The sequence below is a fragment of the Harmonia axyridis genome, chromosome 6, assembly GCF_914767665.1.
Source record: "Harmonia axyridis chromosome 6, icHarAxyr1.1, whole genome shotgun sequence".
NCBI classification, from domain to species: domain Eukaryota; kingdom Metazoa; phylum Arthropoda; class Insecta; order Coleoptera; family Coccinellidae; genus Harmonia; species Harmonia axyridis.
Window position 1 is genome coordinate 10,843,301 of NC_059506.1, and position 144,179 is coordinate 10,987,479.

The following is a 144,179-nucleotide window of genomic DNA, read 5'->3' on the forward strand; positions in this document are numbered from 1 at the left end:
CAATGTCAAAATCCTTTCGTCCTCCTGGTTCTACCTCACGATCGTTCCTAGCACATTCCTTTACCCAGCGCCCCGGCTGATTATCGATATTTCGCACTCCTTGAGTTTTATGTATCGCTCTCGCATTATTCCTACATTCTCTTGCGAAATGACCTAATTGACCACACGAAAAACAAATATTCTCAACTTTTTGTCCTCTTTTTCCCCCACTTAATCCAGTATTCCTACAATTTTTAGCAATATGTCCTTTCTTCTCGCATAATTGGCAAGTTATTTCACATTCAATTAACGATATTTTTGAATTGAATGACCTGTATCCCTGAATAATTCTATTTTTCATTTCATGTAATTTTACCAATTCTTCTGCTTTCTCTAAATCCAAAGTTTTTTCTAGTAACAAAAACATACCAACCTCTTTCATAATATCTTTTCGAAGTCCCATTTTAAACTGATTTAAAATCAAATTCCTATTTATCTTTCTTATACCCAATTCTTCCTCTTCCGTCGCTCCTACCAAATCTTCAGTTAATAATTCCGCGCCTATTGTTCTTAATCTGGTACAAAATGAAGATACATCCTCATCTTGTCCTTGTATACATCTACTCAAATTCCACTGACATTCTCCCGGTAATTTTTGCGACGTAAATTTTTCAATTAGTCTCAATTTTAATTCTGCATAAGTCAATAAATTTAAAGTAACATCTGATTTAAAATAGCTGTATGCTTCGCCTACCAATTTTAGTTTCAATAGCGTGAGGGTTTCGTCCTCACTCCATCCTTCTATTTTTGCCCTTAGTTCTAATTTATCAAAATATATCAAAGCTTCTTTTCCTGAAAAATTTTCCAAGGTAGTCAACACTCAACATCATTCCTAGCGAATAACATTGCATATTTACTATTGCCGGATTCACAGGTGGATTTCCGCCTGGCGCATTAACCGAACTTGAAGTACCAGGTAGAGGAGGTGTAATCGACATTTTCAATTAAATTTGAATACCCAAAAATTAATAACAAAAATACAACCAATACAATAATTTACCTTTACCCTTATATATTTGGTATCCCACGTAGATCAACTGTCTGACCTTTCACCTGAAATCCCTAGATTTCAGTCGAAAACTAGTAAATTCCAAAACTAGCACAAATCTGACGTCAATGTCTACTTGAAACTCTTTTTCAAATTTTGAAAATTAGAAAATGGATCAAAACTTACTTAAAAATAATTTTGTGAGAAAAATCACTTTTATAAAAATGTCCCAAAACAAATACCTCTAATTAATTATGAAAATTATTTATTCACTTCTACTTCTAGATTTAGAAAATTAACGTTCAACGAAATAAATTAACTAAGTATAATTCAGGCCCAACAGCTGATTTTCTCCAACTTCCTAAATAACATACCTAAATATAAAAAAATCAGAATCCGACACACTCCTCCACCTCAACAAAATTAAATGTTTTCACCCCTGATAAAAACAACAATACACTCAAAATAATTCAAATTCCAAAATATCGATCATACACAAAGAATACAAGGTCTATTCATCCAAAAGTCTCCCAATTCAACAGTTTCTTTCTCAAACTATACTCTAATACTTCAATGTTATCAATCCTCAAAATTTCAACAACCAAAAATTAACTTTTTGAAAAATATCCGATCCCAGACAGAAAAAAAAATCAAGTATTATCTTTTAAGCTATCACCAATTTGTCATATCATCCCAGAGAAATAAAAATCAACTAATATCCCTTAAGCTGTCACCAATTTGTCATGAACGGGTTGGTCAGAGAAAGTTGACCAATCGTTCACTTATCTCCGGTTGAGATGTTCTTTTAACCCCTGGAAGAGCGGCTTTCCAGAGGTCTCGGAGAATTAATAATTAAATAAGTTTACCAAAGATTTTATACGTAAGTCCGGCCTGTCGCTTCAATGGACAGGTCTTATTAGTTGAATTTTCTTCTCTAGGGGCTGGATTAGTTTATTGGGTCAATGAAAATCGATTTAAATTTTAAATTAAATATAATAAAGAAAAATAAAAATATCCAAAGTTACAATATCCCTTGAAATGTTGACTCAACGGCCAAAATTTTATAAAACAAAAAATGTCTCAAATAATCTGTTATTCAAACAAACGAAACAATATATCAACTTTGAATCTGGGAGAATCAGGACTACTCAAATAAACTTATTTTCATTAAAAAAAACATTCAAACATCAACAAATAAACCAAAAAATAAATAGCCAAAAACTTGCCCTTATCCCACGATGCTAGGTGAGTATTTTAGGCCCTGCCTAAACCTAGTTTTTAATTCTTTTTCAAACTGTTCACTCGAAAACGTGTAATTCCTTATATAACACTTCACTCCCGATCCGCGAACTCCGATCTAACCTAATTTATTCCAAAGAGATTCAAAAAAACAAATTCTAACTTTATCCCAAAAAATTCCTATTTTACTGTTTCTGACCTATTTCAACCGTTCTTAGAGTTAAAACAATTCCTTCTTCCAAAAAACTTAAAATTCCTTTAACTCTCTATCATCTACTAAATTTCCTTTATTCTTGATTCAACCTTTAAAAAAATTACTCTGATCTTCAAAAGAAATTGTTTTAATCTAAGTCTGGTTTCGCGACCGATGTTCTAATTCTCAACCTTTCTCAATAAGAGACCCTAAGCGATACTGACTAACTCTTTTGACCTCCACAAAAAAATCCTAACATCATACTTCTCTAAGACCGCCCTAACTACTCCTCATGATACCATGTCAATTAGATCATTGGTTAGAACATTTTTCATCTTTTTTCAATAAGAGTCCTTACCTCTACTTCAAACTAAATTTTTCTGTCGATCTCAGCAAGAAACATACTTCAACTCCGCCTAAGACCTTTTTGCTGCGTCATCTGAGAAAGACCCTGACGGTTTTTTCGCATGTATCGAACTCAGATAAGTCAAGATTATTATTATTTTTCTTATCCGTAAAAAATATATCGATTTCACCAACGCCGTGAGACGGTTACTAAGAAAAGCATTGATTGGAAAATAAAACATCCTTGTGCTAAGATAAGATCAGTCTAAACAAGTCGCGATCACTCTTTTGAATTTAACGTATATTCTCTCTGCATTATAGAATTAAATATAAGAATTTCTCATAATTTCGATAATTTTCAAATATCCGCTTTACTACACTGCCAACAATGGAAACGCAATGAAATATTCAATAATAAGAAAAATCTCAAAGGGACAAAAATAATGCTAAGCGAGGTACTAACATCGAATCAATTACAATTATTCAGTAAATGCAAAACTAAATTCAAAAGAAATTGCTGGACAATAAATGGTAATATTTTTGTACTTCATGATAATATAAAAACCTTAGTCAATTCAAATCATGTATTCGAAAAAATATGTTCCAATTTAACTCAAGAAAAATAAACTGTTCAATCTATAATTATTCTAATTGTTATCTTGATATAATATGTAATTATTCTCCTACGTTCATTGCTAGTCAGGAATGTTTGTTTATCTCCGGGCTGGCCATATGTGGTGTTTACGTCTCCGAACAGATAACTTTTTTCTTATCTTCAATTGTTTGAAATATTTTATTTTCCTTTCATTCATTCATTTCTCGATTATAATTTGTTTATATGAATAATTCAAGTCAGAATTTGTCTATTGCACACTTAAATGTTAGATCTCTTTTAGGTGATTATGATGATTTTTTGGACTTCTTTCACAGTAGTTTGTATAATATTTTTTGTGTAACGGAAACATGGCTACAGGATTGCTTAGTTGTTCCCAATATCCCAGGATATAATTTCTTCAGAGTAGACAGACTGCGTAATAAAGGCAGAGGCGGGGGCGTCGGCATATTTGTTAATGATTCTATAAAATCGACGGTTTTGAATTCTATATCGTATGCGAATGATGATATCGAAAGTATCTGGATAAACGTGGCCATAGGCTCAAAAAATATCAGTGTGGGTGCAATTTACCGCCCTATTAACAGTAAAGTCAGTAAATTTGTTGAAGAGCTTAACGATATACTCGCATGCGTATTCCCTACTGCTGATTTGTCTTGGCGACTTTAATGTCAACTTCTTAAATGCGGGAAATCCAGTTTTAACTTGTACTGATTCATTCGGCTTAGTGCAACTCATTGAGACTCCTACAAGGGTGATGAAACATAGTTCCTCCTTATTGGATCCTATATTAATTTCAAATAAAGATCTGGTTATTGGTAGTGGTGTTGTTGGGACTAACTTGAGCGACCATAGTTTGACCTACTGCGAGGTGAACTTAAAGGTTGACCAAAAGCAGGAAAGAATAGTTGAGATTCGTGATTTCCAAAATTTTGATCAAGTTGATTTCCAAAGAGATTTAGAAAACTTAGATTGGAGAAAATTTCTTTATGAACCAGATATAGATACAAAGGTTGCCATTCTGTCTGAATATGTTTTATTCTGTTTCGACAAACATGCTCCTCTGAAAAAAATCAAAATAACTAAACCAAGAGCACCGTGGCTCACCCAAAATACTCGTCTCCTAATGAGGGAAAGAGATACCGCCTTACGAAAGTACAAGAAATCACAATCTTCTGAAGATTGGAATTATTATAAATGTTTGAGAAATACTACGGTTTCCACAGTCAGAGCGGAAAAAAAAGCATACATTCAGTCTATTTCGAATAATAATATGAATTCAAAAAAACTTTGGACATGCTTGGGAGATATAGGAGCTAAGCAAAATAATAAATATAAAATTCCACCAAATCTAAAAGATCCTAATAAAATATGTTCTTTTTTTTCCAATGTAAGTAAGGGTGGGAGAAATAACAACAAGATCATCAAGGCCTATGAAAATCGATTAAGAAACCCGAATCATTCTTTTAAGTTCACCATGATCGATTCAATCGAACTATCTAAAATTATTCGGGAAATAAAAAGCACGGCACGTGGTATTGATAATATATCAATTTCCATGTTGAAATTTTGTACACCAGTCATTGACAAATACCTCGTTCATGTGATCAACTCATGTATCGAAAAATCTAAATTTCCTAGCGCCTGGAAAACTTCTCTAACTATCCCAGTTCCAAAAATTAGCAATCCGACCTCTCTCAATGATTTGAGACCAATAAGTTTACTCTGTACATTATCAAAAATCTTCGAAAGAGTAATTTATCAACAACTTATTCGTTATATCAAAGATAATGACTTATTACCTGAAAAACAATCTGGTTTTAGAAGATCTCATAGTTCAGGTACAGCTTTGGCAGATGTAGTAGGGGATATAATATCTTTGAGGGACAAGGGTTTTGCGATGGCTCTTGTACTTCTAGACTTCAGCAAAGCTTTCGATACTATTGATCATCAGCTACTGTTGGCGAAACTGAAATATTATGGTCTGGAAGTGAGCGCGATTGAGGTGTTTCGTGATTACCTCACTGAGAGAAAACAGATAGTGAAGGTGGATGATAAGCTCTCTGACCAGTTTGATATAAAAGCTGGAGTTCCGCAGGGCTCAATACTGGGACCTCTTTTGTTTATATTGTATACAGCAGACATTTTCAATACTGTGGAATACTCCCAATTACATTGCTTTGCCGACGATACTCAAATTTATTTACCTTTCAAGCCAACTAACTACTCGAATGCAATGGCTAAGATGAACGCTGATTTACAGAAAGTCTTGAACTGGTCTAGGGAACATAATTTAGAACTTAATTCCTCCAAGTGTAAATACATGATATTTGGTCCATCAAATTCCCTGAATCTGCTCAATAATTCCTTGAGAATTTGCGTGGGCGACGAAGAACTTGAAAGAGTTGATAATAGTAGGAATTTGGGTGTGATAATAGATAATAAATTGAAATTCACTCTGCACGTCAATAAACTGCTTCAACGATCATTTTTTGCACTAAAGCTCCTGTACGTTAATAGAAAAGTTCTCGATGCGAATCTTCGCAAGCACCTATGTGAGAGCCTGGTGCTTTCTAACTTTAATTATGGAATTTATGTATATGGGACTTGTCTTGATAGTTCTGATCGCTCTCGAGTCCAAAAGTTGCAGAATAGATGTTGTCGTTTTGTTCTTAATCTCCCCAAGTACTCGCGCGGTATTTCTGAGGATATCAGTCGATTGGGATGGCTCAACATGGGCAGAAGAATTGAAGCTGGCGTACTGACACTTACGCAAAACATCTTACTCACCGGCCTACCCGGATATCTCAGGAAACATTTCATTATGAGAAGTCAACTATCGGGAAACCACCACCTAAGGGATCATGATAATCTACACCTGCCAAAATATAGCACAACGCTATTTAGAAAATCATTCGTATACAATGCTGTAAAGTTTTATAATAGATTGCCCCTTGATTACAAAAATCTTCCTGTAGCCAGGTTCCGAACTAAAGTCAAATACTATTTGATGTGTAATGATAGGATCAATGATGGTTAATATTGTTTAATCTCTCGTTTAATCTGTTATATGACTTGTGTTGATTCTGTTATTTTGTCCAAATTCTATGATAAGTATTGACGTATCTTAGTCACACCTGTATTGTACATTCTGAAAATGGATTTTGGTTATTTTTTAAGTTTTGGAAAATTTATTGTGTATTTTCTATCCCTTCAGGGATTAAGTTGAATAGCTTGCTAGACTTCGCCCTGCTGTGATAATGATCTGCAAATAAAGACCAGCTATCTATCTATCTATCTAATTCTATGGTCAACATAGTATATGACATTTCAATATAATGTCTGTGACTTAACCAAGTTGTAGCAGTTGTACAAGTTGTCGTAATACGTAATAAAAGAGTTTTATTTTCAAACCAAGTTCTTTACTGAAATTATAACAAAATATTCCGGATCCTAAATATAATTTAACAAACTGAACTGAAACAAATGATGATATATACCGCTTTTACCTAAAATTAAAATAAAATATACACAGTAACACAATTGTTCACTATAGAAGTCTAAAAAGTTTTTATATTTATTGTAAAATCGAATTTTAATAACGCAAATACACACAACTAATACAACAAAACACTCCAATGTCAACATTTATAGTTCTACGTTTGCTCACCTTGACGCTGCATTCTTAATCTCAGATGCCTATAGAACGCGCTAAATATTATAACTGTCCTACGAAAAAGATCGACATCTGATTGATCAGATATCTTTGCCGAACGCTCCAGATGTGTATTCCCCTCAATCTGGATTCTGGATGTAATAAACGAACGGTTCAGACAAGTCCGAGCGGTCCGAGGTAATAACCGAACGCGCTTTATGGTTCAAGGACTTACAACAAATCTCCTGTCGGTGAGTCAATTGATTAAAAATGGAAACAAATTATCTTTCTATGAAAATGGATGTGATATATTAAACTACCAAGGTATGTTAGTTGCCAGAGCTGAATTAATAAACAATGTTTACAAATTGAATTTTGAGAAACCTGAAAGTGCATTAATGGGAGTTGCTGCTACAGATAATGTTTGTCACAGAAGACTAGGTCATCCTGGTTATAATTCCCTAAAATTAATGAGTGAAGGAGCAGTAGAAGGTTCAAAAGTTAAAGGAGAAGTAGGTAACCCAATATGTCCAACATGTTGTGAAGGAAAGCAAAGTAAAAATGCATTCCTGAAACAAGGACATAAAGCAACTGAAATACTGGAAATAATACATGCTGATCTCTGTGAGCCTATGGAAAATACTCACTAGGAGGGTCAAGATATTTCCTTTTGTTTGAAGATGATTTTACACGAATGGTGTTTGTTTATTTTTTGAAATGCAAAAGTGAGACAATTGAACAATTCAAAAAATTTGAAGCTTTAGAGGAAAACCAAACAGGGTCTAAAATAAAAACCTTTAGCTCTGATGGAGGTGGTGAATTTTGCGGTTTAAATTTTGAAAAAATTTTATCTCAGAATGGAATAGTGCACCAGTGACGGCTCGTCAGGGTCGGCAGGGTCGGCCGCGCCGACCCAAAAATTATCGAGAAATAGAAAATAATTCTAGATATTCAATTCATTCAAAATCAATCGGAGTTATCGATTTCGATATCCAAATTCCCTCGGTAATGAATATTCCCACTCAGAACAGGAAAATATAACTTATACCGGCCATTATTTTCTTTCGGACCCACCTAATATCCGATTTCCAAAGCATCCAGCGTTGTTATTCCCTTTCATAAATAGTAACAAACCACAATCGTAAATGGTTACTTTTCGTAACATCACCCCAAACAAGTTATTCCAGAATTGTACGTAACACCGTAACATTAGGTCTGAAATGTAACACAAATGTTACAATTATACAATTGCAACTCCTGGAATGTCACTGAAAGCATCTCATCACGTTAGGTCGGCCAAGAGCCGATGGCGAAACCAGCGCTACCGAGAGCGCTACGTAAAGGAAAAGATAATACGACATACGCCCAGAATACGACCACTCAGTAGAACGGCACAACAACTCGATGTTAGGTCGCTTCCCAATCCACAGGGTCGGCCGGCCGGTTATCCTATTGCAGAGCGTCAAGCAGCAACTTTTCACAGTTTATTTCAAATATTTGATAATTAAATGAATGGTTAATTATGAGACATTATGTCTTAACCAGAAAAGAACTTATTTATATCGTTCGATAGTAGCTATTGATTTTCAGATCATGAAAATATAATTTATATATTCAAATGAATGGTTAATTATGGGATATTACGTCTTAATCAGAAAAGAACTTATTTATGCCGTTCGATATTAGTTAGGTATTGATTTCGAACGGCATAAATAAGTTCTTTTCTGATTAAGACGTAATATCCCATAATTAACCATTCATTTGAATATATAAATTATATTTTCATGATCTGAATATTCTGAATCTGATCTTAGTTAGGTATTGATTTCCTCAAGAAAATTGCTAGAAAAGCCTTCAATAAGGCTAAGCGAGAAGGCAGCTGGAATGCCTACAGACTAGCCCTGACCAACTACAACAAAGAGGTCAGGAAAGCCAAAAGGCAGTCCTGGAGAAGCTTCTGTGAGGGAATAGATAAAACGGCCCCAGCAGCTAGACTTCAAAAGGTACTATCTAAGGATCACTCAAACCCAATTGGCCAAATAAAGAAGCCATGTGGGGAATTTACGAATGATCCTCAAGAGAGCCTAAGAGCTCTACTAGAGACTCACTTTCCTGGCTCCAGGCAGATTACCAGTGAAGATGCGGCCCCCGTTGGGGAAATATACAACCCCACCAGGTGGGATTCTCAGAAAGCTGGTAGACTATTCACACCAGAAAGAATTGAATGGGCGATAAAGAGCTTTCAGCCCTTCAAATCAGCAGGCATGGATGGTATTTTTCCAGCCATGCTTCAGAAAGGTGTTGAAGTACTTATAGCCCCGATAACTGAGCTCTTCAAGGCCAGCTTTACAAGGGGCTATATCCCGAAATCATGGAGGGAGGCGAGGGTAGTATTCATACCCAAAGAGGGTCGAAAAGGCTCCCCAGAGCCTAAATCCTATCGACCCATATGCCTCACCTCCTTTCTCCTGAAGACCATGGAGAAAATAATTGACAACAACATACGAGGCAGTGTAAAACTCCACAGCAAACAGTTTGCTTATAGGGCGGGTAGATCTACTGTAGACGCCCTTCATCATCTTCTTAGAGAGGTGGAAGGCACCCTCAACGCAAAGGAGATTCTGCTTGCAATGTTCGGTGATATCGGAGGGGCCTTTGACAATACCCTACATACCTCCATATGCAATGCAGCCAAAAGGAAAGGGATAGAACCCTCCACTGTTAAGTGGATATCAGCTATGTTGAAAGGACGAACCGTTACAGCCTATCTGGGAGAAACCGAAGTGACTGTGCTGACGTGCAGGGGATGCCCTCAGGGAGGGGTTCTATCACCCCTGCTGTGGAGCTTGGTCATGGATGGCCTCTTGGAGAGGCTTACAACAGGCGGATTTAACGTCCAGGCTTACGCCGACGACATAGTGGTGACGGTTAGAGGCAAGCATGTGGGCCCAATAAGTAGCCGAATGCAACTTGCTCTCAAAACTATTGAAAATTGGTGCGGGGAAGAGGGGCTTACTATCAACCCCTCGAAAACATCAATAATCCCGTTCACTAGAAGAAGGAATCTCGACCTCAGAGCTCTGGTCTTAAATGGTCAGACTCTGCACTTCTCTAGTGAGTGTAAATATCTAGGTGTTACCCTGGACAGTAAACTGAACTGGGGGAAACATATAGATAAGACTCTTTCCAGAGCCACGGCGGCTATGTGGGCATGCAAAAGACTCTTTGGAAAGACATGGGGAGTGAAACCGAAAATGGTACTGTGGTTATACACAGCGGTGGTACGCCCTATTGTCACCTATGCATCTCTAGCATGGTGGACAAAAACCGAGGAGGTCACCACACGCATCAGGTTGCAGAAAAATGCAAAGGCTGGCGTGCATTGGTGTCACAGGAGCTATGCGCACAGCTCCTACGGCAGCGCTGGAGGTCATACTAGACTTGCCTCCCTTACACCTACATGTAAGGAAATGTAGCCTGCTCGAAGCAATAAGGATTTCCCATAATGGAAAGCTCCTTCCTGGGAACTGGGTTGGACATATGAGGATACTGAATCAACTAGATTCAAACCTCCTCGCAAAACCATCAGATATTATGCCAACCACCTACGATTTTGAAACGCCCTTTGAAACGGTTATAAATGACCGTCATAGTGCAATAAGTTTCATAAATCGTCTAGACAAAAAGTCATCCATATGGTTTACAGATGGATCAAAAACAGAGAAGGGCACCGGCATTGGGATATATGGACCTAGACTGAGGATCTCTAAAGCCCTGGGAAGTGAGCCCTCGATTCTACAAGCCGAGATAATGGCTGTTTATGTATGCGCCCAGGAGTGTCTCAAAATGAACCTCAAAGGGGCGCATATCTACATCACCACGGACAGCCAAGCCACGCTGAGATCCCTGGAATCGTGTTGTCAGGGGTCTCTGCTGACTTGGGAGTGCCGTAACACCATAAAGCAACTGGCCAGAGGAAACAAGGTGACTCTACTATGGGTACCAGGGCACTGTGGTGTTGAAGGAAATGAGAGAGCGGACGAGCTTGCAAAAAGTGCATCTAGGCTAAGACCTGCTGGACCTGAGCCTTTCTGTGGGATAGGAAAAGACCAATACAAAGCTGCGGTCCAGCTATGGGAGTTGAACAGTAGGACAATCCACTGGACTAACACTCCTAGACTTGCTCAGGCAAAGAAATTCGTGAAGATTTCACCTACTTACACCAGAAAACTCCTGAAGCTGTCACGAGCGGAGCTTCGGGTGATGGTGGGACTGCTGACGGGGCACTGTCGGTACAAACATCATTTGTACCGTATGGGTAAGTCAGCAGACGAGATTTGCAGGCTCTGTGGATCGGAAGTAGAAACTTCTGAACACTTGATATGCAAGTGTCCAGAGCTGGCTGGCCTAAGAACCATTCACATGGGCAAGCCGGTCCTGGATACCAGAGAGGTAATGGCCAAGGCCCCTAGGGAGGTTGTCAATTTTATTAACGTCGTTGACGACCTCCCTGGGTTTCTATGAATGAGTAGGGTAGTGAACAAAAGATCTGCATGGTCGCAGTTCCCGGAAGGCTCACCGAAGCAAAACGACCCCAGTTCAAATAATAATAGGTATTGATTTTCTGACCATGAAAATATAATTAATATATTCCTAACTTTGAAAACATCCTGATTTCAAAAGTTCTGTAATTCGCGCCTCGCGGTAAGACCGGCCTGCCGTACCTCAGTAGGGGGGATAATTGCATGCACATGGCTTCGCAGTTCTCCTTCGCAGATTTCGAGGGAGAAAATTCGCGAGGAAATGAATAATTCTGCGTGCTTTTCTTGGGAAATAGACGAGACAACGGATGTTAAATGTTTTTGTCAGATGTCAGTAATTTTCCGCTTCGTTCGAGACGGTAAAATATCCGAACGATTTTGGGGTTTTTTGGATGTTGGTAAAGGTCGAACCGCGAATGATATTTTCAATACCTTGTTGGACAATTTTGAAGATTTCAATTTAGCGACTCAATTTGTAGGTCAAACATATGACGGGGCAGCTGTGATGGCGGGGGAATAAAAACAATTGCTCCTCAAGCGCTATTCACGCACTGTTATGCACATAAATTGAATTTAGTGTTACAAGATTCGACCAAGAAAATCAATGAGTGTCGCGTGTTTTTTTCGAATCTTTCAGGATTTTCGTCGTTTTTCACTAAATCAAGTAAACGCACTAATATTCTAGACGAAATTTTCAAAAAAAGATTACCCTCTAGCTCGGAAACTCGTTGGAATTTCAAATCTCGCGCTGTAAAAACAATATTCGATAAGAGAGAAGAATTAATTGAAGTTTTTGATCATATCAGCGACAATTTGGATGAATGGAATGATAATACAATACGTGAAGCTACCGGTCTGAAGAAAATGTTGAATGATTTCGAATTTTTGTTCATTCTCCACTCTTTTAATTTGATTTTTACATACACAGATCCCGTTTTTTTTTATAATCCAGCATAAGTTAACAGATATAACTTATTGCAACGTGAGAATCACTTCTTTATTATCGACTTTTATGCGAAAAAATTTCGCACAGAAGATGAGTATTTCATTCGCTTATATTCAGAAGTAGAAAAACTCCCAGAAGTAATGCCACCGAGTGCTAGACATCGAAAATGTAAAATAGATTCCGAAATTCAGCTCACGGATAATTCCTCAATGAAACGGCTTTTTTGTGAAATTCTGGATTTAATTATAACTCAAATTGAAATAAGGTTTGAAGACATTTCATCACTTCATTTTTTGGAACTAGTGAATTTTAATAAATTTGATATATACGTTCGTAACTTTCCGGAAATACCTTTCAAATCTTTGATCGATAATTACAAAAACTTTTTTGATAAGGATGAACTCAAACGTGAATTACAAATTTTGTACTCGGACAATGCTATCTTCGGCAATTCAAATACGTTGAATGGTATTACGGAATTCATTTTCTCAAATAATATTGTTTCCGAAGTTCCTGAATTATATAAGTTATTTTGTATGATTTTGTCCCTGCCACCAACATCCGCGCCAGTAGAAAGAAGTTTTTCAGCGCTCAAAAGAATAAAATCTTTCAGTAGGAACACGATGTCTCAAGACCGTTTAAATAACCTGGCACTGATATCAATCGAAAGAGGTTTAGTTAAAGAACTAGCTAGAGGAAACATTTTTTTCGAGAAAATAATTGATGACTTCGCGACAAAGAAAGATCGTCGAATTGATTTGATCTATAAAAATGAATAAAGGGTACGCAAGCTCATACATTTTTGACCAGAATACATGCGGTCATTTCCACAATATTTTTTGTGGTCTTTATAAGATTTTTTTATATTTTATACATTTATTTATATGTATTCATGAGAGGTTTTCTCTATGTTTATTCAAATATATATTTCATGTTGATAATTGAATATTTTATTATTTCTGTTTTTTCAAGAGTTTCATTTTATTTCAGTTTTCATTGATTTGAGAACTACATTTTTATATTGGGTTATAATAGGGCTATTCTAGGCGAGGTTTCCCATTAAAAACAAAAAACCAACGCGTCGTCAAATAGTACCTCTTGGGTGACGTGGAAATCTATTATATATATATATATATATATATATATATATATATATATATATACGGGTGAGTCTTTGACTTGTACATATATTTCAACCGAAGATTCCTGAGGTCAATAGAAACCCTTTTTTCATTTACCATTTTTTCCGATTCGGCCCGGTTAAAAAGATACAGGCTGTTGAAAATCGATTAAAAGAATGTCATTTTCCGTTATATCTCGGAAATGGTTGTATAGAAAAAAATGAATTTCGGGATATAGTTTTTCATGTATGTGATGAATCTTCTCCGTACACAAAATTTTATCCACATCTCCCCGTTTCTTCATTATGAACACTTCATCCCATAAAAATACCAGAAAGTCAAAGAACCGAACTCTTAAAAGTAACTAGGACGTTCATTGAAGGATATTTAGCTGATTTGAAAAATAAAAGTATTCTTCATATTTTCTCGTATATTGAGCCGTTTTCGTGTAATATGTGTTTAAAAAAAAAAAAATCTGTGAAATTCAAAAAATTGGGTACTTTGGCTAATTGCAACTCTGATAGAAAAGACCCACAGAAATGAATATTTGCTACGTTGTCAGGTCAAAAATCATGGATTGAAACACTGAATTTGCATTGACTAGTGAGGGAACCAGCCGACTTAGTTTGAAAATAAAGTGATTTGAATAAGCTCACCCATTGAGAAAATTCAATTCTTTTTGGTAAATCCGTCGGCAATAAAGCTTGTACCTTTTAAATATGGTATGGGTACAATCCTTGATCTCTCAAGCTGCGATCCACCGTAGATTGCGATATGTTATATCGCAATGCGAGACGACTCGTACTTGTTTCGGGGTGCTGTTGCACGTCATCTAGAACATCATCCATTGCTCTTGATCGCATTCGGCCATTATCCACCATGTTGATAGCGAGGGTTCCATGATCACGCAATCTTTGAACAATCCTTACGAAAGTTCTCTCATTTGGCTGTATCCTATTTGGAAACATCCTTCCATAAGCTTCTTTAGCTCTTCTCGCTATTTTTCCATTTGTGAAATAGCATTCTAACATATCTACCATCTCCTGGTTAGATTACATTCTGCTAATTTCCACTTAACACACTTAAAGAACTTCACAAACAAACACTTTACACTAAACACACTTAACACTTAACAAGTTAAACGCACTTAGGTAACACTTAACAAACTAAATACACTTAATACTTATCATTTACATTAAACAAAGCAACAGAAATCATGATACCATAAATTCGAATTTCAATTGTTTTCGGATCATTCTATGCGCATGACCGATCAACATAGAAGAATCTCGAATAATTTTTTAAACAAACCATCAAATTTATGAATTAATAAATTTATTTTATTATGAATTTCATAAAATGTAATAATTAGTATCATCCGAAATTTTAAATCGAATTTTGTATAATAAAATAAGTCATAATATGCTAGATTACCGTATGTTATAAACGATTTGAACTATAGCGCATGGCCTCAGAGTTTATTACTCTATGCGCATGGCCAAACTGAAAATTTGAGAAATCTCGAAGAATTGTGGTTATGTTTGGCAAACAAATGGAATAATTCGATATTTGATTCGAAAATATTTTATGTTTCAATAAGAAACAACATAGTTCGGCGTAAGTAAGTTACTAAGTTATATAATATAAATAATATATTGAATAATTATTGTATTTTTTCAGATCTCCTAATAATTCATCGAATCATTCAGAAAAACACCATAATGAATTTAATTGGACGACGATTTTCCTTCGTGATTTATTTCGTGAAGATGATTGCCCACTAGATACAGAGAAGTTTCAGATGACCTGTATTTAAAGAGAATCTTGAACCCCTTCAAATTAAATCCAACCGGAAACAGTTTGCTGTGAGGTGTTCATGATTTCATAAGGATAATTTTTCCATATAATGAATGGAAAAGTAAATTGATTAATTGAAATAACCAAAAATCTACAATACAATGATTCTGTTGACAAATTCAACTACTTGAATAAGTGAAGCACCAGTTCTGTAATGAATATTTATTCAAACTTCATACTCATCGATGTACTCAAAAATAATTTCAAAGTCACTGATTTCACCATTAACGCAGATCCTATCCTATTATCTAGTACATGTACTGATCCAATCCATATCATCATCATCATTCATTTAAATACTCCAATACAAATTACCCTGTTAGGGTGTAGAGCTAGTCAATATAAAAAATGTAGAATATAAACAAAGGGTATAAACATGTACAATCACAAACAAGTGTCCCTAAACAATCAAACAACAATGTTAAAAACATTCAAAAATCAAGTGTTTAAAAATTCATTCAATGAATAGTATGGTCTGTCCTTCATGTAGTTGAAAAGTACTCTCTCCATCCTTTTCTGAGGCAGCTGTTTGATCTCATCAGGTATTTTATTATAAATCTTCACGAGGGTATGTAAAGAGTTTCTCTGAAGGTATGAGAATCTCAATGAGGGCACGTTCAGATGTTCTTTGGCTCTAGTGGCGTATTTGTGCTTTTTTTCCATTTCACGAAAGAATGGAGGATTGTTGGCAACAAAAAGGGCTCCTTCATATATACATAATGAGACCACTGTCAAAATACTGCAACGATTTTGCACGCTTCATTCCATGTTACGCTACTGGAATTTTTGAAGACGCGGTAATTTGTCAATTAATCGTATCATATCGTGTACCATCGGTTGGAACGCACATGCGCGGATTTAGAGAGAATCTTCTGAAAGATTTTCAATGATTATTGAAACTTCAGCAAGAATAAGTACCTCAGATTTAGATTTCAGTCATTATTAATTTAATTTGAGACTCGGAATCTTATTTATCGGCGAGAATTGTGTCGGGATTCTCGGTAAGTGTTAACATGAATATTAGTATTCAACAAGTAATAATCTCACCACAATGAATCAATTTAATTTGAAACAGTAGTTTTTTTTAGAGTCATCCATCTTGTCGAAACGTATTTCAGGTTTGGTAGAATTCTTTTTGTGTCAAATAATGTCAGCAAAACTCCTTCTCAGGTTTATTTGATAATAAATGTAATGATTTCTTTGTAATTTCTTGGTTAGAAATCCGAGAAGGAGTTGTAAATTCAGTTAACATATTCTGATATCATTTTTGTTCATTTTCTCAAATCACCTCCCGTGGGATTAGAACGAAGAAACCTCCCGTGGGATTAGAACAAAGAAAACCTTTCTTGGGATTGATAGATATCAAGAACTACTTCCTTGAGATACAGAATTTGGAATAGTACGTATGTTAGACCACTTTAGTTCCTGAATCTGAGAGAATACCTGCGAAATACCTGGCATTATCACATCAACTTCGTTGAATGGGGATTGGAGTACTATAGCTTCCTGATAAGAATTGGTGTTCAGAAGGCTGAAGATAATTTACAGAAGAGGTTCCATCCTAGTAGCAGAGTAACTCATTTAAAATCGTTTTAAGTTAAGTTTCTATTTTATTATTTGTTTGGAGTGAAAAGGATCGATCATTGTATCATATATTTTAATTTTATTAAATTTATAAAAACCTGGGTAGGAGTTTTGTTGCCAAATAAGCCAAACCACCCCTTGAAATTAGTCCTTAGAGTCTCATGGGCAATTGTAACGTTACAATACCATGATCCACAAAGTGTTTTCGGCAGCTCTCGAGCCTATCGAGACTCAGGGTACTTCTTAGACATCTCTTCTGCAGCAACAGAATTCTGTCGATTTCGCTTTAGTTGCCCCAGATCACGATCCCATATCTGATCCTGCTATGTACATATGCATGGTATGCTGTCATTGCTGTTTCTGGGCTCACCAGACGAGATAGATTTCCCATTGCGTATCCAAACCTAGCCAGATTCTTACACAGGCTGTCTATATGAGATGTCCAATCTAGACGGTAGTCTTCTTCAACACCCAGGAAACGTACGGAGTTTGTGGTGGTCAGTGATCCATCGGCACCATCATAGGATCGCTGGTGAAATTCTGTAGTAAATTCAAATTTTATTAATTGAGTCTTCTCAGGGTTTAGCATTAGGTTATTTCTGCTGAACCAGTTATTTAGATTATCTAATGCGTCGAATATTTTGACTGGTATGTCACTGGAATCCTCCGATAGCACCAAGGATGTATCATCCGCGAAGAGTGTAAGTTGGTGCACTACTTGAGCAAGATCATTAGTGTATACAATGTACAAAAGCGGCCCAAGAATTGTCCCCTGTGGCACTCCCTTCTTAATATGTAATTCCTCAGATTCGACCAGTTTTCCTGTGGTTTTGTCAAACTCTACAACAGTTTGTTTCCTATTTGACAGGTAGGACTCTATTAAGTTGAGCGGGAGTCCCCGGATTCCCAGTCCATTCAGCTTCTCCAAAAGAATAGCATGGTTCACATTATCAAAAGCCTCCGTAAGGTCAGCACACAAAAGCAGGGTATATTTTCCTTTATTTAGCGAATCTATTATCTTGGAGATTACTCGGTAGAGTGCTTGCACCGTTGTTTTTCCTTTTCGGAAGCCATATTGATGTTGATATATTAGGTTAAAGTACTCAAGGAAATTTATTATGCGATTGTAGAGTGCTCTCTCAAAGATTTTGCTGATGTTAGGTAGTATCGCAATTGGTCTGTAGTTGTTCATATCGTCCCTTTTTCCTTTTTTATGCATTTGAGATTTCTTGAGTTGATCTTGGAATACACCTGTTTCAAAGGTGAAGTTTATGATGGAGGATAGTGGTCCCGATATCTCATCAGCCACATGTTTCAGTATCCTCACCGGTATCCCATCATGTCCGGTTGAGTTGGTATTCTTCAACTTCAGGATAATGTTTTTTATTTCTGTCGGATCTGTGGATTGAAGGACTATGCTGTTAACGATATTTTTATCTGCTGGTGTGCTCACGAGAGTTTGTATGTTCCCGGTTGTTGTCTGATTCGATCCCTGGTTAACAAAGAACTCATTAACCTGATCTAGAGTTTCCTTTGGATGATTTTGACCGTCTAGATCGGTAATGATGGAGTCCTTTTTCTGTGACTGAGTTGTAAGCTCCCTTATCAACGTCCAGGTAGCCCTTGTCTTATCCTTAGACTTTTTAATATATGAGTTATTGGTTTGAGACCTTTTTTAATGATGAACTATTTTCTTGACAGGGTTGAAGGTCAGGTTGTTGGAACAAAAACCACCTCTCAGACCATTGCCGATATGTTTCGATTTTATTCAAAAATCTTCTTCAGGGCTCTATAATAAATTACAAGATTTTTTTTTTAAAAACACTAATAAATAAATCATGTTGGAATATACAATGGGACATTACAATTGAATAAATAATTATATGAATATCTGAACAATACAATGCAAAAAAGGAATTTTTTAAAAAACGAATAGTGAGAGAAACACTAAAAACAATCCAGCTCAGCATACAGGTACTTGATGATTTTACATTGAAAAGGGGAAACCAATTACTTACAGTCTATTTGCGGTTTTTTTTGTCAGAATCATGAAATATATGAAATAAATATCACTTTTTGACACCATCAAATTATAATCTAAAACGAACGAAATGATAAAACGGGAACAGACCACTCTGATAATACATATGTTATAAGTAAATAATGAATAATGTTTATATCTACATACATGACATTGACATTCAATTTGAATAATTAGTTCAAGTTATTTTTTTTTTATTTTGTTGATGAGATATTAATAGGCCGTATTCAAACCTTCAATGTCTGTTCTCCTGTTAATGGATTTTTCATCTTGTTTAATTGAGATCATTTCATGTAGTAAGCGTTTCTTTAAAATTTTTTGGTGTCCTAATATTTTTATTGAATCGATGTTAAAATCAAAAGAATGGAGTGTATTTGACACATGTTCAGCTAGAGCGGTGTTGTTCTCCTTTTTCTTTTTTAGAGGGTTGAGTATGTTGAGGGAATCTCTCTTATGTTCAGAGATTCTGTCTTTAAGATATCGACCTGTTTGTCCTATATATGTAGATTGACAATCCTTGCAACAAATCTTGTAGATAACATTACTCAACAATTCTTTGTGAGTTGTACTCTTTAACCTTGAGAAAAGCTTTCTGTTTGTGTTATCAGATCGAAAAGCTATGTCGACACCAAGCGATGAAATAATTCTTTTGATCTGCTCAGATAAACCCTCAACGTAAGTCAAGGCGTAAAATTTTTTGTTTTCGATTATTTCGTCTTGAATCCGTTCCCGATTTCTTCTGTAAATAATTTCTTCAATAATCTTGGTGGGATAGTCATTTTTCTGTAAAATAGATTTTATTTGGTTCAAGTTATCTTGGTGAAATTCTGGAGATGACAGTTTCAGAGCTCTATTTTTCAAATTGTTGACAATATTAATTTTTTGTGTGATAGTGTGTTTTGAATTAAAATTTAAAACTCTGCCTGAAAAAGTAGGTTTTCGATACCAATTATATTTTATTTCATTACTGCGTCTTATCAGCAAAACGTCCAGAAAAGGTAAGGTGCCCTCCTGTGATTCGATTTCAATGGTGAATTTTAATCGTGAATGTACGCTGTTAAACACAGTGATGGTCTCATCTGCCTTATCGGCTGGTATCGACGTGCCGATATCATCCACGTATCTCTTAAAAATAGGTGTGCAGAAGGAAAGTCGGCCTAGAGCGATCTTTTGAATTTCTACCATAACAATGTCAGCCACCACAGGAGCAAGACAGTTCCCCATTCCAAGTCCAAAAATCTGTTTATAGTATTTATTGTCAGGTCGTTCTTTAGATCTTCTATCTTAGACTGGTGGTGTTGTTGAGCTGCATTGCACCTGCACAAAGCCTTTTAATGTAATTATCTGGGCTTCATGATGGGAGAAATAGCTTTTCACTACCTCTCCTTTACACAATTGGTTACCGTCCACAAAGATATTGTCAATTAGACGGTGATGATCCCCAATGTAGTGCGTGAACTCATGTATTTGTGGTTCAAGGTTATAGATTAGTAAAAGATCTTGAAAAATTTTACTATTTTTGGAGGGTGTAGCTAAATCGATATTAAAATCGCCACTTAATACTGTTTTGAAATTTTTATATTTTCGTATGTGGTCCAGAGTCAATGCTAAGAGTTCAAGAAATTTATGTAAGTCTCCAGATGGGGGTCTATATACTGAAATGACTATTATCTTTAGTTTCTTACTGATGCTTGCACATAGCTCACAGTGGCCCTCTGCAGTGAATTTCTTTAGCTCGTCCATGTCAATGAAGTCTGTCTCCGCAGAGACATAGATGCAGGATCCCCCATGTGGCGTTTGTCTTGAAGAGTATGAGGCAACTCTGTAGTTAGGGAGGTTTGCTGAGAGGATGGTATCCCCTGGGAACCAATGCTCCGTGAGGCATATTACTTGTGGTAATTGCTTGAGGTTGTGTATAAAGACCTCCAGGTCTGATATTTTATTTCTTAAAGATTGAATATTCTGATGTAATATACTCAAAATTCCATATTTCAAGTCAGCATTCATTATGTTCTTTGCTGATGACTTGTTAGCAATTGTCAGGGTTTCTATGTTTTTTGTACTGCGTTCTGTTTCAGAATCAATAGCTATTGATATTTTAAGGCATATACATAGTTTGTAGTTACTGTCCTTGGCTTATAGATATTATAATAATATAACGAATACATCTGAGATCAGGAATCATTGAGAATTAATTCGAATAATGGCAGGCCTAATTTAATAATTATTGGCTAAATATTGAATGTTTTTTATTTCGCACAATTCATCTGAGGCTAAATGAATCTACATAAGAAGTATAAGAGTAAAAAATGTTAAACCTGGTTATTTATAAATTAAATGAAAATAAAGACAATTTATTATTATGGTAGTTTGTACTTCAATTCCTGTTTTTTGATATGCATTTTTTTGTATCAGTAATGAAAAATCTTTATTTCAAATTGTTTTGAATGTTGTATACCTACTGTGGGCACAAGAGAAATATTTTTCTATTTTGATTTGAATACTGGATTTATAGTAAAAAAGTGGATTTGGCAATAATACATGATTTCAAGTCACTGTTAATCTTTCGATAAGTTTATCAAAAGCTTCAGTTTATTGAGTACTTTTGAAAAAAAGGTATACCTTACAAGAATTCAGAATTTATTTTACATGTAGTTGATATGTGAAAACAAGAAAAAAAGATTACATAATTGTTGGGAAGTTACATAATATTTTCAGTTTATCTGTTCGATAACAAACAAGTAAATTTACTTGTACGTTGTACTTCCTTTTTTCTAGCCGAATACCATTTTACCATCTTCAGGAAAATAAAATTTTCGAAGATGTTGATTATAACATTGATAATATTAAGGAAAGACTAATTGCTTTTTTATTATCGAAAGTACTCGAGAGCATTTTTTGGAGTTACCTATTGGGTATCAAATTTTCAGACAGAATATTGGTATTAGTGAACATTAAGAAGAAAAGGATTTCAAATATTTTCATGATAACAAATTACTGAGCTTTGGCACATCCCTATAATATGAAGATATTTCATTAAAGTTAATATTCTATTTTGAATTATTCTGATCGAAAGTCATTTTCAAATGAATTTTCACAAACTAGGCTCCTTATAAAATAACACCAATCAAGATCTGAAATCCCATTAAAAACTACTGGTACCAAACATTACTATAATCTTCTTCCAGTCTTCTGAGCTTTCATCGATACATAAAAATACATCCTAAAATTTCATTTTTACGTGATTGAATACTTCTATCCATTTGCTATTCGATAATTTCATCCTAGAACATTTGATTGACATACTTTTAAGAGGGCCAAAATTGTTTTAACGTGAAAATAAATAAAAAACTTCAGTGAGTTGAAAGAAGCAGAATATTCAATAGTGGATATTCATATTGAGCACCACCATTTCATTTTTAATACAAAAATCAAGATCAATAATTAATCAATAATGGAATATTGAAGAATCATGAAACTTATAAGCTTCTAGGATGAAAAAGGAAAAAAATTCAATTCCTTCTGGAAATTATTTATTCCTCCTCATACTACTGTTATTTTTAACAAGATAAAATCGGATTTTTTCCATCACAAAATTACCTCTGGGCTCTGTGTGATACAGAGGTGATTCCATCTTCCACATAAATCCATTCATGAAACTGCCTTTTCATTTTCGAGCTAAGTTATTGTGTAGGTACTTAGATAAAGTATTCTGGGTTCATTCAATCCAAAATGCAAGCGTTCTTACACTTCTTGCTACCTTAAAAATTTAAAACTTTTCTCACTGATTCCATGATAATAATAATTCAAATTGAACACTGGTTTGAATACCACTTTTTTGCTGACCTCTAGATAACAAAATATACTCAATTAGCCCAAATTTCTAGTAATGTACAAAACTTCAACCGTTTGTTGGGTTTCTTGAATTTTATTGACAAAACATAACATAACCTTTAAACATAACATTACAGATGCGAGATGATTAGTATTCATAGGTGGGTACATAGATTTAGCTTATTATTCTGTAGGTTTTTTGTCATTATAGGGCGCTTTCAGCAGAAAGATCGGTAGCGTAAGTAGCTCCGCTACTGATGGGTATCAGTTTCATCATCATCAATCAGCACTGCATCCACTGCTGGATATAGGCCTCCCTCATTTCTGCCCACTGTCCTCTATTCTGAGCACTCCGCATCCAGTCTGTGGTCATCCTCTTGATGTCGTCAGTCCATCGCGTGGGAGGTCTTCCCCTGCTTCTTTTGTCGGCTCTTGGTCTCCACTCGAGCAGCCTCTTTGTCCATCGTCCATCTACCATCCGTGCTACATGCCCAGCCCAGTTCCACTTGAGCCTAGCTATCTGGTAAATAACATCTGTGACTCCTGTTCTCACCCGTAAGTCCTCATTTTTAACGTGGTCACGAAGTGACACACCGAGCATCGATCTTTCCATCTTACGTTGCGCAACTCTGAGCTTCTTAGCAGATGTGACGGTTAGAGTTAAGGTTTCGGCGCCGTAGGTCATAACCGGCAAAATGCACTGATCAAATACCCTTCGCTTCAGACAAACCGGGAGGTTACTCTTGAACACACCCCCAAGTCTGCCATACGCAGCCCAAGAAAGCGTTATTCTTCTCTTCAACTCGAATGTTTGGTTGTCTCTCGAGATTCGTATTTCATGACCCAGATATATGTATCTATCCACCAAATTCACATCATGGTCACCAATGGCAATATTTGCACTAGGGACCAGATTCGTCATGAATTTTGTCTTGGAGATATTAATTTTGAGCCCGACCTGAACACATACTTTCTGAAGATCTTCCAACATTTTCCTGATATCTTGTAGGTTGTCAGCGAACAGAGCTATATCATCCGCGAAGCGCAGATCTGTTAAGTTCAAGCCATCTATATTTAAACCCTTTCCGCTCCATTCAAGCATTTTGAAGGCGCTCTCCAAAACAGTGATAAATAATTTGGGTGACATAGTATCCCCCTGTCGTACACCTCTACCGATTCTTATGAGGTTGGTGTTTTCGTGCAATCTAACCATCATGGTAGCATTTTTATATACAGGGTGTTTCCTAAACATGCGGCAAAAATTCAGGGGGTTGTTCCTTGGACTATTCTAAGAATATTTTGTCCTTTGATGATTTTTGAAAAACCTATTTGTTTCGAAGATATAGGGGAAACAAAATTTCAGATAATAACATTTTATTATGAAAAATTACATGAAAATTCAACTCAACCTACAAAAACTGTGGAAAATGACCACCTCTAGCCAGCATACAAGCATCCAATCTTCTCCTCATTGACTGCCGAACCCTTTCAAAAACACCAGGATCATTTCTTATTAAGTTACACCCAGCAATGATCCGATTCCGCAAGTCTTCCACATTTTCTACTGGAGTGGTATAAACTTATCAATTTTTAGTCAAAAAACTGGCCGTTTTTAGTAATTGGAATGTTGTTAAACAAATTAAAAATTAATTGTACCTACTTAGTAAACACAGTGCGGTACGCATTTTTATTTAAACTATTATTAATTTTAAAAATATGAAAAATGTTGTTCGCCCTGTATCTTCGAAACAAAGAGGTTTTTCAAAAATCATCCAAGGACAAAACATGCTTAAAATAGTCCAAGGAACAACCCCCTGAATTTTTGCCGCATGTTTAGGAAACACCCTGTATATTATATATTAGTTTTGTATAACGATAGTCCACCCTGCACTTTTGTAAGGAGTCCAAGACTGCACTCAACTCAACAGTATCAAAGGCCTTGTGGAAGTCCACAAAGGCAATGACTAGCGGCCTATTATATTCTATGGACTTCTCGATCACAGTTTTGATGCTCTGAAGATGGTCATTGGTTCCAAAACCTCTGCGGAACCCAGCCTGTTCTATGGGTTGATAAAAATCTAATTTGTTCTCTAAGCGTGTAGTTATAATTCTCGAGAAGAGTTTATAAAGATGGCTAAGTAAGCTTATTGGTCGATAGTTCTCCAGTTCCGCTGAATCTCCTTTCTTGTGAATCAAGATCACGATGGCGTTGTACCACTTTTCTGGTATGGTGCTGTTAAAGAGACAGAGATTAAAAAGCCTTGCTATCTTCCTGAGTAGACAGTGACCACCTATCTTAACTGCATCGGCAACCACACAGTCCTCTCCAGGGGCTTTGTTGTTTTTTGTTTTCCTCAGAGCCAGCTTTATTTCGTCGAGAGTAATATCAGGCATTTCTTCTGACCCTTGATTAACGATGCCTTCTTTACTCGTCAGGAGCTCTAATTCTGTTCCCGAGTCTGAGTTAACTTCATTCTGGCTTTTATATAGTAGGCGGTAATAGTCCTCAACTATCCTCAAAATATCCTCTCTGTTTGTTGTAATATGCCCGTTTTGGTCCTTTGCCTTCGTCATTTGCTTTTTTCCAGCTTCCAATCCTCTACGTAAGACCTTCATGCTTTTGTTGCTTTTTATTGTTTTTTCGATCTTATCTTGGTTATACGCTCTAATGTCACGTCTGATAGCTTTTGATACCTCTGTGTTAATCTGTCCTAGTTCTTCAGCAGTAGTCATTTCTTCACTTCTCATGTCTCTTCTTTCTTTCATTTTCCGCATAGTGACTTCGCTTAATTTCGATTCTTTCTGGGTTCTTGGGCAGTATATATTTTGACTCTCTATCAGGGCAGTAGTGATGGTCTCGTTCAGGACATTGATATCCTCTTCTGGTTTGGTGTCATCCAGCCTATTTTAGATGTATTGCTGGAAGCAGACCGTGTCCGGTGGGCTCCTCCATGGTCTGTCGCTGTTAGTCTTCTTGATCAGCCTATGCCGTTCTTTACCGACGTCAATCATTAATTTAGCTCTTACAATCCTGTGGTCACTTCCGGTGGATACCTTGTTCAATACTGACACGTCTTTAACTATGTGACTTCTGTTGGTGATTATGAAATCTATTTCATTTTTTGTTCGTCCATCCGGACTCCTCCATGTCCATCTCCTATTTGGTCTCTTAGGAAAGAAGCTATTCATTTGGAATAAGTTGTTCTGCAGCAGGAAACCAAGCAATGTTTCACCTCTATCATTTCTTCCCCCCACTCCATAGTTTCCCAGTAAGAACTCAGCAACATCCGACCTCGTTCCCATCTTGGCATTGAAATCACCACATAGAATACTATAATGTGCCTGCTGATCGCTGAGAGCATTTTTGATGTCGTCGTAAAACAAATCTACTTCTTCGTCAGTATGATCCGAGGTAGGCGCGTAAACTTGTATGATTTTTATATTATATCTTGTGTTAAGTTTAAGGACAAGGCATATTACTCTTGTGGAGAATTTCTTCAGAGACAAAATGCTTGTTCTGTGACGTTTATGTATCAGAAAACCAGTTCCTCCTACTGAGCTATTGTCATCTCCTACGTAATAGAAACTGTGGCCAGATTTTAAAGTAATGAGTTGTTCTCCGCGCCTTCTAACCTCGCCGAGACCCACCATATCCCACTTGATATTCTCTAGTTCGCACTCAAGTTCAGTTAATCGTTCTTCCGACAGCAATGACAGTACATTGTATGTTGCTATGTAAAAAATTGAATAACTTTTATTTTTCTTAGGTTTCTTCGCCAAATAATTGTCCCCCCCAGAATCCATGGGACAGACTGATTTAACATCAGTGCGAGATTCTGAAGATATTCTTCTACTCGCCTGGGGTACTTGAGTGTTTTTACCTGGCATTTTCATAAGGGGTATTTAGCCATAGAACACCACGTTGGCTAGACGTCTTGGTGAGCGCATATTTCAGCCGCCCAATCTGGGTCAGACGCTGTTTGCTGCCGCCCATTAGGGGTCAGACGCCGCAATGCTAGTTTTGGTCCGCCCCGGATACTTGATTTCACCGGTACCACCCATATCTGGGAGGCTTTCCCCTATCCGCCACCTGGGGAGGCGCCCGATGGAGGACTAGCAACCCCACACGGGTCAGTTTGGTAACGTTGATTTACTCTGCTGGACGGGTTGCTCCTTTTTTTGACTGTCAGTTCTGTGGTTCCTTCTTGAAGGTTATGTTATGATTAAAAATAACTTTCTGTTATATTATAGATTTTAATTTCTAAGTTTGCTTTCGCCCTTCGATACTATTACTCTTTTATTGTAACACCCATAGATAAGGCAACACCTTCCAAACATTGATCATGGATTTGAGAGTTATTCCATTCATTTTTGATGACGACGAAGAAATAAATATAATCAATACAATAATTGGACCTGTTCTAGAGTTGGCTGAGCCTTTGCCCAATTTGGAAAGTTAAAATAGAGCATTTATTCCAAAAAAATGAAAATTTTTATGAAAATACAATTCCTCTTGACATGGGAGATCTATTCAAAGAACATTTCAGAATATCCCGAACAGCTTTTGATGTATGTACTTTATATGTATATATATATATATATATATATATATATATATATATATTTATATATATTTATTTATTCATTCATTCCTCTCTCCCAAACAGCAAAATCTGCTGGTATCAGAGACTGAGTTTACATAAAATTTTTTAAACAACAATAATTCAGTTTCAAGAAAAGATAAAGCAACAATTCTCTATATAAATGGAATCTTCTAATTTTTGCTATTTTAGGATCTTTCCCATATTATCGCTGCAAATTCGAGCGGTCCACATAAAATTCCTTTGGAAAAAAAAATATTATTCACACTTTAGATGATCGCAAAGCAGGAATGCTATTTAGCAAGTGGTGACCGCTTTGGGCTTTCTCATGAGTAGAATCCCTGTTCTAAGTTTTTAGGTACAAATATACTTATTGTATTGAACCGAAAGTAATCAAGGAAAAATATAATTTTTTTTCAAATCATTTATTTCATACTACAAAACTGGCACAGAGGCTTTTAGCTAATACACTCATAACTAGTGTAAAACAAACAATATTTATTTATTCATTCAAATTCAACAATAAATGAAATCTTATTTATGCAATTGTAGGATCTTTCACGTATTATCACAGCAAATTCAAGTGGTCCATATAAAATTAATGTTGATTTTATATTAGTTCTTTTCTTTTGAGTTTTTAGGTAACAATTTCCTTAATATATCATTCCTTTCTGCCGTCAACCTATTCTTTTCAGCCATCAACCTAGTCTGTTCCTTCAAATCCTTTGATATTTGGGAAAGGAGGTCCAATCGCCTCTCTTCAATTTCAACCATTTTTTTTCTATGATCATATAATGATTTATTTCGCGTCTTTTTTTTCTCTTTCTCTTCTGACGTATCATTACTTTCAGATCGAGGTCTTTTTCTAGAATTTGATTCTTTTGAAATGCAGGGTGAATCAGGACACTCTGAGGATGATAATGAATGGTCCGATTTTGAAGCGTTCCCCTCAAAGTATTTCTTGCAGAAAACAATATCTGGAAAAAGTAATTTCTTTCTTAGTACGAAAATAAAAAAAAATGCGTTCCGATTAGGATATCATTACGAACAGAAAATTTTTATTTCAATCAACAGAAACATTAACCCATAACATTTCACGCATTTACTTACCATTTTGTAGTCTCTGATGAATTTGTGGAGTTTCTGTCACACCATAAATAATATTATTAAAAGAATATCTAAAAGTTTCCATCTTTGCTATGTTTGAAATTCAAATTTCGTCCCAAAACAAATGTCACTTGTCACTAACTCAACACGTTACCAAAAAGGAGCTTAAAATAAATTCGCTACCGAAAATGGCGACCGCTCCGTAGCATACGCTCCCTAGCGGAAACTGATCGAACGCGTTCAGCAGAAACTGTATAGAATATTGACAACTGTTCCACAACTGTTGTGTCTGCTGAACGCGCCCATAGTGTTTTGTGAATGTAAACTTGGCAACATGGGAAGTCCACAGATGATTATCATTTATGTTTATTTACCTATATGAAAATGAAAGGTTATATGAATAGTCAACTCTTGTACGAAACGAAGTGAAAAAGCGAAAATAAATGATTGGATATGAATATCAGATTTAATATGGGTGGTTGCAAGCTGAATTTTTTATTATTATCGAATATAAAATAGAAATCAAGAGAAATATAATCAACATATTTATCTCTCACGAAACAACTATAACTCATTTATTATATTGAAAATAATACTTCGGTCACCAAAGGAAATGGAAAAAGTGAGTTTATGCTTGTTTTGCTAATATAGTAACCCATTTCCAAAGTTCAAATGGTATAAATTTATGCTTGGGAAAACTTCAGTGGGCTGATTTCCAGGATCGGCATAGCTCATTATGAAAACTTAAAATGGCCATATCTTTTCAACCGAGCCGAATCGGAAAAAATGGTAAATGAACCTCAAGAATCTACGGTTAAAATATATGTACAAGTCAAAGACTCACCAAACAGGGTCTAAAATAAAAACCTTTAGCTCTGATGGAGGTGGTGAATTTTGCAGTTTAAATTTTGAAAAAATTTTATCTTTATCTTTATCTTTATCATTTATCTTTAGAATGGAATAGTGCACCAGAAGACTAATCCATATTGTCGCCAACAAAATGGTATGTGTGAAAGGATCAATTGCACTGTCATAGAGAAAGGACAATGCCATTTATTCGATGCAAAACTTGACAAACAGTTTTGGGCAGAAGCTGTAAACACAGCAGTGTACCTTAGAAATCGAACCATTTCGAAAGTTCTAGATAATAAAACTCCATTTGAAATGTGGTATCATCGCAAACCAGACGTAAGCTATATACGCATTTTTGGTAGTGAAGTAATGGTTCACATACCTGAAGAAAAGAGACGTAAGTGGGACAAACAGGCAAAGAAAATGTTATTAGTTGGATTAAGTGAAAACATCAAGGGTTTAGACTATACGATCCAACTGACAATAAGATTATCACAAGCAGATATGTTGTCATCAATGAAAAATGTGAGTATGATGTGATATTTTTAGAAGAACAAAATACCGATGAAGACTTGGTTTCAGTGGGGGATGTTACTGAAGACACCATGGTAAATTCCGAACCAGATATCTCAGATCAAGTGGAAATAGATGATGAATATGTTCCTGATGAAGAGGTGAATTTAGAACCAGTGGGAGATTTGAGAAGATCCCAGCGTCCCAGAAAACCCAGATCTTTCAACGACTTTGTTACGTATTTTGGTTCAAACATCAAAAGTAATAATATAAACATTGAAGAAGATGTACCACACACTTTTTCTGAAGCTGTTTCCAGAGGAGATTCTCATTTGTGTAACTTGTATGAATCAGATAGCTACCCCATTAACCTATCTTATAAACAACTCGATGAAACAAGTCATATTTCCAGATATGTTAAAACAAGCTCTTATAAGACCAATATATAAGAAAGGAGATGAAAACAATCCTGAAAGCTATAGGCCCATCAGCCTCCTTCCCTCATTCTCGAAAATATTGGAAATGGTGATATGTGAGCAGTTAATGACATTTCTAATTCAGGAGAGCATTTTGAACTCCTCACAACATGGATATATAAAGGGAAAATCAACTTCTACAGCGACATTAGAGTTTGTTTGTGATGTAATAAACGCATTGGAGAACTCAAAAGTCGTGACTGCCTTACTGTTGGATCTTTCCAAGGCCTTCGATACCTTGATACACAAATATCTACTAATAAAATTGGAAATGTATGGAATAAGAGGAATAGAGAAAAAATGGTTTGAATCCTACCTAGCAAATCATGAACAGCGAGTAATCATTAATGGAAATGGTAAAAAAACTATATTTGAAGGGACACTCTTACAACTTGGAGTGCCACAGGGCAGCATTTTGGGACCTATAATGTTCATCATCTTTATCAATGACATACCAGACAACATAAAACTGAATCATCATACATTTATGATCAACTATGCAGATGATATAAATCTCACACTGAAAGCAGATACCTTCCCTGAAATCGCGAACCTAGTACGAACAACTTTGCAAGAGGCAACAAAATGGTTTGAAATTAATAAGTTGTGCATTAACGTAGAGAAAACATGCGCTATTCTACTAAAACCCTCACATTCAGGATTTGAAACTCCGTCTCACATCGATCTAAATGATGGCAAAATGTCCCTACAGACCTCGGGCTGCTTTTTGGGACTCACAATTGATGAAAACCTAAACTGGAGTGAACATATATCAAAGCTGTCCATCAAACTGGGATCGATATGCTATTCTTTAGTTATCCTGAAAAATTACCTAGACAGTGCATCAATGAAAATTATTTATCAAGCAACTTTTGAATCCAATGGCTGTATAATATGGTGCCTCATATTGAAGTAGTTTGTGTTGCACATCCTCTTGACACTTGATATGGATAAATAAGAATTGTTGTTCTATGTTCACAATTGTTTGTTCAGGTTATGTCAATCAATGTGGGGATACTGAAAATGGTGATAATAAAATCAACGTGTTCTAGAACTCCTAGTTTTCTTTTGGTAACCCTTAACTTCTAACAAGTTATACATAGTGTCAGGTCGCTAGTGAACCCATGTGCTGATGAAATTAACGAAATAGTGCAATTTCGAAAAAGCTTTTGTTCGGCTCATTGCTTGTTTTCTGTGCCGCTGGAGTGACAAAAGAAGAAACAAAATGGAGAACTATTTTAGACCTCCAGACCCGCTCGTGCTCGATGGAAATATCTCAGAGAATTGGAAGAGATTTTCCCAAAAATTTAAACTGTTCACAAAGGCCACTGGACTGGACGAGAAGGATGAAGAAAAGCAAGTAGCATGTTTTTTATCCCTGGTTGGTGGTGACGGGCTGGACTTGTTCAATAGCTTTACATTCCAACCTGGAAAAGATAAAGTATTGTCCGAAATAGTCAAGAAATTCGAAGATCACTGTGCCCCCCAGAAAAATGTAATTTTTGAGAGGGCTAAGTTCAACACGATAGTACAGAAAGAAGGGCAATCTTTTGATAGTTTCTTGACCGAGTTAAAAAAGGCAGTGAAGACCACTGAATATCCCATTCAAGATGAAATGATAAGGGACAGAATTGTTATAGGGCTAAGAGACACTGCTGACAAGGAGAAACTGATGAGAGTGTAATAAACTGGCCTGTAGTTGGGTGTTAATGTTTAAGAAAAAGGAACTTATTAGAAGAGCGGCTTTCTATAATTCCAGCCAGTACAGTTATTTTTGAAATTAACACAATTTCTCTTTTATGAAAGAACCTTTCGTGCGTCCGGCTTATGCACTAGGATAAGTCTTATATTTGATCTTTTTCTGGGAGGTGTTTCACTGAATGAGACCAAGTATTATTGAATAACAAAGTTCAATAATGGATTGAAATAATTAATGAAAAAAAATACAATCAATAAAATTTGCACATCACTAGCCTATGGCAAACACCTTAAGAGTAAATAAGAAAAAATTATAACCTTCGACAATCTTGGACTATTTTGGTAAATCTTTTATAAAGAGAAAAATCATCAAACAATATATAAGATTAAATATCCTTACCCTGGATATCACAATCACTGTTCAAATAAACCTTTCAACAAATTCCCTATTTGTAACTTTCCTGAAAACCGTTCCCGCAAACCGACTTGAACTTTATTCAACTTAGGATCGAACTTGAACTCCGAAACCAAATTCCCCTTTTGGTCCCACCTTCCAACCGAACCCCGAACTTTAACTCTTACTCTCCTAACTCTAACTTCTAACTCTCTACCCTCGAACTTCTAACTGACTTAACCCTCGAACTTCTGACTGACTACCGAATTGAAAACTGTTGCTTTTATCGTTGAATAATCGTCACCCTCCTTCTACCAAATTTTTCTAAGCTTCTATTTTTTTTTTCTTTCGTCCAATCAGAGTGATTGTCCTTATGTGTCTAGATTATTGGTTCCACCCCATGTTATGTACTATTGACATGGGGTTGTACCGTTAACACCGCCTAAAATCATGGCCATTTTTTTGTACCGTTGGTGGTCCCTCCGAATAGAACAGATTTTTTTTTGCTCGAAGTTTTGGGCCATTTAAACCTCCCTAGAGTTTTTGCGACTAAATTTTATTGCTTCGACATCCTGTCCAATTCTCTTGAAATTTGACCCTAGTTGTTTTATTGCGGGATATCGACAGTGCCGACCACCCTGGGGTGTTTATTTTAAGCCAGGATGAAGGATTTAATGCCTAATAAATGTGAGGGTGACAACGACTTCGTTTGCGTTCACTCTACTGGGATGGAACCGGGAATTTGTTGAATATCCTTTCAATGAGCCTGTACTAATTGTGATTATTATTCACATTCATTATATTACTTTCCCCTTTGAAAAAGTTTTGACATCGGTTGTCATAACTTTTTCCTTACTACCATCAATAATCCAAATTTATCATCTCTCGAACACATATATCCAATAAGTGTATACCTATAATAATACAATAGCAATCAAGCATTCTCCAACATATATAAAAAAAAGGTAAGGCAACTTATCTAAAATTTATCCCTCAAAAAAAAAAAAAAAATCTCTTATCACTAAGGTGGTATGTTCTTTTCCCTTACTACATATCGAATACAAAAATCTTCAACAACAAAAACAAAAATCTACAACCTTAAATTAACGGCCAGAATCATCTATCATTCTTGTAAAATTCTTTCCTTAACCATTCCACTGTCTCAAACATGGAGTGCTGTGAGTTCACTGTCGGAATTCGAGAACACTTTCGCTTTCAATACTGGTGTCGTCATGCCGACTCCTAGTGTTTTCGAATTACACATATTCTTTGTATTTCGCGATTCACTTCTTGAGCGTAAGACTTGTAGTCTGCTCCTCCATACATTAGGGTGTAGTTAAAGTACGATGAAATGTTGTTCTAGTTCAATGGTTTCGCTCGGTGACAATCTTGACGATTCTCTTGGCATTGTTGATGTCTTCTTCAGTATATTCGTAGTGTATATCTTGGTCGGATTTGTACGAAGTTACGGTTTGTGTAAACTTCTTCTGCATCCTCAGTTTCTCGCTGACTTTGTTCTCTTCATCTCACAAATGAACAACTGAACAACAACTTCATTGCCTTTAACTTAACCCTTTCGCCTGGTTCCTCAAAACAACTGTCTATACTTCTCAGGTGTTTAACTCAAACTGTAGTATATTGTCGCTTGGACACATCGGAACATCACGTTAATTAATTGTTATCTTCCGCACATATACTATTCGCGGTAGACACACACCTTTGGGAGGAAGGTTATTCCCTTAACTACGAGTTGGTCCTTCTTCAAGACGGTTGATTTCTTCTTCCTCGTACTCCCTATATGAATAACAACAGGACACAAGAAACCTCTCAAAAAGGTTCGTTGAAATATACAATATTTAAATTAAAATGAAATACACAAAACATTAAACATCCAATAGAACATTCCACCCATTTCTACTAAACAATAAAACATTGTGCTCACTTTTGAACTGCAGGCGAGGGATATCCTTCAGCGACCACAATGTTTTTTTCCTTTTTCCAAGAAAAATGTTAAATCATGAATATCAATTGAATTCTTCAAAATATCCAAAACCCAGAAGGGGTACCTTATTCAAGTTGTCGCTCTCCGAGTCAGCGAGTCCCTGGAATCTACGAAAAGGGCAGGAGCCGATTCACATCTCCTGAAGGTCATATCTGTCTCTAAGATTTTCCCCACGTTACCCATTGCGAAGTTATTCTATCTTACTCTATCAAACTAAATTAATCCTAACTTAAACTTAACCCAAAAAAACTACAATAAACGAGAAAAAAAAAATTCCTTCAAAATTTACCCTTCCCGCGGTATTCGAGGCTGCCTTTAGCGACTAGTAGTAGCCCCATCGATCCGGTGGGCGCCTCATTCTATTTGAACGTCGAACAGGAATTTCAACTTCTTCTACCGATTCTTCTTCGCTTTCCCCCTGATCTTCATTCTGGTTTGTCCAAGTGGGGATCAAAAACGGGGGGAATTTTTCTATTTCCTTCCGTTCTTCATCTGAATCCGTATCTAGGTCCGTATATCCCGATCTCACGCGTTTTTCTAGTTTTTCCTTCATTTCATTACCTCGTGCAGTGTACGTTTTCAATCTATTTACATTAACAACTTGTTCCTCTCTTCCTCCGCATTTTCTTACTCTACACGTCACGGGACCAATTATTTCGGTTAACCTATACGGCCCACCCCAGTTTTTCGATGATTTGTTAGATAACTCCTTTTTCGCGCTCATTTTACTCAAATAAACTAAATCTCCCACATTGAACTGAGGATCTACTACATTTTTATTAAACCTTGTAACCCGTGCTGATTTTGCAACCCCTGTATTTTCGTCCATTTCGTCGTAAATTTCACTTTTCAATTTTTCGCCGATTATGTTGTTGATTTCCGAATTGCCCTTCAATTTTTCCGAATGAACCGGAATGACAACCCCTGTTTCTGAAGTGATATCGTTTTTCCGCTTTTTCTTTGCCTTCACGACTGAATCAACTGGCCCGAGCTCAAAGTCTCTCAACTTTTCATATTTCATCATTTTTCGGAAAGGCGATTCCTGTTTCTCGAAATCCGTTATATTCTCCCGTGTAATACCGCAAACCCTTACTTCTCTCATTTTCGAATTTTCGATGTCTCTATACTGCGTCTCCACCTCAAGTTCCCTAACCTCATTTACTTTTGTCAAAATATCATCATTTATTTTTTCGGCCGCTTGCGCGCTCCTCTTCTCAATGCGAGATTCACTCTTCTGAATTTCCGTTATTTCATTTTTCGGTATTTCTTCCGACTTATTTTGATCAAGGTAAACTCTCCTGATATTTCCGATCTTTAACTCTTTATTCACTTGACAATGATGATTATTATGATATTGGGTTTCTCTCCAATTTTTCGTTGGACATTCTCCCGACCAGTGTCCTGTCCGTTTGCAGGAAATACATACTACCTGATTTATTCGTTCCGATCTCCCAAAAGTCCGACATTCCCTCGCGAAATGGCCCGGTTTGCCACCAGAATAACAGCCTTTTTCGACGTTTTGTTGAACGTTCCTCCAATTTGCCCAAGTACTTCTACATTCCTTTGCCGAATGACCTACTTCTCCGCAAAATTGACATATTATTTCGAAATTAACTGTCGATATATTTCTTGTAGATAATCTCCCTTGCAACATTTTATGAGACGTTTCCTGCAATCTTACTAGTTCCTCCGCTTTTTCCAAATCTAAATTTTCTTCGCGCAATAAAAACATACCGACTTCCCTCATAACGTCTTTACGTAGGCCAATTTTGAATTGATTCAAAATGAAATCCCTATTTTTCTTTCTTATACCCGATTCCTCATCCTTCGTTGCCCCGGCCAAATCTTCACTTAACAGTTCCGTCCCTATAGTTCGTAATCTAGTGCAAAAAGATGATACGTCTTCGTCCTGTCTCTGAAAACAATTATTCAAATTCCATTGATTTTCCCAAGGCAACCTAACTGAAGTGAATTTCTGAAGAAATTTAACTTTCAATTCCGCATATGATAAAAAATTCAACGTGATATCGGATTTAAAAAAATTATACGCGTCCCCTACGAGTTTCAATTTAAGCAGTGTCAACGTCTCATTTTCACTCCACCCGTCTAATTTTGACCTAAGCTCAAATATTTCAAAATATCTGGTTGAGTCCTTGCCTGAAAAATCATCTAAAGTTGTTGCGATCATTCCTAAAGGGTATCTAAATGGAATTTGCGATAAACTATTTGTATTCGCCGTAGAGTTAGTGCTAACCGTCGGGAACATTGTGAGTGTTTTCTGAGCTAACCTGTATAAACAAACAAAATGATTGTTTTTTTTTTTAGTACAAAATTTCTAGTAAAATAATAAGGAATAAAAGTTCTACTCAAATTTTCTCATAAAAAAATTATATCAATGCATACAACAAATTCATGTACACCGATCTCGTAATCCTCTTACTGCTCCTCTCCAAACAGTATTTCCTTAAATAAATCTGAACTATTAATCACTTGGGAATCAAATTTCCCCTGGAAATAAATCTGTATTATTAATTAACTCGAAAAAAAATACCAAACGTGAGTCCTCAGAGTTTTTTTCAGAAAAAGATCAAAATAGATCGCACCGCTGTCACCATTGTCATAAACTGGCCTGTAGTTGGGTGTTAATGTTTAAGAAAAAGGAACTTATTAGAAGAGCGGCTTTCTATAATTCCAGCCAGTACAGTTATTTTTGAAATTAACACAATTTCTCTTTTATGAAAGAACCTTTCGTGCGTCCGGCTTATGCACTAGGATAAGTCTTATATTTGATCTTTTTCTGGGAGGTGTTTCACTGAATGAGACCAAGTATTTTTGAATAACAAAGTTTAATAATGGATTGAAATAATTAATGAAAAAAATACAATCAATAAAATTTGCACATCACTAGCCTATGGCAAACACCTTAAGAGTAAATAAGAAAAAATTATAACCTTCGACAATCTTGGACTATTTTGGTAAATCTTTTATAAGGAGAAAAATCATCAAACAATATATAAGATTAAATTAAATATCCTTACCCTGGATATCACAATCACTGTTCAAATAAACCTTTCAACAAATTCCCTATTTGTAACTTTCCTGAAAACCGTTCCCGCAAACCGACTTGAACTTTATTCAACTTAGGATCGAACTTGAACTCCGAAACCAAATTCCCCTTTTGGTCCCACCTTCCAACCGAACCCCGAACTTTAACTCTTACTCTCCTAACTCTAACTTCTAACTCTCTACCCTCGAACTTCTAACTGACTTAACCCTCGAACTTCTGACTGACTACCGAATTGAAAACTGTTGTTTTTATCGTTGAATAATCGTTACCCTCCTTCTACCAAATTTTTCCAAGCTTCTATTTTTTTTTTCTTTCGTCCAATCAGAGTGATTGTCCTTATGTATCTAGATTATTGGTTCCACCCCATGTTATGTACTATTGACATGGGGTTGTACCGTTAACACCGCCTAAAATCATGGCCATTTTTTTGTACCGTTGGTGGTCCCTTCGAATAGAACAGATTTTTTTTTGCTCGAAGTTTTGGGCCATTTAAACCTCCCTAGAGTTTTTGCGACTAAATTTTATTGCTTCGACATCCTGTCCAATTCTCTTGAAATTTGACCCTAGTTGTTTTATTGCGAGATATCGACAGTGCCGACCACCCTGGGGTGTTTATCTTAAGCCAGGATGAAGGATTTAATGCCTAATAAATGTGAGGGTGACAACGACTTCGTTTGCGTTCACTCTACTGGGATGGAACCGGGAATTTGTTGAATATCCTTTCAATGAGCCTGTACTAATTGTGATTATTATTCACATTCATTACAAGAGAAGCATCTTTAACTCTGACAAAAGCAATAAATTATTGTAGAGCTAAAGAAACAAGTAAAGACCAAGTGAAAATGTTGGATAATGAATCTCGAGTAGATGCCATCAAAGCTAGTACATCAAGATCAGTCATGAAAAAAGACTCCAATAAATCTTGTAATAAGTGTGGTTATAAACACAAGTTCGAAAACAAGTGTCCTGCTACTGGAAAGACATGTGCAAAATGCCAGGGCCGTGACCACTTTGCTAAAGTTTGTCGTAACAAAAATCAAGTTAAGAAAAAAGTACACAGTTTATTGCAAGAAGAAGAATCAGGTGATGAAACTGGAAGTGATTACGAGTTCTTCGTGAGTTCAGTCGATAAAATTGATCAAGAAAAAAGAAGCAGTAAAGAAACGATGTGGACAACAGAGATACAAGTCAATGGTAAGACTGTTACATTCAAGCTAGATACCGGAGCTGAGGTAAGCACCTTACCATTAGATGTTTTAAAGAAAATCGCTCCAGATGTGTCTGTGCGTAAGACAAATATCACATTAATGTCATATGGTGATCCAAATTTTAAACTACGGTGTGTAGGTGAAGTTGTGTTGTCATGCAAAGTCAAAGAGCGCAAAGAGAAAGTTTCGTTTGTTGTAGTGAATGCTAAAAACCAAATGCCCTTGTTAGGTCTACAAGAATGCCTAAAATTAAATTTAATTAGAAAAGTAGATTCTTTAAGTAAAAAAGTACTGTTCAAAACTTTAGACGATGTTGTCAATAATTATTCTCAAGTATTTGAAGGGTTAGGAAAGTTTCCGACACAGCATCATATAACTTTGAAGCCAGAAGTGAAACCGAAGATAAATGCTATTAGGCGAGTGCCTCACACTTTGCAAGAACCACTAAAAAAGAAGTTGTCTGATCTTGTGTCCCAAAACATAATAGAAAAAGTTGATAAACCATCAGAGTGGGTACATCCTTTGGTTATCGTTGAGAAACCAGATGGTGACCTACGTTTGTGTCTTGACCCAAAAGACTTAAATCAAGCCATTCAAAGAGATGATGACCTTTGGCACTCCCTTTGGTCGTTATAAATTTAAGAGATTGGCTTTTGGTATTTGTTCGGCCCCAGAGGTTTTTCAAAAGAAAAATTGTGAAATTTTTGGAGACATCCCTGGAGTGGGACTCTACTTTGATGATTTGATCGTAACAGGTGCCACGGAGGCCGAACATGACCAAAACCTAAAGTGTGTATTAGATAGAGCATATCAAAATAATATGAAGTTCAATAAAAAGAAAATTCAATTTAAGAAGGAGAGTGTCAAGTTTATGGGCCAAATTTTCTCACATAAAGGTGTTGAAACAAACAAAAAATATATTAAAGCTATTTTAAAAATGCCTGTGCCTGAGTGTAAGGCAGATGTGTTAAGATTTTTGGGCATGGTCAAGTATGTGGGCAAGTTTATACCAAATCTGTCAAAAATAAGTGCTCCGTTAAGATCGTTAACAAGAAATGATTGTGAGTTTGAGTGGACAGAAGAAAAAAAAATTCTTTCAATACTCTATTACATCTGTTAACCAATTCTCCAGTTTTGACATATTTCAACTTAAAAAAACTGATTGAAATAGAAACAGACGCATCTAAAGACGGGCTGGGTGCCTGTTTGTTGCAGGAAGGCAAGCCTGTTGCATTTGCATCGCGTAGTCTGACTAAAACTGAGCAAGCCTATGCTCAGATTGAAAAGGAAACACTAGCAATTCTTTTTGCTGTACAAAAATTTCACTATTTTATTTATGGATTATCCACTAAAATTTACAGTGATCACAAACCTTTGGAATATATTTTCAAAAAAGAGTTACAGTCAGCATCTCTAAGAATTTTGAGAATGAGGCTAAAACTCTTGAAATATAGTTTGGAAATTTGCTACAAACCGGGAAAGTATATGTATATTTCTGACGCACTCTCTCGTGAAGGGAAACTCTCTCAAGAAGGGAAACGAAAAGTCTGAAAATGAAATAGATTTTGCAGTTCATTCTGTAATTAAATACTTGCCTATGTCCACAAATCGAATCAAACAATTCACTGTTGAAACAATTAAAGACCCACAGCTCAGTACTGTAATAACATTTATTAAGAATGGTTGGCCACTTCAAAAAAACCAAATTCCAGAAAATATCAAAAATTTTCACAAATTGAGAGATAAATTATTTGAATGTAAAAATGTATTGTTCCTAGAAAACAAATTAATTGTTCCTCGTAACCTAAGACAGGAAATGATAAAACTTTTGCATGAGGGCCACTTAGGAATTGAAAAGACAAAGTCGCAAGCCAGAAAGGTATTTTATTGGCCAGGTATTTCAGTGGATATTGATACTTATATAAAAAAATGTAAGACCTGTGAAAAATTCGCGAGAAGGAATCCAAAACAAAAACTTCTGTCATACCCAGTACCTGATAGGCCATGGGAACGTGTTGGTACCGACATATTCACATATGCTGATCAGAGCTATTGTGTTTTGTTTGACTCTTACTCAAACTGGCTTGAGATTTTGCCAATAAGAAATAAAAGCGCTGAAGCTGTTATTTCTCAAATTAAACCAGTGTTCGCAAGATTTGGGACCCCTGATATTGTTGTGAGTGATAATGTACCCTATAAGAGTCAGAAATTTTTAGAGTTTGCCAAGTGTTTTACTTTGCAACTTGTTGAATTAAAACTCCGATTACTTTGATAATTAAAAGTTTTATTTCTTAATCCTGGAACCGTTGTTCCTGCTAACATCTATTAGTTGCTACTTAACTAACCACAGAGAATACATGTCAAAAGTCACATAGTGGTATAACCTCTATGGTTTAGTGGCCTCAGCACTATCTTAATATTATATTAAACATCCTCCCTCTTAAAGATTAAGCCTATCTGGCTTCTTAATCTGCCTACCATATCTGGAAGTTACTTTGTCTGAATTTACATTAACTGTTATATCCTCAAGAGGTGTATCATCACCAGAAGTACATTGACCTGAATCATCTGCTCGAGATAAGTTATCTTGAGTTTTACTCAAATATTCTGGAGATAGACTCTCATCATTAACTATTAACTCTATGAATTCATTATTTGACGGCTTCAGATCAATTCTATTTCTTCTGAGGACGTTACCAGTACAATTTTTCACAATATATGATCTTGGGTTTACATGTTGACTTACAATTTTTCCAGATTCCCAAGTTTTCTTCAAATGATATGTCGAGACCATGTCTGGGTGTGTTCGTGGATTTAGCCAAAGCCTTCGACACGGTCGGTCATGACGGATTGCTTGACACTCTGGAGTGCATGGGTGTCGAGGGTAGTCCACTCAACTGGTTTAGAAGCTATCTGATAGGTAGAAAGCAATGCGTCCAAGTTGGAGAATCGATAAGCTCACTATCAGACATACATTATGGAGTGCCTCAGGGAACAATATTGGGCCCTGTTCTTTTTAATATTTACATTAACTCGATGTTTTCATTGCGCACCAGGGGGAAACTATTTACATTTGCGGACGATACTGCGGTATTTTATGAGGGAGATAGCTGGGAACAACTAAAGAGTATGGTAGAAATGGACTTCAAAGACATAATTCAGTTTCTTAATTATAAGGTTTTAACAATAAACAAGCAGAAAACAAAATTTATGCTGTTTTCCAATAGCTCAACTGTGTTGCCTGAGTATAGAACGTTAAATGTTGAGGATGACTTCACAATTCATTCAGCAGATCATATAAAATATCTAGGTGTAATATTGGACCCATATTTGAGATGGAATTTTCAAGTCGATAACGTTGTGAAGAAAATTCGGAAAATGATACCTAGATTCAGGTTTTTTAGGGAATTCTGTAACCCTCAGTTGTTGAGAACATTGTACTTGGTTTTGGTTCAACCCCTTTTGGTATATGGCCTACTTGGATGGGGAGGGGTAGTGAAACATTATTTACTTAAGCTCGAGGTAACACAGAAATGGTTGTTAAAGATAATATACAATAAACCATATCGCTATCCGAGTGAAAAACTGTTCCAAGAATCTGCTGTTATGAATCTTCGACAGCTGTATATGCTAGTGCTTGCTGTGCATCAATTTAAAAACATTTCGTCCGCGGAATTTAACGAGCATTTGCATGGAACGCGACACAGAGGACGAATGATTTTAATACCTAGAACAATGAAAACCATAGGACAACGATCGCACACATTTTTATCCCCTCGAGTGTACAATTACATACCAGCGTGTATTAAAGCAAGTAATAGCTTAAAAATTTTTAAATTAAAATTGAAAACGTGGATAGGAAACTTAAGTTCTCAGGAAGTTACGAATTTGTTAGATATTAAGAACTCGTATGTCCATACCTGAAATGTTGGGGGGAACCTTGGTCACAACAGCGGATTAATTGCATATTGGGCTCCTGATGCCTTGTAATGTGGTGTTAATAAAATGTTGTGTATATAGTCTATTAGATATTTGAGTGTATATATATTGTGTACATGAAGAGTGGAACAAATAATTTCAATGTAGATGCCTCAAACAAGGTGCCTACGCACCTTCGAGGTAAAGAATAGTTTATTGATTTGCCTTTGTATCCATATTTAGGTTGAATTGTACTCAAATATGTTTGGTATAAGAAACTGTACTCTGAAAAATGTTTTAATTTTGCTCAATAAACTTATAATAATAAATAATAATAATAATGATTATACACAGAAACATTCTGTTCACTTTGTAATGGATCCAATTTTTTTGCATTTTTATCATAATAATGTTTGGATTTATCACGTTTAGTTTCTATCCTTTCTAAAGTATTTTTACAAATTTGGGGTTGCAACAAATCTGTCACTATAGGGACCTTAGTCTTACATATCCTTGAATTTAACAATTGTGATGGGGAGTAACCCATGTGTTTCAAAGGAGAATTTCTATAATTTAACAGAGCTGTATGAACATCTGATCCTTCTTCTAAGGACTTTTTTAACATTGACTTTGCAATTCCCACGGCTTTTTCGGCCAATCCATTGGATCTTGGATAATTAGGGCTTCTGAAAGTAAGACTAAAATCCCATTCTTTAGCAAAATCTCTAAATTGTGCACTATTGAAAGGTACATTGTCTGCAATCAACAAATCAGGGGTACCAAATCGTGCAAACACATCCTTAATCCTACATATGACAGATTCCGCACTTTTATCTCTTAACTTAAGTAATTCCAGCCAGTTGGAATAAGCATCATACATTGTTAAGAACGATTTACCACCATATGAAAAAATGTCTATTCCTATCATTTCCCATGGCCGTTTGACTAAAGGAAATTGCTTTAGTGGTTCTTTGCATTGTTTTCTCGAATACTTCTCACAAATTTTGCAACATTTTACATATGATTCTATATCAGATGCTTGTCCTGGCCAGTAAAATATCAATCTAGCTCTAGCTTTGGTTTTTTCTATTCCTAGGTGACCCTGATGGAGTAATTTTAACATTTCAGATCTTAAAACTAAAGGCACAATAAGTTTATTTTCTAAAAACAATAATCCATCAACAAATACTATTTTTTCTCTAAGCTTATAATAATTATAAACACAATCAGGGATTTTGTGTTTTTTTCGTGGCCACCCTTCATTAACAAATTTACCTACTAGGCTTAGTTGTGGGTCTCTAAGTGTTTCAGTTTTAAACTCTGATTTTCTTTCTTCTGACATAGGTAAACACTTCCCAATAGAATGAACTACATAATCAATTTCACAGTCGGTATTTTTACTTTTTCCTTCAATATAGGCTCTTGATAGAGTATCCGAAATGTACATTTCCTTTCCGGGTTTATATTCTACATTTAATTTATAATTCAAGAGCTTTAACCGCATTCTTGAATCCTTGGCGACAGTGCTTGAAGTTCCTTAAGAAAAATCCTTTCCAATGGCTTATGGTCACTGAAAACTTGGACATCTAACCCATAAATAAACAGATGGAACTTTTTCACTCCAAACAATATCGCCAACATTTCTTTTTCAATTTGGGCATATTTTTGCTCCGTTTTCGTTAAACTCCTGGAAGCAAATGCTACCGGATGCCCTTCTTGCAATAAGCAAGCACCTAACCCGTCTTTTGAAGCATCGACTTCTAAAGAAATTCTTTTCTCAGTATCAAAAAATTTAAGTACAGGAGCATTAGTCAATAAAAATTTCAAATGTTTCATTGAAACATCATGACTACTATTCCAATGCCATTTCACATCATCTCTTGTTAAATCTCTTAAAGGCGCAGTGATCAATGACAAATTTGGAATAAATTTTCCTACAAATTTTACCATTCCCAAGAATCTCAACAACTCCTTTTTATCAACAGGATTTTTCATGTTCATTATTGCTTTAACATATTTCTCATTTAGACTGATTCCTTTTTCTGAGAATATTTGGCCTAAAAATTCGACTGATTTCTGTTTATACTGAATTTTGGATTTATTAAATTTCACATTATATTTAATGGCTCTATTCAAAACTAATCGTAAATTTCTGTCGTGTTCCTCTTCGGTTTCTCCCGTGACAATTAAATCATCAAAATATAGTCCTACACCGCTTATGTCACCAAACAACTCGTAATTTTTCTTTTGGAAAACTTCAGGAGCTGAGGAAATACCAAAAGGCATTCTCAGAAATTGATAAGTACCAAACGGTGTACCAAAACTACACAATTCAGAACTGGGTGTATCTAATTCTATCTGCCAATACCCATCACGCATATCTAAAACTGTAAAGAATTTTTTTCTTGATAATTTTGAACTTATTTCATCTACTGATGGTATCAAAAAATGTTCTTTTCTTATCGCTTCATTCAAATATTTCGGATCTAAACACAACCGAATGTCTCCGTTAACTTTTTCTACTATGACTAGAGCATTCAACCAATCAGTAGGTTTATCTACCTTCTTTACTATACCTTTTATCTCTAATTCGTCAAGTTTTTCTTTTAAGCGATTATTTAACGTTCTAGGAATTCTTCTTATAGGTATTATTTTAGGTATTGCATTTTCTTTGAGAGAAATGTGATGTTTGGTCGGAAATTTACCAAGGCCTTCAAAAACTCTCGGAAATTGTCTAACCATGTCATCAACACTTTCCATAGGTTTGTACTCTATTGATTCATCACATCTAATTTGATCTACTCGTTTCACTAAATTTAACTTAATACAATCCTGCAGACCTAGAAGAGGTACTTGATTTTCCGCATTCACAACTACAAACATGACTTTGCTACTCATATTCCCTACTTTACAGGTAAGTTCAATTTCACCTATTGTCTCTAATTTGAATTTAGAACTTCCGTATGATATTAATGAAATATTAGTTTTACCTATTTTCTCAACATCAATTAACTTTAGCATATTATGTGGTATAATTGATACTTCGGCACCTGTATCCAACTTAAATTCTATCATCTTATCATTAATAGTTACTGCCTTCATCCAACTTCTTTCTTTACCTAGCTTCCTCGATGAACCTTCTTTCTTCTTCACCGAACTAATAAAGAATTCATCTTCACTTCCATTTAAACTAGGGGTTTCTTGCACTACCTCATGCACCTTCTTTTTACTTTTCTTTGGCATTTCTTTCACTTCACTTTTGCAAACTCGCGCGAAATGATTTTTTCCTTTACACTTAGCACACGTTTTTTTAAACGCTGGACACTTATTCTTCTCATGCCTGTATCCACAGTAGCCGCATTCTTGTAGGGTAGTTTTCACAGCACTGACTGTAGAATTTTCATTTTGTAGAACTTTCAGTTGTTGTTTGCTTACTTCCCGTGCTCTGCATATATCAATTGCCTTGTTAAGAGTTAAATCTGGCTCTCTCAATAATTTTTCCTGGGTGCTTTGGTCATGAACACCAAAAACTAACCTGTCTCTGACCATCTCTTCTCCTTTACTGTATCCAGTAGATTTTACAGCTGTTCTTAATTCCGTTAGGAATGCATCGAAAGTCTGTCCTTCCTTTTGTACAATGCTGTTGAAGAGAAATCGTTCATAGATCTCATTTTTCTTTGGTTCACAGTGGTTTTTGAACTGTCCAAGCACATTTTGTAGTGTTCTTTGTTGATTCGTCAGAGGTTCAAACGTGTTGAAAAGATCGAGGGCATCATCGCCAACAAAATTCAACAGAACTGCTACTTTTCTTTCTTCAATTTCTTCGTTTAGACTACATGCTTTCATGAAGTTTTCAAACTTCTGCTGAAACTTACGCCAGTTTTCCGCTATATTCCCATCTAGATTTAGGGGTTCTGGCGGTTTGAAATATTTTTCCATCCTGAATTATCAAACTTGAAACGTGAACGTGGTAACTTAACCTCACCTTATCTTGCCGGTTATGGTTTATAATTAGTGTGAATCCTTTACTAGGCGGATATAATCACAGATTTTCACCTGACACCATGTTTTACTTTGCAACTTGTTGAATTAAAACTCCGATTACTTTGATAATTAAAAGTTTTATTTCTTAATCCTGGAACCGTTGTTCCTGCTAACATCTATTAGTTGCTACCATAGACCTAATATCAAATGGACAGGCCCTTAGAGAGAAATTCTGGCATGCCGCATATGAAAGAGAGAGATGGAGCTAGATGAGTCAACGTCAAAATCATATGATCAAAACATTGAACTCACATTCAGAAAATCGCTAATTTTTCTCTCAATCTGAATTGAACACATAGTTAATCTGATTGATTCGATTTGTAAAAGTGTTGAACATTCTAATAAAAGGAATTAGCGGTAAGTATTCCGTGAAATCTTTATCGGATTTCAATAAGTTCATGAAACTTATTGAAAGGCCGATTTCATCTTGAAAATTAATTGAAAGCTCATGTTTTTCTAGAATCCATCTGCTATTACGAAATTCAAAGCACCAAAAGAACTAATTTTCAAATAAAATGCCTCACACTCGTGCAGCCTTCAATTGTACAGCGAGATTAGAAAAAAGCCAAAAGTTGAAATTTCATTCGTAAGTATTTATTTCTTTTAATACCCTCTGAATTCATACATAAAGGAAATATCAGTTCACAGTTTTCCAAAGGATGCGAATTAAGGGAACAGTAGATGAAAGCTGAAGAAGAATTGATTTCAACCCTTTTTCCTTGTTGAAAATATGCAGCAACCGTTTTCATCAACATAATTTATTAATATTCATGGTACAAAATCTCTGAAAAAAGATGTTATTCCTTCAGTTTTCAGTTTCTCCAATTATATGCCTGAGAGATTAAATTATGGAGATAAATGTCTTGAAGATAATATTGAAGGTACATTAATATTTTATTTTTTATGGATGTGAAATATCTATTTATTTTCCGTCCCTTATTTTATTCATTCATATAAATAATTATTGCAAAAGAAATTGAACAGGACCAGCCAGAGACAAAACAGCAAGAGATGGGGCAACCAGAGACGGTACAACTGTTTATAATATCAAAATCCTCTGCTGCTGCCATGGAAGATTTTTCCCCAAGATTGAATACTAATATTAGAAATACTAGAAATTAGAAACCTGGGAATGAGGATTTCCAAGAATGGAACACTAGACGAAGTAATATCTGAGAGAAACATCCAAAGAAAACCAATAATCTCAATGTTAAATAGGATATTATCGATTAAAAACATAAATGTGAATAATAAGAAAAAATGTACTTAATAATTAGGAGCATAATAACATACAGCTCTGAAGTGAACAGCAGCTGGAAAATCTGAAAGGGACATGATACCAAATGATACAATAAGACATAGAATGGAAATAAGACATGATATTATTGATCTTAAGAACACAACAGTTGGTTTGGTACAGACAAGTCCATAAATACTTATGATACTAGGTGTGATTTAAACGATAATAATGTAAGTTCAATTCAAGAAAAACCAAATATGAAGATCAAATAGTTTGAAATTTTTAGTTTTTTAGATTGCCATACTAAATGAGGAACATATTCTGTGCCATGGCTTAAAAATTCATCTTTCGGGAAGCTCATTCACTGAAAGGCTGAAAATGGGTATCTTAAATTATTTAGTTGAAAATTACTTTTAACATATGTGAACAACAACTTATAACGTTATAATATGTATTTTTCAGGAAAAATGAATGTATCATAACTGATCCTTGGAGAGATAAGGAGAAGAATATTCATAAATTTCAAGATTTGGAGGAGTTTAGAACTAAGAAGAGGAAGAGCTCAATCCTGATATTTTTCAATATCCTGGATATTAAATGATTGGAAGAGTGAATATCCTCCTTAGTGGAGAGTGAGAAATCCGACTGCGAATATGTTCTTCCTCATGAGCAGATAGGCTAGAGTCGGACCATTTTTTAAATCATTTATTGTAATAATGTATTTTGAACAGCAATGAAAACTTAATGAATACAATTCTACATAAACTCTCTTTTTTTTAATTGCCTGTGTTATCTGGAAACAATTTTTTGAAAGATTTTACTATTATCAAATTGATAAGTGACTTGAACTAAACTAGTTGGAAGTAATAGAAAATTGAAGAATGAAATGTAATAGACATAACTGCTTGTATTTAAACGCTAAAATTGTTTGTAAAAATGATTTTTCATTCTACCATCAATAATATTTGTACTTAGAATTTTGGTTGTCGAAAGCCAAAGTAATAAAATAGAACAACACAAATAGGTGATTACTAAGCAGTATACTTTCATTTTGAATCTTTAAATGGTTATATTTAAGAATTAGTCTATATTGAATTGATTATTCCAACCAAACATTTGAAAGAATGATCATCTTCACTCAATAATAACATAATATAACGATTTTCACTTGATAAAAATATATGAAAATTATTTTGATTTTAAGTTGCGATATAATAAAAAAATATATTTTTTCTACTATCTTAATAGAAAACTTAATTCTCGCCCCTAAAGAAGGAAGGAAAAATGTTTTCCTCCCGGCAGGAGTAGAAGTACCATTTTCCTCCCTGACTGATAAAAATGACGACCTTAACAGTAGTAGAAAAGACTATATACATACCTAAGGAAAAAATGCTTTCCTTTCTTGGTATATAAATAATAAAAATATTATTTATTATAGCTTTTTCCATAAATTCTCAAACAAAAATTAAACGTTTGATAGTCGAAAATAGATTAATATAAGAAAGATTTCAAGCAATTCTAACCCTCGTTTACATTGCTAGAATTCCAATATATCAAAATAACAATGAGTTTCATTCAAAATAAAAGAAAAATTCAAGATTTTCAAAACGTAAGTCCAATGTTTTGGTCATATGATTTTGACATTGACTCATCTAGCTGCATCTCTCTCTTTCATATTCAGCCTGACGCGAACTCTTCGTGAAAGTCTCGTTAGGGCCTGTCCATGTGATATAAGGTCTATGGTTGCTACTTAACTAACCACAGAGAATACATGTCAAAAGTCACATAGTGGTATAACCTCTATGGTTTAGTGGCCTCAGCACTATCTTAATATTATATTAAACACCAAGAATTGGAACTTTGCTCTTGTCACACGTAGCCCAGAATATCCACAGTCAAATGGATTGGCTGAAAAAGCTGTGGCTATAGCAAAAAACCTTCTTAAAAAATCATTGGAGGAAGGAAAAGGTGATTTGTGTTGTGCGTTATTGAATTATAGGAATTCTACATTAAAAGGAATGGGTTATTCACCATCTCAATTATTGAACAGCAGAAATTGCAAGACTAAGGTTCCAATTACTTGCGAATTATTGTATCCTAAATTGTGTGTGAATGTAAAAGAAAAAATTGTAGCCAAACGTCAAATTAATGAGCAATATTATAACCGTAATACTAAAAATCTAATACCGCTCAAAAAAGGGTCAGATGTAACTGTTTTAAATCACAGAGATAATATTTGGGAACCTGCAAAAATTGAGGACATACATGATAGTCCCAGATCATATATATTGAAAGATTGTAAAGGCAACACTATCAGAAGAAATCGCAGTGATATTAAACCATCAGAGAACCCATTCAAGTTAACTGACAGTTCATTGGATGTTTGTGTATCTGATAGTGATGCCACCCCATCGTCAACTGTTCCAAGAAATAGTGTTTCACAGTTTGAAGAATCTAAAAGGTTAACACCAGAATTGCATAACCCCTTACAAGTTCCAGAATCAAATAAGTATCAAGTTCAATCCACTCGCTCAGGACGTGTCATTAAAAAACCAGACAAATTGAACTTGTGAGGGGAGATGTATAATATGGTGCCTCATATTGAAGTAGTTTGTGTTGCATATCCTCTTGACACTTGATATGGATAAATAAGAATTGTTGTTCTATGTTCACAATTGTTTGTTCAGGTTATGTCAATCAATGTGGGGATACCATAGACCTAATATCCATGGACCGAGTGTCACGTGATTTTTCAGAAGCTCGTAGAGGAGAAAGACCTAGAGAGAGAAGAATATATGATTTCTCTTGATTCGAACAGAGATGCTACTGATGGCAATCTGTGAAGAACCTAAAAGCAATAAAGAGGTGATTTATTACTCTGAGATGGTCAAATGTCAAAATCATCTGATTGAAAGATATAAAGACATGATATTTATTTATACGTTTTATGAACTGAATAGAATGAAATTTACATACTTTTTTATATTTATCATTTCGATTTGCCTAATTCAATGATGGAATAAAATATGGCATATATTTGGATGAACTTCTACCATGTGAATCAGGAAAATTGAGAAATTTTAGACCATACTTCTTTCTGACATTGTGGGGACAGAACAGGATTTAATGTAACAATGAGTTGGACTCGTTAATATCTCAAGGAAATATAATATACATATAAATAATTGCTTATAGGAATCAGCAATGCTCTTATTGGCTATAGGTGAAGATAAGTAATATTCGATTCAATCATCTTTTGAATCGGTAATATTTCTTTTACTTCAGGTAGAAAAATTCTCAATATTTTTCATGAGACTAAATAGAAGCAAATTCGGAATAATATTTTTATTTCGAAAAGGATTATGCTACAGAAAATTTTCATTAGATAAAAGAGAACATTCATTCATCTATGATTATCGAAATTCAAATTTGGAATAACGATTTAACGTTAAACTCTTCGAGTTGAAAGAGATGTATATTGTTCTCTTTCTCTAGGGCAATAAATCAAGAGAGTTGACAGACTGCCATCCGATGTTCCATCTTATTCGTTCTCTCGACTTCTCTCTCTAACGCGACGTCCATGGATATTAGGTCTATGGGGGATACTGAAAATGGTGATAATAAAATCAACGTGTTCTAGAACTCCTAGTTTTCTTTTGGTAACCCTTAACTTCTAACAAGTTATACAATGGCGTCATGTTTTAAGTATTTAAAATGCAAAAGCGAGCAATTCGCACGATTATGAGAATGACGAATAGAGAGACATGCAGAGGAGTATTCCTGAAAAATGGATTACTTACGGCAACTGCCATACACATCCAGGAGTGTTTGATATTCCTCTTCAAGAATAAGAACAACTTTGAAACCAAAACCCCCAACACATATAACACATGAACAGTAGAATTAAAATTTCCAAAACATCGACTCACACTAACAGAGAGAGGTCCGGAGTATAGATGTATAAAATATTATAATAAGATAGCAAACTTCATAAAAGATTCATCAAACCTTAAGTTATTCAAAAGGCAAATCTACAAACTATTGCTGCAAATTGAACCATACACAATAGAAGAATTTTTGAATTATGATATCAAAAATGGAAACAAATATAATTAATGGGCGTTGAACCCAGTGACACTATTTCAATTCAGGTGGATAATGTAACATTGTATCTTTTTTATTTGAAATAAAGTTTGTTTATTATTATTATTTGTGGATGGATGCAATGTTAAGTGAGATTAATTCCTTTGAAAAGAATGAAACATGGGAATTGGTAGATTTACCAAAGGAAATAGAAAATTTCCCTCATTTTTGTCGGTCTCAACTGTTAATTGTATAAAGTACAGTCCATTCAGGAATTATTGACATCGAAGTAGGCCATGAACGTCTAGTCGCGGCTTTATTTCTGGTTACAAAAATATCACTAAAAATTGCTATGGTTCATCATAGAAATGACCAGTTTAAATTATTTTCATCATTTTTGTATCCGAAAGATCCTGAATTTTCGAAATTACGATTATTACGAAGGGACGCATACAGTCATGATTTCATAAATTGAAATCCAGATTAGATAACGTAAAAATATAGTGAAATGCTATCTCATTTCAAGGAAATTCAATGAAGAGATATCTATTCATTTAAGAGTCGCTCATGAAAGATCCCATTGAAGATCATTAAAATAGGCATATTTCTTTTCGCCAAAGGCTCTACAAAAATTGTTGCATTACTGATGGACACTGGATACCAACCTGCTTGCAAAATTCTTATTAAATCACTCTTATGGATCATTTTAACTGTGGTGTCTAAACTGGTGAAGAAAACAGAAAAAACTGGTTGATAAATTTAAATAGTGTAGCTTAGTGAATGGAAGAGCCGTATCATAATAAGACAGAAATAAAATTCAAAGAATCCATTTAGTATATGAAAAATTTTGACATCACAGTTGTACTGTAACTTTCAAAATTGGAACCAATTTATCAGCCGATGTGTAAATTACTTTCTAAAGTCACTATTTATTGAAACTGTTCATGACATGAATGATTGATTAAACTTGTATGAAAAATATAGGTACTATTTGTACTCGAGTTTTCTGTTTTTTATTGAAATGCTTGTATACTAGTTTTTATTAAATTACATAAATTATTTTGCCCATAACAGCTTTACCTCACTCACTAAAAGCATTTTTGCATGAAATTATTTTTAATTTGTGAATTTTAAAATTTTATTGCATTCTATTATTATCTTCAAGGGGGTAAGAGATGAAGAAATTCTTGAAGTTACTCTTCTGAATATATTTTTCAATTAAATACTCAGTAAAAATTCTATAAAGCAATTGGAATTTATTAGATTTTTGGATTACTCATTGAAGAACGAAACACAGATATAACAATACTTAATTTCAATATAGAATATAAATAAGCTATAGATGCAATGCCAAGACTTTGTTTAGCAATCCAATCATAAAATAATTCTCTCTTCATAGATTTATATAATCCTCATGATCACCACTGTCAAAACAAAACATCCAGGTAAAAATCCAAATATCCAGCATTCAAAATAGTGCTCCTTCTACTTTTACCCTTGAATATACTTGAAAAACATTTTGTTTTCTTTCTAGAGTCCACTGTTGAATAATGCTGGCATTTTCAAATAACCAAGTTTCCTCCAGATAAATGAATTTCACATTTTGTTGCAAATATTCTCTGTATTCACCATAAAATCGTACTCAACTTATTATATATTTCTGTTTATCAACAAGAATTTTCCTTTTATTAACTGTTTTGAACTTGTAACCAATTACGTTTATGTATCGTTGTCTTTGATTGATTAAAATCCAGATGCTTCTTGGTCAAATTTCATCCAGGCTGATATATTGGTTGCTTTTGGCTCGGGTTTTGGTAATAATCAAATCATTCAATGATTCTTTGAAGGTGAAATCGTATTGCACAGGTTTTCTTCCACTAATAATCCAGGTTGTAATGACTTGCCTTCTTCTTTTTTCAAACAGTACTGTGAGAAATACTCAAATAAACTAATCAATGTGTGTTTGAAATTGATACAACTTTTAAGTTTCAAAATTTCTTCGATCAAAACCAATAACACAAACATACTTAAATCTAACCTCTTGTCAATGACATTTCCAATGCCAACCCGAAATCTGCAATTCAAAATGTTACTGAATGAGCCAGTACCAACTTAATTTCGATTTTCCATAGCCACCCGGGATGTCAATAATTCCTGAATGGACTTGTACAAAAAAAGAATGCATAGAAAATGGAAAATTTTTGGAGAAAAATATTATCTTGATAAATTTAGATTTTTTCGTAAAAAAAGTAAAGACCTCATAATGAAAGATTATAAGATGTATTTGAGTACTATTCAAAATAAAGTGAAAACTTGTTCTAAGAGCTTTTGGAAATATATTAAAAACTGTAAAAGGGAGGGAGCAATTCCTAGCAAAATGTTGTATGATGGGTCGGTTGCCGATAATGGAGAGGAAATATGGAGATTGCTTGCCTGTTTTTTTAAAAGTGTTTATGAACTATATCAGCAGCCTCTCAATCTTTACCATCATTTGAATAATCCAGGTGTTGTAAACTCTGTAATTTTCATACCAGAGATGGTATGTAATAAAATGAGAGCACTTGATGCGAAAAAAGGGAGCTGGTTTTGACCTTAGATTATTTACACCAAGATAGAGCATAGTGAGAGAGAAAACGTGGCCGAAATAAGATAGCAATATGTTTATTATTTTCGTCAAAATCAAAACACATTCCCGCAGCTCCCTATTGGTGGCTTTCTACCACGTGACCTGGACGTGCGAATGAATTTCATTATGGCCGCCTTCTTTGACAGCTGATGCTTAGGTGCAACAAGTTCAAACTCATCGTTTTGAGTTAACCAAGTGATTTTTGTAGTGAAAACGAGGTTGGACAATAATTATTTGCTGTATTAAGCTGAAAAATGGTTAATTCCTGTGTGATATGTAAAAAAAGCACCAGTAAAGACTGCGGGCGATCCATACATCGGTAAGTAAACACAACAAATAATAATTTACCATAGGCGTAGCTAGGAATACCTAGCTCTCAATATAAGCATATTGTAAACTTATTTTAAAATTTGATTTGGATAATATGAACATCTAAATATAATATTTCTAATTTCAGTTCCAGTAGCACATCTCCAGATGAAAGGCCTGTGACTCCAGAACCATTAGATACTAATAAGCTAGGTAGTGTCAGGGAATCCTCAAAACTGAGTAATTCTGAACTATCCAGAACTTTAACAGCTAGTGATTTGTCTGCTACACTGACTACTTCAGATTTATCTGCTACATTGACTGCTTCAGATTTATCTGATACATTAACCGCTTCAGATTTATCTGCTTTTTTGACCGATACAGAATCCTCTGGTGCTTTGACAGTTTCAGAATTGTCCGGTACTATGACAGCTTCAGAATCGTCAAGCAACTTGGTATCCTCGGAAGTATTAACAGTAGCACATCCAACTACGTAAGTTTTACTTAATTTTATATTTATAATATTGCAAAATATATTCTGGTTCATTATATAAAACCTTCTTATTTCAGTTCTGAAGCTAAAAGTTCTGTACCAAGACCAAGAAAAAGAAAATGTTTTGTTGGTGATGTAAGGGATGAAGATTTCAGGACACCAAAACAAGGAAAATTTGCCTTCTCCCTTGCTAAACGAAAAATTGCAGAACAGAAAAAGAAACTGAAAGCATTGAGGATGAAGAACAGAAGACTGCAACAGAAAATTTCAGATATTTCAGGACTACTGAATAATTTGAGGGAAATGAACCTTATATCCGATAATGCTCAAGATTATATAGAGGTAAGTAAGATTCAGCTTTGCATATATTTGTGGAATGTAATTATTTTCAATATTTCAGGCATCGTTACCAGGTCCTAGTAGAGATATGGTAAATAGACTCATAAGGGGATCAAAAAATCAGAAATTTACACCTTCTCTACGAGCATTTGCCCTATCATTACATTTTTACTCGCCTAGGGCCTATAATTATGTTAGGGAAAAATTCAATAATTCACTTCCACACCCAAAGACTATTTCTAAGTGGTATCAGACCATCGATGGAACTCCTGGCTTCACAACTGAAGCCCTCAGTGCATTGAAGAACAAAGTGCAGCAGTCTGCGGGAGAACAAATTTATTGCAATCTGGTGATTGACGAGATGGCCATTAGAAAAAAAATCGAATTTATTGCTGGTAAATTTTATGGATCAATAAGTTTTGGAGAAAAACCTGAAGTGGATACTTTACCAGAAGCTAAGGAAGCACTTGTGTTTTTAGTTACCTGCATCAATGGTCACTGGAAAATTCCAGTAGGCTATTTTTTGATAGATGGATTATCAAGCAGAGAAAGAGCCAATTTGGTAATTAACTGTCTGGAGTTTTTGAATGAAGTAAATTTGAGAATAACTTCTGTTACTTTTGATGGAGCAGCTTCGAATTTGAATATGGCGAGTCATTTGGGTGCTGATTTTTCGAATCCTCAATCATTGAAGACTCACTTTGAACATCCAGTCACCAAAGAGAAGGTATTAATTTTTCTTGACCCTTGTCACATGCTCAAACTCTTGAGGAATTGTTTAGGAGACAGTAAGATTTTGAAAACAAAAAATGATAAATTAATCAAATGGACCTATCTTGAAGAACTTGTGAATCTCCAAGACACAGAAGGATTGAATGCAGCAACGAAGATAAGAAAACGTCATTTACATTTTGTGAAAGAAAAAATGAGAGTGAAGATTGCTGCGCAGACATTCAGCAGGAGTGTGTCGGATGCTCTTAAATTCCTTGAGTTTGATTTGAAATTGACAAATTTTAAAGGTGCTGAAGAGACTGCAAATTTCTGTCTCTTAGTTAATGATTTATTTGACATCTTGAACTCAAGAAATAAATTCTCTCCATATACATATAAGAGGGCATTATCTTTTGAAAACATTGATTTATACGTGGAAAGGTTTTCTGAAGCAAAAGAATACTTCATGGAACTGACTTTGAATGGAACACCAGTATTATCTTCAAGAAGGAAAACAGGGTTTCTAGGGTTTTTAATATGTATGGAGAGTCTTGAGGAAATATTTAGAATGTATGTGGTGTCAAAAAAATTAGACTTTTTATTGACCTATAAGTTCTCTCAAGACCATCTGGAGGTATTTTTTGGTGCTATCAGGAGTCTGAATGGATACAACAACAATCCCACAGCCAGACAATTTCAGTCAGCATATAAAAAGTTGTTGATAGCAAGGGAAGTGAGAGGTGCTGATTCTGGAAATGTTGTTAATTTGGACAATACATCAATTCTTCATGTTTCGTCATATAAAAAAATAACAATAAATGATCATAAGGAGGACTTGGAGGAGACTGAAGAGTATAAAAATTTGTGTGCAGCGTTAAATGATCATGATTACTTTGGTTCTTCAGGATGGCAATTATCTTCATATATACAGGATGTTTTAATTTATATAGCAGGATTCGTTGTCAAGTCATTGAAAAAATGTATCACTTGCTCAAAATGTCTTGATATGTTGGAGACTTGTGAAACATATTCATTTCTACAGAAAAGAAAAACGTATGGCAATTTATTCAAGGCATCCAAATTTGTCATTAAGATATGCACACAAGCAGAAAAAACAATAAGATATATGATTTCTAACAACCCTAATATTTTGAGTACAAAGTCTGAAAATTTAATCAATAAGTTGATTCATAATTGTATTGTCTGTTTACCAGATGATGTTTTGAATGCATTTGGCAATCATGTATTTGATGAAGGGTTTCTAGAAAGTCATGAATTGCCTTTGATAAAACTGATATTGAAAAGATATTTCACTATAAGAATTCACCACGAGACAAGAAAAATGAGCGATCAAGTGGTGAATCGAGTAAGAAGCATGCTCACACATCTGATTTTGTATCAGAATCAATAAGTTTTTTTTTTATCTTTACAATTGTTAGTTTTAAGTTTTAGGGTGATCAGGGTGTATAAAACACTCTTTTTTGATTGTGTACTTTTCGATCCTGTTTGGATTCAATTACCAAGGACTATAGCAGTAGTAGATATGGATTCTTAGTTATTTTATTATAAACATTTCTGAAGAATCGATTATCAGTATATTTTAGTTACCTATCGTATTTCTTCAAATCATTATTGTAAAAATCATTTATTTTATGTTACATGTTATTTTTTATGGAAGTTATTAATACATCCTTGCTTGATAATCAATCCTGATTATGCAGGCTTTCAAGTTTCAATTGCTATTCCACTATAAATACTGATTCTCCGTCCATTCCATTGCAAAACTCACAAAATTCCAATCATCTATCTTATATAGTGGAACAAAACTATACATTCATAATATCATTTGCTCTCAAAGGTGCAGGTAATGGATGGACAAGGTTTCAGTAAGTAAGTAAGGCCTATTACAGCATTAATGAGAACTGATATGATTATACTTCACACTTGATGTAAAACTGACCTATCTAATACATTTTCATGTCGAACTGGATCAATAAATTTATTGTTATTTTTGTTATTCAATTTAACATAGTATTCAGGTGTAATACCCTTAAATTTCAAACCTTTGCAGTCAAATGAGCTCCATTTGTAATAACATGGTGGTCCCCAATAAAAATCTGGACTCACCTCAGAACAAGATATCAAGCTGTGTTAAAATCCAAATTTAGATACAGCATCATCTTGTATGGTAATAACCTACCATGCAGCCTTATTGAAAAGTGACCTGAATAGATGTATTCGATATAATAGGATTGTTAATAAAATCATTGATAATGATATAACATTCAATTGTATAGGTATTTGTAATTATTAAAACCAGAACAACAATATTTGAATATCATATTTGCTATTTCAAATCTCTTTTCATATTGAATATTTTTTCGAATCGAAAATATGCCTGCACTATAAAAATTCTGCGTATAACAATGATTTAGAATAAGATGAAAACATCGGGAAGGTTAACAAAATTCATAAAAATAATGACATTAATTATGCATCCAATGAAATAATAATTAAAGATTCGATAACCTTTGAAGGATTTATTTCTATTCTTAACAAATTTTTAGATCCACGCCACTGACTTCTATTTACGACAACACACTTTGTTTGTAAACAAACAGTGTTTATTATGGGAACAAAACATTCAGTTCATCTAGTAAGGGATTGCTCCATCTTGTTGTAAATAATCTAAGGTTTTGACGGGTACCCATCATATTTTGTCAAAAACTGTTGTGAGACCTTATGTTATCCTCTGTCAAAATTATTCAATAAGTCCATTAGATCTGGGGAATTTCCATGCATGGAAAACTGCGTTATTGATACCAATATATTTAAGAATTCTGGTGATAGGAACTAAGTTGAAAACTATCGGGGAGTCAGCAAGTTATCGGTTTTTTAGCAAGATATTTGAAAGTATTATTTTGGACAATTTGTTTATTAGTCTGAAGTCGTTGATCACGGATTTTTTCCGGAACGTAGCATTGAGACTAATTTAATTTTGTACACAGAGTTCTTGTCAGGAGCTTTGGACAGGAGCGTACATGTTGATTCATTGTACTCCGATTTTGACAAGGCTAACCACAACCTCCTTCTAGTCTGCACCATTTTTCGTGACGTCGGGAGTACCTCAGGGCTCGCATCTGGGTCCAATGTTATTCCTAATATACATTAACGACTTGATTGAATGTTTTAAATTTTCCAAGATCCTCTTGTATGCAGATGACTTGAAAATCTTCAAGGTGATATTAATAGTACGTGATTGCATTGAACTACAGAAGGATCTTGATCCGTTGGCGAAATACTATGAATATAAAAAGATGAAATTGAACATTAGTAAATGTGCGAGTTTTTCTTTCACTAGAAAAATATCCAGTATCGAGTTTCAATATTATTTGAATGATGAACCAATTAAACGGGTCAGTCAAGTGAAGGATATGGGAGTTATCTTCGATTCAAAATTGTCTTTCAACAGACATGCTGATTATATAATTAACTCTTGTAACAGATCTTTAGGTTTCTTTTGTAGGATGTGTAGAGATTTTAATGATGAAACTGCAATTAAGGTAGTTTATTATTTCTTTGTTTACAGTAAACTGAACTTCGCCAGCGTAGTATGGACTACCCAATATAATTGTAATGAATTAAGATTAGAAAGAGTGCAGAATAGGTTCTTGATGTTTCTACATTTTGAATTAACCGGAATATATGTCACCATGGGTAATAGTAGAATTCGTTCTCTGTATCATTTGCGGACATTAGAGCAGCGCAGAATTTTAATAGACCTAATTTTCGTATATGAAATTTTAATGAATTACTACCACTGTCCTGAGCTGAGCACTGATCGGCTTTCATACCCCTAAGAGGAGTACCAGAAGCAGACAATTGTTGGCTGTTTTGAGTTTCCGAATCAATGTCGGCGGAAACTCTCCCATCGCTAGGTTTTGTGAACTTTTTAATGAGTATTGTGTTAGTTTGGATCCATTTTGTGTATCATTGTCCTCATTCAGGAAATAAAGTAGGGTTTATTTTTCATAAGATGTAATTTTACAAATTATATTATGTTTCATGGTAATAATTAGTTTAGATTAAGTCCTTATCTGTACATGATGTATTATTATTTCGTTGTTCAATTCGAAGTAAGTTGTGGATATTGTTTTGAGATTTTATCCTGTTGATATCCCTTAGTCTGAATAAATAAATAAATAAATTCTAGGTTCATAAAATGTATTCAGTGTTTTTGGTGTATTATAGAATGATCTCTGAGAATTCTAAGATATTTCAAAATCATATTTCAATCAATGAAAATAAAATGAAAGCAATATTCTTTTATTTATTGAAGATATTTTCAAAAATGAATGTACATATTACAAATTGATACAATTTTGGTATTTGCATCTAATTAAGTTAATCAATTTCTCCTAGGTAGATTTGCTTATCACTAGCACCTGATACAATAATTGGTTCATCACGATGAAAATCTACATCATTTACACTGCCATTGTGTCCTGGCAATTTATATAGAACTCTTCTTGTAGTGGTATCCCAAACATAGACAAATCGGTCTGCTGATCCTGCAGATACTCTGTTTCCATCACTAGACCACGAACACTTCAACAAATTTTTCTCAAAATTATGTTGATGACCTTAAAATGATTAATTTTTAGTTCATTCAATATATTTCTCATCGTTAAACATGATCAGCTATTCAAAAATTACCTGAAAACATTTTCACACATCTTTCTACAGGAGCAAAGGGTCTTATATCCCATATCCTAAGACTGTTGTCCATGGAATTAGATAGCAAATATGAACCATCAGGACTCAAAGATAATCCTGTAACAGTATCTGTATGTCCTTTCAAAGTATAAAGTACTTCATCCTTACGCAAATCCCATACTTTAATATCATTGTCAATTCCTCCACTAAAAACTTGTTCTGATGTATCATTAAAAGAAACTGCTGTTACTTGATATGATGAATTCAAATTAGTGACACTCTGTTTTTTTCTAATATCCCAAATTTTTATTATATTATCATCACTACCAGAAACAATCATTTGGGGTCCCCTTCTCGCAACTGAAAAATACAAAAAAAAAATTTTAAAATTCTTATAACCTAATATGTCCAATTTAGTAAGACAAATTCCCTCAAATCTAGTGATGTGGTAATCCAGATGCTAAGTTTATTAATTTACAATTATACTTGTTTTATTAGTTCTGAGATTTCTTCTCAGATTGTATCAGAATACTTTTTTGCAGGCTTTTACAGGGGTACTATTTAGCCCAAATGCCTGTATTTTGTGCCGAAAATAGTCTGAAATTACTGGCTTCAACTTACTGATGATCAATTCGAGCTCAAAATTAATTATGTCCGGCCGCCGTGTATACGATAACTCTTAAACAGAATGTGCTAGAGAATTTTACAAGCTAAGTTCGGAGTCTGAAGATCTAGGACTAGTTTGTTAATGAGCAAAATAATTTCTATTGTCACATAGCTACACCTACATATAAAAAAATTTTGTTTTCCCTGTAATTGAAAAAATACCCAAGTGATCATGGATCATTGGAAGATTAATAAAATATTCTGTAGTATTCACGTCCATGTTCAAAAAATTAAGTAATCTGTTGCAGGAATCTGGACAATAGATGATTAATCACTTATGATTTTGCCGACGTTTCGGAACTATTTGTTCCTTTTTCAAGGCTAGAAAAATATTTATTAATATAAACAACATATAAATAACACTCAATAGTATACCACATCATACAACTAACAAAATATATAATTAAAATGGCCAGATAATTAAAACATGCAAATAGTTTTTTGATATTTTTTGGCACATGTCACTGAAATATAAAAATAAAATAATGAAATATAATCGGAGAGCATCTACTGAATTACGGTGAAAACGATGTTCCGTTGACATATAATTTCATCTTCGGTCTCGGCTTAATTGACTAATCTTAACTAGCAACCACATAACACGAAAAAATATAAGTCTGTACCTATATTTTTTTATGGTTGCTGGTTAAGATGAAATAAAAATGCTTATTTCTTGCTTGTGACCTAATTAAAGTTTCGTCTGTGCGAAACTTTGAGGTCACAAATAGGAAATAAACTAAGAATTATTATACGTTAAGCATTTTTATTTTGGAAATCATGTGGACGGACATAAACAACACTCAAGGTGTTTTTGTCTTCTCTGTAATTCACTGAGGTCAGTTTTGTTTTCAGGTTTTAACTGTCATGTATCTTTCTTGTTTTGTGGTACTCTGTCTTTCAAATATTGTCAAATATACTTTGTTACACTTCCGGCAGGAAATTATGTATACAATGCTGAACTGCATAGTACGAAGTGTTCTGTCTTTTATGTTGATGAAGAATTTTTTGTCTTTATCAAGGATGTTATAGAATGATGTCGTGCAACCAAATTCTTTGAAAATGTTGTGCAATTTGTGGGATAATCCAGGGAAAACACGAGTTTGAAGTATTTAAACCCGGTAATCACTTCAGGTTGTGAATTGATATTTACATTATTTGATGTATCCCTTGTTCCATTGACTAATCACTTTTCTAATATAGTAAGGAGGGTAGTTGATCATTTTGGTAGGCAGATCCTATAAGAGAAATCCAGTGGTAGTTATGTTTAGGGAAGATTACACTGAGGAAGTAAAAAATTTACTAAGTGACAGTACCACATACAAAATGTTGAACACAGGTCCAACAAAAAAGACCCAGGACAACATCAACAATTTTCTGAAAACACTCCGAGATGACCAAATGATAACAGATAAGCCATATAAATAACTAATTAGGCACAACAGTACTCCTCCAAAATTATACTGTTTAAGGAAAACTCACAAACAAGAAACCAGTTTTAGACCTTTAGTGAGTTGTATAGGTTCACATAGTTACAATATCGGTTTGTTTCTACACAACATTTTAAGCAACATACTCTACTCTTCAAAGTTTAAAGTAAAGAATTTGTTCTCCTTTATTGAGGAACAGAAAAACATTAATGTTCATCCAAATTATAAAATGGTGTCTCTCAATGTTGTGTCCTTATTTACAAATATCTCAAAGTCATTGGTTTTCAAGTCACCACAAGATGGAGTTATATAAGTTGCTTCAATGAATTAAAATGAATTATCTCAGTTTTTGGTTCTTCAAGTCACCACTGAAAGATGAAGCTATATAAGTTGCTCCAATGAATTAGATAAAAACAGTTTCATTAATAAATTGGTGGAAATTATATTTGACATTCAACAACACACTATAAACAGTGGATGGAACAACTAAGGAATCCCCTGGTAGTCCTGATTTTTCAGAATCAATTATGTTTGAGATATTTGAGTTGCAGGTAAGCTGAATTTTTATATTCCCTTCATGAGTGTATATGTTAACATCTCATTCCTACTTGTACCTGAAGACCACATTGAGTCAACAGTAATTTATTCAACTCAACGAGAAGAACCAATTTACCATAGAGATAGAAAATAATAATACTCCACCATTTCTTGACATTATGGTGATAAGAGAGAATAATAAAATGATCACAGATTAGTATGCAAAAATATCAAATTCTGGTCAATGTCCTCAACTTTCTTTCGAATCATAGTGTTCAACAAAAGAAAAATGTTGCTACCAATTAGATTCACATAGCTGTATCGCTCAGCCACAAAAAGTTTGAGAAGAAAAATATAATGAAAATAGCCAACATACTCCTGAACAACAAATACCCGCCTTACTATATTAGAAAAGTGACAAAAAAAACTATCCTTAAAAATGGCTAGAATCTATCTTTATCCCACTACTCAAAGTAAACAGGGCCAAAACTTGTGGAGAGTATCGACTTATCAGCCGTATGACCCATACCCTGAAAATCTTTCTGAGGATAATTCATCTACACATATTAAAAAAATGCGAAAGAGAGCTGATTTTCAATTTGGCTTCAGATAGGTTATGGGCGCGAGAGAAGCGACAACTGCAGTTAACGTGTTGGATCAGAACTGTTACGATGTGCGGAAAGACGTATGTCCATGTTTCCTGGGCTACGAAAAAGACTTTGACCGAGTAGATCTCCACAAACTCATGCATATTCTTAAGAATCTGGACATAGACCAGAAAGACATTAGGTGCGTCGAAAATCTATATTGGCATCAATCTGCTAAAGTAAAGTTGGACAACAATCTCTCCAACAGCATACCCATTAGAAGAGGGGTGCGCCAAGGATGCGAAAAAAATTTTTTTGACGACATTGTTTACTCATATCTATAATGTGAGAAAAAAAGGTTTGATAACGAAGTTTGAACCAAATCACTCGAAATATATTTTTTTTATTACCATTTCGATTGTTCTTATGGGTGTTCCTGAATTGGATTTACGAAGGAAAATGAGAGATTCTTTGGATAATTTTAAAAATAAAATGGCCCATAACCATGATCCCGCAAACGCTTTGTTTTCAAGATACAGAGTGTTTCTTGAAGTCCTACTTTTTTGTGATGCTTCACCAGTTTATCGAATCTTTATTAATCTTCGCTACAGATTTGGTAAATGAGTACCAAAACTTATAATTAATTTATTTATCACAGCTACCTAACTGGATCTTTATAATTATTTGATTTCCTAAGAATAACCATAGAGAGCTGTTCGAATTTTTTTCTCGAAATCGATTGCAGATATGATAAAACTATAACAAATTGAAAAGTGTAGTACTGAACCAGAGTTTCTTTTAAATTTTTCTAAACCACCAGTAGTTCACAAAAAAATAATTCTGAGGAAAGAAGCGGGCACCCTTCACCCTGTAGATTTGCATTCAAAATTAGGATATCACATGATGAAACCTTTAAATTGGAATATTTATGCCAATTCAAGTTGAATATTTTGTGAAAGGGATGTGCTATGAGAGACAAAATTGAACTTAAACACCTGTATTTCAAAATCAAAGCGTTTGCGGACTCATGTTATAGGACTTTTCTTCTTGAAATGATTCGAGAAATCTGTCATTTTCATTTGTACCTCCAATTTGGGAACACCCTGTAGATATAGTTAATTCAAAATTGATGTCTTCACAAATAAATTGCAATTTGAACGAAACACAATAAATTGTACAACACAGCCCAGACAATTTTTCGATGCGAATTACTCAGTTCAGTTCTTTGATAACTGCAGTATTGAAATTTTGTGACGAGAATGATACAAACAACCGAAAACAACGGGTAAGTGTATACCGATGACGAAAGCAAGAATCACAGAATGGCAAATGAAGGCAATGACGAGAAAGCGGATAGATAAAGGAAAATAATAAACCTCAGACAAGGACGAGCTCGTAGTGCAATAAAAGTACTCATCTTGAAATCAATAATAAACTCATAAACCGTAAAGGGGTCCGATTTCAAAGGAAAGTGAAATGATTATTATTGGTTCATTTTATGGAGGAATTTTCGTTCTTCGTCTTTGCGAGATTTCTAAAATTACCCCTGTACCACCTCCCCCCCCCATTTCTACGCCCTTGTCCTGGCTTCGAAATATTCGACAGTGGACTGGACTTAAAACAATACAAACCTTAATTCACACTGTGAGAAGTAGAGATGAGATGAAAAGGGTAATCGCATACATCCATTAGTGGATAAGCAGTGCAAGAAGATGAAAAAATATTAACTTAAACAAGATCAAATTTGCCTAGTTAACAATGGAACAACATGTACCGGGTTTTTCACCATAATTTGACCCCCCCTTCAACTTTGTTACTAGAAGAGGTACAAAAAATATCTTCTACAAAAGTTTCTCGAAATCGACTAGTGTTTTTCAAAATGATTTCACAAAACGAAATATATACATAGTGGGCAACATATTGATAGCAACTTAATTTTTTCAAATGGAACACCCTGTATATTTTTCTATATTTGACTAGCTTTTTCCCCTGACTTTGAATATATAACATATGTTTGGCCTATCTCTCTTATTCTCAGTACCACAGAGTTTCAAATGTTAAGAACCACCTGGCAAGCTAAGTAATCAGTTTTCAAAATTCAAGTGGAAGGCTGCGATAACTGAAAAGGCCAAACATATGTTATATATTTGAAATCAGGGGAAAAAGAGCTAGTCAAATATAGAAAAATATACAGGGTGATCCATTTAAAAAAATGAAGTTGCTATCAATATGTTGCCCATTCTGTATATATTTCGTTTTGTGAAATCATTTTAAAGAACACTAGTCGATTTTGTGAAACTTTTGTAGAAAACTTTTTTTTGTACCTCTTCTAGTAACAAAGTTAAAGGGGGGGTCAAATTATGGTGAAAAACCCGGTACATCGAATAATATAAACATCAACTCACAACCTGAAGTGACTACGGGGTACTACGGGGTTGAAATAATTCAAACTCGTGTTTTTCCCTGGATTATACAACAAATTTCACAACATCATTCTATAACGTCATGGATAATAACAAAAAAATCTTCACCAACATAAAATACAAAATACTTCCTACTATTCAGTCCAGCCTTGTATACAGAATTCCCTGCCGGGATTGTAACAAAGTGTATGTGGGTCAAAGGAAACAATACTTGAAAGACAGAGTACGACAACACAAGAATGATGCCAACAGTTAAAAGCTGAAAACAAAACTGGCCTCACCCAACATGCACATAGAGAGAAACATAGGTTTGATTTTGAAAATGTAACTGTCCTAGACAAGGAACAGAATTATTTTAGACGTTTATTAAGTGAGATGATACACATGAGAAAAAATAATACAGTGAATTACAGAGAAGTCACAACTTGAGTGTTGTTTATGACCACATGATTTCCAAAATAAAATGCCTAACGAATAATAATTTATATATTTTTTTAAATAATAACTTTATTTCCTGTTTGTGACCAAATTAAAGTTTCGCCTGTACCTATAATTGTTCGTGTTGTGTGGTTACTGGTTAAGATGAATCGAATAAGCCGAGACCAAAGATAAAATTATATGTCAAGGGAACATTGTTTTCACCCTAAATTTCGCATTTAATGCAGTAGATACTCTCCATTTATATTTCATTATTTTATTTTTATATTTCACTGACTGGCACACATCATTTGTTTATTTTGACTATCTGACCATTTTAATTATATATTTTGTTAGGTGTATGTTAATACACTATTGAGTGTTATTTATATGTTATAGCCTTGAAAAAGGAATAAATAGTTCCGAAACGTCTACAAAATCACAATAGATTAATCATTTATTGTCCAAATTCCTGTGACCGAGTGCTTTGTGAAAAACGTGTAGTGATTAGTAGAACGTAAATGGAGTGTCAATATTGAACCCGCAAGATCTTACAACGCAGATGAATTTGAGGCATTTTGTCTCCCAAGACTGTCTCAACAAAGCGAATCCTCAACGGATACTGGTCTGGAAGAATAAGGATCACGATCGTGACGCGAAAGAAACGAAAAAAGAAATCGAGATGATCCGGCAAAAAAAGTTGACGATAAGAAATCGCCCGAGATAAGATTAGAAGAACCACAGCTGCCAACAACTTCGCAAATAACACATGAGACATGAAACACCCTAATGGAAACAGATTCATCTAAAATCAATAACCCTACCACAACACAAACAAAACATTCCTTCAAAACATAGGCGAATTTATTTCACATAACAACTATTCCTAACACAACAAGACTTCAAGTCGTCTATCAGTGGATAAAATTGTTCCCAGATGGACGCTATATAATTACTCAAACCACACAGGGATTTATCATCAAATCAAATAATTCCAAGGATAATCTCACAAAAGCGCTAAAACATATGAAGGGAACGAAACTAATCAACACCTTTTGTGAAACTTCAATTAACACATCAGTTCACAACAAGCCCAGAACTCACTTGGAATCATATTTAGTTGTAATCTCACAGATGGAAATAGAAATAAAAGAAGAGATTAGAAATTTTTTTAAGAACAACCAAATTACACACTGATTTTGTAAAAGAATTATCTCAAAGAAGACGAACAAACCATCCTTATTTATACACATAATAACCAGAGAAGTAAAATCATATGAAAAACTAATTAATGAAGGGATCTTCTTCAAATGCAGACACTACATTGCCAAGCCAAGTTACCCAGCTGAACCAATACCAGTCCCTTGTGCAAGATGTTCTCAATTTACCTACACAACGAACAAATGTATTTCACTAATAATATGCATCAAATGTGGACAGCAACACAAGGAATCAGACTGTACAACAAGTTTACCATCAAGGTGTACTGCATCTCAATCCACAGAGCATGTAGCATGGTCCATAAAATGCCCAAAAAGACCAGTTCAGCTCATAGAAGGTTATCAAAATAAGATCAATAAACAAAAAATCAGCTGATATGGTTATTAAAAAAGTGGAAAAAAGCAGAATATTACAGCTATTACAATACACAATCACATCATAGAAACATACATAAAAAAAACCAACAAACACAGACTTTATGTACTCATGATTGACCTTGAGAATGAAAACAAAACAGTGGATACAGAGCCAGCGGAGGGGGAACTCATGCTTAAATTTTTATATGCAAACATTAACAACTATATCAACAAAAACGAGCTGATCCGATATATTCTTGAGCATAATATGGACTGCACAATGTTTGTGGAAACTAAAACTAAAACAACCACAAACATTCAATACATGGATTGGAGAACATTGTGCAAACATGGAAGTATATTGAACCAAAACACCAGACGAGGCACTAGTGCAGACTTTTAACAGAGTAAAACAATCCGCCCAACTTCAATAACCCATGGAACGATGTTCTGCATTTTACTGTTCCTTTCAATAACGAAAATAATACATACGTTTCTGGTCTACATACACCATTCCAGCCGACTTGTTGAGGAAAACTTATTCACCAATAAGGCATCACAATATAAATATTCCATCATTCTAGGAGACTTCAATGTGAACAGCCGAAAGAAAACTCAAATTAAAAACTTCCTCAGAAACTCAATTTTCGTCAAATTGGATACACCACCAACATTCCTAATGGAAAACAATCCAGACTCCACACCAGATTTGCTAAGGTGTACAAGAAATATAAAAGATAATATTCAAAACATAACTCTCACCCCAGACTTAGGATCCGATTACCTTGGAATTGAATTCCCAATTGACACAAAAAAAAAACAACCTGAAGAATACACTCAAGAGACCAAATTACTTTACGAAAAATGCAACATTAAAGAAGCGAATAAAATAATGCTTGAATGATTGAACCCCAAATTGAAATGACTCCCGATTACATAACTTTTTTCCACAACACTCTATCAAGAATAATAACGAAGGAAACACCGACTCTCAAAAAGCGATACTTCAGTCAAACCCTTCCTTCCTTATCATAAGGTTGATAAGAATAAAAAAAAACCCTTATTTCGTGAATATCAGACTAACCAAGATCCAAGTCTAAAACGAAAATTCAACAAACTGAACAGGGATATTCATAACATGATCTTGCAATACAGATCCAGTAAATATCTAGAGGTCTGCAAAGAAATCGAAGATCAAAAAGGGAGGACATACTGGAGAACAATTAAAAAACTTGCAAAGTAGACAACCCATCAATTTTCAAATCCAATACAAGTCAATGGTGAATCTCTCATTAAGGATAAAGAAATTGCTGATGCTTTCGCAAAACATTTTGAAAAGCTGTTTAAAAAATCCGCAAACAAGGAATTCGATGAGTAGCTTATGAAACAAATAGAGAATTGGTACAAAAATGAACTACCCCACATTCCATCAGAGATAACATTTGAGCCTATACTAGAAGAACAATATTATATGGCACTTAACCATAGAAAGAACACAACACCTGGCTATGATAACATTCCAAAAAAAATACTGAGGAACCCAATCTTCGAATACTTGAAATCTCTTTGAATGTCAACAATAAAGCAGCTGCCCAAAGGCAAAGTTACCACTATTCAAACACAAATCGATAGAATAATAGTTGTTTTTTATATTTTCTGATAATTTAATATGTAATATAAAACTGTATATAAATGGCTGGAAGACGAAAGTACAAAATACTTGTACCAACGACACTTAGACCAGTACCTATCTGGGTGTGAGGATATGGATATAAAAGAGAGCTACATCACCTTGTCTAGGAGTATCCACAAAGCTGCAAATGAAGCACTAGGAATTCGCAAACAACAACGAAGTCATAATTTATGGTGGTCGGAAGAGGTAGAAGATTTAGTTGGTCAGAAAAGATGTGCATATCAAAAATGGCTTAGCACAGGTAATCAACACAATAGACAAATATGCAACAACATAAAAAAGAGAACTTGCCAAAAAATCAACCAATTAAAAAACGAAATGTGGGACAGGAAATGCCAAGAAATAGAAACATACATAGGGGGTCGGAAATGTACGGAGGCCTGGATATTTATCTAAAAAGTCAGAAACCCTAGATCAGAAAGTGTATCCATACAAAATGTAACACAAGCACAATGGAAACAGCACTATCAAAGTCTACTACAAGAGCAAAGACCACAATATATTGGAGACCATATACCAATTGGAACTCAAGGCGAAAGAGTGGAGATAGATGAAAATACTCTCTGGCAAGAAATAGCAAAACTAAAAAATGGAAAATCCTGCGGGCCAGAAGGAATATATGGAGAGCTATTGAAAAATTCCACTTAAAAATTTGTGAAAACATTAACATGACTGTTCAATAGTTATCTGAATGGTGAAGAGGTTCCCGAAGAATGGAAAACTGCTCATAATACATCAATATACAAGAAAGGCGATAGAAACGACTGCAGTAATTACAGGGGTGTTTCGGTAACCAGTACAATGAGTAGACTATACGGAAGAATAGTCAGAGATTTGATCGAGTTGGAATATGAAGAAGAAGAGAAACAGAGTGGATTCAGAAGTGGGAGATCATGTACGGATAATGTGTTCACCTTGAAACAAATTATAGAAAAGAGGTCTGCAGTGAACCTGGAAACACACATAATATTCATTGATCTTACCGAAGCATACAATAATATACCCATATGCTTACTTTGGCAGTCATTTCCAATATCAATCAAACTTTGGTATTGGCTGTGAAGAATCTTTATAAAAACTATGTTTCTAGAATTAAAACCAACAATAGATTATCAACCCCATTTCATGTAACAAAAGGCCTTAGAATCTCTATAAAAACTCTGTATCTAGAATTGAAACCAACAATAGATTATCAACACCAGTTCATGTAACAAAAGGCCTTAGACAGGGCTGTTGTGTTTCCCCTCAGTTATTTAAGATATATATTAAAGAAGCACTCAAGAAGTGGAAGAAAAAATGCTCGGAATGGGGATACCTCTAGAACATACGACTATTTATAGTTTACAATTTGCTGATGATCAACAGTTATAACAGGGGACTGAGATGACCTGGACATGGCTCGCAAGTTGAAGGAAACCTATGATGAATGGGGTTTGACCATGACATCTAAAAAACAAAGTACTTGAGCATCGGAAATCAGAGCCAAAACCTACAACTGAATGGCTCAGAGATAATAGAAGCCTGTGATAGCTACAAGTATTTGGGGGTAACATTCGATAAGACCGGAACAGATGACAGGGAAATAAGAGAGAGAAATATACTGGCGAGGAAAGCAATTGGGTGCCTTAATGGAATACTGTGGAGTAAGCAGATAATGAGACGCAGAAAATACAATATTTACATATAACACGATAATAAAGAGCAGCTTTTATGGGTCCGAGACCTGGAGAATGAAGGAGAGGAACAAAAGAATGCTGGAGGATACAGAAATGGATGTATTGAGACGATCTACAGGGATTTCACGGTTGGATAGAGTGAAGAATGAGGACGTTAGACAGATTATGGGACGACCATATACAGTAATTGAGGAAATAGAACAGGCAGTTCTCTTGGTACGACCATGTGCAACATATGCCAGATCACAGAATACCAAAACAGGCAATGAATTGGATCCCACATCACAGACGCAATAGAGGAAGACCAAAAATTTCATGGAACCAGGGAATACAGAAAGCAATGACTGTCAGGAGCCTGCGTGAAGGCCAGTGGGAAAACCGAACACAGTGGCGTCTAGATATCAGACAACGTCAAAGAACGTTTTAAACCGATTTATATATATCGAGTGTCCCAAGGTGAGTGGCCTATTAGCTTGTTATGGAAACTATTGATGGTAAAGATTTCAAATTTTGTGAATAGATATTTGGCCATGTAAGGTACATTTTTAAAATAATTTCACATTTCCAGTGTTGCCAGATGTACGACAATTTGGCAACAACTTTGTTATTTTAAATCAGACATCCGGTATTTCTATTTTTTTATGATACTCCATAAAATATTAAATCTATTCACTCTTACTTTTCCATCCCTATCTTTAACGGTTTTTGAGTTATTAATTATTTTTCGAAGTTTTAGATCAAATTGGCGTATTACGAAAATGACTCTAGTTCGCTCAATATTTGAGATTTAAGTCAGAAACTCTGCAAGTCGTTAGATATTGATCTGATCTGTGTCACTGCTTTTGATTATGGTTGTCAATAATACAGGACGGACCAAAACAAATCATCATTTGCCAAGTTACGAAATTTTAAAAATGTCTATTTTTTCAAATTAGACACCTAGTATATTTTCCAATTTTTGGAATCAGTACAACACACTCTACAATTTTTCTATTCACGTCCCTATACCTATCTCAATAAAATCAAAGATATCATTTATGCAACTCCAGTCAACACCAAAGAGGAGCTACAGCATCGTGTGGTACATGCATTTCGTACACTAGATCGAAATGAAATCCGAAAGGCTACGACGAGGGGGGTGCGGAACCGAATCCTGAAATGTTTGGAAACCAATGGTCGGCAGTTGCAATAGTCGTTTTATTTATTTAGCTCAACAACTTTGTCATATTCGCCAAAAATTTCAAATGAATTCATTAAAGCTTCATGTGTATATCTTTCTTGAGCCATTATTTATAGAAAAACCTCGGAACAAAACACCTGTTAGGCAATAATTGTTTATTTTGAAATTTATGAATTGAACTGATTCATTGATATATCGATCTATGAACCACATAGAGAAAATAACATAATAACAATACAAAAGAAATTGACGCTTATTGAATCAATGTGAAATGTAATAAACGCATATAACTCGGAATCCAGTTGAGATAGGTATAGGGACGTGAATAGAAAAATTGTACAGTGTGTTGTACTGATTCCAAAAATTGAAAAATATACTAGGTGTCTAATTTGAAAAAATAGACAATTTTGTAACTTGGCAAATGATGATTTTTTTTTGTCCGTCCTGTATTATTGACAACCATAATTCAAAAGCAGTGACACAGATCAGATCAATATCTAACGACTTGCAAAATTTCTGACTTAAATCTCAAATATTGAGCGAACTAGAGTCATTTTCGTAATACGCCAATTTGATCTAAAATTTCGAAAAATAATTAATAACTTAAAAACCGTTAAAGATAGGGATGGAAAAGTAAGAGTGAATGGATTTAATATTTCATGGAGTATCATAAAAAATAGAAATACCGGATGTCCCATTTAAAATAACAAAGTTGTTGCCAAATTGTCGTACATCCGGCAACAATGGAAATGTGAAATTATTTTAAAAATGTACCTTACATGGCCAAATATCTATCCACAAAATTTGAAATCTTTACCATCAATAGTTTCCATAATAAGCTAATAGGCCACTCACCTTGGAACACCCGATATATATATATATATATTTTTTTTTTGCCACCGTTTAGTTTCGGGAGATCCATTCACTACCTGCCGGGCGAATCGCCAAGGCAGCCAGTAACTCGCTATGAACTCTGCAGGAACTTCCTCACTATCCGAACGGTTTGAAGGATGACCTGTTTCTGTGCATGTGAAACCAGTTTGTTGTCCAATCCAAGTCGCTCGGTATTCTCGACGAGGTGTTTCTCAACCAACCCATTCGTTGATATTATCAGAGGGAGTACGCTGACAGATTTTAGTTTGTGTAGCTCTTTCAATTGGAGCGCGAGATCTCCATATTTGTTTAGCTTTTCGGTGTAAGCTCTAGCGATGTTCTCATCTGCTGGTACAGTAACATCGAGCATCAGGCACAAATTCCTCTCTTTATCGAAAATTGTTATATCTGGACGATTATGAGCTACACCTTGGGAAGTGATCATCGTAGCATCCCAGTAAAGTTTGAACTTATCATTTTCCAGAAGGGTTTTAGGCGGGTATATATGTTGTTCTACCTCACCATGTATCAGTCCATAAATGAGTGCGATCTGCTGATGGTACAGTTAAGCCATGGAGTTGTGTCTTTCAAGATACTCCCAAGGTGCCATAATTGAGCACGAAGATGTCATGTGCTGTATTGATTCGGGAGCTTGAACACATTTTCTGCAGCGGTCAGATGGTATATCTTTCTTTGCAATATATTTCAGGTACATCCTAGTAGGCATCACCTGGTCCTGAATTGCGATGATTCTACCTTCCGTTTCCGGGAAGAGGTATCCCGCACGTAAGTATTCCATTTTTTCTAACTTATTCACGTTAGTGTTTTCCAGGTGGCTAGGGTACCTGCCATGGAGGGCCTTGGATTTCCATTCCGATATTAGTTCCTCACTTGGTGATCACGTTGGGCCAAATTGAGTGCTGAGATGTTTTCGTCAGCCTCACACAAGGCCTGGAAAAGAGGTGAGTTGTTTTTATAAAAATTGTTCCTCAAGCTTCCAACATCTCTGCGGTGAGTGGCCTCGATATTGAGTAAACCCCTTCCTCCCTGGTGGCATGGGAGGTAGAGTCTGATTGTGGACGAATGAGGGTGGTGGATTCCACATCTGATGAGCGCAGATCTTACAGCTCTATCCAGATCCCGAAGCTCAGTCGTCGACCAGGTCGACACGCCAAATGAATAAGTCATACACGGCATTGCCCATATGTTAACGGCGGTAAAGAGGGACTATATATATATATATATATATATATATATATATATATATATATATATATATATACAGTTGTATATTACACACACACACACATATATATATATATATATATATATGTAATATACAACTGTATATAACTGGCTCGAAGACTGCGGTCGATAGCCATTTGATTGAAAAATCAATACATTTTTTTCTTCTTATTCTTCTCTACTGAGGAACTTAGACCCTTTAGTCCACAATATTATAGTCAAAATTTATAACTACTGTCTACCTCATTCCCTCTTTTCAAGTGAATGGAAAAAAGGCAGATGTAACAGTGGCATGGATGAGACGTTGGAGAATACAACCCAACCCAACAAAAGTCGTCATTTTTAACCATAAAATCAATGTCAACTCTCCCAATATAAAACTTGGAAGTGGCATAATTACTCCAGCAGATTCATGCAAAAAACATGAGCTGGGCATTTTAGATATCTTACCAATAAAAACATGGGAATCAGTTGTAAAACAGCTAGCACCATCTACAAAATGATATGCAGACCTTTATTGGACATATAATATTCTCAAATTCAACAAAAACAGCTCTGAATACAATTGAATTAGCGGAAAGAATTTGCTAACGTAACATTACAAAACTAAGACATCCCAACAACCCACTGTACATCTCATCCAGCTTTTATATCGGACAACAGAAATAGAACCAATACTGGAAAGAATGCAAAATCTAAGCAAAAAATTCATCAATAAACAAAATAATATCAACATAATGGAGCCATTGTAATTGGGTTTTTACCTGTAGAAAAATAAAGCTGTTTATTATTATAACAGTAGAACAACTACATCAAATTGCCAGCATTGCCACTTTTTGAATACTTGGAATCACTAGGATGTTTATTTTTATTTATTTTTTAATATTTACTAATAATATGTAATATAGAAATGTATGTAATAGGCTGGAAGACTGTGGTCGATAGCCATTTGATTTACATGATCAATAAATTTAGTTTCTCTCTCTCTATTTTGTCAAATTTTAATTTCTACCATGTTAGATTTAACTGAAATATTGTGTATGTGTGAAAAAAGTATGGAAGGTTTTTGATCTGATAGCCCACTGAATCACAGACGACTTTTCGTGGTGTGTCTATTTGTTTCATGTAATTGTGTTTTCAAACATAAAATTATAGAAACAAAAAATATAACTATTTAGAATTACGGTTTCGAGGTTTAGAAAAAATTATATGGATATGAATTTGGACATGCACCCAAAAGTTCTTGACTTCAAATCGATGGTTTTCTCATTTTTGAAGTCTAGATTTTCAAAGCTCATTCTATATATTCCTAAAAATTACCATCTAAAGAATTAACAAATGTTGTGTGTCCTTTATACTTCTTTATTCTTTGAGCTGTGACTATATCCCAAAGGCCAAGGGTATGATCAGTGCTAGCTGTAAAGATATTAGATCCATCTCTTGAGAAATGTAGTTCCATTACGGCTCCAGTGTGACCAGTCAAGACAGATATATTCTCACATTCTCCATAAACACTCCATAGAACTAAAAATTCCAAACAACATGTTTTCAAATAACCATATTGGGTATTACCCCATATTGTTAAATAACTCACAAATTTTTCTGTCAAATCCAGAAGAAGCTAAATATTGTCCATCAGGATGGAATTTGACTGTGAATATTTCTCCTTCATGTCCCTCCAATAGCATTATTGGTGCGAAAAGATTTGAAGTTCTTGCTGGGGCCTAAATAATAAATAATGGAACTAAGTAGCATGAGAAATGAGTGTACTTACTGCTTGTAATACACTTTTGTTCTTATTAACGTTAGCGACTTCATTTCGGGACTTTTTAGCGACAGGAAGTAAAGCGTTTTGATCTGCAGCTTTTCTTTTATTTTCGTTGAGCATTTTCAATCTTCAATTCAATAAATACAATTATATATTTATTTGCATATAAACAAAACAATTTTAGCAAACGTATAATTCATAGAAAATATTCTTCAATCGAACCTCAAAATTTTTTATTCTGTGATTCTGTACCCAGTGTTCTATAGGCATCTGAGATTAAGAATGCAGCGCCAAGGTGAGCAAACGTAGAACTATAAATGTTGACATTGGAGTGTTTTGTTTTATTAGTTGTGTGTGTATTTGCGTTATTAAAATTTGATTTTACAATAAATATAAAAACTTTTCAGTCTTCTATAGTGAACAAGTGTGTTACTGTGTATATAATATTTTCATTTTAGGTAAAGGCGGTAGATATCATCATTTGTTTCAGTTCAGTCTAGTGATATTGAAAGTTATGCAAGGATGGAAGACTTCGAAAAATGACGAATAACAACCGTGTGCATATAATATGTGAACGGTTCAGTCAACATTATTATACTACAGGATTCTAATAGTACCTTTTTTATGTCCAAATGGCAAGACTGAGTTTAGTAGAATACTTGGGGTATCTTAAAGGCACAAACACTTCTAGAAGTGTTTATGAAGGTGAAGAAGTTTTAAATGCTGGTCACATAATAAAAATGTTACATGTTATTTGCATGACTAATAAACTTTAGTTGAAAGGTTTTTTTTACTTATCCGAATTGATCATTTCACATTACCCTTCCATTATACAGTCCCAACAAAATATTACAAATGCTAATGTATTGAATATTTTTGGGATTACTATAGAAAGTCCCATATCCATTTTTATTTATTTATTAAGAGATAACTCAATTTACATAAAATGTTTCTAAAAAAAATTTATATAACTAGGTTACTTGAAACTACTCATATCGATACCCATTTATCGAATTAAATTATTGCTTGACTGTTCACGCCAAGTGAACGTTCTTTTTTTTCAGTTCAATTTCCTCAAAACTTTTCAATTTTTCAGTTATTAAATTTCGAATGAATTTAAATGCGGTATTTATCGCAATTTTAAAACAGCTGTGATCTCTGCCGCTTAGGGCACATGTTGTGATTTCCATATCAGTCAGTATCATTCTTTACGTGTCATAAGAAAGATTGATTGTTTCCATTCTGCTCCCTAATAATAATTATTGTTCTAATAATTTACGTACACAAATTTCGGAAAATATCGCATTTTCAACGCGGTGTTCGCTGACAATCGAAGTTGTGTATATCAGAAATACTGTGTTTCTATTCCATAAACATTAAATCAAAAGACTCCGTTGTGAGAAATAAAGTTGTCACCAGTGGCGTACTCTGTGACATTCTTAAGGATAAGTGGGGTTGAATTAATAATTTTCCAGCTTGTCAATCATAAAGGATCTAACACTTCTGGTTCAGTTTGTTGAGCTCAATCAATCTGCTTCTGAAAGCTGAGGACTGCTGCAAGATCCATAACTTAAGTTCACCCACTTCTAGGCAAGAATATTATTTTATTATTACTTTGGTTTCACTTGTCCTTTTCGTTTTCGTACTGTGTTGGGATAAGATTTAACTCTAAATACAGTCCACTAAAATTTTCTTTGTAAATCCCCAACATAATTTAGTCCTAGCGAGCCGAATTGCGTCCAATTTCAATATCTCAATCTAAATTTTCAGTAACTTCATTTCAAATTTCTTTTTTTTGCGGCCATCAAAACAGTTTTTTATAAGTATCCATATATTACAATCTGGCAACATTCACCATAGCTGGAAAGTAATCTTTCTCAGAGTTCACATCTGTTTCAATTTAATCAATTCACTTTTGATTCTCTTTCTTCGTTCGTTTATTTACAACAATGCCACCTAAAACTGATACAGGTAATGCCTCATTGAATAAATTGGTCGATAAAAGAGCCAATGTATTTTCTATTTTAAATTTCGCACCAAACCGTGATGTCTTGAGGGAGCAGTCGGAAGCGTCTTTGCGATCGGCGGAGAACTGGTTTGACGTCAATGGACTGAGAGTGAACATGGCAAAGACACAAAAGCTGAAGTTTGTATTGGGTGACAACGAAGCGGGATCTTTGAATCTGTTGGGGATAACTTTTCAGGATAACCTAAGCTGGAATGGCCACATAACAACTTTGACCGGTAAATTATCAACAGCTCTGTTTACTGTTAGACGTATGAAGGAGATCAGCATAGGAAGCATCTGCAAGACAACTTACTATGCCAATTTTCATTCAATTGCGACTTACGGCATTATATTATGGGGACATAGTCCTGGACTGAGTAGAATTCTTCTGAAACAGAAGGAAGCTCTTAGAATTTTATGTGGCATATCTAAGATAACAAGTTGTCGAGAATATTTTAAGAGAGAAAGAATACTTACCGTAACGTCTGTATATATATTGGAGTGTCTGAAATACGTCCATGGCAATAGGGAAAAATTCTTGAGAAATGGCGATTGTCACCCATACAACACACGAAAGAGGAATGATTTGGTGGTAGAATATCATCGACTGAAAACAACGCAAGTCGCAGTTAATTTCTGGTGTTTAAGATTTTACAATAACATTCCGGACAATCTGAAGAACTTACCTCATGGAAGTTTCACTCGAAAAGTTAAGAACCTCTTGTTGGAGAAAACTATCTATTATGTTAATGAATTTTTTGACTGGGTAATGTAATATAATTGTAAAATCCTTTTAAATTTTAAAGTGTTAGTTATCTTGTATAGATTTTAGATTTGTTTGTTATATACTTGTATTTACGTTCTTATTGACGAGCCATGTAATTACAATTTTTTTTTATGGCAATAAATATTATTATTATTATTATTGTAACCGGAATATGGAAAAAAATTGAAGGTTACGATTTTTCAAATATTTTTGAATTACAAGTAAACAGTTTCCAATTACTTTAAAATATATTTATTCAGACCTCCAACAATGCTCCAACATAAAACGTGTTCTTCACCCATTATATTCAACAACAACAACTTTAACTACTCAAGTGACGCGGTTTTTTATACACTTTTATATTTCTAGAACATTCCATAATACAGTATTCTTTATAGTGTCTAGCGCCCTCTATGAGTGAGTGGAAAATTGTATCCTATTACAGATTACTTTAACACCCCCCCTTACAATTTTACATTCTTAATTAACAAAATTAATAAACATTCATTTTATAGCGATAATTTTCAAATTTATCACGGCAAAGGGATTTTGTAAATGTATCTGCCAAATTTACATTTCCATCAATTTTAACAACATCAATTAGCTTATTATTAACAGTATCATGTACAAAATGTAAAGCTACATTTATATGTTTGGACCGTTTTGAAAAATTACCATTTTTGGCTAACATAATACAACTAATATTATCAACATAAATCTTAATTTCATTCAACAAATCCTTTGACAAACCAAGATCAACTAACTAAGGCAATATATTCTGCTTGGGTAGATGAACGTGAAACTGACTTTTGCTTTACAGTCTTCCAAAATATTGGATTTCCAAAAACTTTAATTATTGATCCAGTTGTTGACTTTGAATCAGTTGGATCACCTGCCCAGTCAGAATCTGAATAACCACAAATCATAATATCAGAATCACCAGTAAAGTGCAAACTCAAATGCTTGGAATGGTATAAGTATATTAGAATGCGTATAGCATGTTTGTAATGAGTATCACTACAACAATTTTGAAATCTACTTAGATAGTTTATTGCGTACATTATATCAGGTCTGGTTGCTTGAGCAATATAAGATAATGCGCCTATTAATTTTCTATAATTTAAACTTTCGTTAATTTTTCCTTCAAACAATTTTAATCCTGTTTCCATAGGTGTATGCTTAATTCTTGAGTGTACAATTCCGAATTTTTCAGCTAAAGTTTCAATGTATTCTTCTTGAGAAAGTTTCATTTCTCTTGTAGATTTATTAAAGTCAATTTCGATGCCTAAATACCTTTTAACATTTCCTAGATCTTTCATTTTAAATTGACTTTTGAATTCACTTTTAATGCTCTCAATGAGTTCTTTATCTGGACCACAGATAAGTAAATCGTCAACAAAAAGTATGCAATAGATTTCTGATTTCACATTACAGTACAAACATAAGTCATGATTACTTCTAGTAAATCCCAGTTTCGTAATAAAATTATTGAAATGGTCGTACCAGTTCCTTGGCGACTCACGTAGACCATATAAAGATTTTTTTAGATGATAGACCATATTTTCATTTTTAATAAAACCGTCGGGTTGACTAACATAAACTTCAGATTTTACATCACTGTTCAAAAATGCAGTTTCTACATCCATATGATGCACATTAAATCCTCTTTTAACAGACAAGCTCAAAAGTAACCGTAAGGTAGACATTTTTGCAACAGGGGCATAAATTTCATCAATTTGGTCTTTTTGTTCGTAGCCTCTAACTACAAGCCGTGCTTTGAAATTGTCTTCAGATTTTTTTTTATAAACCCATTTTACCGAAAGAATTTTCTTATCAACCGGCTTAGGTATTAATTCCCACGTTTTTGAATCATTTAATGCACTAAACTCTTTTATCATTGCATCCTTCCAATTTTGTGAATCAACAGAATTTATAGCGTCATCGAAAGATTTAGGAGCATCTAAATCTGCTAAATTTACAGAAATAATAAAATCATCCTATTTATTCGGAAGTCTTCTTTTCCTGACAGGTCGATCAATTGTACTTCCTTCATTATTGTCTTTTTCGATTTCATTATCATCATTTTCCTCATCATCACTTATTTGAATAAAATCAGTACCGGGCTCTACAACTTGAACATTTCTAGCTAATTCAATTTTACCGTTTATTAAGACTCTGTAACCTAAATCAGTATACCCAATCAAAATTCCTTCAACTGCTTTGTCGTCAGATGTTTTTCTTTTTTCGTCAGGAATTCTCACATAGACACGACTACCATAAATTTTCAAATTTTTTGCACTTGGTTTTCTACCGAAAAAGATTTCAAAAGGGGTTTTCGATTCGAAAGTAGAACTATTTCTCAACCTATTACCTACAAAACATGCGGCCAAGACAAATTCTGGCCAATATTTGCGGTCTAATTTAGATTCTTTTCTGAGACATCTTACTCTGTCCATTATTGTCCTGTTATATCTCTCTGCAACTCCATTCAACTAATGGTTATATGCAATGCAAGGAAAAATTCGAAAACCTTCATTTTTAGCCAAATTATAAAACTCTTTATTCAAAAATTCTTTTCCGTTATCGCATCTAAATTCACATAAAGGACCTTCAGCATAGTTTTTAAGAATATTGAAATATTCAACAAATTTATCGTATACTTCAGACTTGTTCTTAATTGGATAGGCTCTTGCAATTCTCGAGTAATCTTCAATAAAAGTAACGAAATACTTTTCTCCATTAAACCCATCTACATCCAAATACTTCACATCAGAATGCACTATTTCACCGCAGTATCTAGCTCTTCTACGTTCAGAAGCATATTCCTTGTTTGACATCTTACTTTCTAGGCAAATTTTACAGCTTATAAAATTATTATCTAAATGGTCTGGCAAATCATCTAAATACTTATCACGACACATTATATTCAGATCTTTAAAGTTAACATGATCCAAGATACGATGGAATCTTTCCTTGGTTGACATATTCCTAGCAATATGACTTGCAGAAATAGCATCAGCACCTTTTAAAACTTCACACGTTATAGAGAATAATTTCTTATTTTGTTTCGAATGGAAAAGGAACTCATTTTTTTCATTATAAATCTCCGCATATTTACCGTTAAAGATTACTGTCTTGTTTGTCGACATAATGGAACTAACACTTAGTAAATTTCTTCCGATTTCAGGAACATAATAAACATTTTTGTTAGGGTTTATGTTTTGTGGAAGCAAAGTAATATTTTAAGATATTTATTATTAACAAACTGAAGACTTATTACAACGCTACGTCATTACATTACTCTACCTCCATCTTGTTGTTATGTCAATTGTCAACAGTGTCAACCATAGAAAAATATATATCACTGAATTGTCTCTTCCTCTAACACTCCCCCTCGATTTAAACACTTTTCTCAACAAAAGTTTTACAATCGTACCTAGTATTCTATGATATTTAACAATTTGCATATGTTTACAAATTTTTCTTTACATAGGGGTTTTGTCAGAATATCTGCAAAGTTATCATTTGTGTTCACATATTCTATTTTGATTATCCCTTTATTAGTCAAGTCCTTAATGAAATGTTCTTTAATGTCTATGTGTTTAGCCCGTTTTGAATTTTCGTAAGTTTGCGCCATTGAAACCGCACTCAGATTGTCCATTTTCAATGTCGCACACTTCACTTCACTGAACTCGGAGAGAACACCCTTCAGGTTGACCAATTCTTGAGCACTGGCTGCGGCTGCAACGTATTCAGCTCCTGCTGTTGAAAGTGCAACGCAAGTCTGCTTCTTGGAGAACCAGCTGATTGGATTTCCCCCATACAGTATTAGTGATCCACTAGTGCTCTTTCTATCACTTCGATCACCTGCCCAATCTGCATCCGAATAGGCTTCCAGTTTTTCTGGTCCCTTTTTGTATACAAGTCCTTTGTCTGCTGTAGATTTCAAATATCTCAATATTCTTTTCCCAGCCGTAACCAACTCTTTGTTGGGCTTATCCAAATATCTACTAAGATATGATACTGACTACATAATGTCAGGTCTTGATGTACAGGCTAAATACATCAAAGATCCGACTAACTTTCTGTAGGGAAAATTTGTCGATTCTGTATCAGGAGCACTTGAAGGATCTATATAGAATCCTGTAACCATTGGTGTGGATACACCTTTGCATTCCATCATATTAAAATGGCTTAAAAGTTTTTCAATGTAATTTCTTTGTATTATCTTGAGTTCTTCAGCTGTTTTAGTTATTTCCATTCCAAGAAATCTTTTAACTTGTCCCATATCCTTAGCATTCAATAAACTCTTCAAAGATTTTACTGTCTTCTCAATTTCTACATCTTTTCCGGTTATAATTAGATCATCAAAGAATACAATTAACCAGCAATCCTTCTTGCAGTACATGCAAAAATCGAAATTTGATCTTTGAAAGTCCAAGTCCTTCATAATTTTGTCGAATTGATTATTCCAACATCTTGGACTCTCCGTCAATCCATATAGAGCTCTGTTTAGTTTGAGTACTTTGGATTTCCCTATGTCTAATCCTTTAGGTGTCTTAATGTATACTTCGGATGTGAGCATACCATTTAAAAAAGCTGTTGGAATATCGAGTTGTCGTAAATTCCAATTTTCTTGTAAAGACTTCGCTAATAACATTCTTACGGTAGACATCCTCGTAACAGGTGCATATATGTTATGTGGATTCTCTTCTTGAATTTGGAAACCCTTCGCAACTAGTCGAGCCTTCTTTGTTCCATCTTCTTTGGTTTTGAATACCCATTTTGTATCAATGGCTACTTTACCATCCGGCAATTCGCATGTTGACCATGTTTGCAACTTCTCTAGAGATTTCAATTCTTGTTCAATTGATTTTCTCCACTCTTCATCAACAATTGCTTTTTCATATGTCTGGGGATCATCTGAAAGTATAAGGTGATCATAAGTAGCATAAATTTCAAAATCTTGTAAATATTTGGGTTTATTTACTCTTCTCCCTCTACTTGATACAATTTCTTCTTCACCTGTTGATGAGCTACCCCCTTGTTCATCTGTCGTTTCTAGTTCATCTTGCTCAGATTCTTCGTGGACTGAATTTTCTTCAATTGTTGCTGTATCTTGATTTATTTTCCACAAAAATGTGTTGGATTCATCCTTTATTTCATCTGATTTTAATTGTTCCATTTTATCCTCGAAAAATACAACATCTCTACTGTATATTACCTTATTTGTATTTGGGTTGAGCAACCTATAACCCTTTTTGTTTTCACCATAACCAACAAATATGAGTCTTTCTGATTTAGCATCCCATTTTTGTCGTAGTTCATCCGGGACATGTGCCATTGCTTGACAACCAAAGATTCTAAGGTGTGCCAGGTTTGGCCTCCTGTTATACCATGCTTCATATGGTGTTTTCCCTGAAATAGCCTTTGTTGGGGAACGATTCATCAAATAAACTGAAATGTTGACTGCCTCAGCCCAATACTTCTTATTTAAGTTTGCTTCTGATAACATGGTTCTTGCCTTGTCTACAATAGTTCTGTTGGCCCTTTCACTGACCCCATTCTGTTGAGGATTGTACCTCACTGTGGTTTGGTGAACTATACCTGAAGATGTTAAAATTAGTTTCATCTGTTTATTGACATATTCAGTACCATTATCTATTCTTAAAATTTTGATCTTTCTATCAGTCTTGTTCTCTACTAAATTTTTGAATTCTTTGAAAGCTTCTATCACTTGACTCTTTTCTGCTAAGAAATAAATGTGTACATACCTCGTATAATCGTCAATGAAAGTCAGAAAGTACCTGCTACCACCTATGGATATTGTCTCCATGGGTCCACATAAATCACTGTGTATTAATTCCAGTGGCCTTGTAGATTGTGCTTGACTTGTTTGGAAAGGCTGTTTTCTTTGTTTTCCTTCAATGCATGACAAACATGATGTTGTTGACACCTTGAAGTCCTTATCCATTCCAACTGACATTTTGGTTAGCAAATTCATAGATCTTAGGTTGAGATGTCCTAACCTGCGATGCCACAAATTTTCCTCTGGTTGTGTACAGAAGTATGCTCTGTTTGATTGAACTGTGTTCAATTGATAAATTCCATTTGTCTCAAAACCTCTTGATATTAGATAGTTATTGCGATTGAAGATTTTCGCACCATTCCTATCGAATACTACTCTGTGTCCCTTTTCCACAATTTTATGTATGGACAATAGATTTACTGCAGCTTCGGGGGCATACATAACCTCTTTAACCTCAATTGATTCTTGTTTACCGTCTATATGCACTTGAATTGAAGCAGTTCCTTTTTCTTCGATAATCATATCATTACTATTAGCAGTTTTAACCTTGGCTTTAATGTTTGTTGCTTCATTTAGCCATTTTCTGTTTCCTGTGATATGTGTTGATGCACAAGAGTCCAAATACCACACATCTGTTTTGACGTTTTCAGACGTTAGAAATGCTGCATACGCTGTGGAATCATTTTTGCTTGTTTTCTTATCCACCTTTTTCTTTGAACGGCACTCTGTCTTAAAATGACCCATCTTTCCACAATTGTAACATTTAACGTTTTTCTTTGGATTACTTTTAGTTATATTACCTTTAGTGAACATTGCCAGATTACTATCCACTGACTTTGGATCTTGTTGAGTTTTTACATCTTGCAATAGCTTTACCTTGATGGAATCTCCACTTATTTGTGTACCACTGCTTTCTAGTCCCATTATCATCGGACGATATTCTTCTGGTAGACCTGCCAAAAGTAAAGTTCCAACCCATTCATTTTCCACTTTGAAATTCATCTCATTCAGTTTGTGAGCAGTTGATATTATTCTATCACAATATTCTTCTGTTGATTTGCAGTCTTCCAATTTTGTGTTGATGAGTGATCTCAGGAGTCCTACTCTTCTTGTCAGTCCCGAGTCCTCGAAAGCTTTTTCGAGGTTGGTCCAAGCTTCCTTCGATTTTGTGGCAGATTTGATGTGGGAATAATTTATTTTGTCGACAGAAAGTATTATTTTGGACAGAGCCTTTTTGTCCTTCTTTTCGTCAGTTTCTGTACCACTGACTACATCCCACAGATCATCTAATTCTAGAAGAGCTTTCATAGCAAATTTCCACTCACTGTAGTTGTCCCTTCCTATTAGTTTCTCAACAGACATGTATTGAGAACCAGCCATTTTGTCTCCGCGTGTTAGCACAAAGATTTAATTTTTGAAGAAGAACAACTTCCTTAATTACTTTACTTGCCGTGTATGTCTGGGCCCATAACCTGTTAGGGTTTATGTTTTGTGGAAGCAAAGTAATATTTTAAGATATTTATTATTAACAAACTGAAGACTTATTACAACGCTACGTCATTACATTACTCTACCTCCATCTTGTTGTTATGTCAATTGTCAACAGTGTCAACCATAGAAAAATATATATCACTGAATTGTCTCTTCTTCTAACAATTTTTTATATCAACAGTTATGTTTTTATCTCCAGATCTGAATCTACACATTATGTTCCCTATCTTTGTTGCTTTTATGACATCTGAATTTCCTAGCTTAACCTCAGTTTTTGTCTTAAGATCTACAGAACTATAAAAATATTCATCAGTTTTCGTAATATGATTAGTACATCCGCTATCAATTAAAATGAAAAAGTTCCAAGTTTCCTTCGTCTTCCTGCATATTCTGAACCTCCGAATTGCCAGCAAATCTTCTACCATAATTACCACGACCTTTATTGTAGTTGTTTCTTCCCCCTGTTTGATAAAATCCTCGATATCCTTGACCATTGTAGCTTCCTCGACTATTCTGACCATGACCACGTCCATTTTGATAGCAATTTTGCTTCATGTGTCCAACCTTTCCACAGTTCCAGCAAGTTTTTGGATTTTCATTCGTCTTGTACCAGTTTCTTCCTTTTGTCAATTTCGTGTTGAAGGCTTGCGATTTCAATTCCTTATCTTCAGTAGTAGACTCAGTCTCTTGAATGCCAGATAATTCGTTCCAACTCATTACTTTCTCTCTTATGTATTCAGTTGTACGATTTTGTTCAGCTAGAGAATCAAAGTCATCCACCAAGTGACGGCAGTCCTTTGGTAATGCCATTATAAGAAAGCTCAATTTTCTTTTTCTAGAAATATCACCACCAGCTAATCTTAGTTCATTGATTTTCTTATCGAAGTCTTCAAAGAATTTTTCTGTTTGTGATTTGGAGGCATTTTCATTCAATTTCATCAAGTTCAACTGACGTTCTATTAGTAATTGCTTTGATTCGCTTTTCTTTAGATAGATAGAGTCCAATTTATCCAAAATTTGTTTCGGTGTTTCTAAGTCAGCCATAGTGGCAGCATTTAATGCTAACGAAAGAAAGTACATCACCTTATTTTCTTGTTCCTCCCAATCTGCCTCTTTTATTACTTCTGGACGTATTTCATATTGGACAACAGGCAAGCACTTCTTGAAACGAAGCAGGAACATGAATTTGTTTCTCCAATCTTCATAAGTGATATTTTTGTCGAACGGTATAACTGTAGTATTTTCTCTGGCCATTTTACTTGCTTTACTTCCTTACTTACTGCGATACTTGATTAACCACGCTCTGCTACCATAAACAGTTTTCAATTACTTTAAAATATATTTATTCAGGCCTCCAACAATGCTCCAACATAAAACGTGTTCTTCGCCCATTATAGTCAACAACAACAACTTTAACTACTCAAGTGACGCGGTTTTTTATACACTTTTATATTTCTAGAACATTCCATAATACAGTATTCTTTATAGTGTCTAGCGCCCTCTATGAGTGAGTGGAAAATTGTATCCTATTACAGATTACTTTAACAACAAGCGTACCAGGAGAAAATACTTGCGTGCGAAGCAAAATTTGAATGTATACAGGAGGAAATGATGGAAATTAATTCCGAATTATCAGCAACTGAACGTGTTGTAACGGCTCAGTCGGAGTTGGCGTTTGCTGAGGTGGTAGCTCACATTAGGGCTTTATTTCTTTCATTAAAACAACAACAATCAGCGTCAAACCAAGCGTCTAACACACAGGTTTCAAATTTTGAATCACTTTTGCTACCGAAATTAAATATTCGCCCTTTCTCAGGTGAAAGTTCAGAATGGCCAGAATTCTTTCAACTTTTCAATTCTCTGGTCCATGAAAATAAAAGTTTAGCGCCAATACAAAAATTTCAATTATTAAAATCTTATTTAAGGAATGAGTCACTCGCAGTTACCTATATCAGGACTGCAGTTATCAAATGAAAATTATGAATTGGCATATGAAAGCTTGAAGTCACGTTATCAAAATCCAAGATTGTTGGCGACTATGTACCTAAATGAAATATTGAATTTCAAGGCTTCAACAAATAATTCTGCAACACATCTCAAAGAATTCTTGAATTGTCATCAAACTTCAGTTAACGCAATAAAAGCACTAAACATAAAAGATTTATCCGATTTTCTTTTGTTTTCACTAGCATTACGTAACGTTGATCATTATACTAGAAAAGCATTTGAAAGCCAATTGGGCTCGTCTGATATTCCTGAATATAAGTCTTTGATAGATTTTGTCACGAAACAACTCAAAGCTCAGGAGTTTTGCGAACAGAACTCTTCTGAATATTCAAATAAATCAACTGGTTCAAGTTCATTTCACTCTTTTAAAAATAAAACAAAAAATGTTTTGCTCGCAAGTTCTGCTGGTTCTTCTCAGGATCATTCCCTCAATGGACCATCTCGTTCAGTGAACTCAAGAATTCTTCATTGCCCAAAATGTAATGATACACATCCTCTGTTTGCATGTCCATCTTATATAAAAATGTCGAGGCAAGCTAAATTTGATTATTTAAAAAACTGCAAACGTTGCTTCAACTGTCTTGGACTTCACAATTTTAAATACTGTGCTTCCAAAAATTCATGTAGAGTATGCAAATCAACTCGTCACCATACTAGCCTCCATCCAGATAATCAATCAGTCAGATAATCTATCTGACATCCCGAACAATAACAGCCTCCACATTGAAAGTAAAGTTTCGGAATCTGAATCTGCTACCCCCAATGAAATTATCACTTCATATCATATCAATAAAAAGTCTATTTGTGTTGGACAAGTGCTTCTTGGTACTGTTCAGGCTAGAATTGAATCTGCTGACGGTACAAAGCTCCAAGTTAGAGCTGTGTTAGATCCAGGGTCTCAAATTTCTGCTATCAGCCAGAAACTAGTGAAAAAATTGGGTTTAAAAATTAATTCAATCAATATGTCTATTTCTGGTATTGATCAGACCAATGGGCAACCATTAGGTTTGTAGGGAATCTATCGATTCCCTCGAAAATATTCCGTTCGAGAACGAAAATCTTAAAAACAGAAGAACTCTGTGTAAAAACTTGGAATAATCAAAGCCACACCCCTAAGGGATCCGTAGAAAGGCATTGTGAATGGCGAATAGAAAACAGCCTGAATGCCCATAAAACTCGGCATTTCAGGGAGAATAATTAAACAGAGTTCAGACCATTCTACAAGAAACTACGACTTCCACAGATGTTCCACACTTGCACCGACAACAAGAAGATTGAAGAATATCACATCTGTTCCCGACCGGCGAAAAACTACCTGCGACCGAGCCACAACGACCCAAGCATCCAGCGACCCTAAGAATTTAGACAAATACTCATCTTCTTCAAACTCTTTTAGTGGGTTGAAATAAATCGAATACGTATTTTTTATCCCGTTCTTTTATTTCCCTAAATTCCTTGGCAGTGAACTACTTGATAGTCACCGTATAAGGACTACAGCCCACAAATTGGTGACCCCGACGTGATTTGAAGAAGAAGCGAATCCCGAAGAAAAATGCCACAAGAAACCGAAGTATCAAGAGTCGCCGTCCGGATGCCAGAATTTGTCGTCACCGATCCTGAGTTATGGTTCGCTATGGCTGAAGGAAATTTCCACAGCGCGGGGGTGACACAGGACCGGAGTAAGTTTGGATATATTGTGGGTGCCCTACCAGCTAAGTACGCAACGGAGGTGAAGGACATTATATTGAATCCACCTACCGACGAGGCCTTCCACAAATTGAAGACGCAGCTAATTCGACGTCTAAGTGCCACACAAGAGGAGAAGACCCGACGCCTCCTGGAGCGAGAAGAAATGGGAGACCGTAAGCCCTCACAGTTTCTTCGTCATTTACAGAGCCTTGCTGATCCAGCCGTTCCGGAGAGCCTCATGAAATCCCTCTGGATGAACCGTCTACCCAGAAGTGTCCAGGTGTCGTTGGCCATTGTGCAAGACAGCAGCCTCCAAGAGTTAGCTGTCCATGCAGACCACATCATGGAAGCAATCCGACCTCCCGTACAACTGGTGAAAGAGACAACCAGCATCGAGGCCATCCTCAGTGCCAAGTTTGCCCAGCTCACACTCGGACTCAACCAGGAGATAGCAACCCTGAGAGCTGAACTGGCAGCCCAAGCAGACCGATCCCGGAGAGACAGGAGCAGAGGCCAATCCCAGCATTGTCCAAGAAGTCATAGCTGAGGCCGACAGCCAATCGACGGCAAGTGCTGGTATCATTGGAGATTTGGAGCTAGGTCCACTAGATGCAGACAGCCCTGTAACTACGCCTCGGGAAACGAGGGGGGCCTTCACTAGGGGCGGCCAGTGATCCCAGCCCATCGACGCGCCGCCTGTTCATCACCGATAGGGACTCCAAGCTGCAGTTCCTGATCGACACTCGAGCAGATCTGTGCGTCTTCCCACGAAGTGCAGTCAACGATAGAAGAGAGAAGTCTGACTACGTCCTATCAGCAGCCAATGGTACACCCATCGCAACGTATGGTACAATTACCCTCACGCTGAACTTAGGACTACGCCGAGATTTCACCTGGAGGTTTGTCATAGCAGATGTATCCAAACCCATCATCGGTGTCGACTTCCTGAGCTGCTACAACCTACTCGTGGACGTAAGAAACCAAAGACTTTTGGACGGAACCACCCAACTCACTACTCGAGGAGAAGTGACTGAGTGCAACATCCCAGAAGTCAAGACAGTCAACGGATCATCCAGATACCATCAGCTATTAATGGCTTTCCCAGAAATCACTCGACCAGAAGGAGCCCCCGGACGAATCACACACCAGACCAGGCATCACATCAAAACGACCAATGGACCACCAGTTGCATCGAGACCACGGCGCTTAGCACCTGAGAAGTTCAAGGCAGCCAAAAAGGAGTTCGAAGCAATGCTCCGGCTAGGAATCGCCCGTCCGTCCAACAGTCCATGGTCGTACCCGCTACACCTCGCACCGAAGAAGGGTTCAGAAGAATGGAGACCATGCGGAGATTACCGAGCTTTGAACGCCCGGACTATCACCGACCAGTATCCTGTGAGGCACATACAGGACTATGCTCACATCCTCCAAGGAAAGAAGATCTTCTCTACCCTCGATCTAGTACGAGCGTACAACCAGATTCCCCTAGCCGAAGAAGACATGCTTAAGACCGCCATCACGACTCCATTTGGGTTATTCGAGTTCCCATTCATGACTTTTGGACTCAGGAACGCTCCACAGACCTTCCAGAGATTCATCGATGAAGTGCTACGAGGACTAGACTTCTGCTTCAGCTACATCGATGACGTGCTGATCGCCTCATCGTCCGAAAAGGAGCATATGGAACATCTTCGCACCATATTCGAAAGATTCCGAAAATACTCCATCGTTCTCAATCCAGAAAAATGTAGCTTCGGACAACGAGAAGTAAAGTTCCTAGGCTACCTTGTCTCTGCTGAAGGTACGAAACCACTTCCAGATAGAGTCCAAGACATTCTGGAGTACAGCCAACCGTCAACCGCCAAAGACCTTCGAAGATTCTTGGGTATGTTAAACTTCTATCGTCGTTTCATACCCAGAGCATCACAGACATTGGCGCCACTCAACGATCTGCTAGTTCCAACGTTGAAAGGAAAAGCGAAAATCCAGTGGACCCCAGAAGCCACTACAGCATTTGCAGAAGGGAAGAAGATGCTAGCCTCAGCAACATTGCTGGCGCACCCCAAGGATGGTGCACCTTTAGCCCTGGTGACCGACGCATCAGACATTGCAGTCGGAGCGACCCTTCAGCAAATGGTCAACAGCGAATGGCAACCACTGGCATTCTTTTCGAAGAAGCTGTCACCACCAGAAACGCGATATGGAGCCTACGACCGAGAACTGTTAGCCATCTACCTGCTATTAAACATTTCAGGCACATGGTAGAAGCACGAAACTTCACGATCTTCACGGATCACAAACCCCTTACATTTGCCTTCAAACAGAAGCCAGAGAAGTGCTCGCCCAGACAGTTCAGACATCTGGACTACATCTCCCAGTTCTCCACCGACATTCGCTACGTCCCAGGAGATCAGAACGTCGTCGCCGATGCCCTTTCAAGAGTGGACGAAATTACTCCCACCTTGGACTATGCAGCATTAGCCAGATCACAAGAGGACGACAACGAGCTACGGAGATATCTGCAAGGCGATACAGGTTTGCTGATCCGGAAGATGAAGCCGCATGGATCAACCATCTTGGTGTACTGCGATACGTCGACCCCCCAAGCACGTCCATTCCTGACGAAGCCATTCCGGAGAGTAGCATTCGACACGATCCACAGACTGGCACACCCTGGCACCAATGCGACTACGAAGATGGTGAAGCAACGTTTCGTTTGGCCTTCAGTTAACGCAGATTGCAGGAAATGGTCCCGCACCTGCTTAGAGTGTCAGCGATCCAAAGTTACTCGTCACGTCATCACTCCACCAGGGTCATTTACGCCACCGGTACGTCGATTCGATCATGTACACATGGACATTATCACCATGCCGTACGCCGAAGGCTACCGATACTGCCTCACCTGTGTCGACCGATTTACCAGATGGCCAGAAGCAATTCCCCTGCAGAACCAGGAAGCATCCACCATCGCTAAGGAGTTCTACACGAATTGGATAGCGAGGTTCGGCACTCCACTCCGGATCACCACAGATCAAGGGAGACAATTCGAGTCAAGCCTGTTCAACGAGCTATGTTAGTTGACTGGCACGAACCACATCCGAACCACCGCCTACCACCCAGCAGCCAACGGTATGGTAGAAAGAATCCATCGACAGCTTAAGGCAGCAATCAAATGCCACAACAACGACAGATGGACCGAAACGCTTTCCAGTGTCCTCCTAGGGATGAGAGCAGCCTGGCGGGAAGACATGAAAGCAACCGCCGCAGAAATGGTATACGGAGAGCCATTAAGATTGCCTGGAGAATTTCTATCTACAAGTACGGATGACGGTGCGGACACAGCCGACTTCGTAGTGGATCTGAGGCAACAAATAAGAAGAATTAGACCTATCAACGCCAACCACCACGGAGAACGACCCAGCTTCGTGTTCAAGGAATTGGATACGTCACCGTTCGTTTTCGTCCGACATGAGGGCCCAAAATTAGGCTTGCAGAAACCCTACGACGGACCATACGAAGTTTTGAGGAGAGACCCAAAACATTTCATCATCAAGATCAATGACAAGGAAACGACGGTGACAATCGACCGATTAAAACCAGCCTACATATTTGACAATCTCGAAAATGAAGAGCATGAGGAAGATCACACAGAAGATCCAGTAGAAAACGAAGCCAATGATCAAGCTATATTCCCGGAAACGAGGAAAACCAGATCCGGTAGGAAGGTACATTTCCCAAAGAAGTACCTAACAATGATTTCGTAACTTCGTTACTGGTGGGTGACAGTGTAGGGAATCTATCGATTCCCTCGAAAATATTCCGTCCGAGAACGAAAATCTTAAAAACAGAAGAACTCGGTGTAAAAACTTGGAATAATCAAAGCCACACCCCTTAGGGATCCGTAGAAAGGCGTTGTGAATGGCGAATAGAAAACAGCCTGAATGCCCATAAAACTCGGCATTTCAGGGAGAATAATTAAACAGAGTTCAGGCCATTCTACAAGAAACTACGACTTCCACAGATGTTCCACACTTGCACCGACAACAAGAAGATTGAAGAATATCACATCTGTTCCCGACCGGCGAAAAACTACCTGCGACCGAGCCACAACGACCCAAGCGTCCAGCGACCCTAAGAATCTAGACAAATACTTATCTTCTTCAAACTCTTTTAGTGGGTTGAAATAAATCGAATACGTATTTTTTATCCCGTTCTTTTATTTCCCTAAATTCCTTGGCAGTGAACTACTTGATAGTCACCGTATAAGGACTACAGCCCACAGGTTTAATAGATTGCAAGTTGTATCCCAGAACGGGAATGGAGTACTTACAAGTACACGCTGTTGTGTTACCTGAAATTACCAACAATATACCTTCTGCCCCTTTGTCACAGGAAATAATTAAACATTTCGAGCACTTGAATTTGGCTGACGAAACATTTCATATTTCTCAACCAATAGATATTCTCCTAGGTGCTGATACTTATTCTATCGTTTTTGAACGTGACGGTCGTGTTTCGTCTCCTGGATATCCTACTGCCGTAAATACATTTTTCGGTTGGACAATCATAGGTCCCATAAATGAAATGTGTTCCTCTAAGAAGTCAGTACTTTTGACTAAATCTGATCTCAGCGAACAGATGCAAAAATTTTGGTCGTTGGAAGAAGTTGGAGAAACTAATATTATAGATCCTGTAGATGATTACGTGGAAAAACATTTCGTATTTACTCATTTACGTGACGAAAGTGGTCGCTATGTAGTGTCATTACCATTCAAGTTGGATAATCCAAATCCAGTGCTTTCTTTTAATTCAAAAAGATCATTGAAATCTTACTTCTCTCTCGAAAATCGATTGATGAAAGACGAAGCTTCCTTGAATTTATATAACGACTTTATGTCAGAATATTTGAAATTGAATCATTTGTCACGTGCCAAAACTTCCAATAGTTATGTGATACCGCATCATGTTGTTCGTAAAGACTCTAGCTCAACCACGAAGCTGCGAGTTGTATTTAACGCCTCAGATTTAGATAGTTTGGGTAAATCGTTGAATGATATGTTGTTGGGAGGTCCCAAATTACAGAAAGATATTCAAATAATTTTACTTTCATTCAGAATGTATCCTATAGTAATTTGTGCAGATATAGAGAAAATGTACAGACAAATTCTAGTATGTCCTTCAGACCGCAAATTTCAACATATATATTGGCGTTCATCCCCGGATCAGCCTGTAACAGAATTCGAATTGAACACCGTCACTTATGGTTTGAAACCTTCGGCGTTCTTGGCTTTACGAGTGTTGAAACAACTCGTATTTAACGAGGGAAAGGATTTTCCTAGAGCATCTAAAGTTTTAGATGATGATATATATGTCGATGACATTTTAACCGGTGCCTTTAATTTTCAGGAAGCTATCGAACTGCGTGATGAGCTTCAGGAAATGTTGAAGAAAGGCGGATTTTCTTTGAAAAAGTTTTCGAGCAACTGTCTCGATATTTTGCATGACCTGCCCCCTGATCATATTGAGGCTAAGTTAGATTTTAACGATGATAGCAAGGGAATAAAAATTTTGGGTTTGAGTTGGATTCCAGCAATAGATTCTTTCATTTTTAATGTAAATGAATTCAATGAAAAACCAAGTAAACGTTCAATTTCATCCTACATTGCACGTATATTCGATCCAGTGGGCTTTTTATCACCTATTGTAATTTCAATGAAGCTTTTAATACAAAAATTATGGTCGGAAAAACATGATTGGGATGACCCCTTGTCAGATGCTTGTCATGGTGACTGGTCGAGAATAGTGAATGAAATTCAGTTGCTATCAAATATTAAAATTCCACGGTCAATTATTTCTGCTCCTGAAAGTAGCGTTATATTAGCGGGATTTTTTTTATTTATTTATTTATTTATTTATTTAATAACTACACCCATCTACAGCCTAAGCCAATTACAGAATGGGGAAAAATACAAAATTACAATAAACAATACAAAATAGTATATATACAGATAGCTTCTTAAAGAAATTGCGACTCTAAAACAGCCCTTTTTATATCAAAATGAGTACAGCAAAAAATGTCTAAAATATTCTGAACATTGGAAAAATCTTGACACATTCTGAACAGAGGCGAAAATCGAAGTACGTTAGTACGCGGAAAAGGAAGGTAGAACGTGGTTACATTTCGAACAGGCAGCCTTGGAACGTGCCAGTCCACTGAGGCTAGCAAGTAAGGGCAATCAATTTGAGAACTTATAATATTATGTAGGAAAATAATTCTCAAGTAAACACGGCGCACTTCTAGGGAGTTCACATGAAATCTATTGAATAAATATTCCTGTGGTATGCCACGATTTGGATACATGCCATCAATTTTGAAACAAACGCACTTCAAAAATCGCCTCTGTATTTTCTCCAAACTATCAATGTGAACTTTATAACCAGGGCTCCACACTACACATCCATACTCTAGCCTTGACCTCACAAGCGCCGTAAAAAGGAGGAAAAGGGTTCGAGATTCGAACAAGTATTTCCAGTGCCAATTTCTGAGGTTCGTTTATTTTCCGATCCTCAAATTGTCCTTTCATGGATAAAACCCCGCCTCATAGGCTCAAAACGTTTGTTGCAAATCGAGTAGTCGCAATAAACGATTATGTTCCGGGTGCTTCATGGCATCATATCCAAACGGATTCCAACCCCGCCGATTTGCCTTCACGAGGTCTCACCCCTCAACAGTTCATGAACCCGGAAATTCAAAAATTTTGGTTTCATGGTCCTGAATTTCTGTCGATGCCTGTTATTAATTGGCCAACACCCTTTGTCAATTCTGACATTGAAACTTGCTTATTACCTGAGTTGAAACCAAGTCTTCATGTTGCAATTGCAACCAAACCTACAACTAACCAATTTATAAATATTTTGGATAGGCTGAAAAGAGTATTTGCTTACGTTAGGAGATTCACTTATAATTGTCTGAACTCGAAAACACGTTTGTCTGGTCCACTTTCACAAGCTGAGCTCAAAGAAGCTCTACATTCCATTATTTTGATTACTCAAAATCACCACTTTGATCAATTGAGTCAGAGTTTATCACAAAAATATCAATTGAAAAATCTTTTCGAAACTTGAGTCCTTATATCGTCTCTGCGGGATTGATCAGGGTGGGCGGTAGGCTACAGTATTCTAAATAAAATAAAACGAAGTAAATTCCACTATGTTATAATGAATTTCCGCCAAGTAAGGACCGAATCCATTAAATACAGTATTCTAGTTTATCTTTTATTCTCCTTCCAAAAAAGTGTGTACTATCTCGATTAATTTGCAACCATTTTCATTTGGTTTCTCTACATTCGGTCCGAACACGACTATGAGTTTGATTCGGCAAAGTTATTGGGTTTTGTCTCTCAGAAGTTTGGTGCAAGAATGCATCAGAAAATGCATCACTTGCACTAGATTTCGTGGTGCTTCTTATCAACCTTTAATGGCTCCTCTACCGTCACAAAGAGTGAATATTGCACGACCATTCAGTAAGGTAGGTGTGGATTTCGCCATTTTCCTATCGGTCAAATAATTCACGTAAACCAACAATGTTGAAAGCATATCTTGCCTTATTTGTATGCTTTTCAACTAAAGCAGTTCGTTTAGAACTCGTGTCATCTCTCAATGTAGAGGCATTTCTATCAACCTTAGATAGATTTATTGCAAGAAGAGGTTTACCCCAAGAGATTTGGTCAGATAACGGTAAAAATTTTGTAGGTTCTGCGCGTTATATTTCTGAAGTTAGTCACTTTTTAGGTCAAAATAATTCAGATATTTCCGAAAAATTAGCATCTAAATCCATTAAATGGAAATTCATCCCCCCATATGCTCCTCATTTCGGTGGCCTCTGGGAGGCCGGTGTGAAGTCGGCAAAGAGACTTCTTTTCAAAATGTTGGGCACAACTGCCTGTACATTTGAGGAATTGGCAACAATTTTTGCTCGTATTGAAGCTGTACTAAACAGTAGACCGATATGTCCATTATCTAAAGACCCCTCTGAGTCTGTCGATTTTCTTACTCCAGGACATTTCCTGATAGGTGCCCCCCTCTTATCTAGTCCCGAGTTATCCTATGACGAGTTCAAAACTCCTCTCAATCGTTGGGAACAACATAAAAAATTATTCCAACAGTTTTGGAAAAAGTGGTCAAGTGACTATTTACATACCATGCTTCAACGCAATAAGTGGCATTCAGAAAATGTTTGTCCATCTGAAGGAGATTTAGTCCTTATAAAGGGCGTTGAATCAAGTTCTGCCACTTGGCCCATCGGGCGTATATTGAAATTATATCCAGGACCTGATGGTATAATTCGTGTAGCATCTGTTAAGACCGCAACTGGTCAATATACGAGAGCGCTGACGAAATTGGTGCCATTCAACCTTTAAGGTAATAAGGTATTTAATTTCATCGTTTCCATTATTCCTTCTTGTATGTCGTTTGTCTGTAAAATTAGGTAAATTTTAGGTGGGCGGTTATGTTCACGCCAAGTGAACGTTCTTTTTTTCAGTTCAATTTCCTCAAAACTTTTCAATTTTTCAGTTATTAAATTTCGAATGAATTTAAATGCGGTATTTATCGCAATTTTAAAACAGCTGTGATCTCTGCCGCTTAGCGCACATGTTGTGATTTCCATATCAGTCAGTATCATTCTTGACGTGTCATACGAAAGATTGATTGTTTCCATTCTGCTCCCTAATAATAATTATTGTTCTAATAATTTACGTACACAAATTTCGGAAAATATCGCATTTTCAACGCGGTGTTCGCTGACAATCGAAGTTGTGTATATCAGAAATACTGTGTTTCTGTTCCATAAACATTAAATCAAAAGACTCCGTTGTGAGAAATAAAGTTGTCACCAGTGGCGTACTCTGTGACATTCCTAAGGATAAGTGGGGTCGAATTAATAATTTTCCAGCTTGTCAATCATAAAGGATCTACCACTTCTGGTTCAGTTTGTTGAGCTCAATCAATCTGCTTCTGGAAGCTGAGGACTGCTGCAAGATCCATAACTTAAGTTCACCCACTTCTAGGTAAGAATATTATTTAATTATTACTTTGGTTTCACTTGTCCTTTTCGTTTTCGTACTGTGTTGGGATAAGATTTAACTCTAAATACAGTCCACTAAAATTTTCTTTGTAAATCCCAAACACTTGACTAATGAATCATCAAAAATAATGAGAATTCAATTGAAAATATTTCACTTATAAAATGTATTTATTTTGAAAATATATTCGGCATATTATATGATTATTTTAAAATAATTAAAATGTGATAGAGAAGTATCATCAGTGTGCCCTGAAAAAAAAAATATATAGAATTTTAGAGTACTTACATGTCGAAATATTTCTGAGGAATTTTTCCAATATTGTTACCTTAGATTTGAAGACAATGTATCTTTGGCACAATTTTTGTGAAATGCCAAATGAAACAGATAATGTCACATATGAAAGATCACATTTCAATTTTCAATACACTGCTTGATTGTTAAACGATCTGATCTTTGACCACTGTAAATAGATTGTATTGCTTCTACTATTGTATCTTATAGTTTCATATTATTGAGACCAGTAAAACTGTTTAGAGCACTATCTGTTGTTATCAGGTCACACAAAGAAGATACTTTAGGGGTATTCACTTGCACTTCGAAATCCTTGAAAGTTTTAGGTCCCATATAATCATGCTGACCCTGAAGAAGCTGTAATAGACCTTGTATAGCTTCGATTCCATCTTGGGAAGTAGATTGTAGAGCAGGTTCGATTTCTTCACAAGAGCTTATTTCAGCAACAAGTTTTTCTTTGTTTATATTTCTTTGTTTCAATCTTTCAGATGTACTACTAGAACATTCAGGTTCTTCTTTTGTGGTAGTAGATCCAACAGGAAGATTTCTGGAAGGCACAGCAGTCTTTTTCAAACTTTTTTTCTGTGTAGAACTGGAATCTGTAAACGATTATTAATATTATTATTATTATCTCCATGAATATAATCTAAAATTTCACGTGCTGTCAGTGCTTGCCTCGATAAAAATAATCATCATCGAATAAATGCAGGGAACATACTTTCATATTTCTTGTCACTGGTTTATCGATTTTTAGTTTCAGTTGCCAAGTTTTTTGTCGATCCATCAGCAATTTACTCCCCAATTTCCCTTCCACCCAAACACGATATTTATTACCAGTTTGAGGGAAAGCATGGAACTTGATTTTTGTACTTTTTTTCCAGGAAGAACACTGAGGAACTGAACAATAGCGATTCGAACGACTCATAACTATTAAAATAATTCAAGAAAAATATAAATATTTGTAGAATATCACACAAAAACACAGCAGAATGCAAGAACCTCAGAGGAATGAAAAGGACTGACTACCTCTCAGGTAAGAACCATAGCAAACCATGTCAACAATTATAGTTACTCTGATTGTCACCAGGTGGCGTAGCGCTTATCTTGATTCGCCTATACTAAGCGCGTTCGGTTATTACCTCGGACCGCTCGGTGAAACCGCTAGTGCTAGCATTGGCAACAGATGTGACGTGACATACACTCAGAATACACGGTATACATCATGCATACATATCACGATGTAAAAATTTTATTCTCATAATAAGCCAATCAGCGTTCGAGTTTCTCAATATGATTTCATAACCAACAATAAATTGTGTTTGTATTTGTAATTCTTGTATGGTGGCAATGAACAGATAAAGTAGTTTTTAGTGTCACTTATTTATTACAAGTTCTGTTTTAGGTTCCAGGTAAGGTAAGGTCAGGTAATCCATGAGAAAATAAGTTTAGAACAAAATAATACCGGGTTTTTCCTCATATTGTATTTCAATGCTCTAATATATCTGAGTTCCATACTTGTGATTATAATAATCCTTTAAAACCAACTATATTAATGTAAATTCTGTTCCTCGGCATTTACTGAAGTATCAAATTTATAATCATCAGCCCTATGATTGTAGACCTTCCCCAAAGGTTTCTTGTATGGAAAATATTAATGATTCTAACAATAACCATCTACGTGATCCAGAATTATCATATCAAATTAAAATGAATTACCTACTAATTGATCGCTATTTATAATCTTTTTTTTTTCATATCCACCTACAACCTCCAAATGAGCTGAAAATGAAGTACCAAAGAAGACCTGTGATAATTAAAGTGAATTACGAAATGAGCACTGTAACGCAGGAAGATAGATTATACCAACTGAAGATTTTTATCTTTCATGTATGTGTAGAAATTTGAATATTGCTTCAGAAATGTATCAATTCAGTTGTTCATCAGATATAATTTTATGAAGTAGGTATAAATAGGTATTTTTTTTCAGTCAGGTATAGTGTAAATCTCCCAATATAATGTATATTATGTATTGATCTTCATAAATAATTATTATTTTAAGCAAATATGTAAATTTCCTCTGATAAATAAAACTTTTCAATGATATTTTTTGTTTTAATTCGAAATTATAACAACATAACCTAAAATAAATACTAATAATATTCTAACAATTTCAATGAATTGTCGTACCTTCATATTCAAATTTTCCCGCCATATAACACTTAGTGATGACGGACAAAATATCGGCCATATTGTTACCTTGATTTAACACGGCGTTAGCACTTCTTATATATTTAGTATTCTGTGGTTATTACCTCGGACCGCTCGGACATGTCTGAACCGTTCGTTTATTACATCCAGATTGAGGGGAATACACATCTGGAGCGTTCGGCAAATATATCTGAGCAATCGGATGTCGATCTTTTTCATCGGACGGTTTCGACCTAGCAAAACGATTTTATCCACAGAGTTTACCTTTGTCTATGGATTATTGGATTTTATCTGTCTTTGATGTTTGTTTATTTATACAAATAACATTTCGTCGTAGTTTGTATTGAAAAATTCAAATACCTAACTTGTTATACTTCTTTAATTGGATTTTAAATAAAATTATGGTTATGGAATGCAGATAACAAATGAATAGGCAGTGTGTATATTTTTGGAATGAGATATCTGGTGGTGACTTTGGACAATATCATTAGTAAGACTTTGGGGACAGATAATTTTTTCGTGTAATTATATAAAGCGTTGTGCATGTTCAGTTTATTCAGAAGAGCGATGGACATTCAAGCTATGGATATGAAGAAAAAGGCCAAGCTTTTAAAAAAGCTGACCATGTGTACAATATATGAAGTGGACTGGTTTCATTACTTCTAAATAAATGAGACAGACTTCAGTGAATTTTCCACCTTATTATATCGAAATTATGTAATAGATGAAGCAGAAGAAATTTACTCCTTCAAGGGTATCGACTGGGACGTCAGTGTCCCAGAAGTATTTTATAAATGTCCTGTTCGCCAATAAATATACCCAGCATGGAATCAATTGGGAATATAAAGCCAGATCAGTGTATTCAAGGTACTATATCTATATTTGTGTCAGCAAATAGTTATATTATAGAATAATTATCATACGAAAGTTTAAGAGAAAAAAATACCATATTCAGGAAAAGGACTTGAAGTTTGTCAGTTGGACCCGAAGCTTGTTTCTTTTCTGAATGGTGTTATTTTCAAGAATGGGGAGTCAGTGAAATTATTGGAAATAAAATGTCTATTCATTGGTAAGTTTCTAGTAAGTTATAGAGATTATTTTTATAATTGTTTATAATTTCAGGTCAAATTATTTCTGCTGAAAATACTGAGCACCATTGCCAATATTTGAGAAGAGGAAAAGCCAGCTAATTTGAAAGAATGAATAAATATTATGCTAGAGTGATTAAGTATGGCAATTATGAATTTGAAAAATTGCGACTCTATAGTGTTCTCATCTGGTGATAAGACGTTCAAAACTGTTAGTGAGCCATTTGATGAAGAATTCACAAAAAAATAATTCTTAAAACTTGAAATGATTTATTTTAAAAATATGCTTTACACATTGTGTAGCATAAAAGTTTAAATTCTTCAATTAGAAAGATATTTTTCCAAGCTTTAATTATGCTGTAATAAGACCATCCAGTATAAGAAAAGTTCCGAATCATACATGTCTGAAGTTATACAGGTTATAACTTCCAGACTATTGAAAAATTTGAGTCCAGTTGTTATTAGTAAGAGAGTAAAGGATTTGCTATTGGATCATACAATATACAGGTTGAGTGATTTATTTGCCATACTTAATCAGACTCTAGCATAATGTTTATTCATTCTTTCAAATTAGCTGGCTTTTCCTCTTCTCAAATATTGGCAATGGTGCTCAGTATTTTCAGCAGAAATAATTTGACCTGAAATTATAAACAATTATAAAAATAATCTCTATAACTTACTAGAAACTTACCAATGAATAGACATTTGATTTCCAATAATTTCACTGACTCCCCATTCTTGAAAATAACACCATTCGGAAAAGAAACAAGCCTCGGGTCCAACTGACAAACTTCAAGTCCTTTTCCCGAATATGGTATTTTTTCTCTTAAACTTTCGTATGATAATAAACCATTAGCTGACACAAACATAGATATAGTACCTTGAATACACTGATCTGCATTATATTCCCAATTAATTCCATGCTGGGTATATTTATTGCCGAACAGGACATTTATAAAATACTTCTGGGACACTGATGTCCCGATACCCTTGAAGGAGTAAATTTCTTCTGCTTCATTCATTACATAATTTCAATATAATAAGGTGGAAAATTCACTGAAGTCTGTCTCATTTATTTAGAAGTAATGAAACCAGTCCACTTCATATATTGTAAACATGGTCAGCTTTTTTAAAAGCTTGGCCTTTTTCTTCATATCCCTAGCTTGAATGTCCATCGCTCTTCTGAATAAACTGAACATGCACAACGCTTTATATAATTCAACGAAAAAATTATCTGTCCCCAAAGTCTTACTAATGATATTGTCCAAAGTCACCACCAGATATCTCATTCCAAAAATATATACACTGCCTATCCATTTGTTATCTGCATTCCATCTGGATGTAATAAACGAACGGTTCAGACAAGTCCGAGCGGTCCGAGGTAATAACCGAACGCGGTCCTAGCAAAACGATTTTATCCACAGAGTTTACCTTTGTCTATGGATTATTGGATTTTATCTGTCTAAAATGCTTGTTTGTTTATAAAAATTAACATTTCGTCGTAGTTTGTATTGAAAAATTTAAATACCTAACTTGTTATACTTCTATAATTGGATTTACCTAACCTAACCTAACCTAACCTAACCTAACCTAACTTGTTATACTTCTATAATTGGATTTTAAATAAAATTATGGGAATGGAAAGCAGATAACAAATGAATAGGCGGTGTGTATATTTTTGGAATGAGATATCTGGTGGTGACTTTGGACAATATCATTAGAAAGACTTTGGGGACAGATAATTTTTTTCGTGTAATTATATAAAGCGTTGTGCATATTCACTTTATTCAGAAGAGCGATGGACATTCAAGCTAGGGATATGAAGAAAAAGGTCAAGCTTTTAAAAAAGCTGACCATGTTCACAATATATGAAGCGGACTGGTTTCATTACTTCTAAATAAATGAGACAGACTTCAGTGAATTTTCCGCCTAATTATATCGAAATTATGTAAGTGAAGCAGAAGAAATTTAATCCTTCAAGGGTATCGACTGGGACATCAGCAAGTCCCAGAAGTATTTTATAAAGGTCCTGTTCGGCCATAAATATACCCAGCATGGAATTAATTGGGAATATAAAGCCAGATCAGTGTATTCAAGGTACTATATCTATATTTGTGTCAGCTAATGGTTTATTATCATACAAAAGTTTCAGAGAAAAAATACCATATTCGGGAAAAGGACTTGAAGTTTGTCAGTTGGACCCGAGGCTTGTTTCTTTTCTGAATGGTGTTATTTTCAAGAATGGGGAGTAAGTGAAATTATTGGAAATCAAATGTCTATTCATTGGTAAGTTTCTAGTAAGTTATAGAGATTATTTTTATAATTGTTTATAATTTCAGGTCAAACTATTTCTGCTGAAAATACTGAGCACCATTGCCAATATTTGAGAAGAGGAAAAGCCAGCTAATTTGGAAGAATGAATAAACATTATGCTAGAGACTGATTAAGTATGGCAATTATGAATTTGAAAGATTGCTACTAGTGTTCTCATCTGGTGATAAGACGTTCAAAACTGTTAGTGAGCCATTTGATGAAGAATTCACAAAAAAATAATTCTTAAAACTTGAAATGATTTATTTTAAAAATATGCTTTACACATTGTGATAGCAGATAGCATGAAAGTTTAAATTTTTTAATTAGAAAGATATTTTTCCAAGCCTTAATTGTGCTGTAATAATCCATCCAGAATAAGAAAAGTTCCGAATCATACATGTATGAAGTTATACATGTTATAACTTCCAGATTATTGAAAAATTTGGGTCCAGTTGTAATTAGTAAGAGAGTAAAGGATTTGCTATTGGATCATTCAATATACAGGTTGAGCGATTTATTTAGGAATAATTTTTGTAAATATTATTTGATAATTTGTAACTACAAACATATTTATGTTTTCATTACAATGACTATTAATACTATTCATTTATAGTTTAAGATTTTTTGATTGACAAGCCATGTAAACTTTTGATGGCGTTTGTTCTTATGGATTTCTTGTGTGCAAATAAATTATTATTATTATCAAATACTGCATTGATTTTACATATCATTTATTTATCCTATGGCAGTAAGTTATCCCATCACACATTCCCTTGGCACCATAGTCCATTAAATTACTGATGAAAATAAAAAGATATCATCTTCCAAATCACTAATTGAACATCAATCAAATTGAACCAAGTCTTGGTTCAATTTGACATGATAATTCGTTTTTTCCTTCTTAAACTTCCATTGAAACATTTTTTTTTTATAAAACGAATGGAGATTTTAGAAGTGATTCCTCCTTGGAAATATACTTTCTACGTAGATCAGACTATTTTTCTTTTATATCTTTTCATTTTTGTAGAGGAATTATCCGTTTTTTTATACTTCTGAAATAAGTATAGAATGGGATTAGATAAACGTAACATAATTCAAACTAACCTCTGCAAATCTTTGGGTTGAATGAAGTTCTCTCAGGATCATTATTCCTCACGTTTCACACAAAATGAGCACTGCATCTTTTATGGAATACTTCAGGTTGCCATTTGCCATTTTCTCTCAAAGTATGATCAGCACTACAATGAGTTTTAGATGAGAGACATTTGCTATCATTTCTCAAATATTCTTACCAAACTCTTCTCACACTAATTATTAATATCTTTCTTTCTTTCTCGAGCTACTTTTTCTTATTGTAATATGAATTTTGGAAACCAACTACATAGCAATGAATTTGTGAATTTCTTGCAGTAAATAATTAATAAAAATAAAGTCCATACCTTCAAAATTTTTCCGTATTTTTCAATATTGAAAACAAAATCAACTCAAAACTTCTTAGTATAGTTAAAAAAAATCATAAATTTCTAACGCCTTTTCAGCAGGCAAAACAGTAAAAGTGTATATTATGAATATTGATTATGTGTTACTAATGATTTCATTTCATTTAGCCACGAAGGGCGCCACATGCATATATCAAAGAACTGACATAACAGCTGAAGCTCAGGATGATCTGTACCGTTCGTTTAATACAGATAAATCTTGATTATTTGTAAAATCTGTGGTCACGTGACTAAAATATCCGTCCGCTCTCGGATGCTATTGCCGAACGCGCTAACTGTGAACTTATGGTGGGTTTATGCATATTCCCATAGGAATATAAATACTGCGTTCGGTATATGCCCACCGGTGCGGAGCGTGCGGTGTATGGTGTAAACGGTTGATAGGTTACGTGACCACGGATGAATAGGTGCATTCTTGATTTGCCGAACGATGACGAAGCTAACGGAGCTGATATCGAAGAATTTTTAAATGTGTTTTGTGAAAAAAAAGCAATTTCGTCAATTGAAATTATTGGAGACGGCCAGACTAGATCTAATTTGTCTCCTCGTGATATCAGGATGTATTCTACATAATGTGTTCATCTTGAAAGAGTTGAAAGGAGATAATCCTGAGGATATTCAACGATATCTTCAACAATATCCTAAGTGGTTTATCAACATAAACCACTTAATGAAAAAGTTGGAAATTTTGTAGACATCGAAAATATGTATCATCAATCAGGGAACCAATTAGAAGAGAGTAAAAGAAATTTTATAATCTATTCTTTGAACATGGATGAAAGATTTCATCGCTGAGATACAATTATGTACTTCGTAAAATAAACCTTTATTTTTAATAATAATATTTGTTTCCTAAATGTCTTTAACATATACAAACATAAGAAAAAACTTTAAATATATAAAGAGATTTTGCATAATAAGCTTATAATTCATGAATATTGTATTTCCGAAATTATCACATTCGTGCATGATGTTCAAAGACAACCAATGCATGTACCTATTTTCAAACCAATCCTCAATTTCTAATTTTTAGGTTCTAAGCTTAATACGATCTAACGGATTTCAAGAGAAAATTAATATAATCAAAGAAGGCATCCATTGTAATATTTGTAATGCCCGGTTTAGCTCCTCTATAAAAATAAATTTATTTATTATTGTGAAGCCTCAAATTTTCATTCGTATTGTCCTGAATATAAAACTTATGGTGGATTTATGCACCGTACCTAAGAACTAAGGACTAAGAACTATGAACTAAGAACTAAACTTAAGAATTCAGTGGCGTTTATGCACTCTCTTGTTAGTTCCTAGTTAAGGCATGCGCGCGTGCTCGAACTACTTTCTATTTGTCCTATACTTTGATGTTTGACATTTATATTTATTTTGAAAAAATAAATTTCTCCAAATACACCAAACACTTCTCATCGATAAACACGAATAAAGAACATAAAATGATAGAAATTGTTTCTCGTTAATATTGAAATTCTATGCGGTGCATGCGCACTTCTATATTTTACCTGAGCCCTTAGTTGTTAGTGTTAGGGTTTATGTTTTGTGGAAGCAAAGTAATATTTTAAGATATTTATTATTAACAAACTGAAGACTTATTACAACGCTACGTCATTACATTACTGAACCTCCATCTTGTTGTTGTGTCAATTGTCAACAGTGTCAACCATAGAAAAATATATATCACTGAATTGTCTCTTCTTCTAACACTCCCCCTCGATTTAAACACTTTTCTCAACAAAAGTTTTACAAGCGTACCTAGTATTCTATGATATTTAACAATTTGCATATGTTTACAAATTTTTCTTTACATAGGGGTTTTGTCAGAATATCTGCAAAGTTATCATTTGTGTTCACATATTGAATGTCAACATGGGCGACGAAAGTGACGACGTATCTGAGACGAGCTCTCAAAAACAAAGTTATATCGATGTTAATATCGCGAATAAAACTGAAAAAGGCTTTTCATGCTGCTCAAGAAAGTGCGGTATAGTCATTTGTGCATTCTGTGAAAAAATTATGCATAAATCTTGTGCTAAAAAGATGGAACACATAAAATTTATTGATGGGTTTCATATGAACTGTTGTAACTCTGAAGAAACTATCGAGATATCGCTTCGAAAATCAGAGGAAGAGACAGTGAGTAGTTTGGGTTTCCTCGAAAGAAAATTACTAGAGACTAAAAATCAATTTCTCGTTCAACTATTAGAATCAGCGAATGAAAAAAATGAAATTCTTAAATTGAATAACGCCTTACTCCTTCAAAGAATACAGGATATCGAACTGAAAACAAATGTACCGCAGAAAAACGCGAATAATTATCATGAACCTGTTGATAACAATTTCCATCATAAGGTTGCTATACCAGTTATCAAAATCGACAATTTGACAGATTGTTCACCGGCAGCTGTAACTAATGATCCCAGAAATATGATGCTGACGGAGAATATTCCTTCAGCCAGTTCCGCAACAGGAAATCCTCCAAGCAAAAGTAGTAAAAGGAAAATATCCAATTTATCAAACCAAGCATTATCATATAAAAATGATCATGGTATGCAATTGGATCAGACTGTGAATTCTCATATTGAAAAACCAATTGAACAAATTAAAGAACCAGAAAAATTATCATGGACTCAGGTAGTAAAGAAAAAACCTGTAAAACAAAAACCAAAATCCAGCCTGTTATGTACTGGATCGAGACAGGTAAATCCTGAATCCAAAATCAAAGGTGCACAAAGAAGAAAATGGTTATACGTTGGGAAAATATATGGACCCCATGTGACAGAGGATGACGTGAAAGACTTTCTGAAGGATTCTACAAATCAAAATAATTTTGAAGTAAGGAAACTTCCCACAAGAGGCAATAATTCTGCCTTTAGTGTAGGCGTACCCTCGGACGCCCTATATTTGGAATTGTCAAAGCCGGCATTATGGCCGAGTGGAGTAGTTTTGAGAGAATTCAACTTCAGGAATTTTTTTCGGAAGGATCCGATCTCAGATGCCATCGTGAAGTAACGGACAATACAAATATCATAGATATATTAGTTCATTGATTTATTTTTTTGTAAAGAATTTGTGACTTGTTTTCATTTTGTAATGTATACATACAATTCTGGAAATAAATACCTATTATTATTATTATTATTATTATTATTATTCTATTTTGATTATCCCTTTATTAGTCAAGTCCTTAATGAAATGTTCTTTGATGTCTATGTGTTTAGCCCGTTCTGAATTTTCGTAAGTTTGCGCCATTGAAACCGCACTCAGATTGTCCATTTTCAATGTCGCACACTTCACTTCACTGAACTCGGAGAGAACACCCTTCAGGTTGACCAATTCTTGAGCACTGGCTGCGGCTGCAACGTATTCAGCTTCTGCTGTTGAAAGTGCAACGCAAGTCTGCTTCTTGGAGAACCAGCTGATTGGATTTCCCCCATACAGTATTAGTGATCCACTAGTGCTCTTTCTATCACTTCGATCACCTGCCCAATCTGCATCCGAATAAGCTTCCAGTTTTTCTGGTCCCTTTTTGTATACAAGTCCTTTGTCTGCTGTAGATTTCAAATATCTCAATATTCTTTTCCCAGCCGTAACCAACTCTTTGTTGGGCTTATCCAAATATCTACTAAGATATGATACTGAGTACATAATGTCAGGTCTTGATGTACAGGCTAAATACATCAAAGATCCGACTAACTTTCTGTAGGGAAAATTTGTCGATTCTGTATCAGGAGCACTTGAAGGATCTATATAGAATCCTGTAACCATTGGTGTGGATACACCTTTGCATTCCATCATATTAAAATGGCTTAAAAGTTTTTCAATGTAATTTCTTTGTATTATCTTGAGTTCTTCAGCTGTTTCAGTTATTTCCATTCCAAGAAATCTTTTAACTTGTCCCATATCCTTAGCATTCAATAAACTCTTCAAAGATTTTACTGTCTTCTCAATTTCTACATCTTTTCCGGTTATAATTAGGTCATCAACGAATACAATTAACCAGCAATCCTTCTTGCAGTACATGCAAAAATCGAAATTTGATCTTTGAAAGTCCAAGTCCTTCATAATTTTGTCGAATTGATTATTCCAACATCTTGGACTCTCCCTCAATCCATATAGAGCTCTGTTTAGTTTGAGTACTTTGGATTTCCCTATGTCTAATCCTTTAGGTGTCTTGATGTATACTTCGGATGTGAGCATACCATTTAAAAAAGCTGTTGGAATATCGAGTTGTCGTAAATTCCAATTTTCTTGTAAAGACTTCGCTAATAACATTCTTACGGTAGACATCCTCGTAACAGGTGCATATATGTTATGTGGATTCTCTTCTTGAATTTGGAAACCCTTCGCAACTAGTCGAGCCTTCTTTGTTCCATCTTCTTTGGTTTTGAATACCCATTTTGTATCAATGGCTACTTTACCATCCGGCAATTCGCATGTTGACCATGTTTGCAACTTCTCTAGAGATTTCAATTCTTGTTCAATTGATTTTCTCCACTCTTCATCAACAATTGCTTTTTCATATGTCTGGGGATCATCTGAAAGTATAAGGTGATCATAAGTAGCATAAATTTCAAAATCTTGTAAATATTTGGGTTTATTTACTCTTCTCCCTCTACTTGATACAATTTCTTCTTCACCTGTTGATGAGCTACCCCCTTGTTCATCTGTCGTTTCTAGTTCATCTTGCTCAGATTCTTCGTGGACTGAATTTTCTTCAATTGTTGCTGTATCTTGATTTATTTTCCACAAAAATGTGTTGGATTCATCCTTTATTTCATCTGATTTTAATTGTTCCATTTTATCCTCGAAAAATACAACATCTCTACTGTATATTACCTTATTTGTATTTGGGTTGAGCAACCTATAACCCTTTTTGTTTTCACCATAACCAACAAATATGAGTCTTTCTGATTTAGCATCCCATTTTTGTCGTAGTTCATCCGGGACATGTGCCATTGCTTGACAACCAAAGATTCTAAGGTGTGCCAGGTTTGGCCTCCTGTTATACCAGGCTTCATATGGTGTTTTCCCTGAAATAGCCTTTGTTGGGGAACGATTCATCAAATAAACTGAAATGTTGACTGCCTCAGCCCAATACTTCTTATTTAAGTTTGCTTCTGATAACATGGTTCTTGCCTTGTCTACAATAGTTCTGTTGGCCCTTTCACTGACCCCATTCTGTTGAGGATTGTACCTCACTGTGGTTTGGTGAACTATACCTGAAGATGTTAAAATTAGTTTCATCTGTTTATTGACATATTCAGTACCATTATCTGTTCTTAAAATTTTGATCTTTCTATCAGTCTTGTTCTCTACTAAATTTTTGAATTCTTTGAAAGCTTCTATCACTTGACTCTTTTCTGCTAAGAAATAGATGTGTACATACCTCGTATAATCGTCAATGAAAGTCAGAAAGTACCTGCTACCACCTATGGATATTGTCTCCATGGGTCCACATAAATCACTGTGTATTAATTCCAGTGGCCTTGTAGATTGTGTTTGACTTGTTTGGAAAGGCTGTTTTCTTTGTTTTCCTTCAATGCATGACAAACATGATGTTGTTGACACCTTGAAGTCCTTATCCATTCCAACTGACATTTTGGTTAGCAAATTCATAGATCTTAGGTTGAGATGTCCTAACCTGCGATGCCACAAATTTTCCTCTGGTTGTGTACAGAAGTATGCTCTGTTTGATTGAACTGTGTTCAATTGATAAATTCCATTTGTCTCAAAACCTCTTGATATTAGATAGTTATTGCGATTGAAGATTTTCGCACCATTCCTATCGAATACTACTCTGTGTCCCTTTTCCACAATTTTATGTATGGACAATAGATTTACTGCAGCTTCGGGGGCATACATAACCTCTTTAACCTCAATTGATTCTTGTTTACCGTCTATATGCACTTGAATTGAAGCAGTTCCTTTTTCTTCGATAATCATATCATTACTATTAGCAGTTTTAACCTTGGCTTTAATGTTTGTTGCTTCATTTAGCCATTTTCTGTTTCCTGTGATATGTGTTGATGCACAAGAGTCCAAATACCACACATCTGTTTTGACGTTTTCAGACGTTAGAAATGCTGCATACGCTGTGGAATCATTTTTGCTTGTTTTCTTATCCACCTTTTTCTTTGAACGGCACTCTGTCTTAAAATGACCCATCTTTCCACAATTGTAACATTTAACGTTTTTCTTTGGATTACTTTTAGTTATATTACCTTTAGTGAACATTGCCAGATTACTATCCACTGACTTTGGATCTTGTTGAGTTTTTACATCTTGCAATAGCTTTACCTTGATGGAATCTCCACTTATTTGTGTACCACTGCTTTCTAGTCCCATTATCATCGGACGATATTCTTCGGGTAGACCTGCCAAAAGTAAAGTTCCAACCCATTCATTTTCCACTTTGAAATTCATCTCATTCAGTTTGTGAGCAGTTGATATTATTCTATCACAATATTCTTCTGTTGATTTGCAGTCTTCCAATTTTGTGTTGATGAGTGATCTCAGGAGTCCTACTCTTCTTGTCAGTCCCGAGTCCTCGAAAGCTTTTTCGAGGTTGGTCCAAGCTTCCTTCGATTTTGTGGCAGATTTGATGTGGGAATAATTTATTTTGTCGACAGAAAGTATTATTTTGGACAGAGCCTTTTTGTCCTTCTTTTCGTCAGTTTCTGTACCACTGACTACATCCCACAGATCATCTAATTCTAGAAGAGCTTTCATAGCAAATTTCCACTCACTGTAGTTGTCCCTTCCTATTAGTTTCTCAACAGACATGTATTGAGAACCAGCCATTTTGTCTCCGCGTGTTAGCACAAAGATTTAATTTTTGAACAAGAACAACTTCCTTAATTACTTTTACTTGCCGTGTATGTCTGGACCCATAACCTGTTAGGGTTTATGTTTTGTGGAAGCAAAGTAATATTTTAAGATATTTATTATTAACAAACTGAAGACTTATTACAACGCTACGTCATTACATTACTGAACCTCCATCTTGTTGTTGTGTCAATTGTCAACAGTGTCAACCATAGAAAAATATATATCACTGAATTGTCTCTTCTTCTAACAGTTAGTTAACAGTTGGCTTGCTAGTGTTAGTTCTGTAATATATTGGGTGCGCATGATTGATTGAATATCTAGGTTTCCACATGCGTTTATAAGTTCAGTATTCGGAAAGATTTTATGTTAGTAGTCGAGATTGAGAAATTGTATATCGAATAAATTTGTAAATCACCAAACGTAGTTTTCTTATGGACATGACAATAATCTGGCGACGAGGATGTCGTATAAATAAAGTATATATTTGGTAATTCGAAGAAATTGAATGTTACAATTCAGAATAGGTTGTTAAGATGGATATATTTTTTATCGGGTTTCAAATACAAGATTGAATTGATTTCTTCATCTAAAAACAGTAATTGTGATGCGCTTTCCAGGTTAGCAGTACGAGATAAGATGGCTGTGTTTGATTCTGAATTAGATGTTATAAACTTTATTGGAAATGAAAGTAATTTGATTGATTTAAATTTGATTAAGCAAGAAACAAAAAAAGATAAGGTTTTATGTGATGTGAAAAGAAAGTTAATGTTTGGATGGATAGAAAATTCAAATGATATTTCTTTGGAAGAGAAAATGTATTTCGATAAGAAAACTGAATTAAGTATTGAGAATGAATGTCTTGTTCGAGGTTCTAGACTAATAATACCAAAAGCATTGCGAAAAACTTTATTGAAATCACTTCACCAGTCTCATTTTGGTATTGTTAGAATGAAACAAGTAGCTCGTTCGTTTTTTTGGTGGCCGGATTTGGACGATGATATAGAAAAATTAGCAAATAATTGTGAGTTATGTGTGAAAAATAGAAAACAAAATAACAAAATCAGTAGGAAATATGTTTTTAGTCGTAGTTGATGCACACAGTAAATGGCTTGAAGCTATAAATATGAAAAATAACACCTCAGCTAGTAAATTGATTGAAGTTTTTGATTCTATTTTTTCAAGGTTTGGATTATGTGATCATTTAGTCTCAGACAATGGTCCACAATTTGCAAGTGAAGAGTTTAATGAATTTTTGAAATCGTGAGGTATACGGCACACATATTTTCCACCCTATCACCCAGCAACTAATGGAGCAGCAGAAAATTTTGTGGGTACATTTAAAAATAAGGTTTTGAAAATTACAGGAGAGGGTAAGTCATTAAAGTTTGCTGTGAATTCAATTTTGTTTGATTATCGTACAATGAAGCATTCGACAACGGGAAAATCACCATCAGATATTATTTTCAAAAGGGAGATTAAAACGAGGTTTCATCTTTTAAGAGAAAATTTAGTTAGTGAAACATCTTTTAAATAATTCAATATGTCAGATAAAAATAAAATAAGTAAAATTGATTTCAAGTTGGGAGATGTGGTTTTAGTAGATGTTTACAACACTAATAAGAGGCACCGAGTTCAAGCAAAAATCGTTGAAAAATTATCACCAGTTACATTTAACTTGTTATGTGATGGAGGACGAATTATAAAAAGACATGTTAATCAAATGTTGAAATTTTTAAATAATGACAATGATATAAATAAAGACTTGAAAGATGATATAAGTATGAGGAGATCTGAACGCTTGAAAAATTTAAATAAATGAAATTAAGATCCAGAATTTCTGTTTATATGTATATTGTAATTAGTTCTATATTGCATAATAATTGTATAGTAATGATAATTGATTATATATTGTATAATAATAAGTTTATTAATTAATTGTTTCTATATTACATAATAAAAAATAAAATTTATGATTGTAAATTATTAAACATATTGGAATCATATTTGTATCTTTGGAGGATATCCTCTAAAGATATGTGTCTACTTTCTTCAACGGTTCGTAACTCCGTTGAAGTAGCAGTGAGTAAGTTGTGGTAAGTAGAGGGTTGTAAATCCACTACAAACCAAGTAAAACTCGCGGTGGAGTTAAAATGATTTATTAACGTCGAAACTTTGAACAAAAGAATGTTGTTGAGAATTACAATGAGTATGGTTTTATATTAGTTGTGACGACACACAGTTTTCGTCATTGACCGCCTTTCGGAGTTGCTGGAATCTGCAAATTTCGCACATTATTCGGCCTAGATATGGTATTGAGTTCATGAGGTCGATAACTGCTCCCTAATAATTTTCCATGGAATTTGAATTTAAATGTGATTTCCTCTGAACATTCCTCAATGTTTAATTCACATTAAACATACTCCGGGGGGCCCTTGAAGTGATGAAGGCAGCTTTCAGCATAGTGGTCGTCCTGTTTACTATGACACCCGATTCCAGGTAGTTGATGTGGGCATAGTAAGGTGTCAGGTTTCTTGAAGTAATACTAAACTAATGTTGTGTTTTGAGTTTGAACTCGGGAATAAATAGGTTCAAGTTCAAAACGTGATGCACTATCGGCAGGTCTTTGGCTTCTCGGTGCTGGTTGAGGTATTTCCCTGGTCGGTGATTCCTCCTTGCTGGTTTTTTCGTAGCGTGCTGTGAATTTTTTCATCCCTACGTAAATAGTGATTGCTATAAGTATGACAGCAAGTGTAGTTGCAAAGCTTGTAATGGACGTATGAAGAGTTACGCTCTTCCAGGGAGTTTCGGATTGGCTATCTAAATCGTTCCGGTCAATGAGAAGTTGATCCAGCATATCCGAGGCTTTCCAAGAAGGCTCGAGTGCTATGTCCGGGTTGTCCTTTTCATTTTTGAATGAAAGAATGTTAGGGGGCACCTCTTTGTTGAACGTGGTTATTATGGATGTTTCATCTCTCGTGTGGGCTTGCAGGGTGCTTTTCTTGGTTTGAATAGTACATCCTGATGTAGAATGAATAACTCCAGTTCCATTCAAGGTTGTGTCCTCTCGTTTTCCGTTGCATATTACGGCAATTCTTCGGGAATTATTGGTTACGAAAAGCCAGGTATTTTCCTTGCGTAATTCTTTCCATTTTATGTCACTAACTTGTATATTGGTTTTTCTGCACGTTGGCTTGTCCGTGCGATTATAGATTTCGTCAATTATGCAATTCGGATCATTTTCCATGTCTCTAATTATGGACGGGTTGAGAATATATTCATTTTGGCTGATGCGTATAGCTTGTTCGAACTGTTCGCTGCTGAGCTCGAAATACTTTTGCACATTGTACTCCATCGCTAGGTATGGGTGGCTTATGTAGATCTCAATGAACGTATCGTTGGTGATTTTTCTTGGGACAGCTGTAGTCTGAACTACGTCGAATTTTCGGCTGTAGATAATATGGAAAAATACTTGAATATTCATTTCATTCTGTGAACGGGACATCCTCAAGTTTGCCGTTGGCTGTTGGTGAGCTGGGATGGTAGTTTCACCGCTGCCTTTTGTATTTCTCTTCGGATTTCACTGGTGCTCAAAAATTCAGAAATGGTACTTTTGTGAACCTGGACGTCCATTAGTTTCTTGTACTTATTTTTTCTCCAAAGTATTGAGTGTAATGGTTGATTTTCGCTGTCTAATTTCACCTGCCTGGACAATTTTTCGATGTCTGTAGTAATTGCAATTTTGTGTTTTCGCCATCTGATCGGAATATCTATAAGATCTTGGTGCAATTTCGGTCCGGTGTGAAGGATTTCATTGAGGCTGAGTCCAGTACTGGTTTTTGAACTTGCATCGAATACAACTCTTACTTTTGTCGTAACGGGTTCTTCTTTGATTACAGGCTGATGTGTAATATGATATCTTGGCATTGAATCGTTTGTACTTGCAATCTTCATGTGGCCTAGGTCAATGTATTTCTGCATAGATTCCTTGTTTGTTGAGCTTTTCATTCTTTTCAAACTTATTTTCTAATTGAAGTAGTCGTGTCATTGCCTGGGTTCGAGATTCTTCAAGCTGAGTTGCATATTTCTTGTCTTCATTTGGGATTTTCACAGTGTAATCGTGTTCGTTTCTCTGAATGGTGTTAGTATAAGATTCTTCGACTGGGGTATCGTCGTGAGTTGTTTCTTTTTCTTCTGTAATTCCTTGGTCGTCTCGGAGTTTTTCCTGTATTTTGTTGAGGTAGGCTAATGTTTGGTTGTATATCTTTTCTGCTTGCTCATAAATGTTTTTGGTGAAGTATTCATCAGTTTCTGGTATATTATCCACTAAATTTTGGTGCGTTTCATTGAAGTAGTTCCATTCTTCCTCCAGTAATTCCATTTTCATTTGGTAGTATTCTTCGTTTCTTCTTTCTCCTTCCTTCTTCAAGTAATAAAGAATTCTTTCGATGGCTTCAACCGTTTTGATCTGCTCTGCGACGAGGTTATCCATTTTGAATTAGGTAAGTAATTGGGTTTAGTTATATGACGTTTAGTTCTGGGCTTCAGTGGTTGGTGCCAATGGGTCGTAAATCCAATGACTAGTAGTTCTGGGGTGCAGTGGTTGAAGTTCCAAAGTCCCTGGTAGTTTTTGTGTCAGCTCGAAGGACCAATGTTGGGTTGTAATCCGGCTCGAAGGACCTTGTATCTTTGGAGGATATCCTCTAAAGATATGTGTCTACTTTCTTCAACGGTTCGTAACTCCGTTGAAGTAGCAGTGAGTAAGTTGTGGTAAGTAGAGGGTTGTAAATCCACTACAAACCAAGTAAAACTCGCGGTGGAGTTAAAATGATTTATTAACGTCGAAACTTTGAACAGAAGAATGTTGTTGAGAATTACAATGAGTATGGTTTTATATTAGTTGTGACGACACACAGTTTTCGTCATTGACCGCCTTTCGGAGTTGCTGGAATCTGCAAATTTCGCACATTATTCGGCCTAGATATGGTATTGAGTTCATGAGGTCGATAACTGCTCCCTAATAATTTTCCATGGAATTTGAATTTAAATGTGATTTCCTCTGAACATTCCTCAATGTTTAATTCACATTAAACAATATTGTTAAATTGATTTTGATCGTATTTGTGAATTTTGAAAAATAACAGAAAAACAAAAAAAAAATTATAAAATTTAAAAAATTAAAATATATGAATTCTTAGATTAAGATATAATTGTAATTTCTGATTAAATCAAATCGTACTTATTTAAATGGGGGAGATTGTAATATATTGGGTGCGCATGATTGATTAAGTATCTAGGTTTCCACATGCGTTTATAAGTTCAGTATTCGGAAAGATTTTATGTTAGTAGTCGAGATTGAGAAATTGTATATCGAATAAATTTGTAAATCACCAAACGTAGTTTTCTAATGGACATGACAAGTTCTTAGTTCTTAAGAAACGTGCATAAACGCCCTCATTGATTTGTTAACGTTCAATTTTTAGTTCTTAGTGCTTAGGTTTAGTCTTAGTTCTTAGGACTGGTGCATAAATCCACCATTATTTGTGTTCAATATAAGCTCTTGAAATCAAAAATTCCTATCCCACAGAATTTGGCGTACTTCTTCTCTTCATTTTATGTTAATATTATTGGGTGCTTTCAGCAGAAAGATTGGTAGCGTAAGTAGCTCCGCTACTGATAGGTATCAGTTTGGTAACGTTGATTTTCTCTGCTGGACGTGTTGCTCCTTAGAATATAGATAGATTATTAATGTTCTAAGGGATGCTCCTTTTTTTGACTGTCAGTTCTGTTGAAATATTTACCCAGTACATAAGTAATATAAGTTGTCTTGTAGTATTTCTATGCGCGGCATGCGCAGTCGTATATTTATTCTGTGTAATTGTAAGATAGGCCATGTGCAAGCTATGCTTGCTCCCTTTTCTCGTTGGCCGTTGTTGAAGAGCATTATTGTATATTTGTCAGTGTGTTTACTACACAGTTATTTCCTTTATTTTATTAAAGACTTTCAATTATTAAACAGTGCGTTTAATTTATAACAGGTTATGTGCCCACGTGCGTTCTCATCGCGTGCAATCTAGACTTTTTATAATAGTTTATCGGTCGGGAACATTCCACTACGTAAGTACATTTATATATATTGTGAAATAGTGTTGTGAAACAGACGAACAATAATTCAAGATGGCAGCAGTTAATTATTTCGCAAGTGTGCCAAAGCTGAACGGACGCGAAAATTACCAGGAATGGGTATTCGCCATTGAAAACGTGCTAGTACTCGAAGGGCTGGATAAGTGCGTTGATGGCAGTGAATTGGACTCCGTTTTATTAGCCAAAGCAAAGGCAAAATTAATATTGACAATGGAACCATCGCTTTACACCCACGTGAGAGATGCAAAAACTCCTGAAGAAGTATGGACGAAACTTAAAAATCTGTACGACGATAGCGGTTTTACCAGAAAGATCGGGCTTTTAAGGACTTTAATATCAGCCAGATTGGAGAAACATGATTCTATGGAGAGTTAAATAACTCAAGTCGTCGAAACATCGCAAAAGTTGAAAAGAACGGGCTTCAACATTGATGATGAATGGGTCGGATCATTACTCTTGGCAGGCTTACCCCCGAAATATTCATCGATGATTATGGCTGTTGAACACTCTGGTATTAAAATAACAACAGATGCCATTAAATCGAAATTGCTCGATATGCACGCAGATGGCGGTAGCCAGGGGCATGGAGAAGCGTTTTCTGCTAAAAGTAACGCACGAAAAGGGAAACAGTTCCAGAGGTGGTCCAGAGATGGCGGAAGAAGCAGCGATTCGAACAGTATGTCGTACGTCAATGAGAATAACCAAAGATTTGAGAATAACGTAAACAAAAAGGATTGTAGTAATATCACATGCTTCAAATGTAAGGAAAAAGAACATTTTGTGTCGCAGTGTCTAAAAAAAAAGGTAACTTACGCTTTGAGTGCCGTGTTTGCTAATGGTTCTTTTAGCAACACTGACTGGTATATTGATAGCGGTGCCAGTTTTCACCTTACAGCAAGTGATAACAATCTCATTGACAAACGGAAGCCAGAATTAAGAGAAATATTATGTGCGAATGAGGCCAAACTTGCAGTCGAAAGTGCAGGTGATGTCAGAATGGAAACTATGGTGAGAGGAAAAAGTGTTAATGTACTTTTACAAAACGTACACTTCATTCCAGGACTAACCACGAATCTGGTCTCAGTTAGCCAATTAATTAGAAACGGAGCCAGAGTAAATTTCCATGACACAGGATGTGAAATTTTTAATAAAAATAACGTTCTTGTTGGAGTAGCTGATTTGAAGAACAATGTATACAAGCTGAGATTGAATAACAAGAATTCAACAGCATTGTTGGCCGCTCCAATGGTTACACCAGATCTATGGCACAGGAGACTAGGGCACATCAACTCGGATTTCTTAACAAAAATGCCAGAAGTAGTTGAAGGTATGCCACCGTTCAAACTTGGAGAAAAAATACAGAAATCTAATTGTGAGGTATGATGCGAGGCAAAACAAAATAGATTACCGTTCCCAGCAAAAGGAAGTAGAGCCAGTGACGTATTGGAGATTATTCATAGTGATGTCTGTGGACCTCATGAAAAATTATCTATAGGAGGCTCAAGGTATTTTCTCCCATTCATAGATGATTACTCAAGAATGTGTTTCATCTATTTTTTAAAATCGAAGGATGAAGTTTCAGAGAAGTTTCACCAGTTCAGATGCCTAGTAGAAAAACAGAGGAATAAACGAATAAAAATTCTGAGAACAGACAATGGGGGTGAGTACATTGGTAGAGATTTCCAAAATTATCTCAAAAACAATGGTATTGTTCATCAAAGGACAAACAGTTATACTCCAGAGCAGAATGGTATGGCAGAGAGGTTCAATAGGACGATTGTAGAAAGAGCAAGATGTTTACTCTTCGACCAAAACCTAGGTAAGCAATTTTGGGCTGAAGCGAGTAAAACTGCTTGCCACCTAATCAATCGTTCAGTTACCTCTAGTATTTCAAAAACTCCATATGAAATGTGGCACAACAAAAAGCCAGACATTAGTAGCATACGAGTATTTGGAAGTACCGCAATGTCTCATGTTCCAAAAGAGAATAGGCAGAAATGGGATAAAAAGACCGTCAAATGCATCCTTGTAGGATTTGATGATCACACCAAAGGATACCGACTTTATAACCCAAACAGCCGAAAAGTTTTCATCAGTCGAGATGTCACAATAATGGAGAACATAAAGAAGAGTGTTGCTCTAAACATCGAAGAACCAGTTCAAGAGGTGACAGATTCAGTGGGGGTCTCCGCATCAAAAATGAAAGATTTCAAAGAAAATGGTCAACCAACAGATGAACTGGACGACAGTGAACCTGAAACTACTTCAGGTATATCAAACGATCAACCTAGAAGATCTCAAAGACAGAAAAAAAAAGAAGGTGGATCCAGACTTCGTAACATATGCATGTGGTGGACATAACAGTGCAATAGGTAATCCGAAATCTGTTTCAGAGGCTTTATCCAGTCCTGATAGTATTTTTTGGAAAAGTGCCATCGAAGAGGAACTACAGTCTTTTGAAGAGAATCAGGTATGGGAATTAGTTGAAACGGAGAGAGATGTCACTGTTGTCGATTCAAGATGGGTTTTCAAGAGGAAGTCCAGTGCTGATGGAGAAGTGAAATATCGAGCAAGGTTAGTCGCAAAGGGATTTACACAAAAGTATGGAATTGATTACAATGAGACTTTCTCTCCTGTAGTCAGATATTCCACTCTTAGAATTTTATTTGCATTAACAGTCAAATTAAATTTAGACATAAGGCATTTAGACATAAAACAGCCTTTCTTAATGGAAATTTGTCAGAAAAAGTTTTTATGAAAATACCTGAAGGTTTTATATGCTCAGAATCTGATAAATGTAAAGTTTTGAAGCTTAATAAGGCAATTTATGGTCTTAAGCAGTCAGCTAAGTGTTGGAATGATAGAATTAATTCAGTATTATTAGAATTGGGATATACTAAATCTCAATATGAATCTTGTCTTTTTTCCAAAAAGGTTGAAAATAGCTTTATAGTTATAACTTTATATGTGGATGATTTTTTCATTTTTTCCAATGATGTAATGGAAACTAATAATTTAAAAGACGAATTAAGCAAAATATTCAAAGTAAAAGATTTGGGTGTTGTCAGAGAATGTCTTGGTATGAATGTTAATTATGATAAGGAACAGGGTATTTTAACATTGAATCAGGAATCTTACATTGACCAAATTTTGAATGAATTTAATATGTCAGAATGTAATATTATAAAAACACCTATGGAATGCAATATTAGTCTAGAAAATGGTGATCAAGATCAACTTTCCATGTACCCTTATCAGAATTTAATAGGGAGTCTTATGTATTTGGCAGTTATAGCTAGGCCAGACATTGCATTTAGTGTAAGCTACTTGAGCCAATTCAATCGGTCATATAGTCAACTACATTGGAAGCATGCTAAACGCATATTAAAATATTTAAAGGGTACTAAACACTATTGCTTGCGATTTTCAAAGGAAAACATGGAACTAGTAGGCTTTGTAGATGCCGATTGGGGCAACAATTCTATTGATAGGAAATCATACACAGGGTATGCTTTCAAATTTTGTGGTTCCGTGGTTTCCTGGCAAAGTTGCAAACAAAAAACAGTTGCGCTTTCTAGTACCGAGGCAGAGTACATGGCTATCTCTGAAGCGGTAAAGGAGGCTATTTATTTAAAAGGTTTATTGTACGAGCTAATGGGAACAGCTCTTTGTGTGAATTTGTTCAGTGATAATCAAGGTGCAATTAAATTATCTGCGAATGATACCTATCATAAAAGGTCAAAGCATATTGACATCAGACATCATTTTGTTCGACAAGTTATTGCAGAAAAGCAAATTGTATTGAAACATTTACCGACACATGAAATGCCAGCTGATATTTTAACGAAAAGTTTACCTGCTGTTAAACATAATTATTTGTCAAAAATGTTGGGCATTCATGATATGTAGTAGTTCTTAAGTTTCATCATGTGATTTTGTTTTTATTTGTACTGTGTAAGTGGGGATGTTGAAATATTTACCCAGTACATAAGTAATATAAGTTGTCTTGTAGTATTTCTATGCGCGGCATGCGCAGTCGTATATTTATTCTGTGTAATTGTAAGATAGGCTATGTGCAAGCTATGCTCGCTCCTTTCTCTTGTTGGCCGTTTCATTAAAGACTTTTAATAATTAAACAGTGCGTTTAATTTATAACAAGTTCTGTGGTTCCTTCTTGAAGGTTATGTTATGATTAAAAATAACTTTCTGTTATATTATTGATTTTAATATCTAAGTTTGCTTTCGCCCTTCGATACTATTACTCTTTTATTGCAACACCCATAGATAAGGCAACACCTTCCAAACATTGATCATGGATTTGAGAGTTATTCCATTCATTTTTGATGACGACGAAGAAATAAATATAATCAATACAATAATTGGACCTGTTCTAGAGTTGGCTGAGCCTTTGCCTAATTTGGAAAGTTAAAATAGAGCATTTATTCCAAAAAATGAAAATTTTTATGAAAATACAATTCCTCTTGACATGGGAGATCTATTCAAGGAACATTTCAGAATGTCCCGAACAGCTTTTGATGTATGTACTTTATATGTACATATATATATTTATTTATTCATTCATTCCTCTCTCCCAAACAGCAAAATCTGCTGGTATCAGAGACTGAGTTTACATAAAAATTTTTAAACAACAATAATTCAGTTTCAAGAAAAAATAAAGCAACAATTCTATATATAAATGAAATCTTCTAATTTTTGCTATTTTAGGATCTTTCCCATATTATCGCTGCAAATTCGAGCGGTCCACATAAAATTCCTCTGGAAAAAAAATGTTATTCACACTTTAGATGATCGCAAAGCAGGAATGCTTTTTAGCAAGTGGTGACTGCTTTGGGCTTTTTCATGAGTAGAATCCCTGTTCTAAGTTTTTAGGTGCAAATATACTTATTGTATTGAACCAAAAGTAATCAAGGAAAAATATAATTTTGTTTTCAAATCATTTATTTCATACTGCAAAACTGGCACAGAGGCTTTTAGCTAATACACTCATAACTAGTGTAAAACAAACAATATTTATCTATTCATTCAAATTCAACAATAAATGAAATCTTATTTATGCAATTGTAGGATCTTTCCCGTATTATCACAACAAATTCAAGTGGACCATATAAAATTAATTTGCGAGTTGATTTTTATATTAGTTCTTTTATTTTGAGTTGTTAGGTAACGATTTCCTTAATATATCATTCCTTTCTGCCGTCAACCTATTCTTTTCAGCCATCAACCTAGTCTGTTCCTTCAAATCCTTTGATATTTGTGAAAGGAGGTCCAATCACCTCTCTTCAATTCCAACCATTTTTTTCTATGATCATTTAATGATTTATTTCGCGTCTTTTTTTTCTCTTTCTCTTCTGACGTATCATTACTTTCAGATCGAGGTCTTTTTCTAGAATTTGATTCTTTTGAAATGCAGGGTGAATCAGGACACTCTGAGGATGATAATGAATGGTCCGATTTTGAAGCGTTCCCCTCAAAGTATTTCTGGCAGAAAACAATATCTGGAAAAAGTAATTTCTTTCTTAGTACGAAAATAAAAAAAAATGCGTTCCGATTAGGATATCATTACGAACAGCAAATTTTTATTTCAATCAACAGAAACATTAACCCATAACATTTCACGCATTTACTTACCATTTTGTAGTCTCTGATGAATTTGTGGAGTTTCTGTCACACTATAAGTAATATTATTGAAAGAATATCTAAAAGTTTCCATCTTTGCTATGTTTGAAATTCAAATTTCGTCCCAAAACAAATGTCACTTGTCACTAACTCAACACGTTACCAAAGAGGAGCTTGAAATAAATTCGCTACCGAAAATGGCGACCGCTCCGTAGCATACGCTCCCTAGCGGAAACTGATCGAACGCGTTCAGCAGAAACTTCATAGAATATTGATAACTGTTCCACAACTATTGTGTCTGCTGCATTGTAATTTATGGTCCACAGTTCGCACCCTTTTCTCCGTCTACCTAGGCAGTGCGAAAGGTTAAGCACCGGTGCATTCGGTTGACATTTACGGAACGCAGAAAAGTGCAGACGGTGCGGAAGGTGTGATTTGCCGAACGCTTAGAGAGCTTACGGTGGGAATGGTGCGAACGGTGAGACATATACCGAACGCATAAAAATAATTATATAAAGTGCGTTCGGTTATTACCTCGGACGTATCTAAACAGTTCGTTTATCACAACCAGATTGAGGGGAATACACATCTGGAGCGTTCGGCAAAGAAATCTGTTTATCTATGCGTCGGACGTTTTCGACCTATAGCGCGTTCGGCAATAGCCTCCGAGAGCGGACGGATTTTTTAGTCACGTGACCACATATTTTACAAATAATCAAGATTTATCTGAAATGAACGAACGGTACAGAGAATCAGCTGTTATGTCAATTCTTTGATATTTGCATGTGGCGCCCTTCGTGGCGAAATGAAATGAAATCATTAGAAAAACATAATCGATATTCATAATATTCACTTGTATATATATTTCAACCGAAGATTCCTGAGGTCAAAAGAAACACTTTTTTCCTTTATAGTTTTTTCCGATTCGGCCCGGTTACAAAGATACAGGCTGTTGAAAATCCATAAAAAAATGTGATTTTCAGCTATATCTCGTAAATGGTTCTATTGAAGGTGATGATTTTTGGAATATAGCTTTTCCTTGATGTGATACATCTTCTGCGAACACAAGATTCCCTACACATCTTTCAGTTTCTTCATTATGAACATTACATCACATAAAAATACCAGAAATTCGAAGAACCCAACTCTTAAAAGTAATTTGAACGTTCATTGAACAATATTTGGCTAATTTGGAAAATAAAAGTATTTTCATATTTTCTCCTACAAAGCGCCGTTTTCGAGTAACTTGATCTTAAAAAAAAAAAATTATCTGTGAAATTCGAAAAATTGGGTACTTTGGCTAAATGCAACTCTGTTCTGTTGTGGAAAAAAACCACAGAAATGAATATTTACTATGATGTCATGTCTCAGATTTTAGAATTGAAGTACTAGCCAACTTAGTTTGAAAATGAAGTTATTTGAATAAGCTCACCTCAACTCATCTATTTGATTACAAATTACTGAGCTTTGACACAGCTCTTATAATGAGAAGATACTTCATTAAAATCAACATTCTATTTTGAAAAGTCCAGATTTCCCATAAAGCCCATGTTTAAAAAAGTTTTCACAAAATAGTCCCATTATAATGACAACAGTCAATATCCCACTAAAGACTGCTGCTATCGAGCAATACTGTATTCTTCGAGGGTCATTCAAATTCACATCGAAACATACCACTAAGTACATACTTGACAAATTTTCATGTGATTGAGATTAAATACTTTTATTCTTTTGCTATTCCATAAATTCATCCTAGAGCATATGATTGACATACTTCCAAGAGTGCCATAATTGTTTTAATATGAAAACAAATAGGTGAGTTGAAAGAAACAGGATATTCAACTGTGGATATTATTAAATACTTCTCATTTATTTTCAATGGCAAAATCAAGAAGAATCAAGTATTAGAGTTGGCTATAATGTAGGTACATATTATAGAACAAATTTGATTACAAGTGGAGTCTAACATTTTCCATTGATTACAGAGCCATAAATCTTCATTTCCATATTTTCACACTGATGGCTCCAAAAATATTGAAGCAGATCATTATTTTTATGAGATAGTTGGAACAAATCAAATGCTTCATCATTTCATAAAGGAATTATTTCTATCAGAATGCACACTTATTTATTTTGTATCCACACAATTATTTTGGAGATTGTTTTTAAATTTCTCGAAAATATGTATAGAACTTCAATATTCTGTTGGGATTCTTCAAATCTTCGATGATTTTCATTTCATGCTGACATCAAATATCATAATAGGCATCTGAGATTAAGACTGCAGCGACAAGGTGAGCAAACGTAGAACTATAAATGTTGCCATTGGAGTGTTTGGTTGTATTAGTTGTGTGTGTATTTGCGTTATTAAAATTTGATTTTACAATAAATATAAAAACTTTTTAGACTTCTATAGTGAACAAGTGTGTTACTGTGTATATTTTATTTTCATTTTAGGTAAAGGCGGTAGATATCATCATTTGTTTCAGTTCAGTCTAGTGATATTGAAAGTTATGCAAGGATGGAAGACTTCGAAAAATAAAGAATAACAATCGTGTGCATATAATATGTGAACGGTTCAATCAACATTATTATACTACAGGATTCTAATAGTACCTTTTTTAGGTCCAAATGGCAAGACTGAGTAGAATACTTGGGGTATCTTAAAGGTACAAACACTTCTAGAAGTGTTTATGAAGGTGAAGAAGTTTTAAATGCTGGTCACATAATAAAAATGTTACATGTTATTTGCATGACTAATAAACTTTAGTTGAAAGGTTTTTTTACTTATCCGAATTGATCATTTCACATTACCCTTCAATTATGCAGTCCCAACAAAATATTACAAATGCTAATGTATTGAATATTTTTAGGAATACTACAGAAAGTCGCATATCCATTTTTTTATTTATTAAGAGATGACTCAATTTACATAAAATGTTTCTAAAAATGAATTTAAATAACTAGGTTACCTAAAACTACTCATATCGATACCTATTTATCGAATTAAATTATTGCTTGACTAATGAATCATCAAAAAATAATGAGAATTCAATTGAAAATATTTCACTTATGAAATGTATTTATTTTGAAAATATATTCGGCATATTATACGACTATTTTAAAATAATTAAAATGTGATAGAGAAGTATCAGTGTGCCCTGAAAAAAAATATATAGAATTTCAGAATACATGTCCAAATATTTCTGAGGAATTTTTCCAATATTGTGTAAAGGTACCTTAGATTTGAAGACAATGTATCTTTGGCACAATTCTTGTGAAATGCCAAATGAAACAGATAATGTCACATATGAAAGATCCCATTTCAATTTTGTTGAAACTAAAACAATACACTGCTTGATTGTTAAACGATCTGATCTTGGATCACTGTAAATAGATTGTACTGCTTCTACTATTGTATCTTATAGTTTCATATTATTGATACCAGTAAAACTGTTCAGAGCACTATCTGTTGTTATCAGATCACACAAAGAAGATACTTTTTCACTTGCACTTCGAAATCCTTGAAAGTTTTAGGCCCATTATAATCAGGCTGACCCTGAAGAAGCTGTAATAGACCTTGTGCAGCTTCGATTTCATCTTGGGAAGTAGATTGTAGAGCAGGTTCGATTTCTTCACAAGAGCATTCTTCAGCAATAAGTTTTTCTTTGTTGATATTTCTTTGATTAAATCTTTCAGATCTACTACTAGAACATTCAGGTTCTTCCTTTGTGGTAGTGGATCCAACAGAAAGATTTCTGGAAGGCACAGTAGTCTTTTTCAAACATTCTTTCTGTGTAGAACTGGAATCTGTAAACGATTATTATTATTTTTATTATCCCCATAAATATAATCTAAAATTTCATGTGCTGTCAGTGCTTACCTTGATAAAAATAATCATCATCGATAAAATGCAGGGAACATACTTTCATATTTCTTGTCACTGGTTTATCGATTTTTAGTTTCAGTTGCCAAGCTTTTTGTCGATCCATCAGCACTTTACTCCCCAATTTCCCTTCCACCCAAACACAATATTTATTACCAGTTTGAGGGAAAGCATGGAACGTGATATTTGTACTTTTTTTTCCGAGGAAGAACACTGAGGAACTGAACAATAGCGATTCGAACGACTCATAACTATTAAAATAATTTAAGAAAAATATGAATATTTGTAGAATATCACACAAACCCACAGCAGAATGCAAGAACCTCAGAGGAATGAAAAGGACTGACTACCTCTCAGGTAAGAGCCATAGCAAACCATGGCAACATTTATAGTTACTCTGATTGTCACCAGGTGGCGTAGCGCTTATCTTGATTCGCCTATAACAACAACAGTGTAAATGAATATTTTAGGTTAGAACATAGATTATTCGAACTGCTGTGTTTAAATTTGCAACACTCGAAATTTGAGGTTCAAACTTAAAACCACAGACTACTAGTCTGTGTTAGAACTTTTACATATTTATTTGAGAATGAGAGGTTAAATGACAATTCTTGTACGATATATTATAAATGCGATATAATAAATGAATGGATATGAATTATGAGTATCAGAGCTAAGCTAATATGGGTGGTAGCGAGCTCAATTCGTTATGATTATCGAAAATGAAATAGAAAAACAAGAGAAAAATATTTAATCTTTATCGTCAATGAAATTGGGATAACTCATTTATTGTAATAAATACTACTTTGTTCAACAAATGGAATGTTAAAAGTGAGTTTATGATGGTTTTTCCAATCTAGTAGCTTATTTCCAAGGTTCAAATTGTATATCTTATACTTGCGAAAACTTCAGTGTTCCGGTTACCAGGGGTGAATTAGCTCATTATGAAAATTTAAAATGGCTATATCTTTTTAACAGGGCCGAATCGGAAAAAATGGTAAATGAAAAAAGTGTTTCTTTTGACCTCAAGAATCTTCGGTTAAAATATATGTACAGGGTGGGCAAATAAGCGAGGTAAGCGGCTATATCTCAGGAACCACTCATCGTAGAGACTTGCGGTAAAAAATTTTACCACTAAAGTAAACAAAATAAAACACTGGAAATTATTTTGAAGTTCATACCTCCACCGCTAGGGGGCGTAATAGCTATCATCGAGTGGAAAAATGCATTTTACTCGAAAAATTTTTATATTAAGTTGGAAAAAAATATCTTCACTGTGAACCTTGGAAAATTCTCTATCTGTTTGAATTGTCACTTTCGATTTTGCGACATCAAATAAGGGTGGGGGAAAGATAGAAATCTGACTGATTGAAATGTATGTAACTTCAGTTTGGCTCAACATTTTTGAGCAAATTAGATCTTATTTGACAGACAACATCTTGTTGATCATGGAAAAAATATACTCATGATGAATTTGATTCAGCTGCTTCCGATAGGGAGCGCTAAGTCAGAAGTTCATTGTTTTGTTCATTTTTTTCTGAAATTTCAAATGTAATGATAGAATTTTCTTAACAGAAACAAAAATTTCATTGAATTTGCATGAAAAAACCTCAAGGTCGCAAAGCGATAATTTCAGGCGTTCTGAAGTTATGGCCGAAAGAAGATATTCTTCAACTGATGCACTGCGAAAAACCAAATTGAGTCTTCAAGTTCTAACAGAAACAGAAATCCCATCAAATTTGTATGAAAAAACCAAAAGGTCGCAAAGCGATAGCTTCAGGCGTTCTGGAGTTATGGCCGAAAGAAGACACAATTTAGTTTTTCAGTGCATCAGTTGAAGAATATCTTTTTTCGTCCATAACTATAGAACCCCTGAAGCTATCGCTTTGCGACCTTTTGGTTTTTTCATACAAATTTGATGGGATTTCTGATTCTGTTAGAACTTGAAGACTCAATTTGGTTTTTCGCAGTGCATCAGTTGAAGAATATCTTCTTTCGGCCATAACTTCAGAACGCCTGAAATTATCGCTTTGCGACCTGCAGGTTTTTTCATGCAAATTCAATGAAATTTTTGTTTCTGTTAAGAAAATTCTATCATTACATTTGAAATTTCAGAGAAAAATGAACAAAACAATGAACTTCTGACTCAGCGCTCCCTATCGAAAGCAGCTGAATCAAATTAATCATGAGTATATTTTTTCCTCAATCAACAAGATGTTGTCTGTCGAATAAGATCTGATTTGCTCAAAAATGTTGAGCCAAACTGAAGTTACAGACATTTCAATCTGTCAGATTTCTATCTTTCCCCCACCCTTATTTGATGTCGCAAAATCGAAAGTGACAATTCAAACAGATAGAGAATTTTCCAAGGTTTACAGTGATGATATTTTTTTTCCAACTTAATATGAAAATTTTTTGAGTAAAATGCATTTTTCTACTCGACGATAGCTATTACGCCCCCTAGCGGTGGAGGTATGAACTTCAAAATAATTTCCAGTGTTTTATTTTGTTTACTTTAGTGGTAAAAATTTTTACCGCAAGTCTCTACGATGAGTGGATCCTGAGATATAGCCGCTTACCTCGCTTATTTGCCCACCCTGTACAAGTCAAAGACTCACCCTGTATATATATATATATATATATATATATATATATATATTTTTTTTGCTTCACACTTTCGTGGGGTTATTTCCCAGTTTACCCGGGCCAGTAGGCCAAGGGTAAGCTGTGCTACTAGGAATTGTTAGTAGGGATATATGATTTGCCGGATTATGCCCACTGTTCCCAGTATTACGGCTTTTTGCATCCACGTTAAGGTGTTTGATGGCAGCTTCAGTTCTTCGATGTGTGCAGCAGTCTTCCGGTGAACCAGTCCATTGGCGGTTATGATTAGTGGTATTATTCTGACAGATCTTAGTTTCCACATGTCTCTCATTTGCCGTGCAAGGCTTTCGTATTTCGTCATTTTTTCGCCATATGCTTTCGCTATGTTATTGTCTAGAGGCACGGCAAAATCAATTATCAGAGCAGTTGTTTCGGTTTTGTTCCACACCACCATATCAGGCCTATTGTGCTCCACTCCTCGGTCAGTGACTATAGTTAGGTCCCAGTAAATCTTGATGTTATCATTTTCTAGTAGCGCTTGTGGAGTATACAAATGATGTGGGGTGAAGCATCGGAGGAGTCCTTCTTGAAGGCATATCAGCTGGTGGACTACTTTCCCCATCTCGTTATGCCGGGCCAGGTATTTCGTTCCAGCGATCTGAGAGCACCCTGACGATAGGTGCTGGATTGTCTCTTCAGCATTGTTGCACAGTCGGCATTTAGTGGACTCTATCTGCTGTTGCATGATGTGCTTAACGTATGTCCTAGTTGGTATAACCTGGTCCTGTATAGCCATTAGTGTTCCCTCAGTTTGAGGGTACAGGTATCCTTGCATGAGGTAAGTATGAGTTTTTGTTTTGTCCACTTCTTCTTGTTGTAGGCTAGCATAGAATCTACCGTGTAATGATTTAGATTTCCAGCTCTGTTTCAGTTCTTCTAACTTGTTTTGTCTTTCAGGTTCTTCTATGAGTGATCTTTCAGCAGTGTTGGATGTTCGGAGGTGAGTAGCGACCCATTGGTGTATTGGGTGATTTTTTTTTAGAAAGAAGTCTCTAATATTTTCCTCTTCTTTTCGGCAGGCTTCCTTCAGATTACTTAGACCTCGTCCTCCTTCTCTTCGTGGTAAGTATATTCTCTCTACAGCAGAGTTCGGGTGAAGTAGGCCGTGTTGGGTCAGAGTTGTCCGAATTTTTCTGTCTATTTTTTCTAGGTCCGTTTTTGACCATGTCAAGACACCTGCAGAGTAAGTGAACGCTGGTATTGCCCACATGTTGATTGCTGTTATTATGTTTTTCGCTGACAGCTCCGTTCCAAGCAACTTTCGCATCCTTCTGGTGAGTTCATTTTCAGCGTTCCGTTTGTTCTCTTGCTGCTTTATTTCGTAGGTTTGATGGATGCCTAGATATTTGTAGCTTTCTTCAATTGCCAGGCTTTTTATTTCTCGACCATCTACTAGTTGGATGTTTTGCTGTCGTGCCAGTTTCCCTCTTTTTATTTCAACGGTTGCACATTTCTCTAGCCCCAATGACATTCCAACATCTCCACTGAACTTCCTTACCAGTTCTAATTGTCCTTCTAATTGCTTGCGACCTCTAGCGTAGAGCTTCAAGTCATCCACATAAAACAGATGCGAGAGTGTGGTGTGTTGGTCTATCGCGTATCCGTACGCTGATCTATTGATCATACTGCTTAGTGGGTTCAAGGCCACACAGAACCACGGGCTGCTGAAGCCGTCACCCTGGAAAATTCCTCTGGTTATCTTGATCATCTCTGTTTGATAGGATATTGTTTTGTGTTTGACTGTCAGCGTTGTGCGCCAGGTTGACATTAGACATTTCAGGAGTTGAATCACTTGTTGGTTAACTTTGTATATATGGAGCACCTCTAACAGCCAGGAATGTGGGATGGAGTCAAACGCCTTTTGGTAGTCTATCCAAGCCATGGATACGTTTTTCAGTTTTTTCTTTGCTTGTTTAGTGATCGTGTTATCAATCACCAGAAGTTCTTTAGCTCCTCTACCTTTTTTGTTGCAGCCATTTTGTTCCCAAGCTAGTAGTTTTTTGTCTTTTAGATGTGTCATTACTTTGAATCCTATTGTTGACGTCAGAATTTTGTATGCAGATGGGAGGCATGTGATAGGTCTGTAGTTCTTCGGATCAGACAATTCTTCGTTTTTGGGAAGCATGCTAGTAGTTCCGTGCGTGAAGTATTTGGGTATTTTGCCTGGATTTTTTAGTGATTCCTGGAAGAGGCGAGCCAGTACTCCGTGCGTTGATTTGTGAGTCTTCCACCAATAATTATGTATGTGGTCGATACCCGGGGTGGTCCAATTCTTCATTCTCCGGATAGTGTTACTCACGTTATCAGCAGTGATTGTTATTGGGGCCATTTCATCCAGACCGGCTTGTTCTTCAGTTATGGTTTTGATCCACGAGGCTTCCTTGTTGTGTACCTCGTTTTTGGACCAGATGTTCGACCAGTACTTCTGCATCTCGGCAGGGTTTGGGGGTGCCTCTCTCTGATTTTTGTGACCCTCTTCTAATCTCTTGAAGAACTCTTTTTGGTTGTTCGAGAAAAGGTTATTTTCTCGGTGTTTCCGTGTTCTCTTATGGTATCTTCGCATTCTGCTCCCCAGTGCCGCAATTTTCTGTTTCATGGTTTCCATGTGCATTCTCAGGTGTTCTTTGTCATCCTTTTTCAGTTTCTTCCTTTTTGCGTAGCTCTGGGCTTTCTTTGCTAGTTTCTTGGATGGTTTGTCGGTGTTCAAGTAACTGTGTATGACTCCTATTACTTGTCTGTGTTTTGCGATTTTCCTCTCAATCCTTTCTTCCCAAGGTGGTCTTTTTTGTTGTTGATGGTTTGGATTTGTGGTCTTGGTGTGTTGAATTGTATTTGCCATGATGGCGGCACAGTATACCTTGTGGCACAGTTCTTCTAGGCTTGTTGAGTTGTTAAACGTTTCATCAAGGGTCTCATCAATGGTTTTCATCATTGCAGAGGTCTCTTTATTGGTATTCAGTTTAGAGATTTTCGGTTTGCTGGTTATCTCTACTCCTTCCCATTGAATGTTGATTTCCTGAAACAGCGCATGTATTCCTAAAGTTGCCTCGTCATCCTTAGTTACTTCTTGTTGTGGCTGTGAGATTATCTCGTGTTGTGATTGTGGACTTCTTTCTCGTTGTGGTTGTGGACTTCTTTCCTGTTGTGGTTGTAAACTTCTTCGTTGGATGCTTCTCCGTATGTTGTTAATTGTTTGAGTTGGGGATTTTCTCACTGAGTCTGCCTTCATCGCCTCGAGTTCATCTGGAGAGAGTAGTTTTCTCGATTTAATATTCTTTATCTGCGCGATTAGGTGCTTTCCGGTGAACTGCTTGTCTGGGTAGGTTTTCGTCCAGAGTTCCACTAATTTTGCTGCGTATTTCTTTGTTTGAGTCCCTCCCTCTGTAGCTTCGTAATATGCATTTATTAGACTTGTATTCATTGCTCTTGTCCAATGCTGCCTTCGTGCTTGAGGTGGAGCGGGATTGTCTTGTGCGAGTTCTGATGAACTTTGACTTAACACATCCAAGCTGTTTCCTCTTGTAATCCTAGTTGAGACGCCTGGCCTTGTGGTTCCGTTTCGCAGAGGAGCGCCACTTGCTCCGCTTGCCTCTGCTAGGGGTTGTGTCAGTCTTCCCCCAAGCGCAACCTCATCGCTGGGGGCGGTATCCGAGGCTTCATCATTCATGTCGAAAGCGAAAAGGATTCACGGTGGGAGGGCTGCTGACCCTCAACACCGGGTGACTCAGGTACGCGGGGACGTCACTCCCCGAAGGCCGAAGCCTCCCTGCGTATATATATATATATATATATATATATATATATATATATATATATTTGGTCACCTTTACCCAATAACTCAATATATATTATCATAACTGAGGTGCAGAACTTGCTCAAGAATAATCCATATATTTCCCTTGATTCTCACGATATTCTCTCAACATTACAGAATATCTCCTTTCGTGGGAACCAGAAATGTAAAAAAAAGCTCCTTTTTTCATTATGATATGAATTTTGGCAACCAACTACAGAGCACTGAATTTGTGAATTTCTTGCAATAAATAATTAATAATAGTAAAGTCCATATCTTCAAAATTTAACTTAGTATAGTTGAAAAACAGAAATTTCTAACACCTAACAAGTAAGGCATTTGACTCCCTTAACCACGAAATTTTAATGCAGAAGCTATATAGATATGGAATCAGAAGAGAGGTATTCAAGCTAATTGAAAACCACTTGAGTAATAGATTTCAGAAGGTTTCCGTTCAGTGAAAATGTTCAGAATGGGGGGAGTGTTGAGAGTGGTGTACCTCAAGGATCAATTCTGGGGCCATTGTTGTTTCAGATTTATATTAATGACTTACCACCAAATGTAGATTCACACAGCACGGTTCTTTTTGTTGACGACACCTCATTCCTCATTGTTGCTACTACCGAGGAAGAACTTCAGGAAAAATCGCAGCGAGTCCTAAAACAAGCTGAATTGTGGTTCCATGCAAACAAGTTCAAAATGAATAAAGAAAAGACTCAAATCATTGTATTCGATGCCAGACCCAGAGAGGACACTACCTTGAAATTCTTGGGTTTTTTTCTGGAACCAAACTTGAAGTTTTGGCAGCATACAGAAGTTCTTAAAAGGAAGTTGTCCATAGCTACTTACACAATTAGAAGATCAAGACAGGTAGCAGGTAAGCAAGCTGCTAAACATGCTTACTTTGGATATTTTCACAGCCTTATCAGTTATGGACTGCTATTTTGGGGTAGTGGACATGAAAAAAACCAGATGTTTGTCAAACAAAAGAATGCAATTCGAATTATATGTGGACTAAAGAGAGCTGAAAGCTGTAGAACTTACTTCCAGCAGGAGCGCATACTTACACTTACCTGTCTATACATACTCACCTGTATGCGAATACCATAATTATACTACAAGAAATGCAGGAAAATTTTCAACTCTATAGCATAGGCTGTTAGCAACTCAGCTGATCATAAATCATGAAGCCATACAAATCTATAACAAAATTCCTGAATGTCTCAAAATTATGAATAAAAAAAAGCTGAAAAATGAAATGAAAAAAATACTATATGAAAAAGCATACTACACTATGGATGAATTTTGGTCGAGTCATTTTGAATAGTTTGTCCTTCAATATAATGTTTGTGATATACTTAAATGTTAACTTATTGACCTATATTTTGGTACATTTATATTTTAACTTATTGATCTCTATCTTTCGGGATGTTTAGCATATTTTACTTGTATTTTACATTGACGCCTCATGTAAAATGTTTATGGGTTAAAATTATTCACTTTGTATCAATATGTCTGTGAATAAAAATTATTATTATCCCCGACTTTTGCCTATACGCGTAGAATTTCTCCTCGCCGTCGGCTTCTCACTCCTCGGAACATTCACTCAATCCCAGATATTTAAAATATCAGAATGCTAGAGCTCGGTCGTGTCCGGTCCTTGTGGTCCCCCTGGTTCTCGTCGAACTTCTGGTCCTCTTACACGCGATCCTTGGACCTGTCATTCGCTTCCTAGGAATTTTCTCACCGTTCTTGCAGTACCTAAAAGAACAGCTTTTTGCATTATATTACATATATACTCACTAAGTCCTAGTTGCTTGATATTTCTCTTGAGATTTTTGGGTACTATTCCTGTTGTTGAGATCATTCCCCACTGGCGCTTTATCTGAAATTCGAGGTCCCTATATTATGTAATTTTTTCGACCTCTTTTTGACGCATGTTGTTGTTATTAGGTATTGCGGCGTCGATGAGTATTGCTGCCTTTTGATGTTTATCAACAAGCAATGTATCTGGCCTGTTGTGAGGGACTGTTTTATCAGTCAAAACTGTACGATCCCAGTACAGTTTAGAGCGTTCGTGTTCCAGGATGGTTTCCGGTCGGTACTTGTAGTATGGCATGTTTTAAGAATGAATTAGTGTTAATTTAGTTGCCATTTCTTGGTGAAATATCTTTCCTACTGCATCGTGTCTCTCTTTATATTCATTTCCTGCAAACATTAGGCATCCTCCTGTGATATGTTGGATTGTCTTATTCGTTGGACACCCATAACGGCATCGATCGTCAGTAATATTTCGATCCTTTATGATATGCTTGCAGTAATTTCTTGTTGAGATCACTTGATCTTGGATGGCTAAAAGAAATCCTTCCGTTTCTGGATACATCGCACCTGATGTGAGCCAATAGCTCGACGCTTCAATGTTGACATGATCCTGGTTCACCTCGTTGAAATGTCGTCCATGTAGGGGCTTTTCTCTCCATCTTTGCAGTTTTTCTTGGATTGAGTGGTGGTTGACAATTGCTCCTTGTGCAGTTGTAAAGGTGTTGATTCATCTGCTTCACACAGTACTTTGTAGATCACTGACGTGCCTGATTTGTCTTTGAAGTATGTTCGTAGGCATTCAATTTGCCCATAGGCAAGTTCCATGATGTCTAGCAGACCTCTGCCTCCTTTGTCCCTCGGCAGTGTCGTCCTCTCAATGCTACTTTTCGGATGGTGCTTGTGTGCTTTCGTCATCAAGGTTCTCATTTTGCGTTGCAGGTTTTCTATATCTGTTTTGGTCCATGGAATGATACCGAAAGAGTATGAAAGAATGGAACATGCATATGTATTTATAGCTCTCGTCATGTTCTTGCTGTTGAGGTTTGTTTTTAAAATTTTGTTGATTCTCCTAATGAACTAAGTTGTTAAGTCTTCCTTCATTCTTTGATGGTTTATTCGTCGGTTTAGTTTCATTCCTAGGTATTTATAAAGATCGTCCGATTTAATTGCTTCTATCTCCTGTCCATTGGAGAGAGCTATCTGTTCATCTTGGGTTTTTCCACGCACTACGCTAATAGTACGACACTTGTCCAATCCGAATTTCATCCCCACGTCTTTCAAAAAATTTTCCACCAGTTTGACTATAATTTGCAAGTGGTTTTTGTTGCGTGCAATAGTATTTCTATTTCCTTTGAGATTGAAACCTTTTTCAGTAGCATTCAGTTGTTTGGAAAGGGGGTTCAGCGCCAAGCAGAACCATAAGGGACTCAATGAATCTCCTTGGAAAATTCCCCTTTTTATTGGAATCTCTTTAGTAGTTATGTTCACCGTAGAGAGTTCGATATTCGTTCTTCAGTTGCACATTGCATACTTCGGAAAGTTTATTGTAATTGTATTGATCTTGTATATTTCCAAAATTTTTGTCAGCCACCCATGTGGAATAGAGTCGAAGGCTTTCTTATAATCAAAATATGTCATAAAAAGATTTCTGTGTTTTTTGAAGCCTTGGTTGCATATGATGGAATCTATTATCAGCAGTTCCTTCGATCCTAGTGCATTCTTGGAACATCCTTTCTGATGTGCTGTCATTATATTATTTGTCTCGCAATGTTTGTAGATAAGAGATGCTATACATGATGTGATGATTTTATATATTGTTGGTAGACATGTAATTGGTCTGTATTTCGATGGATCCGCATTATTATTATTATTATTACCTCTTCAGCAGGGAAGACAGTAAGAGCGTATATTATAATATATATATATATATATATATATAGATATATATATATATATATATATATATACAGGGTGAGTCTTTGACTTGTACATATATTTTAACCGAAGGTTCTTGAGGTCAAAAGAAACACTTTTTTCATTTACCATTTTTTCCGATTCGGCCCTGTTAAAAAGATATAGCCATTTTAAATTTTCAAAATGAGCTAATTCACCCCTGAAAACCGGAACACTGAAGTTTTCTCAAGCATAAGATATACCTCTTGAACCTTGGAAATAAGCTACTAAATTAGAAAAACCATCATAAACTCACGTTTAACATTCCATTTGTTGAACAAAGTAGTGTTTATAATCAAATAAATGAGTTATTCCAATTTCGTTGACGCTAAAGATTAAATATTCTTCTCTTGATTTCTATTTCATTTTCGATAATTATAACGAATTGAGCTCGCTACCACCCATATTAGCTCTGATACTCATATCCATTCATTCATTATATTTCATTTATATGATATCGTTGTTTATTTTTCGTGCAAGAATTAACCTTAAAATCTCAAATAAATAATATTCATCTATGAAAGATCTAACACAGACTATAGTAATCTGTGGTTTTAAGTTTGAATTTCAAATTTCGAGTGATGCCAAATATAAACACAGAAGTTCGGTTCGAATAATCTATGTTCTAACCTAAAATTTTAATTTACAGTTTGTTTACACTGTTATTGTTATAAGATATTTGTTATGAAATGATTGAAATGAAGCATTTGATTTGTTCCAACTATCTCATAAAAATATTGAAATGCATCAATATTTTTGAAACCATCAGTATGAAAATATGGAAATATGTAAAATATTCTGGCTCTGTAATCAATGGAAAATGTTAGACTCCACTTATAATCAAATTTGTTGTTAATGTGTACCTACATTATAGCCAACTTTACTACTTAATTCATCTTGATTTTGGCATTGAAAATAAATGAGAAGTATTCAATGTAAATATCCACAATAGAATATTTGGTTTCTTTCAACTCACCTAATTTGTTTTCACATTAAAACAATTATGGCCCTCTTGGAAGTATGTCAATCATAAGCTCTTAGGATGAATTTATGGAATAGCAAAAGAATAAAAGTATTCAATCTCAATCACATGAAAATTTGTCTAGCATGTACCTAATCCTAGTGGTATGTTTCGATGTGAGCTTGAATGAGCCGAAGAAGAATACAGTATTGTTCGATAGCAGCAGTCTTTAGTGGGATATTGATTGTTGTCATTATAATGGGACTATTTTGTGAAAACTTTTTTAAACATGGGTTTTATGAATAATCTGGACTTTTCAAAAAGAATGTTGATTTTAGTGAAGTATCTTCTTATTATCAGAGCTGTGCCAAAGCTCAGTGATTTTTAATCGAATCGAGGAGTTGAGGTGAGCTTATTCAAATAACTTCATTTTCAAACTAAGTTGGCTAGTACTTCAATTCTTAAATCTGAGACATGACTTCATAGTAAATATTCATTTCTGTGGTTTTTTTTTCCACAATAGAACAGAGTTGCATTCAGCCAAAGTACCCAATTTTTTGAATTTCACAGATATTTTTTTTTTTTTAAGATCAAGTTATTCGAAAACGGCGCTTTGTACGAGAAAATATGAAGAATACTTTTATTTTTCAAATTAGCCAAATATTCTCCAATGAACGTTCAAATTACTATTAAGAGTTGGTTTCTTCGAATTTCTGGTATTTTTATGGTATGTTATGTTCATAACAAAGAAACAGAAGAATGTGTATGGAATCTGGTGTTCGGAGAAGATGTATCACATCAAAAAAAAGCTATATTTCAAAAATCATTTCCTTCGATACAACCATTTACGAGATATAGCCGAAAATCACATTTTTTTAACGCTTTTCAACAGCCTGTATCTTTTCAACCGGGCCGAATCGGAAAAAATGGTAAAGGAAAAAAGTGTTTCTTTTGACCTCAGGAATCTTGGGTTAAAATATATGTACAAGTCAAAGACTCACCCTGTATATATATATATAATCATAATCATAATTTTGAGCTGAAAATTTGCATATCGGGGTTTGAGACAATGATCTTTCTCCCTAAAATATTTTTAGATCTCTACAACTTCCGGTTATACCGGAAACAGACTACCACTTCCTTATTTCAAATGGCACACCCAGTATATTATTGCATCATTAGATAGCTTTTTTGATGTCAATTTCGGCAATATGCCATACCTTGGGTAAAAATTCAACGGTTCATGAGTTATTTGGATTCTTATGAAAAAAAAGGAGGCGATGAGGACTCACATTTTTTTGAATATTTCAGCAGAAAAATCCTTTTTCGAAAAAAATTTGTTTTGTTTCGTTTACGCAAATACGTAGTATTATAAGACTGTTTTCGGCTTGGACCAAAAATGTACAGGGTGTTTATAAGAGGATCATCAACTTGGACAATTCAAATTCATCAAAACTCAAGATTTTCAAATTAGAACCTATATTTTTTATTATTTCAGTCGATTCTACGTACAAAAATAGTGGGGGTTACTTCAGCAAACCCTATACTATAAATGAATACTTCAAGAGTTATCGGGGAAGAACATCAAATGAGGAAAAACCGCTATTTATAACTGTGGGAATAACTGTCTGTTACTTCCGTAAAACACAGAAAGAAAATAAAATTCGATGTTTCCATAACTAAATTTGACATATCAAGAATTGTAATGAATTATTCGTAATTGAAAATTGTATTGGGTTATGGATTTCTCGACAATACCAACGAAAAATCAATTAAAATTCATGAAATGTAAAATTTAGTTATCCAAACATCGAATTTTATTTTCTTTCTGTGTTTTACGGAAGTAACAAACAGTTATTCCCACAGTTATAAATAGCGGTTTTTCCTCATTTGAAGTTCTTCCCCGATAACTCTTGAAGTATTCATTTTAGGTATAGGGTTTGCTGAAGTAACCCCCACTATTTTTGTACGTAGAATCGACTGAAATAATAAAAAATATAGGTTCTAATTTGAAAATCTTGAGTTTTGATGAATTTGAGTTGTCCAAGTTCATGATCCTCTTATAAACACCCTGTACATTTTTGGTCCAAGCCGAAAACAGTCTTAAAATACTACGTATTTGCGTAAACGAAACAAAACAAATTTTTTTCGAAAAAGGCTTTTTCTGCTGAAATATTCAAAAAAATGTGAGTCCTCATCGCTACCTTTTTTTTCATAAGAATACCAATAACTCATGAACCATTGAATTTTTACCCAAGGTATGGCATATTGCCGAAATTGTCATCAAAAAAGCTATCTAATGATGCAATAATATACTGGGTGTGCCATTTGAAATAAGGAAGTAGTAGTCTGTTTCCGGTATAACCGGAAGTTGTAGAGATCTGAAAATATTTTAGGGAGAAAGATCATTGTCTCAAACCCCAATATGCAAATTTTCAGCTCCAAATTATGATTAGTTTACCAGAAACGTCTAATAGGCCATCGAGTTTGGACACCCGATATATATATATATATACACAATATATATATATATATATATATATATATATAAGGAGGTGTGGTTGGGTATCTAGGCAATTTAGAAAAGATCAACAGTCTATCGTCTATTCATCTATATTTCGAACCAATATGCGGTTCTTCTTCAGGATGCTAAAAATCACACTAATTACAAAGTTGGAAAGTTGTAAAAACAGCAATCAATGCTTACATCTGACTGGACAGGATTATTTAAGATGATAAGTGCAGTTATAAAAGGTCTTCTACTCA

At 35.2% G+C, this 144,179-nt stretch overlaps 8 protein-coding genes and 2 long non-coding RNA genes across 13 annotated transcripts; 6 read left to right on the forward strand and 4 right to left on the reverse strand.

Moving 5' to 3' along the window:
- Positions 1 to 25,903: 25,903 nt before the first annotated feature.
- LOC123683052 (craniofacial development protein 2-like) lies at positions 25,904 to 26,884 on the reverse strand. The gene has a single exon (XM_045621947.1). It carries the CDS (start codon positions 26,882 to 26,884, stop codon positions 25,904 to 25,906), a length of 981 nt encoding a protein of 326 aa, XP_045477903.1.
- A 27,487-nt stretch (positions 26,885 to 54,371) lies between these two features.
- LOC123683499 lies at positions 54,372 to 60,904 on the forward strand. The gene is made up of 2 exons (XR_006747990.1): positions 54,372 to 54,782; positions 59,371 to 60,904. It is a non-coding gene; the product is annotated as an uncharacterized LOC123683499 (long non-coding RNA).
- An 83-nt stretch (positions 60,905 to 60,987) lies between these two features.
- On the reverse strand, positions 60,988 to 77,682 carry LOC123683494 (U5 small nuclear ribonucleoprotein 40 kDa protein). Of its 2 annotated transcripts, XM_045622589.1 has the most exons (6): positions 77,469 to 77,680; positions 77,289 to 77,418; positions 77,015 to 77,218; positions 61,562 to 61,753; positions 61,394 to 61,510; positions 60,988 to 61,320 (listed from the first exon to the last, which is right to left on the reverse strand). In XM_045622589.1, the coding sequence occupies exons 1-6, from the start codon at positions 77,580 to 77,582 to the stop codon at positions 61,082 to 61,084; spliced, it is 996 nt and encodes a 331-aa protein (XP_045478545.1). In that variant the 5' UTR covers positions 77,583 to 77,680; the 3' UTR covers positions 60,988 to 61,081. The 2 variants fall into 2 exon arrangements, with proteins under 2 accessions (XP_045478545.1, XP_045478543.1); XM_045622587.1 differs by having other exon boundaries at positions 61,394 to 61,753; positions 77,469 to 77,682.
- Positions 77,683 to 91,095: 13,413 nt separating this feature from the next.
- Positions 91,096 to 91,779, forward strand: LOC123683053. Its single transcript, XM_045621949.1, has one exon. It carries the CDS (start codon positions 91,096 to 91,098, stop codon positions 91,777 to 91,779), a length of 684 nt encoding a protein of 227 aa, XP_045477905.1.
- A 2,584-nt stretch (positions 91,780 to 94,363) lies between these two features.
- On the forward strand, positions 94,364 to 94,996 carry LOC123683054. The gene has a single exon (XM_045621950.1). It carries the CDS (start codon positions 94,364 to 94,366, stop codon positions 94,994 to 94,996), a length of 633 nt encoding a protein of 210 aa, XP_045477906.1.
- Positions 94,997 to 95,549: 553 nt separating this feature from the next.
- LOC123683055 lies at positions 95,550 to 97,330 on the forward strand. The gene has a single exon (XM_045621951.1). It carries the CDS (start codon positions 95,550 to 95,552, stop codon positions 97,227 to 97,229), a length of 1,680 nt encoding a protein of 559 aa, XP_045477907.1. The 3' UTR covers positions 97,230 to 97,330.
- Positions 97,331 to 98,492: 1,162 nt separating this feature from the next.
- Positions 98,493 to 100,431, forward strand: LOC123683495. Its single transcript, XM_045622590.1, has one exon. The coding sequence runs from the start codon at positions 98,816 to 98,818 to the stop codon at positions 99,650 to 99,652; it is 837 nt and encodes a 278-aa protein (XP_045478546.1). The 5' UTR covers positions 98,493 to 98,815; the 3' UTR covers positions 99,653 to 100,431.
- A 2,371-nt stretch (positions 100,432 to 102,802) lies between these two features.
- On the forward strand, positions 102,803 to 106,986 carry LOC123683496. Of its 3 annotated transcripts, none has more exons than XR_006747988.1 (5): positions 102,803 to 103,684; positions 103,746 to 105,286; positions 105,697 to 106,002; positions 106,052 to 106,191; positions 106,245 to 106,986. It is a non-coding gene; the product is annotated as an uncharacterized LOC123683496 (long non-coding RNA). The 3 variants fall into 3 exon arrangements; XR_006747987.1 differs by having other exon boundaries at positions 102,803 to 103,886; positions 103,940 to 105,286; positions 106,245 to 106,985; XR_006747986.1 differs by having other exon boundaries at positions 103,752 to 105,286; positions 106,245 to 106,985.
- A 10,113-nt stretch (positions 106,987 to 117,099) lies between these two features.
- Positions 117,100 to 117,909, reverse strand: LOC123683056. Its single transcript, XM_045621953.1, has one exon. It carries the CDS (start codon positions 117,907 to 117,909, stop codon positions 117,100 to 117,102), a length of 810 nt encoding a protein of 269 aa, XP_045477909.1.
- A 15,055-nt stretch (positions 117,910 to 132,964) lies between these two features.
- LOC123683057 lies at positions 132,965 to 136,552 on the reverse strand. Its single transcript, XM_045621954.1, has one exon. The coding sequence runs from the start codon at positions 136,550 to 136,552 to the stop codon at positions 132,965 to 132,967; it is 3,588 nt and encodes a 1,195-aa protein (XP_045477910.1).
- Positions 136,553 to 144,179: the final 7,627 nt, after the last annotated feature.

What these genes read in the sequence shown, in the direction of transcription:
- LOC123683052 (XM_045621947.1), bottom strand. Translation starts at nt 26,884, where the DNA reads ATGCCAGGTAAAAACACTCAAGTACCCCAGGCGAGTAGAAGAATATCT.
- LOC123683494 (XM_045622587.1), bottom strand. Translation starts at nt 77,582, where the DNA reads ATGCTCAACGAAAATAAAAGAAAAGCTGCAGATCAAAACGCTTTACTT. An exon ending in ATTTGTTAATTCTTTAGATG is followed by an intron (nt 61,754 to 77,014) that starts GTAATTTTTAGG and finishes TGTATTTTTCAG; the next exon opens with TTGCGAGAAGGGGACCCCAA. An exon ending in ATGTGTGAAAATGTTTTCAG is followed by an intron (nt 61,321 to 61,393) that starts GTAATTTTTGAA and finishes AATCATTTTAAG; the next exon opens with GTCATCAACATAATTTTGAG.
- LOC123683053 (XM_045621949.1), top strand. Translation starts at nt 91,096, where the DNA reads ATGCCACAAGAAACCGAAGTATCAAGAGTCGCCGTCCGGATGCCAGAA.
- LOC123683054 (XM_045621950.1), top strand. Translation starts at nt 94,364, where the DNA reads ATGGTAGAAAGAATCCATCGACAGCTTAAGGCAGCAATCAAATGCCAC.
- LOC123683055 (XM_045621951.1), top strand. Translation starts at nt 95,550, where the DNA reads ATGGAGTACTTACAAGTACACGCTGTTGTGTTACCTGAAATTACCAAC.
- LOC123683495 (XM_045622590.1), top strand. Translation starts at nt 98,816, where the DNA reads ATGTTGAAAGCATATCTTGCCTTATTTGTATGCTTTTCAACTAAAGCA.
- LOC123683056 (XM_045621953.1), bottom strand. Translation starts at nt 117,909, where the DNA reads ATGGAGTACAATGTGCAAAAGTATTTCGAGCTCAGCAGCGAACAGTTC.
- LOC123683057 (XM_045621954.1), bottom strand. Translation starts at nt 136,552, where the DNA reads ATGAATGATGAAGCCTCGGATACCGCCCCCAGCGATGAGGTTGCGCTT.